We start from the raw sequence: 144,179 nt of genomic DNA on the forward strand, positions 1-144,179 counted from the left end.
AATGATGTTTTTTTTTTTAAAATAAATTTTTCTAGCGAATGTCCTTGCCTTGATATCTTTTTTTTTTAGTTTTCTTTCAGTTTGAGATACGAAAACTGGTCCATATTTTGTAAGAACCAGTTTGGGGTGGGGTGGGAGAAGGGAAATGTCGATGCGTAGGTATTCTAGCACCAATGTTTATTAGGTGCATAATTTTTGAACGCACCTTCTTTGGTGCCTTGCTTTATTTTAAATTCAATGATATTAATCCATCAGTTTGTCATTATAATTTACATTCATATCTTAAACAATGACATTGTTTATTGTAAACACGAAGGTGCCTGTTGAATGTCAGGGCCCGGGAAAAACGAGGCAATCATTGCCTATGGGGAACATCACAATTCAGGGAACGAATTTGTTTTTTATTGCGAAGCCAACGCCATATGTTCTAGGACTTTGTTCTGGTTTCCCTTAACAGTAAAATTGTTTCTTTTATGAAATTCACTGTCTGCCAGTGTGGTTTCTTCCAGACATTCCACATCAAAGTTTAATCTGCTGAGTTCTCTGTCGATGATGTATGTATATTAGTGATGAGTTCTGGATCAGTATTGAGGCCGCATGTTCCAGCTTGCTAATTGCTTTAATGTTGAGGGTTTTCTTTTGATTGTATTAGCAGGTGCAGGTGAACAGCTTGCTCTTTTATTTTGTCTTACCACGATGCGACAGAGATACTGCAGCGATCGGACCCTGTGATGACCTGCTAACTATCGCAAAAAAAAAAAAAACAAAAAAAAAACGCAAGCTAAAAATCTATGGTCATATTACAAGATCTTCGGGGCTCGCAAAACCTTCCTTCAGGGAACAGTGCCAGGTAAGGCGCCACACGCAGCCTATATTTTCTATGTGGTGTTCATGGAAAATTGGGGGGGGGGGGGACCAACGACGTACCTTGCCCCGAGCGCACGTTTTGCTCACTACGCCTCTGCTCCTCAGTTCAAAAGCCAAGCACTTTACCACCAGCCATCGCGCCTCAAAAGTCAGAACACATAATCAGACAGTATAAAAGACAAGGGAGATCATTCAGCTTTATTTGTAACTTTGTCAACATGTCGGCCGGTTTAGGTATTAGTAAAGGAAACTAGATACCCGGAATCAAGACTCTATATAATTATAAGAATTCGTATTAAAAAATACAGATAAAAAATATGTAATTTGTTTTATCAGGAGACATATAGTTTAAAAAATATTTTTTGAACCATATTTTGTTATAGGAAATACGCAATTTTATTTCTTAAGGTCAAGCACTAGATAATCTCTTATATTTTCTCAACTAAAGTATTATGCTGTAGACCTCATTCAGTTAATTTGCATAAATTTGAAATTTATTTACCAAATTCAACTTTTTACAAAATAGCAAATGGTGTAAATGAGTTAACATTTTAACCCTAAATGGGTCTCTATCAATAATTTGACATGTAGACTTACACATTTTTAAAATGAACAAAAATGTAAAATAACTCTTTGTATAACGTGAAAAAAAAAAGTCAATTAATTGCAAAAGATCTTATGTTTTCTTTTTTACAAATTTAAGCACAATACATTATGAGTAAACTAGCATGATTCCACAACTGCAATAATTATTTTGCTTAAATATATTACTCCCTTAGCTAATCACAACTATTGCAATGTTAGATTCTATGTCTTACACAAAATATATATTCCACATGACTAATGACTATGAATTTAAAAAATAATACTTTTATAGTGCTTATTAAATAATAAGTTTTGTAGTAAACCTCAAAGTATTAATAAATTTTATCTGCTAAATCAAATAAACCTGTGACCCAATTCTATGAAAGGTTACAAAGTTGCTGATTGCATTTTGTAAAGAATAAAAAGGGGATGAAAAATAATGAATAATAATGTGTCTTAATTAGATCAAAACAGACATTGAAATGGGTACACCATGTTTTTAGTTCTACTTATCAAGAAAGTACAAACAGAAACTTATCTTTAATGAAAACTCAATATTTTGTACCTTTCCTCATGTACAATAATTAGCCATTGATTTTGCATTCAAAAGGGAAATAGATATATCAAGGTGCAAAAAGTAAGTAAAATGTAGAAATAAATTTCAATTAATGTGTTTACAAGAATAAAATGGTTTTGGCTTTTAAATAAAAGATCTGTAGATGCACAGATAAGTAAATATTTTCATTTTAGAGATAATTTTATGAAGTTTCTATTTGTAATTAACATTTATCTAAATTACAGTCACAGTTTATACAGATAAAAAAAAAACTTTTTAATGTTAAACATTGATTTATTTTTTTTTCTTATAGATTGGAGAAAGACCAGGTACAGTCATTCAAATGCTCACTTAAATAAAACACATAGTTGAAATAACAATCTTAACATTATTAGCGCTATTTAGACATTTTAATAAAATATTGATGTCTCAAAATGTCCAAAAGACAATTTTTGCCCCCTCCCCAACCTTTTTTTCTTAAATGTTTTCTGTCTTTTTTTTTAAATAAAATATATTTTATTTTCAATTAGGAATATTGAAAAATTAAGCATGGATTTACTTAGTTATAAAATTTTAATTAATCATCAAAACCATGTCTAATTTATTATAAAGTATACATAATATTATTTTAATCACTTAACTTTCCAATCCACCACAAAAAAAAATTCTAAACAAGATATACATAAAGTTTTACAGCTTATAAGTTAGTTTTAAAATTTATACATAATTAATCAATAAATATATGAACAGTACATATACCTCTATGTAGATAGAATTAATATATAACTTTTTAAATAAAAGGAATGTCACCTTTTTCTTTTTTTTTTAGCCAGAGCACAGATTGGAATTTTAACAAAACTTTGAAACATACTAGTTCATATCACTGAAATAAATTAAAGTAGATTCAAGACAAATCTTATGTTTTTCAAAAAATTATACTAAATAATTTGCAATTGGATGACTTGTTCAAATTAATTTCTCTTAGAATCTAAACTAATCATCTTCAATGTCATCCTCTTCTGAAACATCATTGTCCATAAGGGGAGGAGTAAAACGACTTCTTTTTGTAGGCGGGCTGGCAGCTGAGTCCTGATCTGAAGTGGAAGGGGATGGTGGAGAGTCAGGCAGCGGAGAGGATGCTGGTGAAATGACCTCCCGTAGCCGAAGTGAGTTTTCTTGAAGCCATTGACCCTAAATAGTAATTATAACAAGAAAAACATAAAAAAATACTTTAAAAAAAAAACAAAGTTCATATGAAAAGTAGTTGTATCAATTATTTTGGATCAGTCACGGGTGGTGTTCTGGTTAGTAAGAGAGGCAGAGGGCTCTTCGAAAAGTGGATAGCGCAGGACACCAACTTGAGAGTTGGTCAAGATCTCCTGGGTCCTGGCTGATTTGCGGGTCTCTATCAATGGGTAAAGAAAGGACTGACTGGCACCCACAAGCAAGGCTCTAACTAGCCCATTCCCTGGGGCACTAGTAGAGGAAAATGCAGCATAAATGGTAATTTTCGACACTGGGAATATCAGAAACGTGCATCAACCCACTCCTGTCCTGCAAGAAACTAATATGCCCAATGGTGGTAGTGATGGTTGAGGCCATGTACAGTGCTGCTCAAAAGCACTAACTAAGGCTGCCAATGCGAAAGAGGACGTTTGGGCGCAGACGTTTTGGCATGGCCAGTTTGGTGCAATGGTCGTTTTAACACGAATTTTTTTTTATCACTGTTGTGACACGGTTACTGTGTGGTCAACCGTGACACACGGTCAAGTGTTGGGTATCGAGAGTTAGGGGACTCGGGGGAAGTGACGAGTGTGTAAACAAGAAGAGAGTAAGTCAGCTAGTGAAGTTGGGTATCTGTATATAACTTTGCCGTGTATATATGTTATGTTGAAATGCTACACAATTAAAAGACACTTTAAACGTAAAGGGACTTGTTTCTTCACAATCACATTGTTTATATTCATTGTATTATTTCTTAAAAGAATAATAATACATATCTATGTTTTGTATATGTTTGTGTTTAACATATTATTATTGTATGGAACATGAGATATTTTTATGTAATATTTTGGTCTTTTTATTTTGTTTTGTAATTATTTTTAAATCACATTGTAACGGGAGTGTGGTTTTTATTATTGCCCAAATCAAAAGAAAACAATAATAGAAAATTAATGCAATTTTAAGTGGAAATAAAATCGATTTATTTAATTTCTAATACCTTCAACAAAGAAAAGGAGAGAAATTTGATGAATGTGCACACCTCAAGTATTGCGTATGGGGTTGTGGGAAGCATCATGGTCTCATGGTCCCAGGTAGAAATCTTACCTTTCCTACTTTTGATATTAAGGATTGTCAGGACTGAGTTCTGGTCAGCCTGGGTCTCCTGTTTACTGTAGAGGAGAAGGGGGGCAATTCAGGTTGTTGATTTCAAAACTGTTATTGTTTTGGGTTGTTTTTATTTGGTGAGATGTTTTTGTGGAACATAAGGTAACTCATGATAAGGCAGTGTGTTTTTTGTTCCTAGTCCAGGACAGTTGGACTTTTTGGATATATATAGTCTAAGTGTAGACTCTAACTATTTTTCTGTATTATAGTGCAAATAATGTAATTAAACATGTTACATGTCAGTAAAGTGGCATTCTGAATCTTATTTTGTCGTTGTATGTGTCATTATGGTATTGCCCAGGACTTGGGTACATTTAGCATGAGACATACATATATTAGAGAGAAAATGAGTCTTGACAAGGATTATAACATCCAAACAGACCTCACATGATATCTGGAGATTGTGTCAGGAAAGGTGAAAGGTTTAAACCAGGAACATTTAAAACCACATATCACTAGACAATACCACACAACCAGGCAGCCATCCATAGTTCCATAGTTCACACTATGCCTATCAATAAATGTGATATAATATTTATAGTAAGCTCATGTCCAGTGTGTGTGTTTATAGTACTTTAACGATGTGAGACGTGATGTGACGGCTTGAATTGTTCCTTGTTTACTGTAGCCCAATCGTGTTGAATAAAGCCAATATAGTGGTTTTCTAATATTTGTTATTTCATTACAATTTATTCAACATGATTATGTATCTGGATTAGTGTTGGAATTCTTAATCAACAATGGATAAATTACTCAGATCGAAAGAGTTGGACATTGATCAAAATGCTCCTCTGGCCTCAGAAAAATGAACTCACTGCTATGACGGATTTAAGAATTTTCTTTCATCCATCAAGGATACTAACGAAGACTTTAAACTAAAGAGTTGAAAAATCACGTATCTGCCACGGTTCATCAGTGATGTATCGTCCTATTCAATGGCCATAGACACACTCAAGGCTACTTATATAAAGGTAAAGAATAATGCTAGACATTTGGTTGGTACATGTAAACAGCAGCCGGGCCAAACATTCGAGTCCTTTAAGCTAAAGTTGTGAAGCCTGACTAGAGACTGTGACTTTAAAGAAGTAACAGCAGAACAGCACAGAGACATTTGTATTAGAGAAACGCCTTTATCACTGGTCTGGCATACAACACTATTAGACAGCGACTACTGGAAAAGACATCTCTTACTCTACAAAACGCTTATGACGTAGCTAGTGTTAGAAACAGCCACAACGCATGCGCACGCTTACACTTCAACGAACGAAATCTCTTGTGGGGCAATGAAAATGCCAACTCGCTCCGATCTAGAAACATCCATATCTGATTTGATTTTAGGCACATCGGCACAATTTAGGCCATGTCGTGCCTGCAGTCCCTTAAGGACTACTCTCTCTCTAAACAACAAGGGCCAAATTCTATACAGTCATATCATTAAAATCAAGGTCTGTTCACAGTTAAAATACTAAAGGTAGTAAAAATGTAATTATTTGGCAAAAATCTAATGTAAATAGTACATGTTCACAAATTCATAAATCAGATCTTCGTAGATAACCCCACTTCCCGGATAAAGCCCAGTACCTTCCCAGGGTCGACATTATCAAATAGTGTTTTTAAGTTAGTGGCTCTAAAATATTTCTCTCTGACATCCTGGTATCTGGGGCAATCAAGGAGGATATGTTCCACGGTGAGGCGAGAGTCACAGTACTCACAAAGTGGGGGCTCCTCTCTCTTCAGCACAAAAGAGTGCGTGATGTAGGTGTGGCCAATCCTAAGTCTGGACATGGTCGTGCTACCACGCCTTGTCAGACCCTTAGATGTGGGCCGCCACCTGACATCCGCCTCAATCTGCCTGAGTTTATTATGAGTCTCATCCTCCCATCGGTTCTGCCACTCTCGATAGGTGGCAGAGGCAATACTTTGTCTCAGGTCCGAGCAGGGAATTTGGGTTCCTGACACCGCATGATTTAGGGCTCTCTTTGCTTCTCTGTCTGCGGCTTCGTTTCCCTCAATGCCAACATGGGAGGGGACCCAGATGAAGGTGACATCCCTACGGTCGGCTGTTATTTGGTCCAACAGCTTCAGGCTCTTATGTACCAATGGGATGTCAGTCTTCATCCGCCCCAAAGCTTGCAATGCAGATTTGGAGTCGGAGCAGATTATAAATTTCCTCCTTTCTGATGCTTTAACGGCCATAAGTGCAAGCGATATTGCATGCAATTCGGCCGTAAAGCGGAGTTGCCCACTCGAACCTGAAATTTTCGGTCTTTCAGGAATTCCCCCACAAAACGGGGGAGGTGTCCCTTAAGCTCCAGGTCACGTAGAATGCCAAGTTTCCAGGTTGTGTCATAGGCCTTTTCTATATCGAAGAATAAAGCTACTTGATGTTCTCTTCTGAGTAATGCATTTCTAATATAAGCTTTCAGCCTTACCAGGTGGTCAGTTGTTGTCCGCCCCTGCCGGAATCCACACTGGTAGTTGGAGATCACTTTATTCTTCTCCAGGTACCAGACCAGCCTACTGTTAATCATTCTTTCCATGGTTTTGCAGATGCAGCTTGTTAGTGCTATTGGTCGATAGTTAGCTGGGTCTGGCGTGTATTGTGCAGTGGATGACTTTTCTGCTATGGAGGATGCAAGGCAGTCAGCTATTTCTCTGGGGGACGTGACAGTTCGTCCTTGGTTTTTCAAATGCCCTATTGCATTTGATTCTTTCCCTTTGATTTACTGCCTTCCAAACCGCTCTAGCAGAAGTTTTGGCATCCAGATTGCCGACAAAACTTCTCCAGGAATTCCTTTTGGCTGACCGTATGGTTTGTCTAGCCTTTGCTCTAGCTATCCTGAATAGCTTTAGGTTTTCCTGGGAAGGGTTCTTTATAAATGCAGCCGGTCGTTTTTTCCTATCGCCAATAGCACTTTTGAAAGCTGTATCAAACCATGGTTTGCTAGGCCGTTTTGGATTTGCGGAGGTTAGGGGGACAACTTTCCTGGCTATACTAAGTAGCTTGCTAGCAAAGGTATCAGCTGGGTTCTGTTCATCGAGGATATTATCTGTGATATCCTCGGAGCATCTTTTTTGGAATTGTTCCCAATCGGCCTTATTCAGTTTCCACCGCTGAGGTCGTCCCAATGAGGGGAGATTGTTAGCAATGATAATTGGGAGGTGATCACTTCATTGTTTACTGACCATTTAAAATCGTCCAGAAATCTGGGGACGCATACGGTGAGGTCAATACACGTAAGAGATCCAGTTCCTGGATGCAAGTACGTCGGCGATGCATTCTTAAGTATGCATATATCATGTTGGAGGAGGATATCCTCCAGCATTCGACCTCTTGTGTCTGTATTGTTGGATCCCCATGTTATGAGCATTGAAATCCCCAAGGATTACATAGGGCCGAGGGAGTTGTTTTATGAGGTTCTCCATGTCTGTTGGGTTCAATGGGGCGCCTGGAAGTAGATACAGGCACTAGCAGCTGCAAGCAGAAATGACACAAAAACTCTCCATCGTATTGTCCGAGATCTCACTGGAGCAAAGAGTGGACATGGAGCACCGATAAAAGGCAAGCAAGAAGAACAGGATGCAAGATGGGTAGAGCACTTTAAAGAGACCTTTAACCAACCGTCGCCAGACCTGACTTACACATTCAAGGACCCCTCTCTGGACAATGATCTCAAAGTCAAGACAGACCCAATTATTGCAGAGGATGTCACCATGGCCATTGCAGTGCTAAAGAACAACAAAGCACCAGGGCTAGACATGGTGTCACCAGAAATGCTAAAACATGGGGGACAGTGCATTGTTTACAGAATGACTGATCTCTTCAATCTCTGTTGGCGAACTTCAAAAGTCCCCGAGGACTGGCAAAAAGGAGTGATTATAAAGCTTCCAAAAAAAGGGAAATTTGGAAGACTGCCACAACCGGAGGGGCATTACTCTCCTCTCTGTCCCGGGCAAAGTTTTCAGCACTGTTTTGTCGAGACGGCTTCAACAGTCTTTATAGGAGAGGCTCAGAGAAGAACCAGCAGGCTTCAAAAGAGGCAGATCATGTGCAGAGCAGATCTTCGTTCTATAAAATGTCTTGAGTACCAACAACGGCTAATGATCAGTTTCTTAGACTTAACGAAAGCGTTTGATAGCGTCCATCGAGAATCACTATGGAAAATAGTTAGAGAATACGGCATCCCAGAAAAATTCGTACAGATCCTACGACACCTATACTGACAGTCTAGTTGCTGCATTAAAACAGAAGAAGGAACAACAGAGGTTTTTAGCATCGAGACAGGCGTGAGACAGGGGTGCATCTTATCTCCCTTCCTTTTCCTCCTGGCCATCGACTACATAATGAGGAGAGCAATGAACCGGACTGCCTTTGGTATTCCATGGCGTGAACAAAACCGAATGACAGACTTGGACTTTGCCGATGACGTTGCCCTTCTCGGGGCTGCAAATAAATGCATACAAGAAATGACGGAGAGCCTAGACAGAGAGGCACCCAAAATTGGCCCCAGTCAGACTTGGCGATTCAAAGCTTGAAGAGTTGGACAAGTTCACTTACCTTGGCAGCATCATAACAAATGATGGGGATGCCTACCATGATGTAGCGTGCCGAATAGGAAAGGCATGGAGCATTTTCCAAAGGCTGCAGCCTATTTGGACAAGCCAAGCCATTGGACTCGAGACAAAAATACACCTTCTCAACACAATCGTCATTCCAACTGCAACATATGCATGTGAGACATGGAAGTCATCTGTCAAAATTGAGAAAAGACTAAATGTGGCTCAAAAAAATGTCTGAGGCGGATTTTGGGATTCAGTTACACAGATCGGGTCTCAAACAAAAAAATCCTAAGCTGAACTGGGAGTCGAACACTTAGTGAGATTGTGACAGAGCGTCGCATGAGGTTTGCGGGACAAGTTCTGCAACAAAATGAACTACGCATACCAAGAGTTGCGATGACATGGAGGCCAATACGAGGAAAGCGCAAACATGGACGTCCTCGTATAACTTGGCGCCACACCTTCATGGAGGACCTCAGAACAGTAGATACCAGGTGGGAGAAGGCTTCAGACATTGCCAATGACAGATCTTTATGGAGACAGCCCCGAAAGGCGCGGTAGGACCTAAGTCTTAGTAAGTAAGTCTTAGGGAGTTGGTCAACCTCTAACTCAGTAGAGTATTGGTCCTGGTAGATATAACCTAAGACCAAGAACAAGCAGACCTAATTATAAGGTCTAACATTGTTTTTTTTTTCTATATCATATCACAATTTCTAATTCAATATCTATATGCTTAATATGACACAGAAGTTTACTTAGAACTTATCATTTTATAGTGAATAACTTTTCTAGTTAGACATTTTGTATTGTATTACTTATTTCATTACTATTCTAGACGACAATTTCTTATGGTATAACTTAATATTTATATGCATAATATGGCACTTAGGAACTAATAATTTTATAGTGTATAAAATGTTTGTTTATGGTTATATAATGCTTTTTCAATAGAGTAATACTGTAAGTATTATGTAGGGATACTTAGGCCTCCTTGGAAATCTATCATTGTTTATTTTCTATAATTCACATGTTTATGTAAGTATTCTGTAGGGATACTTAGGCTTCCTTAGGAATCTATCATTGTTTATTTTCTATTATTTACATGTTTTGTTCCAATAACTTTTAGGCGGGGTGATTATAGGATAACTGAGTTGTTTATTTTCTGCGTGTGTGTTTATAGTACTTTAACAATGTGAGACGTGCTTGTATGCGTTCACTGTAGCCTAATCTTGTTGAATAAAGCCAATATAGTGGTTTTCTAGTATTTATTTCCTTCCAAATATGTATATGCATGTTTGTGTTTCACATATGTTGGCTTGTGCATGTTTGTTTATTAAGTGGTACATAGTTGGTTGAAAAAGTCATGGAAATCTTTTGAAAACTCATACAAATCTCCTGAAATATATAGACAAAAATAGTCCTTTTGGGGTGTCATTCAATATGGAAAACGCCAATCCTACGCGTGATAAATAAAAACGGCATTATGCATTACCCGTAATTGTGTAATCTGGTGAAAGAAGCTTCTCGCGCCTCAAACTATTGAAGATTTACTTGAGGTCAACAATTCTCGTAGATAGATTGAAACATTTGGTAAATCTTGCTATTGAGCGTGATCTATATAGGAAATAAAACTTTTATGATATACTGTATGGCTTCGCTACACGCAAGGCTCGTAAAGTAGTTCAGTACGAAGTAATGAAAAAATAAAATGCAAAGACGAATCTATTTTCTAATACAAACTCTTAATTTTCACTTATTATCCGTATCCCTACCCAAACTTGGCCCCGCGAAATCCGTTTCGCATAGGGCCCTGCTATTTAGTGATGGGTGAATACAGAGTAGATTACTTGTTTTCTACCCTCCCTGTTTTTTCGTCGCTAAAAATACGTGGGGTAGAAATAAATAAAAGAGTGTGATCTTTCCATGACTTCTTGGTCCCAACGGTTAAGTCCAGCCCTGCTATTTTGTGACGAGTGAATTAAACTTCTTCTTCCCCCCTCTTTTGTTTTCGTAAGGTAACTCTAGTACGACTTTTAGAAATAAAAGAGTGATCTTTCCTTTACGTGGTGTCCAAACACTTGAGCCATGAAGAGAATTATATATATAGGTAATATACTTTAGTGAAAAAAACTTATTATAAAAGCTACGTGTTTCTTAAATGATAGAATATCTCGTGCAAAAACGTACCCTGCGCCAAAACGGCTCATGCCAAAACATCTCGAACGTCACGTACCGCTGCCAATGGTCTTAACTATACAGTCATGAGAAGTTCAGATACAGTTAAAAGCAGACCCGAATAGTGGGCATAGGCCTGAGCACGAAAACTTCTCTCCTGGGTGCCCCGCGGCTCGATTCGGGGGAACATGTCACGCAGCGCAAAATGGACTTACGTTCCTCCTAAGACCTATTCTCGATGAACATTGCATTCGTACCTTCTTCGGTGCTATGATTCGAAACAGGTTGATGGACGTCAGCTACAACCTTCTAGCGATCATGTTACGTGTCAGACCAAACTGACTAGTGCACCGACTGCCTGGGACTAATAACCTTTGTTCGCAACAACTTGGTTACCAAAAAAGACAGTGCACGGGCCATCACCCTCGATATACACAAAAAGGAGCGAAAAATCAGGCTCAAAAACCTGTGTAAACAGATGTGTTGAAGGAGGGCGCTGTCAAGAGCAAGGGGGTGTAAGATGTGATATTGTGTGTGTGTTTGTTTATTTTATTAGTTGGTTTGTGAATTGTTTTTATCAAGGGATTTGCAAGGGGAGGACAATAAGGTTTTCTAGCGGTCAGTCTAGCAGTTGGAGAGCTGACCTGGTCTGAGTAGGGTGCTTGTGTTTGTTTACCAGTTTTTATGCCTAGCGTAAGGAGATGATATAACTTATATTATTATTCTTGCTTGTGTGTGAAACGGACTATTCGTGGGTAATATTATGGTGGCATTGATGGCCTATGTTAATTGAACCTAGTCTAAGCGCCCTGTAGTATGTAATTTGGGCACATTTAGTGTTTCTAGTTATTGATGATTATGCATTCAATATTATATGTGTAACTTGCTGTTAGCTGTAAATAAATACTAATTTCATACTCCTTAGTTGAGTGTATTGAATAACATTTATACATGATTTGATTTTTTTTTTGATTTTTTGATTTGAGGCACATCGGCACAATTTAGGCCATGTCGTGCCTGCAGTCCCTTAAGGACTACTCTCTCTCTAAACAACAAGGGCCAGATTCTATACAGTCATATAATTAAAATCAAGGTCTATTCACAGTTAAAATAGTAAAGGTAGTAAAAATTTAAATATTTGGTAAAAATCTAATGTAAATAGTGCATGATCACAAATTCAGAAATCAGATCTTCGTAGATAGCCCCACTTCCCGAATAAAGCCCAGTACCTTCCCAGGGTCGACATTATTAAATAGTGTTTTTAGATTAGTGGCTCTAAAATATTTCGCCCTGACATCCTGGTATCTGGGGCAATCAACGAGGATATGTTCCACGGTGAGGCGAGAGTCACAGTACTCGCAAAGTGGGGGCTCCTCTCTCTTCAGTACAAAAGAGTGCGTGATGAAGGTGACATCCCTACGGTCGGCTGTTATTAGGTCCAACAGCTTCAGGCTCTTATGTACCAATGGGATGTCAGTCTTCATCCGCCCCAAAGCTTGCAATGCAGATTTGGAGTCGGAGCAGATTATAAATTTACTCCTTTCTGATGCTTTTACGGCCATAAGTGCAAGCAATATTGCGTGCAATTCGGCCGTAAAGATGGAGCAGTCATCGGGGAGTCTACGGGAGATTGTTTTGTTCCGAAAGGAGCAGGCACACGCGACCTTTCCCTCCATTTTGGATCCGTCTGTGTAGATGGTGCCACAATCTCCGTAGCTCTCCTGCAGTTCCCTAAAGTGGACTTGTAGTATGCTTGGGTCTGTATTTTCTTTTTTGAAATTAAGGAGGGATAAATTTAATTTAGGTTTATTCATTAGCCAAGGAGGATTCTGAGGGGTTTCTATTTTAGAGATTTGGTCAATGGGTGGGGTTAAATTTTGGATGGATTCTCTCATTCGAAGGCCCAACGGCTGTATGACGTTAGGCCTTCGATTGTATAATTCTACCTCTGTGGGGTTAAATATGGAGTCAAAAGCAGGGTTCGTGGGGTTGGATTTTAGCTTGACTATATACTGCATTGCAAGCTTTTTCATTCTTATATCCATGGGGAGTTCTCCAGCCTCCACATGGAGACTTGGGATAGGTGATGTACGAAACGCGCCGAGACAGAGACGCAGGGCAGCATTTTGTATTGGTTCCAGTATTTTTAGGTACGACTTCCTTGCTGCTCCATATATTATGGATCCGTAGTCTAGCTTGGATCGAATTAGACTCCGATAGAGCAGCAGCAAGGTATCTCTGTCAGCTCCCCAGTCCGTATGGCTGAGTACTCTTAGTATGTTTAATGACTTTTGGCATTTCTTCTTAAGTTCCTTAATGTGGGGGAGAAAATTAAATTTGGAATCTAAGGTGAGGCCTAAAAATTTTGTAGTTTTCACGACAGGGATCTTCTTTTTGTGTATAAATAGTTCAGGGTCTGGGTGGAGTCCCCTTAGATTACAAAAATGCATACTAACTGTTTTGGAGTCTGAGAATTTGAAACCATTATAGTTTGCCCAACCCTGAATTTTGTTTAAACATAACTGTAATTTCCTTTCTAAGGTGTTCATGTTTTTCCCATAAGTAAGAATGACAAAGTCATCAACATACAAAGAGCACTCTATGCCAGGGGACAGCGCATTTATGATGCTATTTATTTTAATGTTGAACAGGGTGACTGACAGAATGCTGCCCTGGGGTACACCCATTTCCTGATCATGAGTGTCAGAAGCGGAGTTGCCCACTCGGACCTGAAATTTTCGATCTTTCAGGAATTCCTCCTCAAAACGGGGGAGGTGTCCCTTAAGCCCCATAAGCGCCAGGTCACGTAGAATGCCATGTTTCCAGGTTGTGTCATAGGCCTTTTCTATATCGAAGAATACAGCTACTAGATGTTCTCTTCTGAGTAATGCATTTCTAATATAAGCTTCCAGCCTTACCAGGTGGTCAGTTGTTGTCCGCCCCTGCCGGAATCCGCACTGGTAGTTTGAGATCACTTTATTCCTTTCCAGGTACCAGACCAGCCTACTGTTAATCATTCTTTCCATGGTTTTGCAGATGCAGCTTGTTAGTGCTATTGGTCGATAGTTAGCTGGGTCAGAGCCGTCTCTTCCCGGTTTAGGTATCGGTATAACTGTGGCTTTCCTCCAGCTGTTTGGGAAAGCGCCTGTTTGCCACACACAGTTATAAACCCCTAGTAGGACTGCCAATGAGGGTTCGGGAAGGTGCTTGAGGAACTGGTAATGGATTTCGTCTTCTCCAGGCGCTGTGTCATGTGACTTGTCCAGCGATTCCCTCAGTTCCTCAAGCGAGAACGGTTTGTTGTAGTCTTCATTGTTCTCTGACCTGAAATCAATGGGGTGTCTTTCCTCCCTGGTTTTGACTTTTTGGAACTCTGGCGTGTAGTGTGCAGTGGATGATTTTTCTGCTATTGAGGATGCAAGGCAGTCAGCTATTTCTCTGGGGGACGTGACAGTTCGTCCTTGGTTTTTCAAATGCCCTATTGCATTTGATTCTTTCCCTTTGATTCGCCTTACTGCCTTCCAAACCGCTCTAGCAGAAGTTTCGGCATCCAGACTGCCGACAAAACTTCTCCAGGAATTCCTTTTGGCTGACCGTATGGTTTGTCTAGCCTTTGCTCTAGCTATCCTGAATAGCTTTAGGTTTTCCTGGGAAGGATTCTTTATAAATGCAGCCAGTCGTTTTTTCCTATCACCAATAGCACTTTTGCAAGCTGTATCAAACCATGGTTTGCTAGGCCGTTTTGGATTTGCAGAGGTTAGGGGTACAACTTTCCTGGCTATACTTAGTAGCTTGCTAGCAAAGGTATCAGCTGGGTTCTGTTCATGGAGGATATTTTATGTGATATCCTCAGAGCATCTTTTTTGGAATTGTTCCCAATCGGCCTTATTCAGTTTCCACCGCTGAGGTCGTCCCAATGAAGGGAGATTGTTAGTAATGATGATTGGGAAGTGATCACTTCCCCGTAGATCATTGCTAACTGACCATTTAAAATCGTCCAGAAGTCCGGGGACGCATACGGTGAGGTCAATGCATGTGAATGATCCAGTTCCTGGGTGCAAGTAGGTCGGTGATGCATCATTAAGTATGCATAAATCATGTTGGAGGAAGATATCCTCCAGCATACGACCTCTTGTGTCGGTATTGTTGGATCCCCACATGGTGTTATGGGCATTGAAATCCCCAAGGATTAAATAAGGCCGGGGGAGTTGTTTCAATAGGTCCTCCATGTCTGTTCGGTTTAATGGAGCGCCTGGTGGTAGATACAGGCTGCAGCAAGTGATAACCTTGTGAAGGGTTATCCTAGCTGCTACGGCCTGTAGTGTGGTCTGTAGTTCTACCCTCTCATGGGGGATGCTATCCTTCACAAGGATACAGACTCCACCTGATGCTCTCTCTGCATCCTCAACATTATTGGTGTAAGCACGGTAGCTTCGGAAGCTGATGCAATCTTTCAGAAATGTTTCCTGTAAGCAGACAGCTACAGGAGTCTCAGAGTCCATCAGTAGCTGCATTTCCTCGTAATTGGCCTTGAGGCCTCTACAATTCCACTGTACAATTCTGGAATCCATGGCTTATTCTAGATGACCTATTTGGAGCTATTTGGCCTTGGGAGGCCCCCGGAGGGGTTTCCATTTATTCCAGTGACCTTGGCGGGCCATCTGGGTCTCAGGTCTAGGGGAACTTGGAGCCAAAGTATTGTGTTGTTGTGGTTTATCCTCAGATAGCCACCACTCAAACACCAGGATCTCTTTATCCCCCCTTACCCGTCGCAGTCCACGGCAAACGGACTGGTCTAGGACGTAGTGAGAATTTAAAGTTAAGGAGACAGTGTGATGATCAATGAAGGCAGACTTAGGAAAAGAGGAGGCAGACACAATGATAGAAAAGAAGTAGGGCACTTTTGAGCTCCAAAAGTGCTAAGGAAAGAGGAGCGCAGTTTAACGTCATGTCTCGGGACGACAAAATATTAGGTGCGACGTCCCTATAGACCCAGATCTGTGCGAGACGTCATAGCTACGCCAAACCCTCTGCAACTCACTGGACTTATCCTGTTAACTACGCTGCCCACGGCAGATCAGCTGTGCCCACGGTAGCCGGCCTCCCGCCCTACTGTGCCCACTACAGATATCAGAACTTTGGATTAAGACTCCACAAGAACTGTATCCCCGGCGTCCCTCTATCCGCTAGAGCGCCACCTCCAGCTGCAGAACCTCAAGCCAGGACACAGCCAGCTGCTACTCAAGCAGGACAACCAGCTAAGTTCAGAAGACAAAGTGATATACTCTCTTATTAAGTGCAAGAGTGATGATTAAACATAGTATTGCTTAGAGATAAATGCAAACCCTCCCCCTTTTTATTCTTCTATGTAAATATTTATGTAAATAAATATTCTTCATTTTTAACTTTGTATCTATCTTTCATTGCTTGTCTCGTTGCGTGTCTGCTCCCGATTTATATGCTGACGGGTTGGTGTGTGATAACTGCAAAAATAATCATCCCCTAGACATTAAACGCACCAAACACAAGTCACATTCCCCAACCTGTCACAGCCATGATGCTCTGTCATGTGCTTCTGTTTCCCAGGTGACTGGGTTTATGCTAAACGCTTTCAGAAAAGATTTGAGATTGTTCCTAAAGCGTTTTCTATATCCGACTTTCCTTCCCTTAATTGGCCATTTTATTTCCTTTATCTCGGCTGACCGCCTTGATAATTTTACTAGCGCACTAATACTGCGCTTAGAAAAGATATATGAATTATCTCCCCTGTAGTCATTCTACTTTGGCGAGAGTTGCGCCCCTTGAACGGACGCTCTACCCATTCAAGCACTCCATTGTTCTCGGCCGACGGTCGTATGTAAACAAACCGTCATGGTCGCTGACCACCGCCCATTTCTCCCCCCCCCTTTCTCTTCCAACTTGTGTTGTTTATTTGAGATTATTATTTCCCCTTTTATGTACATTTCATATTGCTACTATCAGCCATTTATTTTCCAAATCCCCAATTGTCATCATCTCCCCATTGCGCTCAAGAGCAATTTTCCAATCTGACGAACGCACCTCAGTCGAGGGCATCAGTAAGATGCATGAGAGACATGTCCTAACTTGTCTTTATTTATCCGCAGCCTCCCTCAGGTGTCTGCCTATTTACCTGCCTATTTGTTATTGAGTATCATCTACTGGATCTACTCAACTCTACTACTTGGCGCTATTCGACAGCCCACCTATCAACTTATTAGGTACGACGTCCCTATAGACCCAGAGTCTGTGCGAGACGTCATAGCTACGCCAAACCCTCCATAACTCACTGGACTTATCTTGCTAACGACGCTGCCCACGGCAGATCAGCTCTGCCCGCCCGCCCTACTGTGCCCACTACAGATATCAGAACTTTGGATTGAGACTCCACAAGAACTGTATCACCGGCGTCCCTCTACCCGCTAGAGCGCCACCTCCAGCTAGGACACAGCCAGCTGCGACCCAAGCAGGACAACCAGATAAGTTCAGAAGACAAAGTGACATTAAGTGCAAGAGTGTTGATTAAATATAGTATTGATTAGAGATATACGCAAACCCTTCCCCTTTTTATTCTTCTATGTAAATATTTATGTAAATAAATATTCTTCAATTTTTAACTTTGTATCTCTCTTTCATTGCTTGTCTCGTTGAGTACCTGCTCCCGATTTATATGCTGACCAGTTGGCGTGTGATAATTTCAAAAATAATCATCCCCTAGACATTAAACACGCCAAACACACGTCACTTTCGCTAACCTGTCACACTTGTAGGCAACTCTGAATTTATGTTTATTCATCAGCCAAGGTGGGTTCTGTGAGATTTCTATTTTAGAGACTCGGACAATGGGAGGGGTTAAATTGGGATTGGTGATGCACGAATTGCGCTGAGACAGAAACGCAGGACGGCATTTTGTATGGGCTCCAATATTTTTAGGTACGATTTCCTAGATGCTCTATATATTATGAATCTATAGTCTAACCGCTGGCGGATCCAGGAGGAGGGCGGTAGGGGCGATCCAAACCCTTTGAGTGAGGGAGTGGGAGGTCCAATTTGTATGCAGAAATCATATTTTGTGGAAAAAAAAATCGAATATACTATTTTTATATTATGTCGCTCCGTTTTGGTATGTTTGCCGATTCGGTGAGTGTGTGTGTGGGGGGATTGCATCTACCGCCCTCCCCATCCTAAACCAATTATTAAGGAGAAATAATAGTTTGTAAAAAAATAAGTTGAATATCTATATAAGTTACATAAGTTATATATAAGTTTCATATTGATATTGGAGCCCACTAGTACATTATGTCACTACACACTTTTTTTTAATACAACTATTTTAAGTTATATATGGTTTACATTAATTCTTGCACACAACTCCCCGTACAGAAGTCGTTTGATGCTGTACATGTTGGACAGCTTTAAGATTTCTGTGTCTGGTATGTGGTCGGACCAACGCACCTTATGGATACTCCTCCAGCGTAGGTGGAAGGAGTTTTAGCTTTTTGGTGTGGCGGGAATATAGGGTCCAGGACTCTGATGCATATAGTTGTGTGCAGGAAAGCGCTCCCATGGAGGCCAATACAAATGCTACAAAGACACCCTCAAAAGCTCCTTCAAGGAATGCGGTATCGAAATTCACGGCTGGGAAGTACTAGCTCTCGATCGATTGTACATGACAATTAGAATAGAAAGTCACTTAAGTCCCCCCAACAGTGTAGAAAAACTACAGCTCACGTCGTGTCGTTTTACATTGCATCTTTTGCGTAAAACTATTGGGCTATTATTGGCTTGAAAGAAAGTTTTTGCAGTGTAGCTTCTAAACTGGTTACGTTCAGAATTAAATATTGCAATTAGTATATTCATTATGGCTTGAGTACAAAGCATCAAGTGATACAAAATCTCTACGTTATAGGGTAAACGTGCACCTTGTAACAAAGTAAAATAACCCAGCGAGACTGTTGGACTATAAGAAGTTCATACCATTTCGCAAGAACATCGCTGTTTGTAGTGCGGTATTGCCAACGTATTTCCATGATGGTGTGCAAATATCTTTGATGAAGGCGTTCAAGAAGTCTTAGTTCCTTTCTATAAAGTACCCATGTCTCAGATCCACAGAGGCTTTGAGAGAACCACTGTTTGGTAGACAATGATTTTTGTAGGCAGGCGGAGCTATTTATTTCGCCACACTCTCGCTTGGAGGCGTCCAAAAGCACGACTAACCCTGATCACCCTTTAAAGCAATGCGTCATTTGATACTATGGTTCCCAGATATGTGAAGTTGTCTACCAAGGTAAGGGATGCCTATTCGCGTTGATCTTTGGGGCTGAGTAGATTTTATTGGGTGACTTCTGGAACATGACTTCCGTTTTACAAAGGTCTATGGTTAAACCAAAAGAGGCGGCAGCGTAATGAAAAGTCGTTGACCGCGAGCAGGATAACGTCAGTGCCGGCCTTAGGCCACTGCAACCTATGCGGCCGCAGTGGGCCCCGAACTTTCATAAGCTCCGCGCTAATTCAAGGTGTAAATTCTTAATTTAAACCATTGTAACTTAAGACAGGATTCCCGTGGTCTCCTAATTTTCAAGGAGCTCCTGGAAATCTGAAATTGCATAAAAATACTAACAGTCTGGCAATCTCCTGAAATTATTAAAAACTCATAAAAATGTCCTTAAAATAGACAACATTGTCATTTTGGGGTGTCAATCAATATGGTAAACGCCAATCCTACGCGCGATAAAAAAAAACGGCATTGTTAGCTTTCATTTAGTTTAAATGTAATGCAAAGACGAATTTATTTTCTAATACAAAATTTTAATTTTCACTTATTATTCTTATTCCTACCCTGACTGAGCAGGCGAAATCCATTTCACATAGGGCCCCGCAAATATTAGGGCCGGCCCTGGGTATCATGTCCAGTGTATGCAAGTAAAGAGTAGAGAAACTGTGTTATGACCATTTCTTGTGTTTTGGTATGGGGCAGTAGACTTCGAAGTTTGAACACATTCACCAGCAAAATAACAACAAAGTAAAAGCTACCTTTAAAACACAATAACTAATGACGGACTGAATGGGTTTATGTGTGTGTGACCTACTGACACACGAGACTATGGCGAATCACACAGGTCAACGGCTGTTGAACAAGGGACAGTACTGCTAATACACGCAAATATGGCCCGTGCTGTGGTCATGTGACGAGAGCCTTCACGGACCCAGAGACAGGGCGTGTAAGAAAGGAGTCAGTTGAGTCCAGGACAGCAAGCAGTAAGGATTGTGTGTTAGAAAGTGAGTCCTCGAAAATGTAGCTGTAAGAGCCTAGAAGTAGACAAGAAAGACTTGTAGTGATTAGTCAGGCAGTTAGTTCTGTTGTGTAGTAAAAAGTTTATTGGCTGTTAATGTAATTGTAAATAAACCGCCACCTTGTTTATTGAAGCTCTTGTTGTCAAGTTCTTGTGTTAGATGTGCTGTTGTGTTGTTGGGCGGTGTTTACAGAAGCCCTGATAGAGAAGAACGTAACAATACATTGACATAGCTTCATAGTAGATCAATCTACAATAAGACGATGCGCAAAATTTTAATTACGCCAAATGCTTTATTAAAACTTGTTCATGTTTGCGAAGAAATGTCTTAGTGTACTGCTGTGAGCCTGTGACGTAAGCGGTGTAAAGTTTTTTTCCCTTTGACGTCACAGAAAATTTCATTCATAAAACATTCTAGCCAAAATTAATTTTTCGATAATGAGGCATTTTCAAATCGATATAACGGTCGACCTCGAGTTTTCCCGATGTAGCCAATGAGTTGAGATTTTTTCTCACTAATATGCACGTACCTTGCAATTTTTAAGAAAATCGTTAGAGCCATTTTCGAATTAAAATTTATTGATATATAAATATATATACATACAAACAAGAATTGCTCGCTTAAGAGTATAGGATATAGTACCAGGTGGCCGAGCCTCGCTCTGTTAAATAATTTCTTAAGGAAGGTTTTATACCCGAAGTCATTTTGGGAATATTTTTGTAATTACGAAAATGAGCGATCGGATAAAGACTACTAATCTGTTGCTTTAGTGTTCTGTTAGTTCTAAATGTAATTGTACATGGCGATTAACTATAAAGTCTCTTTAAGTCCTCCTACAGTCTAGACAAAACCACAGATCACGTCCGTCTTATAGTTTTACAATGCATCTTTTGAGTAAAACTATTGTAGGCCTAGTATTATTGGCTTGGAAGAAAGTATTTACAGTGTAACTTCTCAGATGGTTACGTTCAAATATTTAATGATGCAATTAGTATATTCAATATCAGGTGGCCGAGCCTCGCTCGGTTAAATAATTTCCTAAGAAAGCACTCACAAAGCTCAACCACAACAGCAAAAAAACTGTCATTCAATGGATACCAGCTCACATACAACTAGCAGGAAATGAGAAGGCTGACACACTCGCCAAGAGTGGGAGAACAAACTCACAAGTAAACTCTGCTCTCTATCCAGAAGAAATGAAGAAATTAATTGTAGATAAAATAAATGAGAAATGGACGAGCTCCCATCCAAATCACAAGAAAGATGATGCTTACTATAAGCTATCCCGACAAGACCAACGTCTAATCTTTCGACTCAGGACCGGACACAACAGAATGCGACAACACATGTTCCGGAAGCTCAAAATTGGAACCAGTGAAATCTGCCCATGTGGAGTATCACCAGAAAATGCCGACCACGTCCTCCAAAACTGCTCTCTCTACCAAGAGGCCCGTATAAAACATTGGCCCCAAATCACCCCAATAGAAAGAAAACTTTATGGAGAGCTCCCTGATTTGGAAACCACTGCGCAGTTCATCTCATGTATTGGTCTAGTCATATGAACACTCCAACATAACAATGAGAACGATGAAGAAGAAGAAGTAATTACGAAAATGAGCGATCGGATAAAGACTACTAATCTGTTGCTTTAGTGTTCTGTTAGTTCTAAATGTAATTGTACATGGCGATTAACTATAAAGTCTCTTTAAGTCCTCCTACAGTCTATACAAAACCACAGATCACGTCCGTCTTATAGTTTTACAATGCATCTTTTGAGTAAAACTATTGTAGGCCTAGTATTATTGGCTTGGAAGAAAGTATTTACAGTGTAACTTCTCAGATGGTTACGTTCAAATATTTAATTATGCAATTAGTATATTCAATATCAGGTGGCCGAGCCTCGCTCGGTTAAATAATTTCCTAAGAAAGGTTATAAGCCCAAAGTCATTTTGGGAATATTTTTGTAATTACGAAAATGAACGATCAGATAAAGACCACTAATCTGAAGAGTTGCTTTAGTGTTCTGTTAGTTCTAAATGTAATTGTACATAGCGATTAAATATAAAGTCTCTTAAGTCCTCATACAGTCTAGACAAACCACGTCCGTCTGATAGTTTTGCAATCCATTTTTTTGCGTAAAACTATTGTAGGCCTACTATTATTGGCTTGGAAGAAAGTCTTTGCAGTGTAACTTCTTAGATGGTTACGTTCAGACATTTAATTATGGAATTAGTATATTCATTATGGCTTTAGAACGAAACATAAAGTGACGCAAATCTCTACGTTATAGGGTAAAAAGGCACTTTGTGACAAAGTAAAATGGCGCATTTTTTTCTTAAAAGACTTACATCATTGCATTAGTTTTCTAAAGAAACGTTTCCGTGGGGAACCTCTGTTACGCCGAAAAATATGTTCGTCCCCCATACGGGATACGTGCCCTGCCCAGCCTGACTGTGGGACTATAAGAAGTTCGCAAGTAAGGCGCAGAGAAGCTGTGTTATGACCATTTCCTTTGTTTTGGTACAGGACAGTAGACACCGAAGCATGAACACATGGTAATAATTCACCAGCAAAATAATAATAATAATAAGGCTTGTCTTCGAGTCCGAAAATTAATGAGGATTGCAGCTGTGACCTACATATTTTGCCACATACAGGGCAAGCATAACCATTGTCCGCGGTGATCGATTAAGATTTTCTTTTAGCGTCTGCGTCTGTCCTCGGCAGCAGATTTTATTTTGGTCTCAAATGTGTATCCGCGTCCTTTGTATAGATGGAATTCTTTAAGTCCGACAGCGTAACGCTTAAAAGACCAGTTTAGGCGCCAACTTGCCTTAGCTGACATAGAAGATAGCACAGAACGAGACAGCTGGAGGTCACCAGCAAAATAAACAACAATGTAAAAGGTATCTACACCACTCTACGCAATTAAAGAGTAATCAATTTATTAAGCACTTAAAACACAATAACTAATCATATATCGGCACATTTAATTTCATTACTTTTCTTTCATAGTTCTATAATAAATCAATCTACAGTAAGATGGTGCGCAAATGTTTAATTAGGTCTAATGGTTCTTTACAAGAGTAATCAATTTATTAAGCACTTAAAACACAATAACTAATCATATATCGGCACATTTAATTTCATTACTTTTCTTTCATAGTTCTATAATAAATCAATCTACAGTAAGATGGTGCGCAAATGTTTAATTAGGTCTAATGGTTCTTTAAAACTTGTTCTTGTTTGCAAAGAGATATTTTAGTGTACTGCGATAAGCCTAGTGACGTAAGCAGCGTTTTTCCCGTTTACGTCATGGAAAATTTTCATTCATAAAACATTCTAGCCAAAATTAATTTTTCGATAATGAGGCATTTTCAAACCGATATAACGGTCGACCTCGAGTTTTCCCGATGTGGCCAATGAGTTGAGAATTTTTTTCTCACTATTATGCACTAGGGATGCACCGGATAGTACTTTTTGATATCCGGCCGGGGCCGGATATGACCGGATAGTAAAATTTGATATTCGGCCGGGGCCGGAGCCGGATACCTAAGTGTCTTGTTAATAGCTTGTGTTGCTGAACATTTTACCAAACTGTTAAATAACATATCTATATTGTTTGGTTTTATTTTTTTTTTCCTTTTATATACGTCATTGTTTTAAACTCTGTTACTGATTGATTTATTCAAGCTTAACAGTATTTCTAAAAATCTGTATAGCATGAGTGTGTCTGTGTGTATGTACGATGCCACCAACTGTAAAGGATGTGTGTAGGAAGGTCAATGTAAATAATGTTAGTATATATTTAACTAGTTACTAATGTAAATCTCATAAGTAAAGTACACTCTGCCTTGTATAGTGGTCGGATGTATGTGATCATGAATTTCAAACCAACAACCTGGTCAGATATACCTAGTGAACCTACACATGTAGTCCTAGTGTAGTGTGTATAGTTGTTTGTGTTAACCATCAAGCATTGTTTTTTCCTTGAGCATACGCACGCAATAGAGTTGTGTGTCAGTCAAAAAAGATAACACATTGGCATGGTCAGTCAAGCATGTAGATAAATTATACCCGTCCACTAGTTCGAGGTCATGGGTTGTTGTTTTTTTTTTTACGCTCCAGCATTGTTTCTTTGTTTGCTAGATCTAACTGCGGTACTATTATTCAATTTATTTTATGCGATTTTAAAATTTAGTGTAAGGTTTTCCGTTATTTATTAAGTCAAAAGAATTAAACAATGAAATTAGCTTTCTTTCTAAAGATTTTAATACAAGGCAGAAAAATACAAACACGCAAACATGCACATCTTTGTTTTATTTTATTGTGCAAAGAACGTACGTAAGAAATATTAAATGCAAAGAACGTATGTTAGAAACATCTTCCTTAATTATTAATTATTTTATTCGTGGTTTCAGTAACTGTTACAAAAAGGAACGATAATAAGCCTATGGATGTCAGGTGTGTAAAAGTCGTCCTAGCCTGATACACAGTGGCTAAGTACGCATCTTAAGTAAACAAAAATAGTAATAACAAGGAGTTAATTGACTGTCACAAATTATTAAGAATATTGTTATCAGATCAAGACACTTAACTGCAGGAGTTATATTAAAGTTAACACGTTAGAAAAATTATTTAACCGTAATATTTATTGACAGTGTAATATCCTTTGTTAGCAAGTTGTGTTTCTTTCATTCTGGCTTAAAAATGGTCAATGTCTATCAATAAATTGGGTGTCAAGGACCAAAGAAATAAAATAAAGAGTATGGGGTGTTTAGCTCTCCATTTAAAGATAGCCCTGGTCGTGTCTTCTACAAAATAATTAGTTACTGGCTTACTGGGCTTTATAATCTCGCGGTTTGTGTTCTGTGTAGCTAAAGGTTACTCGTTTAGGTGCATGTGACCTTTAGTACAGCTTACTAATTGAGATTTATGTTCAAGTAACTCGGCACACTTAAAAAGGTGTGGCCTCTAGCCCAACCACGTGATTAAGATCTTTCTCCAAATAAGCAAACTCTTTGTCCGGATACCCGTGTAGATGTTTGGCTTGAAGTCCAGTCCACCCCCCCCCCCAATTAATACAAACTACTAAGTAAACAAACATAGTTCCCTCGTGTGACCTCTAGAGAGTGCTTACGTCCATCGTATCTGACTTGTGGTCACCTGTCAATCAATGAACTCAATGTAATGGACTAAACAAATAAAAGGGGGAGGGGGTTGTTCATCTGGAAATATACCTGGTTACCTTAGATGTGTGGCTATGGTAGTCAAGCCCCGTAATAAAGATTAACTACTAAATAAACTAACTCGGTTCCCTCGAAAGGTGTGACCTCTAGAGAGTGTCAATACGCTCACATTAAACCTACGTCCATCGTATTTTACTTGTGGTCACCTGCCTATAAAAAAACTCAATGTGATGGACTAAACAAATAAAAGGGGTGGGAGTTGTTCATCTCTACCTCTGGAGATATACCCACACAGCTAGACAGACGTCTGGTCAGCATGACGTAGTCAAGGAATGTAGCATTTTAACATGTTAACTAACCTACTCAAAGGTCAAGACAAATTGAAAAAAGTGTCAGCCATTGCTGCTCTGTATGATGTAAAGTTTCATTTCTATTAATATTAAGTTATTAACACACCTTGTCTTTATAATAAACGATTTTTGGTGCATATTCATAATGGCTGTATTTTTAAGCACATTATTTTGTTTTAATATAAACATTAATACATTCTACAACAGACATTAATGGAACGAGGTCCACTTTATGCATATTAAATAGGTGTATTTTTTTCTATCCGGTTTACTATCCGGTAGTGATATTCGACCGGAGCCGAATAGCACGGGATAGTAAAAAATGCCGGATATTCGGCAGAAGCCGGAGCCGGAGCGACTATCCGGTGCACCCCTATTATGCACATACCGTGAACTTTTAAAGAAAATCGTTAGAGCCGTTTTCGAAATAAAATTTATATATATATAAAAATATAAATATATATACATACATACATACATACATACAAGAATTGCTCGCTTAAGAGTATAGGATATATATATATATATCTAATATATATAAAGCAGAATGTGAGGTGTATGTATATATGTATGTATATATGTATGTATGTATGTATTGTATGTATGTCCCCGTATAGAAATCAAAACCGTTTGACAGATCTTGATAAAACTTGGCAGAAATGTTCCTTGGGTACTAACTTAGACCGTAGTGTATGTATTGTTGTAGACCTAAAACAAACTTAAGACCCTTTAAAAAAAAAAAAAAGTTGACAAGCTCTATGAAAGCATTATAACTTCATCGATCTAGGCCATGTTTACATGAGAAAAGATAGAAAGGATCTAGATTTAGATCTAATTTTAAGAACTAAACTTTGCGCAGATAGTTTTTTACTTTGACACATGAAAATAAAAAATATAGTTTATTGATTTCATTATTTAATAAAATTAACCTTCAAATTTGTGTTTTAAAAGCATTTTTTACATAAATTGGTTCCTTATATCTGCAAATGTAGAATTCCTGATGAGCATTCTTTCATTAGACAATACCGTAATGTTCTATTCCTAGGTCTAAAACTCTAATTCAACTCTAAGATGTTATAACTTCTGTTCGCAAAGATAATTTTATACTTTAACACATGAACATACCAATTATAGTCCATTCATTTTCATATTTTTATTAAATTAACATTCAAATTTGTTTTATTCTAAAGCATTTTTTAATGCATTCGTTCGCCCTAAAGCTGCGAAGCCGTGGCCGTGTTAATATATATTCTAATAGTTTAATTCATTCGCGTACATCTAATTAAAAAGGTCACGCATGCGCACGTGTAGAATGAACTCTATCCAAGCCAATATTTATTCTAGATTACTCTAGATCAGTGGTCTTCAAAGGGGACGATATCGCCCACTAGGGGGTGTTGAGAGCCAAAGGGGCGGTAGGGGGGCGCTGGGCACAAAATGGGGCGGTATGGGGGCGCTGAGCATAAGGGCGGAAAGAAGAAACTAAAGGTGCTCTGAAACAAAACAAATTTAAAAATTCTTCAACATTAAAGCTGTGAAACTAAATATAGACAAATTATAGTTAACTTGCTTCTAATTTAAGAACAGAACGGCGTTAGAAATTGAGTTCGGGAATCCCATTTTCTATTTTTAAATTCTTACTCTTTTGCTGCGATTAAAAAAACGGCAAAGCAGGATATGTTTTAATGGCTTCTGAGAAAAATGCATAGCTTTTTAAAAATTCTTATGACATTGTTGAAAAATTGATTAAAACTAATTTTTTTTAAAAACATATGTAACACAAAAAGACTTTTTTTCTGTTAGAGATGAAATATTATTTCAAAATTGTCTAGTTATGTAGCTTATTAGGGCATATAGGAAACCATCAGTGGTTGGACGCTAAAATGACTTCATAGGTAATATAGAATAAAGAACAAATCTATTCACTATTCACATTGTGAGTTATGATACACAAGAAAAGTTTAGCCTGCAATTTCATTTCTATTTGAATCTAATTATAAAACTGTAAATACAAACCCATGCCGAAAATAAGCGCATCTTTCAACAGTTTTGTGAAACAAATGATGAAAAAAATGTTAAACTCTTGTTGTAAACTGAACTTCGATGGATTTCGAAAGGGGTTTGTTAATTGTTATGGCTCGTTTTTTTAAGCTCTTAAATAATTTTTTTTTTGAGAAATGGGAAGATTCAATGGATGGAGATGACTTAAAGCAGGCTAAAAAACATTGTTTTACATGGTAGGCATCTAACACAAATGAATGAAACGAACCTCCGACTGCTAGGAAAGAGATTGACTTTTATTGATAATAGCATTTTCTCTTTTATCGAGATATTAAATCTATTTTAAAGAGTTTTACAATCTCACATAACTTGTTTGTTGACAAAAGAATTACTGCCCAAGGACACCGATATCTATGCAATTCACATAACAATGCTCTATGAAGAAATTAAGATTCGCTTCTAAAATTAAAAAAAAAAATATATAAATGACAATTATTAAACATCTGTTACTGACGTTCAAATTGAGTTGCATGAAAAAATAGATTTACAAAACTATGTCTTCAGTAAAAAGAATGTAAACATAGGAGGCACACAGTGGCGTAGCTAGGGTGGGGGGAGGGCGGAAATTTGAAAATCCCCCAGGCCCCCATTTAAAAAAGGGGGGGGGGCAAATTAGTGCTTTTTTAATTAGTTAAATTAAATATTACGCAAAATGCAGCGGCCCTCAAATATGTCAAGCCCCCTGGCTCCCAAACGATGGAAATTCCTAGCTACGCCCCTGGGGGCACAAAAGAGATGTGGCTGCATTTAAATGTTTCAGTAAAATTCCAAAACTGTGGTCGAAAATTAGCTTTTCAGTAAACATACATGGATAACTAGATTTAATGCGTAACAAAGTTAATGAATAAGCAAAGAAATAGACTGGATGTAGCATATTGTCAGACTGCAGGACAAGGTTCCCATTAGCTTAATTTCATTTTGTAGAGAATTCAGCAATAATAATATTTATATTTAAAAATAAAACTAAATTTACAATTAAACATAAAAGCAGTAGGCCCTAATATTCAAAAATTTAAACGGAGACTATTCTTAGGATTTGAAAGGAAGTCTTTACAATTAATTTTTGTGAGTAATCACTGGAAATTATTTGACATAATATTTGCATAATGATAATATTGGCTGTTTTTGCCTTTATTTCCGAAGATAACGGCTGAGTCCAGTGTTTCACATAACTACGCAAACCCAACTGCGATCTACATATTTTCCCGAATTTTATGCAGACAAAGCCGTTGTATGCTGGCTTTTCTTTGAGTATCAAATTTTGTCCAGCAGTTTTTGTAAGAGCTCTCGAACTGTTTCTCTCAGAGGCTACCTGCTGCCAGAGAATGCTGCCAGGTACTTTCCTCTATGCCAGGATAAGTGTTATTGACAGCATAAAAATTAATAGATAGATGATATTTTGTTCAAATTTGCTTTCTCACGCTTCTTTATAACTGTTTTTCTTAGAGGGGGCGCTGGCGGATTTTTGTAAAGAAAAAATTCGAAAAGGGGGCGGTAGGCCAAAAAAAAATTTGAAGACCACTGCTCTAGATCTATGTCTAACTCAAGATCTACTTTATTCTTTAACAAATGAACATACAAAATCAAGTATATTCATTTAATCAAATATATGTAGGCCTACAAGCAAATGTTTTTATTTGAAAAAATGGATTTAAGTCGATTAGCTAATTTGATTGCACCATTTCACTCATACTTTTTATACGCATTCGCTTTACTTATAACATTATTATTTCGTTTAATTGTTTACAAACAACTCTGAGACTCATCGACAGTTATATGCAAACAAAAACCCCGCGGGTAATATATGTCTAGTCTAATATATAAAGTAGAATGTGAGGCGTATGTATGTATGTCCCCGTATAGAAATCAAAACCGTTTGACCGATCTTGATAAAACTTGGCAGAAATGTTCCTTGGGTACCAAATTAAATCGTAGTTTATGTATTGTAGCCCTAAAACAAACTTAAGACCCTCAAAAAAAAGTTGGCCAACTCTATACAAATATTGTATCTTATTGTCACGTACGCTTAGTCTATATTTAGCTCAAGGTTCGCCGACAAGATTTCAGCTAGCTCGGGGATATCCAAGTAGACATAAACCTTTTATTAGAATAATTGTAATTGGTCAGAAATGTTAACTATTGTATGTTAAGTTGCATGTTATTGGTTGGCCATGCAACAAAGAGATATTAGTCACGTGGTAACGCCTGATGATCAGGAAGCTTAGAGATATTACCGCCTGTGACGAGCGGAACGTGTTAGAGATAAGATGTACTAAAGTCTCGTGTTGGAACTCAAAAGGAAGATGACATGATCATATTATTGTGTAGATCATTTAATTTAGTAGAAATATATTTTACATGTTTTATTCAATCACAGTATATCATTGTAATTATTGTGAATAGCTTTGCCAAGTTTTGAATTAAAGTATTTGTATTTGACGAGGAGAAGTTTCTTCATTGAATATAATAATAATATACTTAGATCGTCTTATCGACTAGCAACTTCTAGATGATCCTCTTATCAACTGGCAACTTCTAGATGATCATCTTATCAACTAGCAATTTCTAAATGATCATCTTATCAACTGACGATTTCTAGATCCTCGGCAATCACGATCATTGATTGTGCAGTTTAAATCAAGATAATCTTCAATGTGACATCTAGCACATTGATGATCGTGACACTTATAAATCTAGGCCGCAGATAGTTTGTCAACCAGGGACTGTAGCTGAATATCAGAATCAGCCACAATAGCTGCATCATCAGCATACATGAGTTCCTGATGAGTAGCTTCCTAACCTTGGTTTTTGCCCGCAGCCTTGATACATTAAATAGTTTACCAGAGGATCTTGTATGGAGAAACACACCTTCGTTTATGTAGCTGTAGGCATAATGCAGTAGATAGGAGAAGAATATGCCAAACAGAGTAGGTGCGAGCACACATCCCTGCTTGACACCACTGCAAACCTCAAAAGGTGCTGATTGGGCTCCATTGAATTTGACAGTACATTTAGTTTCCTCGTGAAAGCTCTCATTCAAAAAAACATTATTTTGTTATTTTACACATGAAAATACAAATACGTGTCTATTCATTTCATTATTAGATGCACATTAACCTTCAAATTTGAGTTTACAAAACATTTTTTTTACATAAAATCGTTCGCTCTAAATGGTAATAGCTTTAAACGTCTTGACATACTTTTCCGTAATTTGCGGCACCATTATATCGCGTAGTGATACGAATGAAATGAACGTCAGAGGTCATAATATCGAGCATTATAATGGCATATTATTAAACTAATAAACTACTTACATAATGCAATTTACTTTCTAATGTGTTTTTTTTTAAAGTATTTAAGCCTACAGTTACCGATTAAGTTTAATGTTAAGTCTTTATTTTCAATTTACTTTTTTCTGTAAGATGTACTTATGCGCATTTAGACCTCTTAGCAACTTAGCTAACGAATTGATGTAACACGGCTAATGTATCTAGGTCAACACATTAACCTACTTTTAGGTCGACACAAGCTCACATCACAGTGTTTATAGTCTTTTACTATAATAGGCTAAGTTTGTATTTATTGACTAGACCACTGTGGCATTCAAATTGTTTGGATACTAAATATAGAGCTACATAAAATTAAACTAACAATGTTATATAAACAATTACATTAACGCATTTTTGGTCTAAATATACTAACATAAAATAATTAATCTTATTGAATAATAAATTCGATCTTAAAATGATAGATAAAGAATGTAGATTATTTTACTTAATTTAAAGAAATGAATCTAAGTTTAATCTAGGTCAAAAACTATATTAGACTCTAGATCTAGATCTCAATATATATTGTTATAAACCTGGTGGTGGCACAGATGGGGATAGTGGTGTGAGTGTAGTCAGCCGACGGAAATCGCCCCGGGCCAGCTAGACGAGCGGTCAGCCGAGACGAGTGTTAACATGACGGTTCGGGAAGTATCGACGTCGTGAACAGAGCTCAGGAGCGTCACGAGAGTTGTAGTCATCTGACCACCCAGAAACGTTGAGCGGCGTTCTGTCCGGTTCTAGAAGGCCAGTAGGGACCCTATATAAAGAGCGGAGGTGTCGCAGTCAAGAGGGTTCAGAAAGGAGGTTCACGACAGGAGTTCAGAACATGGTCGACTACAGCACAGTTCAACGGTGTGGTTCTGTACGGAGCATTACGACGGTTCAGTGCGGAGTACTGTCAAGTACAGTTGAGATGACTGGCGTCTTGGTCTGTGATCGAGTCCGACACAACGAGCCTTGTGTGTGAAGTCAGTCCTGAACTGTTGAACCCAGTGCAAGCCCGGAACGAGACGTAGAGGCCAGTGTAAGAGTTGATACGGCGGTACGGTGTTCTCGGAGAGATATTTGTACAGTGTACGTTTTGCCAATTGTACAGTATTGGCTCAGATTTATTGAACTATTAAAGTGTTACGTTATTTTGGAGCCCTGAGTTTTCAAGTTCTTTAAGTTGGTGGTGTATGGTGCAGTTTGCAGAGAGCCTGGATAGTGAGATTCGTAACAATATGTAAGCAAATCTTTTTGTAACAAAAATGGAATTTGGTCGATTGGCTATTTCAATAGCAATATTCAAACCATTTTTACATTCACGCATTCGTTTTACTTATAACATTATTATTTTGTTTAATTGTTTCTGACTATTATTATAGCTTTTATGCGTATAGAATGCTCAGAGCGCTATGATCCATTCACATGTTTCCGTGCTGCCTTTAGGTGCTCAGTAAACACAGCTTAGCTCGAGTCGGGTGTCGAGCCTCGAGTTCCCTTCAAAGGTAGCCAAGAAAAGTTCAAGCGTACTCAGCCTCTTGACCACGCTTCCCACAAACTATTCTAATGTACTATATCAGTGACACGCATATTGAGACCCGCGGGCAACATACGGCTAGTATGTATATAAATATATGTACAAGAGTTGCTCGCTAAGAGTATAGGATATACCTATATAGGATATATAGCAACGGCGCCTCATGATTATATATGTCCAACCTGCGATCGCAGCTGTGTATCAAGGATTGGCCTCTTTAGTCACACAAGAAGTTGCAAAGGGAAAAGATCGTCGCTCGAGACGTATATATATATATATATATATATATATATATATATATATATATATATATATATATATATATATATATGTGTGTGTGTGTGTGTGTGTGCGCGCTTTTATACATGGATTAGGGTTTAATGGGAGTTAGGGTTTTGAGAAAATCGCCCCCCCCCCTCAAATGTTTTGGATCCGCTAGTGCGTTTAACTTGGATCGGATCAGATTCAGATATAGCAGCAGCAAGGTATCTCTGTCAGCTCCCCAGTCCGTATTGCTGAGTGCTATGAGTATGTTTAATGACTTGTGGCATTTCTTCTTTAGTTCTTTAATATTGGGAGAGAAAATTAGATTTTGAATCTAGGGTGAAGTTACTGAAAGAACGCTGCCCTGGGGTACACCCATCTGCTGGTCATAAGTGCAGAGCGGGGTCGCCAACTCGAACCTGAAATTTCCAGTTCTTAAGGAATTCCCTCACAAAGCAGGGAAGGTGTCCCCTTAGCCCCATAAGCTTCAAGTCCCGTAGAATGCCATGTTTCCAGGTTGTATCATAGCCCGCTTCTTTATCGAAAAATACAGCTACTGGATGTTCTCGTCTTATAAACGCATTCCTGGTAAAAGATTCCATCCTTACCAGGCGGTCAATTGTTGTCCGCCCCTGCCGGAATCCGCACTGGTAGTTAAAGATTAATTTATTTCTCTCAAGGAACCAGACCAGCCTCAGAAAAAGTGAGGGCCCTAACGAAGATAAAGATATATTTTCAACCTTTCTGAAGGGATTTTCTACTTTTGTGTCGACGTTTCGTCGGGCCGGATGGAAACACGTTGCGGGCCGGTTCTGGTCCGCAGGCCGTACTTTAGGCATCACTGGTTTACTAAATGAAGCTTGTTAATGGTGTTGGGCGATAGTTACCTAAGTCAGACCCATCTCTTCCTAGTTTAGCCCATCTCTTCCTGGTTTAGGTATAGGTATAATTGTGGCTTTCCTCTAGCTGTTTGGGAAAGCACCTGATTTCCTTACACAGTTTTTAATTTTTAGCAAGGTTGTCAGTGAGGATTCGAGAAGATGTTTGAGGAACTGATAGTAGACTTCATCTTCTTCTGGCGCTGTGTCATGTGATTTGTCCAGTGAGTCCCACAGTTCTTCAAGTGAGAACGTCTTGTTATAGTCTTCATGTTTTCTTCTTCCTCGATCTCATTACTATGTTGGAGCATTCAGGTGACTAGACCAATATATGAGATGAACTTCGCAGCGGTTTTAAAATTAGGGAGCTCTCTATATAGTTTTCTTTCTATAGAGGTGTTTTTGGGGCCAGTGTCTTGTTCTGGCCTCTTGGTAAAGAATGCAGTTAACTTTTAACTTTTTTGGAATTCTGGCGTGTAGTGTGCAGTAAACGATTTATCTGCTATTGAAAATGCGATGCAGTCAGCTATATCTCTGGGGGACGTAACTTATTTTTTCAAATGCCCTATTGCATTTGATTCTTTCCATTTGATCCGCATTACTGCCTTCTAAACCGTTCTAGCAGAAGTTTTCACATCAAGATAGACCAGTCTAGCCTTCGCTCTAACTATCCTGAGTAGTTATAGATTTTGCTGGGAAGGGTTCTTTATAAACGCAGCCAGTCGTTTTTTCTTAGTATTTGTGTTTGTTTTTTGGGCACATCGGCACACTTTAAGCCATGTCATGCCCATAATCCCTCAAGGGTTACTCTACCTTCATACCACAAGTGCTAAATTGTATTAAGTTAAGTCATTAAAAACAAGGTAGTAAAAATTTAATAATTTAATAAAAAAATCTTTTGTAAATATTATATTTTCATAATTTCACTAATAAACCTTCGCAGACAACACCACCTCCCGGACAAAGCCCAGTACCTTCCCAGGGTCGACATTATCGAACAGTGTTTTTAAGGTGTGCGCTCTTAAAAGATTTCCCCCTAATATCCTGGTATGCTAGGCCGTTTTTGAATTGGCTGAGGTTAGTGGTACAACTTTCATAGCAATATCGAGTAGCTTGCTAGCAAAAATATCAGCTGGACTCTGCTCATTAAGGATATTTTCTGTGATATCTTAGAAGCATCTTTTTGAAATCGTTCCCAATAGGCTTTATTCAGCTTCAACGGCCGAGGTCGTCGCAATGAGGGGAGATTGTTAAAAATGATGATTGGGAAGTGGTCCCTTAGGTCATTGTTAACTGACCATTTAAAGTTGTCCAGAAATCCACTGATGCATACGTGAGGTCAATGCAAGTGAGAGATCTAGGTCGGTGATGCATCATTAAGTAAGCATAAATCATGTTGGAGAAGGATATCCTCTAGCATACCTCTTGTGTCAGTATTGATGGATCCCCACATAATATTATGGGATTTGAAGTCTCTAAGGATTATATAGGGCTAAGGGAGCTAGGATCCTTAATGTCTGTTGGATTTAAGGAGCCCCTGAAGGTAGAGACAAGCTGCAGCAAGTGATAACCATGTGTAGAGATATCCTAGCTGCCTGTAGTGTGTTTTGGAGTTGCCATGGGGGATGCTGTCCTTCACAAGGATACAGGCTCCACCTGTTGCTCTCTCCGCATCTTCAACATTCCTGCTGTATGTGCTGTAACTGCTGAAACTAATACTGAAATTTCAGATATGAGTCTATCAATAGCTGCAATTCCTCATAATTGGGCTTGAGGTCTCTACAATTCCACTGTACACTCCTGGAATCCATGGCTTATTCTAAATGATCTACTTGAAGCTATTAGGAATAGGAAGGCCCCGGAGGAGTTTCCTTTAATTCCCGTGACCTTTGTGTTTTTAGACTTAGGTTTGGGTGGAGAGGAGGACACCCCCCTTTTGGGGGAGGTCTTTCTCTCTGGAGAGGAAAGATCACTCAAGTTAAAGCAGAGGCTATTTCCTCCACCCTTACTTCGGGTATCTTTTTTTGCGAATACGAAATGACATCTTGATCTGCAATCAAGTCCGACACAACGAGCCCAGTGTGTGAAGTCAGTCCTGAACAGTTCATCCCAGTGTAAGTCCGGGACGAGGCGGAGAGGTCAGTGCAAGAATTGATTAGGCGCTACGGTTGTATATTTGTACAGTCAGTGTTACATGTTGCCAATTATACAGTATTGGCTGTAATTTTATTGGACATTAAAGTGTTATGTTACTTTTAAGGCCTGAATTGTTAAGTTCTTTGAATTAGTGGTGTGGTGTCGTGTGAAGAAGTTTGCAGAGAGCCTGAATATTGAGGAACGTTATAATATTATTAAAGTGATTCCAGAATAAAAGCTTCGTATTTATTGATTAAGAATCACAGTTTTGAATTTTTACTTTACATTTGTATCTCCGGCATCACGATATTGTATGAGTGTTCAATAATTGTTTAAAGGGAGAGAACTATTCAAAATTACAACTCTGAACTTCTGAAACATAATCTCATCATAACATCGCGTAAAACATATTGTGACACCAAACGTATCATCTCAATAACTTTTGTATATGATTACTGTCATGCAAAGGTTAGGCGCAAGTTTATTATGTTATATCAGCATAAAGTACAAATTGTTTTAAAATATTGTTTACATTGCTTGTTCCTGTACATGTTTATGACAATTATTAGTTGAATTCTTTGCTCATTAAAATGCTAAAATTAAAATAAACCATTCATGATCACATGCTCAGTGAAAAGTTTAAAAAAACAACTATTTGCAGTTGTTACAGTGTGGTAAATCGAATAAGATAGAAAATTATATAATCTTTCTTGTTATTAACATAATATAAAATAAAAACAAAATGATTGCAGGCAAAGGGGAAGATATTAAACCATTGTGTAAATAATGTAAAACATGATATTAACTTACCAGTTTCCCATCTCGACCAAACATTTCTACAAAGTTGCCGATTAATTCTTTAGATTTTTCTTCCCATCTGTGCAACATTTCATTGCCTTTTCCTAACTGATCTTTCCACTTGTCCATGAGATCTTTGCCTTTGTCTTTGATTCTACTTTCCAGCTTTTCATAGTTATCCTTCAATTTGAGACGTTTAGCCTTGAACATATCAATAACAACATTTGTCAACATTCTAAGAAACAAGAAAAAGATCAGTCAACTGCCAGATGTGGAGGTATGAAAACTACTCCTACAACAGTCTGTGAGATAGACTCCAATATTCAACCTTTTAAGTTAAGGTACAACAGAGCAGCACTATTGGGAGATCTAGAAGGTTTGAGGATGATCACTCTACAGAGAAATAGACAAAACAAAGAACTCTGATTTAACTTACTGATGAACTAGCCCTAAAACACCATCTACCCAACAACAGAATTTTTTTTTTCAGATTTTCAAACATTGCTCCTGGACTTAAAACTACAAACAACACATTTATTAAATAAAGGAATCAAATCTGCTGGAGCTCAAAGTAGGCACACTAGAAACAATTCAAAGATATCCAAAAACACCTATCCATATATACACATGAATCATCCTTGAAAACCACCATCAATGCTGCCCTTCTGGTCTTTCCCAAAAATTAAAAACTTGAAATAAGTGCACCCTGTGGTGATTATTTCTCAAACTTCCAAGCTGAAATTAGGGAATCCCCATAGCATTGCAGTTGAGAAAAAATTAAATACTGCAATACAGTTACAATCCGATATTGCTGTCTTTACAGATTCCCAATCCACTCTGCAAACCTCATCCAGTCCAAGAGAAATGACAACACTAATCATGATAATCCATCATATGTCAAAATTAAATATCACAATAACATTACAGTGAATCCCTGGACACATAGGCTTAATGGGAAATGAAAAGACAGATAAAATATCAAAAGCAGTGCCATCTATGGAACAACCAGATATACATTAACCCCATCACCCTCAAAGGTCAATGTTAGTCAACAATCACAGAGATTTACACTATAAAACCAAGATTGCACTTTACCTTTGAAAGATTTACATTAGTTACATATAGGTTTATATATTCTACATGGGTCATCCCTCATACATACACACACCATCTCATGTTACAAAGATTAGTTTATGATAAGCATATCTGTTAAAAAATGCTGTTAATTTTAATTTATCAATCAGTAATAGAGTTTAAAGCAACTAAGTAAATAAAAGAAAAAAAATAATATAAATATAAAAAATGTTTTACATGTTTCGGATGTTCCTTCAAAGTTAAAGATAGTTTACTTCCTAGTCCAAACCTCCCGCAGGACGACGGGGGATGGGAGCGGGCAGGGTTTGAACCCTCGACAGTCGATAAATCCGAACGACAGTCCAGTGTGCAAACCGCACGACCAGGCAGCCATCCAAATATAGGTATGTTATATAGAAGGTTTGCAAAAAATTCAGTAAAACTAGCTGTTTGAGTCATGTAGGTATTTGGCTCCGGCCGAATATCAAAAAGTGCTATATGGTGCACCCCTAATTTTTATTTATATGGTCATTGTCTATCAATACATTAAGCGTCATGGATTAAACAATTAAGAAGTTGTTGAGGGTGTTGAGTCTCTTGAACCCTACCTGTAAAGATACCTCTGGTCAGTGTCTTCTATGCTAATATACACAGATCCTTTGTATCTACATTAAAATTAGTTCCTAGCTTATTAAGCTATTAAATAGCTAGCAATATTGGTAACAGCGTAGATGTTTGGCTTGTAGCCCAGCCCCCTTATTGAGATTTAACTCAAAGTAAACAAGCTTATTACCCAGTCAAAAGTGTAAAGTGTGTGGCTTGATTGACAACTTATCTCCAAATAAACAAACTCATACCAGGTTAACCTTGTAGATGTTTGGCTTGTAGTCAAGCCCCCTAATTGAGAATTAACTCCAAGTAAACAAACTTATTACCCGGTCAATAGTATAAAAGGTGTGGCTTGTGGTCCAGACCCTTGATTGACAACCTATCTCATAATAAAGAAACTCATACCAGATTAATCTTATAGAGGTATGGCTTGTAGTCCAACCCCCTAATAAAAATTCTTCTCCAAGTAAACAAACTCAGTTCCCTCAAAAGATGTGACCTCTAGACAGTGTCAACACGTTGACATCTGGCTTAATGTGGTTGGCTGTCTGTGAACTCAATGTTATGGACTAAACAAACAAAAGGAGGTGGGGGTTGCTCATCTCTACCTCTGGAGATATACCCGCACATCTAGACAGATTATCAACGTGACGTAATTAAGGAATATTACATGTTTACTAGACCACTCAAAGGACAAGACAAGCTTTTAAAATGTGCCAGACATCGCTGCTACGTATGTAATGCGAATTTATAATTTGTAAAGTTTTATTTCTATTTAGATTAACACGCCTTGTCTTTGTACTAAAAGATATTTGGTGCATAGTCATAGTTTATAGTTTTAAAAACAAATTCTTTTATTTGAAACAAAAACGATAATGTATTTCAGAACTGACATTATTGAATCATGTCCACTTTATGAATATTGGTATATTTTTATTGACGTGGAGATTTAGTTTAACCTTCTTGTTCGACATCGTTTATCAGCGTTGACTACCTTTATATTGTTTGCTTTTGCCTGTGTTGTTTCGATATATAAGTGTTACCTCCGTTTGGCGTATCTGGAAAAGACTTAGCGCAGAGGCGCCTAACAATATTAATAGAAAAATAGGTACTACGCTGTAGTTTTATACTATCCGGTAGTGTTATTCGACCGTAGACGAATATTGCTGAATAGTGAAAAAATGCCGAATTTTTGTCAAAAGCCGGTGCACCCCTAATAAATAAATATAAATATATAAATATATATTGTTGTAACTCTTGGGTAGGCACTCAACGTAAAGGCAGGCAACTCAACACAGTTTAACAGGAAATAAAGACAGGTGTTTATTCACTAGGACAAGCACATAACATCCTTCAACTTCCTCAGAGTCTTGCTACTAATTTACCAGTCCTTTAGACAGCAACCTGAATGTGGACCAACGACAGCCTTCCCCAATTCGCTCCAGGTCCCTTTCTACAACCTTCAGGCAGCACAAAAGTTGGCTTCTTAGTTTCCAAGCATTCAGACTCTTCACAATCCCTGATGCACTGTGCTTCTCTCTCTCCTAGTGTCTTCCTGTTTACGTTCACTAGTGCGCACCTCAAGCACTGGTGCAAGGCAGGGTTACAACAATATATATATTAATATATACATAAATATATGTAAATATAAATATATATGACCCCCCCCTGGCTACACCCATGGTGGGCAGTATAATGGTTGTTGAGCATTACTTTAACAAAAGCAGCCACTTGAACTAAGAAAACTTAATTTAAACTTAATCTTGAACATTTGTCAGCAGTGTTCCCAAATTACAGATTTGTATGAATTTTTACTAAATGTGTATGTGTTTCTGCATACAAAATTTATTGATGAACACATTTGAAATGGTTTTGAGATGAATATTCACATCTATACATTCATCAGAACATTGTTTAGTCTAGGCATCATATGCTTATAATGAAACCTCTAGTGAAAATGTTGCAGAGCTCTATTTTGAAAAGGCATTCTCACCTACATACATCACATGTGAAAGTGTTGCCTGACAGAATGTTGGAAGCTGATCTGGTTGCTATACAAAATAAACTGGCCAAATTTTTACACAGACAATCTATATCTCTTGACAGTGATGAATCATTGGATAGAACAGAATTTCATACAATGGCTACAGAGTTCTTTTTTGAAAACACATTCTTGCCTGAATACATCACATCTGAAAGTGGTAACTGACAAGTTTTTTGGCACCTTTGTCTTTGTTGACTGAGCTGCTACCTTGCTGTCCATTGCTTGTCTTGCTTCCACTGTTCCTAGATGGTGAATATAGAGCTATGCCTTACCAATCTTTTACATGTGTCCAATGCTTTTGGATCCCTTTTGATTACATCCACACAATGAAGATAGGGGCAACTAGTTTTTCTAGTGTCTTAGCAAGTTACATATTTTCCACACGCGGAAATGACCAAGCTAATGCAGGCAACTCTGTCTAAGGATCCCTTTTGATTACATCCACACAATGAAGATATGAGTTTAATTTATGCTTTTGCTTTGCATATGCAATTTATGTCTCGCTGCTATACAGTAGGATATTCAAGATGCAGGCTTTGTGGGCCTCAATCTTAGTTTTTGTTGTACATTTTTGGTTTTCCCAGTTAAGGATAGTAAAAGTTAAAGCAGCCTTCTTTATGTGCTTTTTGATCTTCTTCATGCTTATTATGCATAAAATCTTTGCAGAATGGGAGAAATAGAACATTAGTGACTGGAGCTCCTGCTGTGTGTGTCACCACTGCCATACATTCTATCTTCTGTGAGGAGCATGTTTTTTCCCTTAGCCAAGAGTCATGTACCATATGAGCTAAGGTCTCAAAAGATGTGGTTTCAAGAAACAATAGTAAATTTAAAAAGTACTAAAAAAATAGTCAAGGGACTTCAAAATAAGCACAATAGAAAATTCTCGTTCTCCCTTCTGTATGTCAGATAAGCTAATTTAGAATGCCTGTATTGTGAGCATTCTTCTTTATGGCTGGTCAACATACATGTACCAAGAGAACAGATTGAATAGTTTCCATTTGCGCTGCCTGAGAAGCATCTTCTGGAGGGATCATGTCTCCAATCAGAAATCGGCTAATATGCACAGCATCTATACTCTCCTGACACAGAGAAGACCATGCCACCATAGACATGTCACCCACATGCCAGATGGTAGAATCCAGAAACATATCATATATGCTGAGCTTGTGGAGGGAGTCAGACCAAGGGTCGCCCTAGACTAACCCATAGAGATTCTGCAAGCGAGACATGATAACCACTGTATGTGCTGGTATGATCCTCGCCAAGAGCAAGAACAAAATAAATGAAGTGGCCTTAAATCAAGAGAAAGAAAAAGAAAGCTGCCCTATCAGCTAGCCGTAAAACAAATGTATACATACACATGCAAGAACTGTGGCAAAATCTGCTACTATAGAATTGGCTTGATTAGCCCTGTCTCAAGATGAAACCAGAGCCAATGACTCATCTGGGCGCATCCATTGTCTTCCAATACAGAAGGAGCCATGTATATGTACTATTCTCAATACATTAACACGGAAAGACTTAACTATACTTAATCGATTGACTGAGGAGCTTATTTTGTGCAAGATTTGAAAGATGTCATTTCTACAAACAAGCTCAAAGGCTTTACTGAGATTATTAAAAAGTAGTATTCATTGTTCTCTGCACTTTTCTTATATATGTCAGAGAGAGAAAATCATCTTGATTGAAGATAGCTGAGAGCAGAAGCCACATTGGGAGGACACTTAGTAGACAGGATCTGCAAGTTTCTATAACAATGACATTTATAACTATGACTTGTCCACAATGTTATAAAGGGACTCTCCCCAACAATTATTGAGTATCATGCAAATGGATGACTTAAGAAGATTTGAAAGATACTGACTTGTTTTGAGTGGGATGAAACATGCTTCTGATGTTACCTTTTGAGCTGTAAGCCAGATGCTTTTGCACAGTGCCTTGCTGTCTTGCGAGACCTAGTGTATTTCAGTACTGGTGCACTAAGTAAATTGTGCTACATATGCTATCAGTTTATCTCTCTTTACTTTAATGATATGGTATGAACATAAAACAGCTTTTAAGCTTGCTTTTTTCTCTCCAAAAGTGGTCTGGGAAGCCTTCTATATGGTAGACTAGAGATGGTCCCATCTCTCTGTAAATAAGCTTCCAGTTGGTGCTAATGCTTGGTGTGAAGGTGCCACCATGTTCCTTTTGAAGGTGCTTAAGAAAGAATAGGAACTTTGGAAGGCATATGAGCTTTGATAAAATCCTTCACAAGCCATCAAAACATCAAAAGCCTTAGTGACATTGGCTAAGAAAGCATAAAGTTCAAGTTCTGCTCGCTGCAATTTATCTGCATTAACCTTAAAAAAAGAAAAAGAAATGAAATATCAATGAAATTACCTTCATGTAACTGACATTCAAATCTTTGTGAGAATAGCCCCGTGCCAAGTTCCTTCGAATATAAACATCATAGTCTTTTATAATTCTGGTAATTACATCTGTTGTGGATATACCTTCTGTTCGCTGTGTTGCTAAGAACCTTCAGAGGTAACACAAGACAACGTGCAAAATAAGCCACATCTTTTAATATTCGTAACACCACAAAATGTATTCAATTTTAGTACAGATATTCCTTTTGAAATGGATGTCAAGTGTAGTGTAAAATGATTTGCATATGGAAAGGGTGTACTCTGAGGGCACAAAAACAGTTTATAAGGATAATAAAGTTATTGCTACTGCGAGTGACCAACACATTAGTAAACTGTTATCCTTCTACAGTAAATCATATATTATTTAATACTATAAAATACTATAAAATAAATATAAAAAAATAAATGTATCTTTATCTATGTAATTGGATTGGTAATAGTTATATTATCAATAACTACAATAATAAAGGATTTAAATTAAAAAATGAATGTTTGATGATAGAAATCCATCATTTGGCAGAAATGTGACATACCATTATTATTACAGAATCTCTTAGTAAGGTATTTGGATATATTTTACCATTCAGTGAAATCTCATCAACAATCTCTTACAGGTTTCATGCAGCAAGGTAGAATAGACCTTAGTTAGATTCTGGTTTTCAATTGATTTCTTAGTTACGTATGTGAAGATATTTTAACAACATTCAGTAAAATATAAAAATTTTACAAATTTATTTGTACAAATCTATCACTAATATGGCTTGCTGTCCAAAAATGTCTGACGGGTTTTGATATTGTACCTGCTTTAGATAAAGTGTATACAAAAGATGCCAAAAAAAAAAGCCTACTTTGCTACTAATAATTTAAATATAGGTAACAATTAAAATATACAATCTGAATAAAGCTAAAAACTAATTCTAATTATCAAAATATTAAAAAAAAGAATTTATTTTAAATACCAGTAGTATGTCTACTTACATTCCTTTTTCTTTGACAAATTTATAGACATCATCAGCAGAGCCTGTTGTGTATGGAAGATCATCATGGGCAACAAAATCTATCTGTGAATAAAAATAAGAATTTTGCATGTTTTAATTATTCAAAATTATTTCTATTGAGACTGGAAATTATTCAGAACTCAGGACACTGACAGAACTAATTTTTTGACAAGAGAAGTCATACACAAAAGAAAAGGAGAAATCGAGATAGTAGCATGAGAAAAATGGAAATTACTCTTAAACACTGCAATGTCTAAACATCAATGCAAGGGGGCAGTTAAGTTTTGTTTTGACTTTCCAGTTACAGGATAATTTAATAATAAATACCTTTTTGAAAAAAAAAGAGTACATTTTTTTAATTAAAAGGTTATTACTTAATAGCTATTCTTTTAATATAACACTTAATTATCTTGAGTAACATATTTAAGCTGAATAAAATGTAAATATATTACAAGTTTTACACAGTGATAGTGATATTTATATAGCCATCACCAGACATCAAGTTTTTTTTAGCAGCCCCTGTTAGGGCAAAACCCGCTATTAGGTTTGTGCTAAATGTCAGACTGTCACACTCAGATCTCAAAAACTAGAAGAGAAATGGCTGGCAAAGTTTAGGTGCTATGGCTTCTTTTTGTTTTCTAAAAGCAAACCGCTTTATGCAATCGATTTTTTCATAAAAATACACCATATACATAAATGTAACTATGTTTACAACATGTTAACAGAGAAAGACATTTTTTTGTGTATTTTTAGCATTAATTAGTCAAATATATTTATAAAATGTACAAGATATGTTCACAAACAAATATAAATATTAAACTGTTTTTTCTGGTACACTACCTACTAAAATGAAAAGAAAACATTTATGTTTGTTTATAAAGGCTAGGAATGCAATTTGTATGTAAATGTCAATTATCAAGCACATTTTTTAAAATCGAATTTTTTGGAGCGGCTTTTGTGTAGTAGCGTGACATGGTACTAAATTAGTTCCCTCCAAAAAAAATTTAATAATCAGATTTATTTTTTGTTCAGTGGATAAAAGCCACATACTTTTATGCGTTTTGTCTGTCTGTCTGTCTCTCTGTCATATTTATATTTTTTAAAACATACTAAAAGCTATTGAACATCTGATTTCTTTAATGTTCCTTCCAAAACATCCCAAAAGTTTTAATTAAGTATCTATAATAGGTTGCTTTTGGGAAAAACAAGTCAATGCCAATTTAGTATTGCTCTTCTAACTTATCTTACATTTCATTTTCTTGCTTAAGAAAAAAAACACATGATCAATAATAGGTTGTTCTGACTTTAAAATAAATAGCATAAAAACGTTAAATGAAAATCTCTATACTGACTTACATTTCAATGCCTATAAAAATGTTTCGATATTGTTTTATAAAAAAATAAATTATGTCAAATGGTTGCTTGAAATCGCATAATTGACATATATTACAGTTAATATTTTTTGCCAATATGTAACTATAGTTTAATTATAGATAAATTGTTCCACATTTTTAACTTAAAACAAATAAATGTCAAATTACTTATTATACAAAAATATCGACAGTAGGTTGTTCAGGATTTTAAAATGAGAAAGTAATTTACTACAAATGATTGTTGAAAATAACTCTTTAAACATTTTTTACATTTAAGTTTCTTGCTTAAACATCACAAAAGAATGTTCTGGATTTTGTTTTGAAAAAGAAATTCACCCCCTATGATACTTTAATTTTCTTACCAATCATCGCCAAAATTTAATTGTTTGAAATTTTTAATGAAAATCAAAGGTTAACTAAGATTTTCAATAGATTTTTTTTTCAATCTTAATGTGACGGACAAACAGACTGACAGACAAAACAAACAAAAGAAAGCAGTTTATCTGATATATATATATAATTCTTTACATGAAATGCTATAAGATCTCAGTGCACTAATATCTAGGAACCCTTGTTAACTCTCTCGTATAATTAAAGAATTTTTTTAGTCTAACTAGGCCTTGTGATGTGGAATTTTTTTCTCTGAAGTCATATGGAATAAATTCTTTAAATGAAGTGCTAAAAGAACTCGGTGCATCAATGTTTATTAAACCTCATCAACATTATTGTATTTAAAAAAAAAAAAGACATACTAGATAAAGATCTTGTCTAGATTTATATTCTAATTAAAATCCTTGTAGATTCTAGATCTAGAATTATTAGGTCTAGTTTAGAGTGATATAGACTAGATCAAGATTAAGATTGTGCTTCGATCAATAAGATGCACAGGATTGAAAGAATTGAAATTCGCTGGTGTCATGGAAGAGCACAACTAGCTAATGTGATGACCAAACGAGGCGCATCTGGACTTCTACTTATGACCATACTGCAAGAAGGAAGACTCCCAGATGAGTTTGTGTAAACAGAACTATTATTTCATTTTTTTTTCCTATTGACCATATTTTTAGCAGCCCCCCAAAGGGGAAAAGACGCTATTAGTTTTGTGCGAAATGTCTGTCCGTCTGTCCCATTTAGATCTCGTAAACTAGAAAAGATATTGAAAATCCGACATCACAATATTTTAGACCATTCAAAGTTCTGATGCAACTGCTACTTTTTTTTTTCTGAAAGTGAAAAATCAAATTTTTTAAATCAGTTATGCAAGCAGTTTTTTAAAGAGAAAAAGCTAATTAATATGCATCATAAGTTAGACCTAATTTAAAATGAATAGTAATCTTATAAACTTCATTTTTATGAAAATTTTTTTTATTGCGGAAAATTTTTTTTTTTTTTTTTTTTTTTTTTGAGTATTCGAATAAGAGATTGAGCCTTTTCAAAACAAAACAACTGGATCAATTATAAGACATCAGTTAGGCCAAGGGAGGCGCGGTGGCTGAGCGGTAAAGCGCTTGGCTTCCAAACTGGGGGTCCGGGTTCAAATCCTGGTGAAGACTGGGATTTTCAACTTTGGAATCTTTGGGCGCCTCTGAGTCCAATCAGCTCTAATGGGTACCTGACATTAGTTGGGGAAAAGTATAGGCGGTTGGTTATTGTGCTGGCTACATGACACCCTCGCTAATCATAGGCGACAAAAACAGATGAACTTTACATCATCTGTCCTATAGACCACAAGGTCTAAAAGGGGAACTAGTTAGGCCAGGTTCACATCTAACTTTACATTCACTTTCACCTATCCTTTGATCTGCGGGACCGTTGGGGCACTACACAAGATCTGTTAACCTTCTTTTTCCATTCTTATCTCTCATTTGTCTTTGATATAATTTTATTTTGCATGTTCTTTCTGAAAATATTGAAGCCTGCCTGGATGGACCTTTTCGGGGGCCGATTTTGAGTTTGTGTTTCCACACAAACTGTCTTTTGTAACCTTGTTATTTCTAGTAATATAAATATACCTTTGTGTAAATAGCCATGAATAAAACAGATTTTGTACTTCATGCAATGTTCACGAGTTAAGAGTTATTTGATTTTTGAGTTATTTTGCTTTACACAACTCTTTTACATTATACTATTGTCATGTATAAAATAAATGTTAATATATTATGTACTATCCTATTTTTCGGTTGATTTTCCTACATTTTTTTTGTCTGATTCTGGATTTTTGCCTTTAAAGTTGAAAGTAAGAGTGAGTGAGAAAAAGAAAAAAGAAATTGTAATGAATGTTGACATTGTTTATATGAGTAGCTTGAATGATTCTCCTTGATTAAGGGAGTGAATGTTGGTATGTTATGTGTCATGTGTGTTAACAAAGTGTGTAAATAAATTCACTCATGAATCTGGTGTTATAGTGTTGGCGTTGTTTATTAGTGTAGGGTTCCTAGTTTAACATAATCGGCTATTTGTTATTAAGTTAACAGCAATGCCTGTGTGTGTGGTTAGTGCGCTAGACTAATTGTATCGACAAAAACAAAAACACATCTTGAATATTCCTTGCAAGAGGCAGATCGCTAATTTCTGATGGTCTTAGGTGACCCGCGACAAATGGTAATTTGACCCCCCAAAGGGGTGGCGACCCACAGTTTGAGTACCCCTGATCTAGAAGTATATCTAGATCACAAGAGTAAGGCAGTGGAAAGTTGTGCAGTGGATTTTTTTTTTTTTTTTTATAATGCAGCATGGAAAGGAAATATTTTCCCAAAGTGTATTGTAAAGTAGTTAGTGCAGTGGCGAGCCTTCTGTGTACACAGAGAACTTTTTTGTGTGTGTTAAAGACAGCACAGAAAGAAAATATTTTTCCAAAATTTAATATAGTAGTTTCAAGGACCCTCATATGATGTAAGGTCTCTATTACCTTTGTCTTTCTGTATGTCACCTGTCACAATAAGATTATAAAAACTATGAATATTGAAATAGATGATTTCTCCTTTTAATAAACAAATAAATAAATGTAAAACAGAAATACCATTATCAATGAAAGGCTGTTCATTTTTTCAAAAATGAAAACAATACTAAAAGATTATCTAAAATCACTCTTCAGATATATATAACATTTAGTTTTCTTGCCAAAAGGTCCAAAAGTTTCTTTAGAGATTATAAGTTACTCAGTTTATTTTCAAGTTAAAAGTAACGTCAATTGATTCTTTGAAATTCACTTACTTTAGATAATAAAAAAATCGTGGCTTGAATATTCTTTCCCAATTGGTAGATCCTATTGGGTCGCTTCTGAGTTCGTGTGATAACACAAACTCTCTTTGTAATCTTGTTTTTACTTATTTTATATTTTATTTATAAATATATTTCTCAATAAGACATTCTATAATTTGCCTGCATTTCGCACTTTGATATTAACATATGAATTATGAATTAATATTAAAAATGTTATAGTTAATTATTCAAAATCATTTCAAACTAAACCTTTGAATAACACATATTTTATATGTAATAAACCATATATTAATTATGCTGAAGACATTATAAGATAAAAAATGATAATACATTTTTAACATTTCCATAAGAGAGATCTGAATGTAGGGGATGACAAATATTGTGATTTTTATTTTAAGTGAATTCCATAGTGCTTTGAATTCAGGAAAACTGCTTTGCAAATAAGGGAAATACAAAAATACATTTTTAAAACACAAAGCTTATATTAAGAGTAGTTTTATCAATTTTTTAAAATCAGTCATGTAAATAAATTTGTAATAGAGCTAGATAATCAATAATAAATCTGTGCAATTAGAAATACTTTTCCCAAATTGTTTATGTTTATTTTCATGCTTTTAGCTTTCTCAATACACTAAGATCTTATCAGAAAGAAGAGGGTATATGGGTGATCCTTTTTAAATGTATTTATTAAAAATAAAAAAAGTGATCCAAGCCAATATGGTAACCACTCTGCCCGTTTTACAGTTATTTAAAGTTATTTACAACTTTTCTTTCTACAAACAATAAAAGGGACTAATTCCACTTAAACCACCTTATCAGTCAAGTGAAATTTCTTCCCTGTGTTCAAGATCCAAAAAAAAACAATTAATTACAAATAGTTAATTAACTAATTAGTTACTTTTCAAAACTGATTCTTGTGTTGGCATGTAAAAGAAACAATTATGCCAAATTTCAACTTAATACGAGATTGTGTATGGGAGAAATAATGTGTACAAACTTTTTACCAGAAAGACAGACAGAGTGAGTTGATATAAGCTTTGTAAAAAAATTTCTAATTCTAAAAGTGTCAAAATAAAAAAAAAATTATATGAGTCTCACTTTGTGTTTTTCTAAGAAACTCATATCCAAAGTCCATGGAGCATCGGTAACGACCTCATCCACATATCGGCAGTGTCGGACAGCCTCATAACGCTCACTATCATTCATTACTGTTCTCCCCTTGTTCTTGAAAGTCATTTCATCACTGCAAACTAAGAGAAAATATAGATTACAAGTCAAATCATATAACCATGAACAAAATGGCTATTATACTAATAAACATTTGTCTGGAGGGCAGATGAAAAGGGGCACAAAATTTATGTCACTTCAAGAAAATAGTTGCTGAATCTATATTGCAAAAATAATAATAATAATAATGTTTTATTAGCGGCAACCAAAAGGGGAAAGGTTTTGTGTGGCCTGTCTGTCCATCCCGTTTAGATCTCGTAAACTAGAAAAGATAGTGAAAATCCGACATCACAATATTTTAGACCATTCAAAGTTCTGATGCAAAGGCTACTTTTTTCTTTTCTGAAAGCGAAAAATCTAATTTTTTAAATCACATATGCAAGCAGTTTTTTAATAAAAATACACCACTTTTACAACTATTCACTATTAATAGTAACAACCACTTGAGGCTCTTTACTAGGGGAGGATAAAACTTTTTTTAACACATTTATGCAAACGGTTGTAGATTTTTTGTCAAATTATTTTTTTTTCTATTTGTATTGTTAAGTTATGTAAGTTCTGTTATACTAAGTACTATATTTACACAAAAAAAAAAATCTATTTAGTATGCATATAATTTAAAACAACAATTAATAAGTAGTTTTTCATATTATTGTGTGAACTGCAGAGCTGTATAGTTTATAGGATGCTTAATCTAAAAAAAAAAAAAAAAAAAAAAAAAAAAAAAAAAAAAAAAGGGGGGGGGGGGTTTGAGGTTTACGGAAATGTTTTATTCTTGAGGAATAAGAGATTGGCCCTTTACAAAACAATTAGATCAATTAGATATTCATTATAAGACATCAGTTATGCCAGGTTCATATCTAACTTCACATTCACTTTCACCTATCCTTAGGTCTGCTGGACCGCTGGTAATCTTCAACCTTTGTTAACCAACCCCACCTTTTTGTATATTTTCTCTTTAAAAAATCCACCAGCACCTCTCTACAAGATTATACTAGTAAAAAAAAATTGAGAAGGCGGATTTAAATAAAATACCAATTATTGATTGATTTTCATGCTATCACTAACAAATCACTAATATTAAAAACATATAAAATATATGTAAAATAAATTACAGAGATTGCACACACAAATTACTTTCATTGTCATGAATTTTTTTGTTCATATTATTTCATAGTTCCTTTTTAAATTATTGAACATTTGAATTTTTTTGGTTTAATTGTTGAATTCACTAAAATATGAACTTCAGCTAATGGAAACCTTGTGCCTCATGCACTTTGACAATATTGGAAATGGTCAGCTTTAATTTGGTCAAAGCAAGGCGAAGGTTTCCTCTAGTGGCTATATCCAGCATATTTCTTGGCTTAATCATTAAATCGAGATTCAACCTTTTATGATGAGGGAAATGCTAAAAGTAATTTATTTTTTACCACAGTTTTGGTATTTATAGGTAGCAATAATTCTGTTGAGGCTTTTCTGCAAAATTCTTTTTTTATACTAATGACCTAACTTTGTAACTCTACCATTTCTTCCTGCAAATCAATTTGAACATCAATGACAATGTTTCAAAGAAATGTCATCCACATTTCATTTTTTAAATTTACATCCTAGAAGTGATTTGTCATTTCTTCATTCAGCAATGTAGGTGAGTGTCAGTGCATAGGCTATGGTATTATAGCACCAATGTTTATTAAGTGCACAACTTTGAAACACACTTTCTTTGTTGCCTTGCTGCTTGTAGGCTTATGGAGTAGTTTTGTTATGCTGGTGTAACATTTGTTGAGATTCTTCTGTGTTCCCCTGTTTAGGGGGAGTTTGTATGAAATTGGAAGTCTACACTGGAGACTAGAGACAGCAGTGTGTTGTGTTGGCTTGTGAACCTTAATGTGTATGTTGTGGGACAGCAAGGTGTAGAATTGTTGCTTAATTAATATATCCACAATATTAGAATGTTTCAAATTCAATGTCATTACTCCATCAGTTTGTCATCATAACTTATATTCATATCATTATACAATTACATTGTTAACAGTGAGTCACTTATTTATTGTGAGCACCAAGGTGCCTGTTGAATGTCAGGGGCCCGGGCAAACGAGCTAATCTTTAACATAACCCTGACAGTGAGTAACATAGACATCGATGTCCTCAGTAATTCATTTGTCCTCAAACAAGTTCTTCAAGAGTTGAAAACTATCTTCTAGAAACATTATGACAAAAGAGATTTAATGCCTAAATAAAAGAGATCATGATTAGCTTTGAATCAATCAAGGTCAATGTCTTCCTTTAAGTCTCAGGTTCATTTCATTCATTTGCTTTAGAAGCTTGTCATGTAAAAAAAATCTTTTAACCTTCTTTTAAGTCATTACCAATTGATGAATTTTCCCACTTCTAAAAAAATGCCTAAATTATATTTTGGAGCTCAACAAAATGAATAAGACAATTCTATTTTGAAAGCCAGCCAATTACAATAAACAATAAGAGTTTAACATGTTGCCTATCTCCTGTTAAAAAAAACTGTTGAAAGATGAGCTAATTTTTGGAATGAGTTTGCATTTTATTGACATATATTTTTATGAGTTTAAATGTTCACAATTCATAAATCAGATCTTCCAAGACAACCCCACCTCCCGGAGAAAGCCCAGTACCTTCCCAGGGTCGACATTGTCAAATAGTGTTTTATAAGTTTTGTGCTCTAAAAATTTTCTCCCTGACATCCTGGTATCTGGGGCAATCAATGAGGATATCTTCCACGGTGAGGCTCCTCTTTCTTCAGCACAAAAGAGTGCGTGATGTGGCCAATCCTAAGTGGACATGGTCGTGCTACCACGCCTTGTCAGACCCTTAGATGTGGGCCGCCACCTGACATCCGCCACAATCTGCCTAAGTTTGTGGTGAGTCTCAGCCTCCCATCCGTCCTGCCACTCTCGATAGGTGGCAGAGGCAATACTTTGTCTCAGGACCGAGCAGGGAATTAGGGTTTCTGACACCGCGTGATATAGGGCTCTCTTTGCTTCTCTGTCTGCGGCTACGTTTCCCTCAATGCCCACATGGGAGGGGACCCAGATGAAGGTGACATTCCTATGGTCGGCTGTTATTTGGTCCAACAGCTTCAGGCTCTTATGTACCAATGAAATGTCAGTCTTCATCCACCCCAAAGCTTGCAATGCAGATTTGGAGTCGGAGCAGATTATAAATTTTCTCCTTTCTGATGCTTTGACAGTCATAAGGGCAAGCGATATTGCATGTAATTCGGCCGTAAAGAAGGAGCAGCCATCAGGGAGTCTACGGGAGATTGTTTTGTTCCGAAAGGAGCAGGTACAAGCGACCTTTCCATCCATTTTGGATCTGTCAGTGTAGATGGTGCCACAACTCCATAGTTCTCCTGCAGTTCCCTAAAGTGGACTTGTAGTATGCTTGGGTCTGTATTTTCTTTTTTGAAATTAAGGAGTGATAAATTTAATTTGAGTTTATTCATTAGCCAAGGAGGATTCTGTGGGGTTTTTATTAGAGATTTGGTCAATGGGTGGGGTTAAATTTTGGATGGGTTCTCTCATTCGAAGGCCCATGATGATGATGTTAGGCCTTCGATTGTATAGTTCTACCTCTGTAGGGTTAAATATGGAGTTGAAAGCAGCGTTAGGATTATATTGCAAGCTTTTTCATTCTTATATCCATGGGGAGTTCTCCAGCCTCCACATGGAGACTTGGGATAGGTGATGTTCGAAACGCGCCGAGACAGAGACGCAGGGCAGCAATTGGTTCCAGTATTTTTAGATAAGACTTCCTTGCTGCTCCATATATTATGGATCCGTAGTCTAATTTGGATCGGATTAGACTCCAATATAGTAGCAGCAAGGTATCTCTGTCAGCTCCCAGTCCATATGGATGAGTACTCTAAGTATGTTTAATGACTTTTGGCATTTCTTCTTAAGTTCCTTAATGTGGGGGAGAAAATTAAATTTGGAATCTAGGGTGAGGCCTAAAAATTTTGTAGTTTTCACAACAGGGATTTTCTTTTTATGTATAAATAGTTCAGGGTCTGGGTGGAGTCCCTTTAAATTACAAAAATGCATACTAACTGTTTTGGAGTCAGAAAATTTAAAACCATTATCGTTTGCCCAATTTTGAATTTTATTAAAACATAACTGTAATTTTCTTTCTAAGGTGTTCATGTTTTTGCCTTATGTAAGAATGACAAAGTCATCAACATACAGAGAGCACTCTATGCCAGGGGATAAAGCATTTATGATGCTGTTTATTTTTATGTTGAACAGGGTCACTGAGAGAATGCTGCCCTGGTGTACACCCATTTCCTGGTCATAAGTGTCAGAATAGGAATTGCCCACTCGAACCTGAAATTGCCGGTCTTTTAGGAATTCCCTTACAAAGCAGGGAAGGTGTCCCTTAAGCCCCATAAGCTCCAGGTCATGTAGAATGCCATGTTTCCAGGTTGTATCATAGGCCTTTTCTATTTCAAAGAATACAGCTACTAGTTGTTCTCGTCTTAGCAGTGCATTTCTGATGAAAGCTTCCAGCCTTACCAAGTGGTCAGTGGTCCGCCCCTGCCGGAATCCGCACTGGTAGTTGGAGATTACTTTATTTCTCTCAAGGTACCATACCAGCCTATGGTTAATCATTCTTTCTATGGTTTTGCAGATGCAGCTTGTTAGTGCTATTGGTCGATAGTTAGCTGGGTCAGACCAATCTCTTCCAGGTTTGGGTATCTGTATAACTGTGGCTTTCCTTCAGCTGTTTGGGAAATCGCCTGTTTGCCACACACAGTTATAGATTTTTAGCAGGGTCGCCAATGAGGGTTCAGGAAGATGCTTGAGGAACTGATAAAGGATTTCATCTTCTCCTGGCGCTGTGCCTAATATTCACATATTTAACTTGAAGTTTAAAAGAAATATTGCAAACAGCCTGCAAAAATTCAGGGGCAGGGAGAGTCTGCACGTATGGAAAAACCTATGGGAATACCTCGCGTGCGCTTTTATTTTTCTTTAGATTCCAAAATACCTACCCCCCTTTTTCTCTGTCCCAAGTTTGGATAATGGAATCATTAGAATTAAAATAAAATATTTAAGTATTTTTTTAATTATTATTAAACTAAAAAAAAAGGATGCAGAAATTGAAAAATTAGTTTGGTTAAGCTAAGGAGGGTTTGTTCGGTTCAGTTAGTACCGAGCAGTTTCAAAGTTCAGGTTCGTTCGGTCATAAGTGAGGTTCGAGTTTCGAGTTCGGTGCGTTCGTTTCGTTTCCCATCTCTAGTTTTAAAGATAAGGAGACAGAGTGATGGTCAATGAAGGCAGACTGAGAAAAAGAGGAGGCATACACAATGATAGAAAAGAAGTAGGGCACTTTTGAGCTCCAAAAGTGCTAAGGAAAGAGGAGCGCAGTTTAACGTCATGTCTCGGGATGCATTCTCGTCTAAGAAATGCATTTCTGATGAAAGCTTCCAGCCTTACCAGGTGGTCAGTTGTTGTCCGCCCTTACTGTTTATCATCCTTTCCGAGGTTTTGCATATGCAGCTTGTAAGTGCTATTGGTCGATAGTTAGCTGGGTCAGACCCATCTCTTCCCGATTTAGGTATCAGTATAACTGTGGCTTTCCTCTAGCTGTTTGCAATACACAGTTATAGATTTTTAGCAGGGCTGCCTATGAGCATTCTGGAAGATGCTTCAGGAACTGATAATGTATTTCATCTTCTCCTGGCACTGTGTCATGTGATTTGTCGAGCGAGTCTCTCAGTTATTCAAGCAAGAACGGTTTGTTATAACCTTCATTGTTCTCTGATCTGAAGTAAATGGAATGTCTTTCCTCCCTTATTTTGACTTTTTGGAATTCTGGCATGTAGTGTGCAGTGGATGATTTATCTGCTATTGAGGATGCAAGGCAGTCAGCTATATCTCTGGGGGACATAACAGTTTGTCCTTGTTTTTTCAAATGCCCTATTGCATTTGATTCTTTCCCTTTGATTCGCCATACTGCCTTCCAAACCGCTCTAGCAGAAGTTTTGACATCCAGACTGCATACAAAATTCCTCCAGGAATTCCTTTTGGCTGACTGTATGGTTTGTTTAGCCTTTGCTCTAGCTATCCTGAATAGCTTTAGATTTTCCAGGGAGGGATTCTTTATAAATGCTGCCAGTCATTATTTCCTATCGCCAATAGCACTTTTGCATGCTGTATCAAACCATGGTTTGCTAGGCCGTTTTGGGTTTGCAGAGGTTAGGGGGACAACTTTCAAGCAATATCAAGTAACTTGCTAGCAAAGCTATCAGCAGGATTCTGTTCATTTAGGATATTTTCTGTGATATCCTCTGAGAATCTTTTTTGGAATTGTTCCCAATCAGCTTTATTCAGCTTCTACCGCTGAGGTCATCCCAAAGAGGGGAGATTGTTAGCAACGATGATTGGAAAGTGATCACTTCCTCGTAGATGATTGCTTACTGACCAACTTAAAATCACCCAGAAGTCCGGGGACACATATGGTGAGGTCAATGCACGTGAGAGATCCAGTTCCTGGGTGCAAGTAGGTCGGTGATGCATCATTAAGTATGCATAAATCATGTTAGAGGAAGATATCCTCCAGCAAACGACCTCTTGTGTCAGTATTGTTGGATCCCTACATAGTGCTGTGGGCATTAAAATCCCCAAGGATTATATATTGCCGAGGGAGTTGTTGTATGAGGTTCTCCAAGTCTGTTGGGTTCAATGGAGCGCCTGGAGGTAGATACAGGCTGCAGCAAGTGATAACCTTGTGTAGGGTTATCCTAGCTGCTACAGCCTGTGGTGTGGTCCGTAGCTCTACCCTCTAATGGGGGACGCTGTCCTTCACAAGGATACAGACTCGACCTGATGCTCTCTCTGCATCCTCAACATTTCTGATGTAAGCACTGTAGCTTTGGAAACTGAAAGGAAGTGGAGATGGATTGGACACACCCTGAAAAAAGATACCAAAACAGAGCTAGGTAGGCCTTAGAATGGAACCCCCAAGGAACAAGATGCAAAAGTAGACCAAAAAGAACATGGCGACGCAATATACTAGAGGTAGCCGAGAGGACCAGAAAGAGCTGGGAAGCCATCAAAAAAAGTAGCAAGAGACCGTGGAGAGTGGCGTGTTTTTACGGAGGCCCTATGTTCCACGAGGATTTCATAATGATGAAACGGAATGAGAAAGTTCTAGGTTCTAGGCCTCAGTGAAATACGATGGAATGAAAGCAGTCTAAGCAATCTGACAACCGGGGAGAGTATTATATATTCTTGTCATGAAGACCTAGACCATGATCACACACGGGGGGTAGCACTTCTACTGTCAAGAGAGGCATCAAAGGCTTTGTTAGGATGGGAGCCAGTTTCCTCGCTTCTAATGTCAGCCAGGTTCAATGCAAAGGGAAGGACAATAACCATCATCCAGTGCTATGCACCCACAAATGCAGCATCAGAAAAAGATAAGGAAGAATTTTATAATGCTCTACAATTTGTGCTTAAAAAAAAGGGATATCAAGCTTATTATGGGTGATTTGAATGCAAAAGTAGGTACAAACAACGCTGGTAAGGAGCTCTACATGGGTAAAAATGGTACAGGCACATGCAACGAAAATGGGTACATATTTGCTGATTTCTGGGCATTCAATGATCTTATCATAGGAGGAACCATCTTTCCACACAAAACTATACATAAGACAACCTTGACTTCCACAGATGGTAAAACAGAAAACAAAATTGACCATTTCGTAATCTCTCGGAAATGGAGAAGTCTACTTGATGTTAGGGTGAGACGAGGAGCAGATGTAGCTTCTGATGATCATCTGCTAATAGCAACAGCGAAGATCAAACTTAAATCCTTTAAGGATTTTTCAGACAGACTGCAATACAGATTCAACACCCATTACTTGAAGAGCGAGAAAAACAATGAACTCTTTAATTGTGAGGTTAAAAAGTGATAGATGAAATCCTTGAGCAGCACTGCCTCACTCTCCAAGAGATATGGAAAAGCACATGTACAGAAATTCTAGGCAGGAAAACGAAACAACACAAGGAATGGTTGTCTGCTGAGACATGGGCCAAAATCTAGGAACAGAAAGAGCTAAAAGAAAAGATTAACCAATGCCAGAATGAAGAGCAAAAAGCAGTATGGTGTAGTAAACAAGTCTGTAAGAAAGAATGCAAAAGAGGACAAAAAACGTTTTCTTCATGAAATGACAGTCGATGCAGAAAAGGCAGCAGAGCAAAGAGACATGAAAAGGTTGTACGAAATAACAAGAACCTTAGCAGGAAGAAATACCAACAAGCCAGTGAAAGACAAACAAGGAAAGATCATCAATAGTGATGTTGGACAGAAGGATAGATGGGCCAAACAATTTCAGGAAATTAGAAGTAATGGAGGTTAACACGGGTCGTCCTACTAAAGAGGAGATCATCAAGTTCATCAATGTTGCAAAAAGTGGAAAGGCACCAGGCCCAGATGGGTTAGGCACTTAAAGCAGACCCCAAAACATCAGCTGAAATGCTACATACATTGCTATGCAAGATTTTGGAACAAGAACAGGTCCCTAAAATCTGGAAACTGAGTTATCTAATTAAATAACCCAAAAAAGGTGACCTTACTCAATGCAACAACTGGCGAGAAATCATGTTACTGTCAATCCTTAGCAAGGTCTTAACTAGGATAATACTAGAACGCCTAAAAGATGCCCTAGACAAAAGACTAAGACCAGAACAGGCTAGATTCTGTAAGGAAAAATCATGCACTGACCACATTGCTACACTGCGCATTATCATAGAACGATCTATCAAGTGGTAATCTCCTCTGTAAATGACCTTTGTGGATTTTGAGAAAAGCCTTGAACTGTATTAACAGAGACATAATCAGGAGACTGATTCACCAATATCAGTAAACAGTTATACAATGACTCATCATGCCAAGTAATACACAATGGTAAGCTGACCAATCCATTTCAAGTAAAAACAGGAGTAAGACAGGGATGTATGCTTTTGCCCTTGATATTTTTGTTGGTGATTGATTGAGTCATGAGACAGACAGTCTTAGATAATAAAAGCGGCATACAATGGACACTAACACAACATTTAGAGGACCTGGATTTCAACGATGACATCTGCCTCCTCTCCCATACACAGCAAAATGCTCAGACCAAACTGACTAGACTCTCAGAAATAGCGAAAAAGACTGGACAAAAAGAAAACAGAAGTTATGAGTATCAACAACAGACAAAAGAACTCAATCCTGCTACAGGGAGAGAACACACTTAATACAGACCACTTCACTTATCTGGGAAGTAGAGTTAATAAAGATGGCAGAGCTGATGATGATAAACTAATTTTGATAAACTAATTTGGATCATCAATAAAGCTAGGTTTGCCTTTTCAACTCTTTAAGCAATCAACATGGAGAGTCACTAAAACAAATATGGAAAAGCTCCAGACCTTTGTTAAGGGATGCCTACGCCAGATATTAGGAATTAGGTGGCCAGAAAAGATAGCAACTGTCATTTTGTGGGAGAGAACTAGACAAAAGTCCATAGCCCAAGACATCACAAAACAAAAGAGGAGCTGGATAGGACACACCCTGCAAAAACCAGTTACCAATGATGCAAGGCAGGCATTTGATTGGAATCTGCAAGGAAAGAGGAAAGTGGGTAGACCCAAGCTAACCTGGAAGAGATCAGTCAACAGAGAAGCTGAGGATAGTGGAATGACATGGGAGCAGATGAAGAAAGCTGCTCAGAACCAAGTTCGGTGGAGAGGTGTGGTTGCTGCCCTATGCTCCCTGGGAGTGCACAGGATTAAGTAAGTAAGTGTTCCAGGAATGCAATGGCTTCAGTGCTAATGCTTGATGGGCAGTTGAGGAGGGTACTGAAGTGTTCAGCTCAGCAAACACTTCCTTCTTATCTGTGAGAAGTTTGTTTCCATCAGCACTGAATATGGGAGATGAGCCATTTTGCTGAGAACCATAAGCTTTGATTGAGTTTAAAAAACTTAATTGCGTTTTTCGTGTCTGCGTAAGACTGTAGTAATGCACTGGGCATGGATGACTCCTTCATTTCCTTCTGCTATTTCCTTCTTGGAACATGCCAGCCCCTCTGATGGTGTTCAGACTCCTGTGTAGCTAGAGTTCCACATGGAGATCACAGTCTCCTGCACCGTAAAAGCCCATCAGAATGCAACTTCCAAGAGTAACTCGGATGATTTCTGAAGCTTGATCACACTTTTGGGCTCTCTCACTACTGCCTTCAGTGAATTGTAGATAAGAAAAGGGCTCATCCTTGTCAGGCATTTCCCCTACTCTATACATACAACCACCTGAAATAAGAGCCAGGTAGCACAACCTCATGTGGGCTCCTTTTTATCTTCCAATTTTCATTTCTTGCCCAGACTTACATCTGGGGGAAGTTAGTGTTGTTTTTTTTTTTTGGGTGGGGAGGGGGGGTATTTTCCGTGTAGTTTATTTCTGTTCAGTACCTGTGCTCCACAACCGCCATCAAGAACAACAAGAAGAACAAGCCACTCGGATATAAATAATGATCTCACCAGGGCTGTGCAGATTTTTAACTCAGTCAGCTGCTGTATCAGACATGTGTTGGATACAGTTGCTCTCTGATTGACCCTCTAGAATAGTTCGATGACTCATTTTGGTAGCTCAGCATGACTAGCCGGTTGACCCAGAGCATGCCATCTGGGTCTCAGGGCTAGAGGAACTTACAACCAAAGTATTGTGTTGAAATAACTAAGACAGAGTGATGGGAAATGAAGGCAGACTGAGGTAAAGAGGAGGCAGACACAATGACAGAAAAAAAGTAGGGCATTTTCAATCTCCAAAAGTGCTAAACAAAGATGAGCACAGTTTAACTTAATGACTTGGATGGTCAGGATCTCTAAATCGCCTTTACTCATTAAATTCCAGGGCAAACCACTGGTCTCTAGACAGAGATTTTTTAAAGAAAAGGAGACAGATGAGTAAGGAGGCATACAATGATAATAGAAAAGAAGTAGGAGGCAGTGCAGAATAATGTCATCTCTCAAGAAGACCCAATTCTGGTACATGTCAATTTGATTTTAGGCATTATTATCAACACAATTATTTAAAAAATCTGATACAAAGCATCCTTTTTGAATATTTATTTTTGTTCAATATTGATTTAAGTGTACATAATTATAATCTACACCTTCCACAGAAGTGGTGTATCGTTTAATATCAAAAAGGATAATTATTTACACAAGACTTAAATAAATTGAAATGGAGGGGATAATTACAGGTCACCAATTATCTAGTCTACTAAGTTATTGGTTCTGGCTGTTTCAGGCAACCCATTCCATTCTCTAATGGCAATAGGGAAGAAGGAGCACTTGTACGAATTTGTTTTAGCTTATGGAATAAGAAATGTGCTTCTATCTTTGTGTTTTTCTCAGTATTTTATTAGCTTACTAAAACAATTTTTAAAAAAAGGCTATACTTTGCTTACCACCAACAATCAAATATGTATGTGGGAAAGCCATTTTGGCCTGCATCAGTTGGCGGGCATGTCCAGTGTGGAACATATCATATATTCCATCAGCATATATCCTAACTGGTCTGGACACTAAAATGACAATAAAAGACATGTAGTAAGTTTTTATTTTTTACAAATAAATAAATACTTCAATATAAAAAAAATTTTACAAAGATAAAATAAATTCTTGTATGTTGTTGTGTATGTGCAAGAAATATTTTGTAAATTTGTTGCTTGCACATTAGATTAAATACAATTAATTATCCTTTTCTTATCAATATGCAGCATGCCTGATTATAAGATTCTGTTGATAAAGAAATGCTATTACATTTTTTTGTCTGTACTGGACAGGACACATGATATTAGCAAGATCTGAATTGCTTGTATAACTCCCCAATGTGAAAGGCTTGTTTCATTTAAAAATATTTTGGCACAAAACCAAACTGGCTTTGCAGTCAAGATCTTGTTTTTGTTTTAAAAATTTCTTCTTCTTACATTTTTAAACTGCAAAGAATACTCATTCTTTTTTTTATGATATATTTTATATAGAACACAAAAGTATTTAGTTTTCTTTTTCTTATTAAAAATCATATTTATTTTTGTCCTTTTTTTAACAGCATTCATCGATAAATCAATGTCTTCTCAGCTAAGCTGACAAAGAAACCTAATTATATCTATAAAAGAAAAACATTTTATGCACGCTGAACATTCTAAGAGCTAGCAATTCTTTTCCGAAATTCCTGTAGTGTAATGCAGCTATCCATCTGTAACCAGTGATGTTGCTTACCCATTCAAAAATTTAAATAATATTGCGGTAATGAAAATAAAAAAATTGCTTTAAAATTATTTGCTACCAAGAAATATAAACCAAGTAATTATTTTCCATTAATTAAGAAAATTTGTTAAAAGGCTATAATAATAGCAATGTCTTAATCAGCTTTTTCATTCTGATATCCATGTGGAGTTCTCCAGCCTCCACTTGGAGACTTGGAATTGGTGATGTTTGAAATGCACAGAGATAGAGCAGCAGGGCAGCATTTTGTAAGGGCTCCAATATTTTTAGGTACGATTTCCTAGCTGCTCCATGTATTATGGATCCATAGTATAACTTATCTTATCTTATTTGATACAGACATTACTTGAAAAAAGATGATGATTACGTCCTATGCATAATGCATTTAGTCATGCATATTAACCAATGACCTAAATTCTGCTAAGTCACTGGTATTACTGGCTAGCTCAGGCAACCCATTCCATGGTCTTATAGCACTAGGAAAGAAGGAGCATTCGTACAAATTAGTCCTAGCATATGGAATGAGGAATGTGCCCTTATCCTTGTGTCTTTCTGAGTATTTTATTAGATTTTGTTCTTGTATTTGAAGATTACGGTTCAGAGTTTTATGTATAATTGCTACTTTACTTTTGAGTTTCTATCCTGAAGGCTTTCTAAATTTAGTGATTTAACTAAAGGTGTTACTCAGTCAAATGTGAATATTCATTTGTTATGAATCTCACTGCTCTATTTTGTGTCTGTTCAAGTTTCTTAATGTTTTCTTGAGTTGAGGGGTCCCAAACAGAGGATGCATATTCTATTATTGGCCTAACCAATGTTAAATAACATTTTAGTTTTCTTATTTGATTTATAGACATTTCTTTTAATAAACCCTTTGTTTTGCTTTGCTTTGTTTGATTTTTTGATAGTTTCATCAATATGGGGATACCATGACAGTTTTTTATTTATTATTACACCTAGGTATTTTGTGTTTTTAGTCTGTGTTACTGGTTTACCAGCCGAGGCGTCTGATGCTGATAACAGAGCGGATGTCCTGGCACCCTGCTCTTTGTAGCACTTCCTCATTGGTTATCTTATCTTGCCACCTTATTTTAAAGATCCGCCACATTCTTAGAATGCCAGTAGGTCAACTTCCTATCCCTATCAGAAAATCCTTAATCCACTGATGCAGTAGACCATCAATGCCAAAATATTTTAATTTTTTAAGCAAACTATGGTGTAGAACTTTGTCAAAAGCCTTGGAAAAATCTAATAAGATAGCATCTATTTGCTCACTATTATCTAAACCTTTTGAAAAATCATCAATTAGTCCTATTAGGTTGTGTTTCACATGATTTATATTTCCTAAAGCCATGTTGGTAAGGAGTAAGGACATTATGTTTGTCTAATTGGTTTATGATGTTGCTACATATTATGTGTTCTAGGATTTTTCATGTGATGCTGGTTAGTGATACTGGTCTGTAGTTTCCTGGGTCAGATTTTTCTCCTTTTTTTAAATAGGGGGGTGACGTTAGCTTCTTTCCAGTCCCTTGGTACTCTGCCCTGGTTAAGAAATGCCTGAAAAAGTATTTTGAACACTGGTGCTAGCTCATTTCTTAGTTCTTTGAGTAATCTAGCTGGAATACCATCAGGTCCAGATGCTTTATTCGGTTTAATGTTCTCTAATAGTTTTTGGATCCCCTTTTCTTGTACTTCTATATCTCCTATGTTGTCTACTTGGTTCAAATTAAGTAATATGTCTTTGTCTTTGCTGATGCAAAGCATTTATTTAGGATGTTAGCTTTAATTTCATTATCATTATGTGTTAAGTTATCTTCTCCTGTTAATGGTACTTTATGAAGACAACTGTAGGATTTAATCATCTGGTATGTAGTCAAACATTAGCTTCTTTCCAGTCCCTTGGTACTCTGCCCTTAAATGTAATCAGATACAGATATAGCAGCAGCAAGGTATCTCTGTCTGCACCCCAGTCTATATTGCTGAGTACTCTGAGTACGTTTTATGACTTGTGGCAGCACTTCTTCAGTTCTTTAATATAGGGAAAAAATTAAATATTAAATCTAGGGTAAGGCCCAAAAATTTTGCAGTTTCAACAACAGGGATCTTCTTTTTGTCTAAAAATAAATCAGGGTATGGATGGATTCCCCTTAAATTACAAAAATGCATGCTAACAGTTTTGGAGTCTGAAAATTTAAAGCCTTTATTGTTTGCCCAATTCTGAATTTTATTTAAACATAATTGTAATATTCTTTCTAAGGTGTTCATGTTTTTGCCTTATGTAAGAATGACAAAGTCATCAACATACAGAGAGCACTCTATGCCAGGGGATAAAGCATTTATGATGCTGTTTATTTTTATGTTGAACAGGGTCACTGAGAGAATGCTGCCCTGGTGTACACCCATTTCCTGGTCATAAGTGTCAGAAGAGGAATTGCCCACTCGAACCTGAAATTTCCGGTCTTAGCCCTCTTAGCCCTATAAGCTCCAGGTTCTATCATAGGCCTTTTCTATATAGAAAAATACAGTTAATACATGTTCCTGTCTAATAAATAGATTTCTGATGAAAAATTCCAGCCTTACCAGGTGATAAGTTGTCCGCCACTGCCAGAATCTGCACTGATAGTTAAAGATTAATTTATTTATTTCTCTCAAGAAACCAGACCAGCCTATTATTTATCATCCTTTTCATGGTTCTGCAGATGCAGCTTGTTAATGCTATTGGGCGATAGATAGCTGGGTCAGACCCATCTCTTCCCAGTTTAGGTATCAGTATAAACAGCGTTGTCAATGAGGTTTCAAGAAGATGTTTGAGGAACTGATAGTGGATAAAATCTTTTCCTGGCGCTGTGTCATGTGATTTGTCCAGCATGTCCCACAATTCTTCAAGTGAGAAACGCTTGTTATAATCTTTATTGTTCTCTGATCTGAAGTCTTGAAGTCCCTTATTTTGACTTTTTGGAATTCTGGCGTGTAGTGTATGATTTATCTGCTATTGAGGATGCAAGTAAGTCAGCTATATCTCTGGGGGACGTAACAATTCGTCCTTGGTTTTTCAAATGCCCTATTGCATTTGATTCTTTCCCTTTGATCCGCCTTATATAGTTTGTCCATCGTGGTTCGATGATGACCACTTTGTCATCCAGGGGGCTGAGGGCTTTGCACTGGGGTTTTATGCCTCCTCATGTGGCTGGTGAGACCTATGTGAGCCCGGAATGTTCGGCCACACACTGAGCAGGTTATTCCAGCTGGAGCTAGTGTCGTTTGTCTTGCTTTTCTTTTCTGGCGTTTTTCTTCTGCCTGCGTTGTTCTTTTTTCCTCAGCAACCTGTGCGCCAGTTTTCACAGCGCGACGCCATGATGCTCTGTCATGTGCCTCTGTCTCCCAGGTGCCAGGGTCTATGCTGAACGCCTTCAGAGAAGCTTTGAGGGTGTCCCTGAAGCGCTTTCTTTGCCCACCTTGCAAGTGCTTTCCTTCGCTTAGTTGGCCATACAAGAGTCGTTTTGGGATGCGGTGGTCTTCCATTCTGTAGGCATGACCTGCCGATCGCAGCTGGGACTGCATCAGGATTGTGTGGATGCTTTGCAGACACGCTCTTCGAAGGACTTCTGTATCTGGTATTTTGTCTTGCCATTTGACATTTAGTATTTTTCTCAGACATGTCATGTGGAAGTGGTTTAGTTTCTTTGCATGTTTACTGTACACTGTCCATGTTTCTGAGGCATAGAGCAATGTAGGGAGGATGACGGCTCTATAGACCCCTAGCTTGGTGTTTGTGGTGATACCACGTCTGTTCCAGACATTTGTAGACAGTCTGCCATAGGATGCACTGGCCTTGACGATACGCAGGTCGATTTCACTATCGATTTTTCCATTTCTGGAGAGTGTGCTGCCAAGATATGTGAATTTGTCCACTGCGTTTATATCCTGTCCATTTATAGTAATGCTTGGATCCGAGTAGGCTTTCCCAGGAGCAGGTAGATGTAAGACTTCAGTCTTGTTCGTATTGATGGTAAGGCCAAAGTCTGAGCATGCTCTTGAGAAGTCACTGACGATACTCTGCAAATCATTTTCAGAGCAGGCATTTAGGGCACAGTCATCAGCAAATAGCAAGTCTCTGATTACTGCTGCATTTGTTTTTAATTTTGCTTTAAGCCGCCTCGGGTTAAATACTGCCTTACTGCCTTCCAAACTGCTCTAGCAGAAGTTTTGGCATCCAGACTGCTAACAAAATTTCTCCAGGAATTCCTTTTGGCTGACTGTATGGTTTGTCAAGCCTTCGCTCTAGCTATCCTGAATAGCTTTAGATTTTTCTGGGAGGGATTCTTTATAAATGCAGCCAGCCGTTTTATCCTATCTCCAGTAGCCTTTTGTAAGCAGCATTAAACCATGGTTTGCTAGGTTGATTTGGATTGGCGGAGGTTAGAGGTACAACTTTCCTTGAAATATCAAGTAGCTTGTTAGCAAATATAGCTGGACTCTGTTCATTAAGGATATTTTCTCTTATATCATCAGAACATCTTTTTTTAAATTGCTCCCAGTCAGCTTTATTCAGCTTCCACTGCCGTGGTACCAATGAACGGAGATTGTTTGCAATGATGATTGGGAAGTGGTCACTTTCTCGTAGGTCATTGCTTACTGACCATTTGAAGTCTCACAGAAGTCCAGGGAAGCATACCGTGAGGTCAATGCAAGTGACATATCCAGTTCCTGGATGCATGTAGGTCGGTGATTCATAAATAAGTATGCATAAACCATGTTGGAGGAAGATATCCTATAGCATACGACTTCTTGTGTCAGTATTGATGGATCCCCTCAGTGTTATGGGCATTGAAGTCTCCAAGGATTATATAGGAGGGAGGGAGCTGTTCTATTAGGTTCTCAATGTCTGTGATAACTTATGCAGAGATGTCCTAGCTGCTATGGCTTGTAGTGTGGTTTGGAGTTCTACCCTCACATGAGTGATGCTGTCCTTCACAAGGATACAGTCTCCACCTGATGCTCTCTCCTCATCCTCAACAGTCCTGCTGAATGTGCTGTTATTTGGGAAACTAATACTGTTTAGTTTTCAGAAAAGTTTCCTGTAGGCAAGCAGCTTCAAGAGTGTCAGAGTTCATCAGTAGTTGCATTTTCTCATAATTGACCTTGAAGCCTCTACAATTCCACTAAACAATCCTGGAATACATGGATTATTCTAAATGACCTACTTGGAGCTATTAGGCCTTAATTCCCATGACCTCTGTGTTTTTAGACTTATGTTTAGATGGAAGGAGGACACCCTCCTTTTGGAAAACTCTCTCTGGAGAGGAAAGATCCCTCCGGTTAAATGACATATTGGCAAAAAAAAAAAAAGAGATCTTTTTGAAGTTTTATGCAGTGCTTTTTTTGTAAAAAAAAAATAGGTTCCTTAACTTTTAACTTCTAATAAATTAATTACAAACTTTAAAATACAAGAAAAGTAATTTTATTTCCCCCACATTGAAAAAGGTGCCGGTCGGCTGTACTGGTGCATACCATCACAAAAAAAAAACCATTGTTGTTATGAATTAATTTTTTTATAAACTAATAGCCTACAATCATGAGTTTTTAATACTTTACAATAATAATTTTTAATATAACATAAACTACCGGTAGCAGCAAATAAATTCTCATAATTGTTACAAAAAATGTGTGGTTTTTTAGAACATAAAACTAGTAATTTATTTTAATTATAAAAAAAAAACAAGGTTACAAAGACAGTTTGTGTGGAAACACAAACCTGAAATTGGCCCCTGAAGTGGTCCACCCAGGCAGGTAAAAAGGCAGGTTGCAATATTATCAGAATGAAATTCTATCAAAGACAAATCACAGAGAAGAATGGAGGAAAAAGGTTAACAGATCTTGTGCGGTGCCCCAGCGGTCCAGCAGACCAAAGGATAGGTGAAAGTGAATGTGAAGTTAGATGTGAACCTGGCCTAACTGATGACTTATAATGAATATCTAATTGATCTGTTTTGTAAAGGGTCAATCTCTTATTCCTCAAGAAAAAAACATTTATGTTAAAAAAAATAAATACATTTTTTTCCTTTGATTAAGTGCTTTATGTTATCGGTGTTGCATTACAGTACATGTGATAATATGAAAAACTACTTATTTATTGTTGTTTTAAATTATGCCCAATTTATATGCATACTAAATAGATTTTTTCTCTTGAAAAAAATAGTAAACATTTTTTGTGTGTAAATATAGTATTTAGTATAATAGAACTTATATAACTTAACAATACAAATGTAAAAATAATTTTTTTTTTGACAAAAAAATCTACATCCATTTGCACAAATGTGTTGAAATATGGTTAATTGTCATCTCCCTTAATAAAGAGCCTCACATATTTGTTACAAATTATAGTGAATAGTTGTAAAAGTGGTGAATTTTTATGCAAAAACTGCTTGCATAAGTGATTTAAAAAATTAAATTTTTCGCTTTCAGAAAAGAAAAAAGTAGCCGTTGCATCAGAACTTTGAATGGTCTAAAATATTGTGATGTCGGATTTTCATTATCTTTTCTAGTTTACAAGATCTAAACAGGGCGGACGAACGGACAGACAGATAGGCCACACAAAACTAATAGCGTCTCTTCCCCTTTTGGGGGCCACAAAAAAAAAATTGTTTTTTTTAAACACCTAGAAACTTTAAAGAGTATAAATTTAAAAATAGGGGTGTGTATTATACCCACCATTGCCAGACATGGCATCCTCCATTGTGATTTTAACACTATAGTCTGTTAAAGCATTGGTATCAATAGCTTCTTGTTCATGGCTGAATGGAGCTGGTGCAATCTTGTTCTGAAACAACAAAAAGATTTTTTTATTTAAAGTTAAGAAAGTCAATTTATAAATATATCTCATAATTTTATTAATGAGTATACCATTTGAATGAAATGGTCGATATTGCTACATACTTATCTTCTCTGAGACCACCCAACTCTGACTTTAGTTGGGGAAAGTAAAGGCGGATGGTCATTGTGCTGGCCACATGACACCCTGCTAGTTAACCGTTGGCTAAAGAAACAGATGACCTTAACATTATCTGCCCTAAAATAGTCTGAAAGGGGAACTTTACTTTTCTCTTTGCAACATTTTGTTTTCGTCTAGAACTAAGTTTTTCCTTATAAGTGATTAGCATTTGCAGATCTCTTTTTAAACTCAAAATTCACCATTCACCACCAGCTTTAAATCTCAGTGATAAAGAACACAATTCTGTAAAAAAAATTTGGAGAGTTGGGATAAGACCTACACAGAGACATTTATAGTACTTTCTTTGACCAGTCTTTTAACCAAGATCTGTATACTTTTTAGGACAAAGATTTTACTAGCTTTTGTTTAAGTACCCGGCCTTTCCCATTACACAATTGCGTACACAAAAAAAAAAGACTTTTAAAAAAATTTAAAACTTTAGCATTGATATTGATTAAAAGAAAGACATTTACCAGATCATTCCTAAAATTAAACTATATAACTAAAGATCAAAACAAGTTATAAAATATATATTAATTAGAATTAATTTTAAAAAATTGATTTATATATTGCCGCGGTCTATATTCAACTTGATCCAAGAATGAGAAGTTGGAAGAAAAGAAACTTTTACATAATAAGGGAAATAGCTTCACATATTAGATGCAGCCAACTCTTATAAGTATTTATTTCCCTTTTTGATACCAAAGAAAATAATTAATTACCAATAATTAACTAATTGTTTAATTTTTTTATTGATTCATGTTTTATTAGGTACCGGTACATCAAATAATTGGTAAAGTTTCAACTTGATCCCAGAATGGGTGTGGAAGAAATAACGTGTACACCAGACATACAGGTTTAGTTGATAAAAGCTTTGTAAACATAACTCTTCACAGAAATAGACATTAAATTGTTTATTTCTTTAGGACAAAGTTTTATTTATAATAACTCTTTCTTTACTAGTGCCATTATTCTAGAATAGAATAATAACAATAAATTACACAGGAAAAACAATTTTGAAGTCTAGCTTACAAGATTACAAAAAGAGTTTTTGTGTCCACCAATAGCTACAATGTTTATTAAACAATGAGGGTGAAAAGGCAGGTTTTGATATTTTCAGCATGAATTTCAGAAGCTACAAACTTTCAACAACCAAAATATTACTATATTCCATACAAAATATTTTTTTTATAACTCGATCACCTGATATCAATCACAACAAATGCACCAAGTCCTGCTTGATTCCTTTATATCTAGAACTGAAGTGAATTCTTCTTTTAGACAAAGAGATTATACAAATTGATGACTACATTCGATGGTTGTAATCTTTTCATGCCCTCACCACGGCATCTTTGTAAAAACGTTCAAAATAGAAAATGGATGAACAGAGAAAAGGAACCATATACTGTGACCTTCTAAAGTAAAGAGTAGATCTAAATTGCACATAGTAAGGAAGAAATGAAAGGCTAGTAAACCTTGCTCCATCCTCCACACTGTTTCTCACAAAATGTATGATGTATGGTGGTGTTTAGATTGTGGAAATACTAAAGAATCCCTTGTGGGTCACTACAACAGGAGTGGCCAGGCAACAGCAATGACCATGCAAAAGGAAATAATATTAAGTAATAGTTGAAGGGAACCTTCAGAAAGAGATGTTTGTTGAAAAAGCAAACTGAAAAGATCATTCCATTTAATTAAGTGTCTCATTTGTCTTCAGCTCAATCCATGTGGGTAATCTGGTAGTAGTCGTACAACAAATAAATAGCTAAAAAAAAAAGCATTGCTTATTTAATCTTGTTTTTAAAAATATATATCATCATCCTCATCATCACTCCTTTGAGTTCCTATGGAACATAGGGCCTCGACAAAAACAAGCCACCCTTCTTGGTCTCGCTAGTTTTTTGATGGTTTTCCAACTCTTCCCAGTCTTCTCTGCTTCTTCAAGTACACTGCGTCGCCATGTTCTTTTTGGTCTTCCTCTGCGTCTTGTTCCCTGGGGTTCCACTCTAAGGCCTGCCTAGCTCTGTTGCTGGTATCTTTTCTAAGGGTGTGACCAATCCATCTCCACTTCCTCTCTAAGATCTGCACTTCTATATTTTTCTGTCCACTCATCTCCCACAATTTGGTGTTTTTTACTGTCATAACACTGTATTTTTAGGATATTTCTAAGGCATCTGTTGATGAAGGTCTGTATTTTTTTGTTGTTGTTGCTTCAGCTGTTCTCCATGTTTCAGAACCATACAGCCTTGAAATTAGAGTTAAAGATTCTTAGTTTAGTCTTGTTTGAGATGTGAGGAGATTTCCAGGTTGGTTTTAGCTGTGTAAATGTCTGATGCGCTAGATTTATACTGTGCTTAATGTCTTCATCTGTTCCACCTGATATACCTAATACACTCCCAAGGTATATACAATTTTCTACTTGGTCTATTGTCTGAGAATCCAGTACTATGTCTCCAATTTATATAAATATGTGCAAACATCATTTAATTTTTTTTTCTTATAGGTAAATTAGGGTATTACAACTGCATCAACAGTGTATAAACAAGAACAATCCAAAAAAATGTATTAAAAAAAACAACGCTTATATTAAGTGTAAGTACTAGGTTACCAAGCATTAGGAAAGCATGAGAGATTATATTTTCCTTAGATTATTTTGGAAACATTTTTGTAATAACAAAAATGGAAATAGGGAAACAAGTACCAATTTGCAAGAACATCACTATTTGTAGTGCAGTCTTACCATGAGGGAGCGCAAAAATCCTTACGTTACAGACAGACCCCCATTGGGGCCATTAAAAAAGGGAATTCACAATTAAAGTATTATGGTGCAGTTCATAAATATTTATCACTTTCAATTTGTACTTTAAGAATGTCTAAAAAAAAAATTTCAATAGCTCTTCCTATCTATTCTCACATTTTTCTCTTTGCTATATTTTATTTTCGTTCTTGCAAATAAATATGAGCATAGTACTTTCTATCTATGGCCTGCTTCAGTCGCGAGGCGACTATGGATCATCTCATGGAAATGAGATAAATAAATTAGCTGTGGTCAGAACGATGTTGCCCACACATCAGTTCCCTCCACTCCACGCAGCTGATGTATCCAAAGGAACGGAAGTGCCCATACAGTTTAGGGTCAGTGGCGTCACAGGTTCTGCCAGAGTGTAAAACTGGGTGCTGCAAACTGCCTTAGGTTTGCCAGCTCCTGATTTTTCCTCAGGGTTGACTCCCGAAGCCTTTCCCATGATTGGGTACAGCTGCAAGGCAACAGAGGTTTGAATTCAGAGTTTTCCTTCTCCTAGGTGGGTAGCCAGCCATCGCTAACAAGCCCCTCCTACCCAAAGCTTCGGGCAGGATAGTACTTTAGGTTGTATTTAAATAGCATCACATGTAGATTGATTTATTATATAAGAAAAAACATTTAAATAAAATTTGCTCAGATTTGCTTATTACTTGTTTTATGCATGTTTTATTTTAATAAAGTGTTTACAAGTTAATACCCCTATTGATCTTTAGGATTTAAAGAGGAAAATAAATTTACTTTAATCACTATGCATTTGGCCGACCTCCCCCCCCCCCAGCTGAAAAAAAAAGGGGGGGGGGAGGCGAATTTTTATTTTAAAAAATCACACTATTTATATATAAATTCTTTACCTATGTTAAGAATATATATTAATTATTGATATTTTCACATATTTTTGGATAATGTTACCCCCTCCCCCTTTTTCTAGTATGTTGGCCTATTTGGTGAGGTGGGGGAGGGTGGCAGTCCAATTCTTTTTTTTTTTTGTAGCAATCACAGTTTGTCAACATAATATATATAATAATAATAAGGCTAGTCTTCGAGTCCGAAGATCAGTGATGAATGCAGTATTTCCGGTGGCTGCACAACCTCAACTTCAACCTACATATTTTGCCACATCCAGGGCAAGCATAACCATAGTCCACAGGTGGTCGATTTCCTCGGCAGCGGATTATCTTTTGGTCTCAAATGTGTATCACGCTGCCTTTGTGAGGGACCTACAGCTGCTTCGTTCTGAGGCCGCATGCAACCAGGTGCTCTCTTCTATGTCAGCTAAGGCAAGTTGGTGCCTAAGCTGGTCTTTGAAGCATTTCCGTGGGGCACCTCTGTTACGTCAACCACCTTTTAGCTCACCAAAAAAGACTGCCTTTGGCACACGTTTGTCCCCCATACGGGACACGTAACTGTCGGACCATAAGTAGTCCCTCTATACTGTCCATATCGGCATTCAAAAGGACATCGCTGTTTGTAGTGTGGTCTTGTCACCATATGTCCATGATGGAGCACAAGCACCTTTGGTGAAAGCGCTCAAGTAGTCTTAGTTGTTTTCTGTATAGTGTCCATATAAAAGGGTTGAGAGAACCACTGCCTGGAAGACAATGATTTTTGTAGGCAGGCAGAGCTCTATTTATTCCACCAAACTCTCGCCTGAAGGCGTCCAAAAGCGCCACTGGTCCTGGCCAGGCAGTTATCAGCTTCCCTTGAAAGGCGTCATTTGATACCATACTAACCAGATATGTGAAGTGGTCTACCACGTTAAGGGGCTGAGTAGGCTGTATTGGGTGACTTCTGGAACATGACTTCTGTTTTCCTGAGGTTTATAGATAAACCGAAAGAGGCTGCAGAGTAATGCAAATTCGTTGAGATCATATTCTGGAGATCATATTCATTGTGAAGCTAGCAGGGAAAAGCTCCGTTATGACCATCTCCTTTTGTTTTTGTATGGGATAGTAGGCGTTGAAGATTGAACACTTTGCCTTTCGAACGAAACCTGATGTACATACATGCCTTCCCCCAATCACTGCCTCATTTGACCCATGGCGAAATATGTAGGTTACAGCTGGGGCTGCGTAGCCACAGTAAATACTGCACACTTCATTAATCTTTGGACTGAAAGACAAGCATTATTATATTATGTTATACTCCTTCTGGTATGTTGGCTGATTTGGTGGTGATGGGGAGGGGGCAATTACATTAAAATCACAGTTTGTTAACATAATTAGACACATATCTATGTGATATAAGGTACTTAATGGTACATAATTTAATCAATTATGTTGTTCCCCTTCTGGTATCTGGGCCACTTCTGTGGCGGAGGAGGGGGGAGGTGAAGGGGCCTATTAATACTTTTCTTTTGTATTATTTTTTTTTTTTAATTACAATATTTTTTACAAATAAATCTGTCATTAATATAAGTTATACTCTAAATTTATATATTTGATATATATATATATATATATATATATATATATATATATATATATATATATATATATATATATATATTCTTCAATGCCTATAATTATTTAAAGAAGACTATGATTTGGAAAATTTATTATTCATAGGAATTTTTTAAGTATAACAGTAATAATTGAAAATTCTGAAACCAAATTTTTTTTCTTACTTTCTTTTCTCAACTTTTACTCAATCTGATATTTTTCTATTGTACCCTAAATAACTTTGAGAGACTATAACTAATAATTTATTTTTGAATCTTATAAATTCAAAAAAGTAGAATCATATTGGTCTACTTAATTTCTCCTCCGTCCTAAGAATTTTTTTGTTCATAGCTTTGAATCACAGTTCTATATCAAAACGAAGTTACAAACAGGCTGTCACATGATTCTGAGGGTGTCAAATATGTGAAAGATTGTTCTTGATGAGGTGTCAAGGTATCACAAGATGTTCCTGTGATGCCAGGGATTCTTATGTAGATATTGATATTAGATCTAAATATCTTTAGAGTTCAAATAATGAAGATCCTTCAATTCAAAATACAAAACTTTAAATCGAAAACTAGGAAACCCTCACAATATACAAAATGTACAGCTCGTTAACACAAAATAAATTCAAATGAATGTATAAATTCTACAACTCAAAATATATGCGACTTGTCTCTTTAAATTCCATCTGATAACTGACGTGTTTTACCCACTAAAACCAATCCCAAAATTCTCAGGCAAAACCAAGCAAAAATCACCTGATCAGATGACGTCAGAGCTCTTCCATCTTTTGAATTTTCTAGAAAAAAGGCGGAGCTAATTGTTAAGGTTACTTCCGAGAAATGTTAAATTTAGATGCAGCTAGACAGCTACATTACACAGGAGTACTGAACAAAATTAACAACTTATAAATGATATTTTTAAATATCATTTTTTTTAAACATTTTTTATTGGCAGCATCCTCAAAGTCTTAATCAAATGTATTTGCAATATAGTTAGGGTCTAGAAATTTACATTATAAGATCTGAAGCCAAAATTAATTTTATGAAATGCTGGTAGACCTCAAATTTTCCCAATATGGCCAATGAGCTAAAAAAAAATTTTTTTTCTTCAATTTATATTTGAAGACATATACCTTGAAATTTAAAAGAAAATCATTACATCTTTTTGTGAAAAAAAATTTATATTAATCTATATTATAAAGTAGAATGTGAGGTGTATGTATGTATGTTACTTATAGACATCAAAACCGCTTGACCAATCTTGATAAAACTAGGCAGGAATGTTCCTTGGGTACTAACTTAGACCGTAGTGTATGTATTGTAGCCCTAAAACAAACTTAAGACCCTAAAAAAAAATAAAGTTGTCCGACTCTATTACAGCTATAGTATTTTATGGATCTAGGCCATGGTTAACAATGTTGACATGAGAAAAGATCTAAAGGATTTAGACCTAGATCTTATTTTAAGAAATACACTTTGCGCACATAGTTTTTTACTTTGACACATGAAAATACAAAAGAAGATCCATTGATTTCATTATGTAATAAAATTAATCTTCAATTTTGTGTTTCAAAAGCATTTTTTACATAAATTAGTTCCTGATATCTGTGACTACAGATTTCCTGGCGAACATTCTTTCATTAGACATTACCAACTGGTTACACATTAACACATCTCTCTACTGAGTCAATTCCTAGGTCTAGGTCTAAAACTCTTATTGAGCTCTAAGATGATAAAACTTCTTTTCACAAAGATTGTTTTGTGCTTTAACACATAAACATACTAATTATTGTCCATTCATTTGATATTTTAATCAATTTAACATTCAAATTTGTTTTTCTAAAGCATTTTTAATACATTCGTTCGCTGTTCGCTAAAGCTGCGTAGCCGTGTTGAGATAGGCCTATATTCATTCATGAAAAAAAGGTCACGCATGCGCAACACAGAATGAACTCTATAAAAGCCAATTTTTAACTCTAGATTAGTGTAGATTTAGATCTATGTCTACCTCAAGATCTACTTTATACTTTAACACATGAACATACAAAATTAAGTCTATTCATCTCAAATTTCAATCAAATATATGTAGGCCTAAAAGCAAATGCTTTAATTTGAAAAAATGGATTTAAGCCTATTAGCTATTTTTATTTGATAGCTTCATTCACACTATTTTTACATTGACACATTCGCTTTACTTATTACATTATTATTTCGTTTAATTGTGACTATATCGACAGTAATGCGCAAATAAAGACCCGCGGGTCGCGGGTAACATATGGCTAGTATATATATATAATACATACAAGAATTGCTCATATAAGGGTATAGGATTGTATCAATTAGTTTGGATAAGTCATGTAATTAAATTTGTAATATATCTAGACTAACAATAATAAATTTATGCAATTCGAAATATTCATGGGTGAATGTTACCAGAATAGCTTTTTAAACGTATTTTATAAAAATAAACAAATTGCAACTTGATCTGAGATTGGGTGTGGGAGAAATGATGTGTTGATATAAGATTAGTAAAAAATATATATGTGCATAATAGAATCTTCAATTTTGAAGGAATCTGAACATTTAAAAATCTTTCATAACACAAATTATAGTTGTAACTAACCCTTGAAGGAATCTGAACTCTTGGTAGCCTTGTATCTCCCATAATGTGTTCTACTTCCCTATCCACACTGGTCATATCATGAGCATGAGGTCGCTTCCGACTAGATGTTGGCATGGTAAAATTTTCTCCATCAGTAGCCATATTGAGTTTTCTACTGTTAAATAGAAAGTATACAATAAGTCTTGATCATTCTTTTACACTTTTAGTTATTCTGTTAAATAAAAATAGTTTCTCAATTCAAGAAAACATTTTTAAAAATCATAACAGATGTGAGAATATATTCACATTTGACTAAGAGTAACACCAATGGTAAAAGCAATTAATTTAGATACCCCTAAAATACAGAAGACTAAAAAGTAAAGTAGCAATAATATATAAATCACTAAACCATATGTTGCAATTACAAAATCACAACCTAATAAAGTAAATGCTTCTTCTTCCTAAGTGTCATTAGAGCATGAAACAGGTTCCCTGAGGCAGAAACAAAAACCAATTACTTAGAAGAGTTTCTATAACTATCATGCAAGACTGGAGTAACACACAGATATTTTTTCAGCAAAAACACTTGTAATTTATAAGAACCATCTAGTTTAGTATGTGGGAAGAGTGCGCTTGAACTTGGCTTGGCTACATATGAAGGGGGCTTGAGGTTTGAAACCTGACTCGGGCAGAGTTGTGTTTACTGAGCGCCTAAAGGCACCATGGAAAAACATTCTCCTAGATACCCACTCCACCCACTGGTCCACAACTGAGATTGGACCAAAGCACTTTGAGCTATAAGCATGGAAGTAGCGCTATATAAAAGCCATAATTTAATTTAATTTTAGTATTTCAATACTGTTTAGTTGACTTTGTTGAAGTTATGTTGAACATGATGTGCATGTAGTCCCTATGTTGTGTAATATATTAAAGACCTATTTCTGAGACCTAGATTGTTATACAACCTTTGGCCATCATCATCATATATTTTAATATTTATATATTTTGCATTTTTGGCACAATTTATGCCATGTTGTGCCCATAATCCATCGATGGTTACTTCCCCTTTATAAGTCAAATGCTAAAAGTTACACAACTGAGTTATTAAAAACAAGGTCCACTCAAACAGTAAAAGTTTTATAATCTAATAAAAATCTGTTGTTAATATATATATATTTACAAGTATTTTGCCTAATTTCAACTTAAATTTTAGTAGTCAACCCCACCTCCCGGAGAAAGCCTAGTATTTTTCCAGGGTCAACATAATCAAACAGTGTTTTGAGGTTGACTGTTTTAAAATATTTCCCTCTAATATCCTGGTATTTGTGGCAATCAAGGAGAATATGTTCTACTGTGAGATAAGAGTCACAGTACTCACATAGTGGGGGGGAGGCTCGTGTTAGCTCAAAGGAATGTGTGATGTAGGTGTGGCAAATCCTAAAATTGGACATGGTCCTGTTTTAAGTAGATATTCTAGCTGCTAGGGCATGTAGTGTGATTTGGACTTCTACCCTCTAATGTGAGATGCTGTCCTTCACAAGGATACAAGCTCCACATGATTTTCTCTCTCTGCATCTTCAACAGTTCTGCTGTATGTACTATAACTGCTGAAACTAATACTGAGATTTTCAGAAATGTTTCCTGTAGGCTTACAGCTACATGAGTCTCTGTGCCCATCAGTAGCTGTATTTCCTCTTCTCATAATTGGCATTGAGGCCTCTACAATTGAACTGTACAATCCTGGAATCCATGGCTTATTCTAAATCCAACTTGGAGCTATTAGGTCTTGGAAGACCCCTGGAGGTTGTTATTTTTTAAATTCCTGTCACCTTTGTATTTTTAGACTTTGGTTTGAAATTAAGAGGAGGTCACACCCCCCCCCCCCTCCAGGTTCTGCTGGAGTGATGATTTTCTCTTGCCGTTCAGTCTCCATGCCCTCATTATCGAAAACAGAAAATCTGTTCGTTAGCATGGGTAAATTATACCATAATCGTTTTTTTAAAAGCATTTATGAAAAAAAAAAGGGGAACGATTTGAATTCAAACGCATGACTCTAGCCTCCTGTAACTGACATTCTAATCACTCTGCCAGTGAGGTGCACATGAAAATAGAAGAATGTATCTATTGAATGTTTCAAACTTACTTTAAAGTGACGATCTATAAAGAGGACTAATTCAGCTTATACCAACACCTCTTGACTTTATACTTGACTAAAGTGGTGGTATAAGCTAAATTACTCCCCTATATAGGTTGTTGTCTTGGTGAACACAACGCGAAAAATAGCACGAGACTATAAGAACAGCAGATAACTATATAATCTTTCATGTTCATAGGCTCTCCACTAGCAGAGTGGTTGGCTTCTGAAGTCTGAGAAGGCTTGAGCTATGAGCTTGAATTCAGGTCGTTCCTTTTTATATATATATATTTATAAATGCTTTTTTTACTGTTAGTCTGATCAGTGATTCCCAAAGTGGTCTATATAGACCCCCAGGGGTCTATGAAGACTTCCAAGGGGTCTACAAACGTGAAAAAAGAATTGGGGTCTATGACACATAAATGGGGGTCCAGAAGATCTCATTTTTCCTTGTCAAACTTTTAATGCCTTGTGTGCCTTTTATGTAACAAAGTTTATGTAATGACACAATGAAACCACCTAATATGAAAATCATACTTTTAAACAGTCAATGATAAAGTTAAGAATAGACCTACAATGGACAAAATCTTTGCTTTTACATCAAAAGAGGAAGTTGCTGGTTTGCTAGTATCTGCTAGTATCTTTTACATATTGTGAATTTCAGAGAACCTCCACTATAGATGAAAAAAAATTATTTTACCAACCGCTGAAGAAGTTTTAAAAACTATTTTGTACACAAAACTGAATCTGACATTATTAAAGAACACCTTTAAGCAACAGAACAGTTTAAAGCCAATTGATAAAATGTAATCTATCGACAATTAAAATCTGAATGGTGGATTGCATGAATATCTTCAATTTGTTAGCCCCGCAGTTAACAGAATCAACTTTAACTTGTTAAATACACAATTTATTATGTTCAGAAAATGACGATAACTTTCATCATTTTCTTCTTCACACTGAAGTTCAATGGTTGTCATCAAAAAGCTTTTGTTTGACAAGATTTTTTTTCTTTTTGACACTGTATCAGAGTTCTTGAAAGCTCAAGATCTCATTTTAAAATGAAATTTAATCTAGAGGAAATCTGACTTTGCCTATTTGACAGACTTGTTTCATACATTCAATGAGCTGAGTGTAAATGTGGTATTTTTTACTTTTTCAGTCTTCCCCTTACTAAGGCTAGAAATCAGTAAAAAATATTTTTGAAGCTCATGATGCAGCGGATTACAATATAAGCTAAGCAGGGGGGTCTACCCAAATATTTGAAAACATAACAAGCCAAAAAAGTTTTGGAACCACTAGTCTAGATCTATCACAAATTTAATTACATGACTGATCCAAACTAATTGATACAACTATGCTTAATATAAGCTTTTTTTTTTTAAGTATTTTAAAAATATTTTCTTGTTTAACAATCTACTTAAGTGCTATTAAAAAAGCAATTGAATTTACATTGTTGATTTGTAAATTTTTCAAAAGAATTATACATTTCATATAGAATTATTATGTGGATATCAACTGATAACTTTAACAACCTTTTTTAACAACAATTTTTCCATTTGTACTTTAACTTAGGATTTTAAGTTTAAAATGGCAATTCTTTTTTTTTGAAAGTTGTTTTTTTAATTCAATAATTGTATATTTTAGTTAAAATAAAATAAATGCTTTTTTTTTACTTACTCAATCTATCCCTCCATATGAGAATTTATCAATATTTTATTTTTTAAAATAGACATGGATTTATATTTATACTTTGAAATGTTAATGTTACAAATCTTCATTAACTTTTATTACACTCAGTAATTAAAATATGTTACAATTTTAATAAAAAAGTATTTACTAATACACAGAGATAATAAAGATTTAAGACATTTTGCAATTTACGCTACCTTCTTAACTGTTTATAAGCAGCCATGTCTGTATCTTCACTCCACAAGATAAAATCTATGTTGACTTACTAATGAATGACTACGAGAATAGCAAACTGATTATCTATGTTAAAATGCCAACTGATTTTTATCAATGTGTTATCCATCTAACAATGTACTTGAGATATTGGATGGAAAGTAATGATATTCAATTAACCAAACATTAATCAAACTATTAAATTCTTGATAAGACAACTTCACAATTAAAAAAAAATAATAATACAACATCATGTAAGAAAAAAAATATTCTGATATGTATGTCTAAGTTTAAACAGATTCATTTGTCATGAATAAACAGATTGTTAAAAACTAAAGTTTAACTAAAAATGTACATACATCTTCACTACTTTGTACACATATGGAGGCTTTTCTACTCAGGAGTTATTAGCCTTCTATACAAAATTGACATCTTATAAAAATTGACCTGCATAAAGTTGTATGATACTTAGTCAGATATTTTTATGTTGGTCACAGATAACTTTTCATAGCAAAACTAGCCAAACATTGCTCTTTTTTAATTATTTTGCTATCATATGGAATTGATGGCTATGCAGAATCTATGAATTTGCAATTATTATTTTTCAATACAAAAGTGAATATTATGTTTTAATAATATAACCTACTAAAATTGCTGTTTACCACTTTGATCACCCTGTAAGCGTTGCTGTGAAATTTACCTATTCAACCTAATTATACATAAATCTAAGTACCGGTATGTATGTTTGCTTTTTTAGCGTCCCCCATTAGGGGAAAAGCCGCTATTAGGTTTGTGCAAAATGTCCGTCTGTCACACTCAGATTGCGAAAACTAGAAGAGAAACGAAAAATATTATTTCACCATGCGATGCGGCTTGAAAAGTTTAGGTGCAACGGCTACTTTTGGTTTTCTAAAAGCAAACCGTTTAGTTTATAAAATTAATTATGCAAGCGATTTTATCATAAAAATATCCAATTCTAAAACAATTACGTAAATGTAAGGGAGGCAATGTTACAATATGTTAACAAAGCAAGACAATTTTTTGTGTATTATCAGTATCAGTAAGTCAAATATATTTATAAAATGTATTAGAAATGTTCACAACAAATATAAATATTAGTTAAATGTGTTTTTTCTGGTCAACTAGCTGTTAAAATTAAAAGAAAATATTTATGTTTGTTTATAAAGGCTAAGAATGCACTTCATATGTAAATATCACACACATTTTTTAAAATGGCCTTTTTATGCAGCGATTTTCGTGCAGTAGAATGACAAGCAGCCACATGACAAGATACTAATCAGTTCCCTCAAAATTTTTTGAATAATCAGATTTTATTTATTTTTTGTTCAGTGCCCCCATCAGAATAAAAGACGCTTATTTTTGTACATTTTGTCGGTCAGTCAGTCTGTCTGTCACGTTTAAATAAAAACAATAACTCTATAAGTTATTGAAAATCTGATTTACCCTTTAATGTTCCTCCTGTAACATCTCAATAGTTTTAAGTATCTATAATTGATTGTTTCTGATGTTTTTGTGCAAAACTAATCAATGCCAACAAATGTTTCTTTGCTCTTCTTATCTATATTACAATTAATTTCCATGCTTAAACGTTGAAAATACATATTATCAATAATATGTTGTTCCTTTTTTTTTTATGTAAATAGCATATAAATGCTAAATCATAAATTAACTATATAAATTTTCCGGATATTGTTTTATAAAAAATAAATTGTGTCAAATGATTGTTTGAAATCAAATAATTGACTAATATTACACTTATATTCTTTGACAATACGTTACTATAGTTTAACTATCGATATCAAATTGTTCAGTATTTTCATCTTCAAACAAATTTTTGTTTTGAAAAGAAATCGACATACATAACTTACATTTTCTTACAAATTGTCGCAAAAAATGTCCACATTTTATATGAAAAATCTACTAACACCAAATAACTGTTTGAAATCCCTCTTCTAATTAATAAAACAAATAATCTTCACATTTACGAAAAAATGTTGTTCCGGATTTTGTATGAAAAATATTTTAACTCTATTTTTATGTAAAATCTCACTTCTCTCTTACAATACATTTAATTTTCAAGCTAAAATGTTACAAAATCTAATTATTGTTAATATTATGTTCCGATTTTAAAGGAAAAGAACTTCCAAACACCAAAGTATTGTATGAAAATCTCTCCACAAGGCTGTGGTAAATCTAATTTTTATACAAGACCAACCCAAAAATTTAATTAACGGTATTACATATAACTGGACTTCTTTAATCCTCTTTAAATAAATTCTATTAGAACTCAGTGCACCAATGTCGTTAAATATCTCGTGTTAATAAAGACATTTTTTTTTGGTACTAGCCCATTGTGACTGTCACCGATGTTATTTATCATCGGTGACAGTGACGTAATGGATTGTTTTTCCTTTGACATCATATAGAATTAATTATTTAAATGAAATGCTAAAAGAACTCACTCGGTGCACCAATGTCTATGAACACTCAATAACTGGCTCGTATAGATGAAGGCATTTTTTGTCTAACTAGGCTGTGTGACGTAGTGTATTTTTTTTTCTAAATCAAGTCGGTATAGTAATGTTTATTAAACCTCGTTATCTGGCTCGTATTTTAAAAAAACATAAAAGCTAGATTAAGATCTTATCTAGATTTTTTACAGTATGTCTAGATTTTTTAAACTGATCTATATTTATATTCTTATTAAAATCATTCTAGGTCTAGTTTAAAATGATATAGACTAGATCAAGATATAGAATTTCAATTTCTAGACTTAAAGTGTAGATTTTGATTTCCAAACATCTAGATCAATATTGCAATGCTATAGCCTAATATACTCAAAGTAATCTACTATTTTTAAATTTAATGTTGCATTCAGTCTATTGATAGATTATCTAGGCTTTTTATTTTCATAAATCTAATTACATCTAAATTATTCCATATTTATATTTTAGATATAGATCTAGTAGATATAGATCTTAAGAGTACTAAATCAGAACTTTAGTTTAGGTAGATCTACATCCTCATTCTAGTTACATTAAAATGAAAATGCCAATAGCTCTGTTGTTAACTGTGCTGAGACATCGAAGTAGGCCTACAAGCAGGATATCTATTCTTTTCTTCTTTTTTTCAATTACAAATCAATGCTGAAAGATTATCTAAAATCGTTCGTCTTACATATTGTACATATCCGGTAGATGTCATGGGGTAATGTGTAATATATCTCTTTATCAATAATAGGCTATTAGTTTGTAACCAGTTTGTTATTAAGTTAACAGCAATGCCTGGTCATGCGGTTTAGCGTGCTGGACTGATTATCTCAACGGTCCCGGGTTCATACACAGCTCACTGCCATCCCCCGTCGTCCAGTGGGAGATTTGGACAAGGAAGTTAATTATCTTTAATTTTGAAAGAACATCCGAAACACGTAAGACAGAAAAAAAAAATAATTTTACAATGGCAAATAAATCTTTGAAACATTATTACTTTTGACAATCAAAATAAAATCATGTCTTGAATATTCCTTGCGAATAGGCGGATCTGACAGGGGCCGCCTCTGTAATCTTGTTATTATTATCATCAGTCCCTTGACTTCTACTGTAGGGGTGCCGTGACAGTTCAAATAACCAAATTTCTCCATTTTTCATGGTCAGCAGCTGTTCTTAGCAGGATATCATGAAAGACTCAGACTTAGGTCCTCCCGCGCTGTTCGGCGCATTGGGCAGCAAGCTGTCTCCATAAATGTCTGAAGCCTCCTCCCACCTTGTGTCCACTGTTCTGAGGTCATCCATGAAGGTGTGGCGCCAAGTAATAGGAGGACGTCCCTGAGAAAGGCCAATCCATTCCTTTTCATTGTCCAGTCATCTTTTCTTCAGAGAATCCTTTCTTCTTACTCCCTTCACTGTACCTTAAAGAATGACTTTTGACAGTGACTTATGTCTTACAATATGATCAAACCAGCTCAGTTTTTGTCTCTTCTCAGTATTAGGAGTTCCTTCTTTTTGCTATCCAGAGTGTTGACTTATACTTCTATGTCTTTTTTCTGTAGCATTTATTCTTAACTGCTTGAATTCTTCTTTCAGTCTCAGTGTTTAACTTTCACAACCATTTAGAAGTACAGAGACCACTGTTGCCAGAGACAGTGCTGCTTTTGGCAGACTCCAGGAACAAGTTAGGCAATGGAGAGGACTCAGCATGTTCACAAAACTGAAAGTCTAAAGTGCTGTACAGCTCCCTTTACTCTTATATGCATCAGAGACCTGAACCTTATATTTCCACCACACCAAAAAGCTAAACTCCTTCCTTCTAACCTGTCTAAGGAAAATTTATAAGGTGAATTGGTTTGACTACGTACCAGATGATTAAATCCTACAGTTGTCTTCATAAAGTACTATTACAAGGAGATAATGAAATTAAAGCTAACATCCTAAATAAATACTTTGCATCAGCAAAGACAAAGACATATTACTTAATCTGAACCAAGTAGACAACATAGGAGATATAGAAGTACAAGAAAAGGGGATCCAAAAACTATTAGAGAACATTGAACCGAATAAAGCATCTGGACCTGATGGTATTCCAGCTAGATTACTCAAAGAACTAAGAAATGAGCTAGCAGCAGTGTTCAAAATACTTTTTCAGGCATTTCTTAACCAGGGCAGAGTACCAAGGGACTGGAAAGAAGCTAACGTCACCCCCTTATTTAAAAAAAGGAGAAAAATCTGACCCAGGAAACTACAGACCAGTATCACTAACCAGCATCACATGAAAAATCCTAGAACACATAATATGTAGTAACATCATAAGCCACTTAGACAAACATAATGTCCTTACTCCTTACCAACATGGCTTTAGGAAATATAAATCATGTGAAACACAACCTAATAGGACTAATTGATGATTTTTCAAAAGGTTTAGATAATAGTGAGCAAATAGATGCTATCTTATTAGATTTTTCCAAGGCTTTTGACAAAGTTCACCACCATAGTTTGCTTAAAAAATTAAAATATTTTGGCACTGATGGTCTACTGCATCAGTGGATTAAAGATTTTCTGATAGGGAGAGAACAAACTGTAATAATAAATGGCTCTAAATCAACACCACTAACAGTAAACTCAGGTGTACGTCTAGGAACAGTTTTAGGTCCACTACTATTTTTAATTTACATAAATGATTTACTTAAGTTCAGGAATAAAAGTCATATTATTTTCAGACAATTACTTAATATATAGAACAATAAAAACATCACAAGATATAGAAATTTTACAAAGAGAATTAGATGAATTACAGAAATGGGAATCAAATTGGAGCATGTCTTTCCACCCAGAAAAATGTCAGTTATTAATTAAGAGCCAAGAGTGGGAGAACAAACTCACAAGTAATCTCTGCACTCTATCCAGAAGAAATTAATTGTAGATAAAATAAATGAGAAATGGACGAGCTCCCATCCAAATCACAAGAAAGGTGACGCTTACTATAAGCTATCCCGACAAGACCAACGTCTAATCTTTCGACTCAGGACCGGACACAACAGAATGCGACAACACATGTTCCGGAAGCTCAAAATTGGAACCAGCGAAATCTGCCCATGTGGAGTATCACCAGAAAATGCCGACCACGTCCTCCAAAACTGCTCTCTCTACCAAGAGGCCCGTATAAGACATTGGCCCCAAATCACCCCAATAGAAAGAAAACTTTATGGAGAGCTCCCTGATTTGGAAACCACTGCGCAGTTCATCTCATGTATTGGTCTAGTCATATGAACACTCCAACATAACAATGAGAACGATGAAGAAGAAGAATTAAGAGTAACAAAAAAACTAAAACAAATTAATTCCACTTATCTTATTCATGGTAAACCAGTAGCACAGACTTAAAACGCAAAATACCTAGGTGTTATAATAAATGAAAAACTGTCATGGAATTCCCATATTGATGAAGCTATGACAAAAATCAAATAAAGCGTTAGGGTTTATTAAAAGAAATTTCTATAAATCAAATAAGAACATAATACTAAAATATTATTTAACCTTGGTTAGACCAATAATAGAATATGTATCCTCTGTTTGGTATCCCTCAAGAAAAAAATTAAGAAACTAGAACAGACACAAAATAGAGCAGTGAGATTCATAACAAACGAATATTCACACTTAACCAGAGCAACACCTTTAGATTTTTCACTAAATTCAGGATAGAAGACTGAAAAGTAAAGTAGCAATTACACATAAAACTCTGAACCATAATCTTCAAATGCAAAAACAAAATCTAATAAAATACTCAGAAAGACAAAGATAAAGGCACATTCCTCATTCCATATGCTAGGACTAATTGCTCCTTCTTCCATAGTGCTATTAGAGCAAGGAATGGGTTGCCTGAGGAAAACCAGTGACTTAGCAGAATTTAAGTCATTGGTTAATATGCATGACTAAATACATGACGTGTAGGACGTAATCAGCTTCTCTTTTAAAGTAACGTCTATATTATTTAAGATAAGAGGTTGTCAAATTTAAGATGAGATAAGATAAAATAATTTTATTGATCCAATCAAATGGAAATTCAGTTTGACTACAATTGACTATATCAGCGTAACTACTGTACAATAACAGTATAGATGAAAAATTTGAACATCATTCACACACGAAACACATACACATTCACAACCAGCGCTTTATGAATTTTACTTCTATGTACTTCTCGATGACGACAGCTGATCTTGTAACACTCTGACCGAAAGTGGGATAAAGGAGTCTTTAAATCTTTCTGTTTTAGTCCTAATGGAAAGGAGACGACCACTTCGTTCAGATCTTATGTAACAGTGGTTTAATGGGTGCAGATTGTCCTTAAGAATCAAGAGTGTTTTGGAAAGGCATCATTCAAGAAAAAGCTCTTCAAAAGATGGTAGCTGTATTCGAGTGACATGCCATGCTTTTTTAATTAGTCTATTTAGTCTAAGTCTTTGTGCCAGTGAAGTATTACCATACCAGCAGGTGATGGCAAAGTTAATTAGACTGCTGATGGTTGCTGTATAAAAAAGTTTACTAATTGTTTTGTCGATGTTAAATTTTCTTAGCTTTCTGAGATAGAAGAGTCGCTGGTGAATTTTTGTGTGGAGGTTTTGACAGTGTTCACTTCATTTCAGTTTGTTGTTGATGGTTTTTCCTAGGTATTTATATTCTTGTACTTGTTCTATGGTTTGATTGTTGATCTGAATTTCTGCAATGTGGCCTTTATGTTTCCTAAAGTCAATAATCATTTTTTTAGTTTTCTGAACATTTAAAATAAGAAAGTTATCTATACACCATTGGTAAAAGGTGTTAATTGTTGAATGGTACAGATTTTCGTCACCTGCAATATGGCCAATGATTGCTGTGTCGTCAGCAAATTTTATGATGGGAGTGTCAGCTAATAGGCTCTGAATGTCATTTGTGTATCATGGTGACAGAAAGCACCCCTGCGGCGCTCCAGTGCTAAGCTCTCTTGTGCCTGACACATGCCCGTTCACTTTTACGTATTGTGGGCGTTTGATAAGAAAGTTTAGAAGCCAAGCTTGTATGTTTTTGCTAACATTCAATTCAGATAGTTTTTGTATTGGATGTGGTTGGATGGTGTTGAATGCAGATGAAAAATCTAAGAATAATACTCTCGCATAGTGTCTCTGAGTATCAAGATGATGGTATCGACAATTCAGCATGAATAGTATTGCATCTTCTGTACTTCTTGACGGTTTGTAAGCGAACTGGTGCGGATCAAGACGTGTTTCGACTTCTTTCAGTAGATGTTTTAAAATCATTTTCTCCAGGCACTTCATTGGAATTGATGTAAGTGCTACGGGACGTAGGTCGTTGTTGGAAGCAATGCAGTGGCGTAGCATCCATGGCGCGAAGGGGTTCAATGAACCCAGGCCCACAATCATTTAGTGGCCCACACCTGATGGTGTAACAAACATGGGGTCGAGGCTGGATTACCTCTATGCAACATAAACTCTAGCTTAAGGCCTCCAAGAAATATTTAGTAGTTACATACAATATCTAGACTTATATGAGGCCCCATATCTCAAATAGCTTAAGGCCTTTTCAACTCTAAATATGGCACTGCATGGCGCGTATGGGTTTCATATCGCCTGGTCCCATGACTAATGACCACTTGTAGCCTACCCTACAATACAATTTTGTAAAAAAAAATGGTCAAAACATTGAAAAGTTTCGTTAAAGTATCCTAAACGTCATATCAAACTTTATATTAACTTCAAAACATGAATCCGTGTTTTCACCTAGAATCAGTGAAAGGAACTGTTTTCATCAGGTTTATTTTAATGTGGTGACGGTGCGTTGGTGGTGACGCTTGGGTCCAATATTCCCATTCTTTATTTTGTTTTTTTTCCCATCTGTATTAATTAAACAGTTGATATGATAAGCTTTTTTTTTAAAAAAAAAAGAAAACATCGTTGTTGTTTTTTTTTTCATTTTTCTATTACTATAAATCTAGATTTAGACTTAAAATTAGATATTAAACAAGGAAAAGAAACAACGTATTCTGTTTGTTACTTAGTGAAACGTTAAAGATGTCAACTTTTTGTGCTTCTTAGCGGAGGAGGAGGTTTATAACAAAAAAATTAAGATAGAGGGTTAGGGTTACATTACATTTATTATGGAATAGTGTCTTTCACTTGAACGGCTGCTTTGTGGTTTGGTATGTGCACTGGAAAGTCGTTCAGATAGTCTCGATTGTCTCGGGTTTATACCCTGCCATTAGCATGCAACAATCCTTTATTTAGTGGTCTTCGCAAGATTATCGTTAAGGTGACATTAATAACAATGACAATGCCTTAGCAGTCCATAATTTCTTTTTTAAAAATATCACAAGCCTTTACCTCGACCCACATACTCAGAATAATAGACCTGTTGGGCAATGCAATGTTAGCAAAAATTAATAAATAATAAATAAAGCGAATGTGTAAATGTAAAAATAGTATGAATGAAGCCATCAAATCAAAATAGCTAATCTACTAAAATCGATTTTTTCAAATTAAAACATTTGCTTGTAGGCCTACATATATTAGATTAAAATTTGAAATGAACAGACTTGATTTTGTATGTTCATGTGTTGAAATATAAAATAGATCTTGAGGTAGACATAGATCTAGATCTAGACTAACCTAGAGTTAAAAATTGGCTTTTATAGAGTTCATTCTGTGCTGCGTGAAGGCTTTGCTCATTGCATGTGTGACCTTTTTTCATGAATGAATATAGACCTATCTCAACACGGCTACGCAGCTTTAGCGAACAGCGAACGAATGTACTAAAAATGCTTTAGAAAAACAAATTTGAATGTTAATTTGATTAAAATATGAAATGAATGGACTATAATTAGTATGTTCATGTGTTAAAGCATAAAACTATCATTGCGAAAAGAAGTTTTATCATCTTAGAGTTCAATAAGAGTTTTAGATCTAGGAATAGACTCAGTAGAGAGATGTGTTAATGTGTAACCATTTGGTAATGTGCATCGGGATATCTAAATTCACAGATATAAATAACGAATTAATGTAAAAATGCTTTTGAAACACAAATTTGAAGGTTAATTTTATTAAATAATGAAATCAATAAACTATATTTTGTATTTTCATGTGTCAAAAAAAAAAAACTATAAGTGCAAAGTTTAGTTCTTAAAATTAGATCTAGATCTAAATCCTTTCCATCTTTTCTCATGTCAACATTGTAAACATGGCCTAGATCCATAAAATACTATAGCTGTAATAGAGTTGGTCTTTTTTTTTTTAGGGTCTTAAGTTTGTTTTAGGACTACAATACATACACTACGGTCTAAGTTGGTACCCAAGGAACATTTCTGCCAAGTTTTATCAAGATTGGTCAAGCGATTTTTATTTCTATACGGGGACATACATATATAGCCAAACATTCTGCTTTATATAATAGATTATAAGTATTTTAAAATTAAATGAAATATTATTAGATATTAGATTAAAACAATTAATAAAAAAAAATTGTCTAATCTTATAGTGAAGTTAATTACCATGGACTATTATGATTAGTGTCTTGCATTGATGATCCATAAACACTAAACATAAACGTGCACTACTAAGAGCTTGAGAGCTTTTATTTTATCTTTATTATTTTTCAAGCCTTACAAAGTATTGTTCTTATCTTTTCAAAGTTACTCAAAGTACTGCTAAATAAAAAAGACCAAGAATTTATTTCGAAAGCTGAGCTTAGCTGAGCCAAAAGACAACCTTTTCGACACATTGAATTGGTACTTTGCTTCAACTTAGTCATATAGAATTATTTAAACATTCATTGCATTTTGTTTTGCAATCTTTTTTAAAGCTGCAAAGAAGGTTTGAATCTATATGTCACTTATAGTTCAGTCAAATATGTTTGCAAAATCTGGTGTGGTCCAATAAACGACAAGTTGTTGTTGACGTGACCATCTAGATATTTCTACGAAACATCCCTCTTATAATTTCAATCAGAATCCTTATGGAAAATGCTGTACATTTATATCAGTAGAACAATAAATTAACAATTGACTGATGCAGTCAAAAAGAAATGTGAAGCTTTAAAAAAAAAACAACTGAATTCGGTTAGTTTCTAAATGCTTTTTTTTTAACTTGTGTCATTTATCTTTGTGTGCAACAACTTAATAGATATCTTTATAGATTTATTTATTATAACTATACTATTGATTTTGATCTAAGCAAGATCTAAAGTTAATTAGTCTTATTAGATCTATATCTACATTAGATCTAGAATAGTTATATTAACTCAGAGTGAGTCTAAGATATATAAATCTCAACTGAGAACTAGATTTACATTACTTCTAGACATTACTGGCAGGAGCTATGCGAAGATATTCAATCTTGTGACGACTGTGGTAACATAAGAGGACTATACGAGGGCATGAGAAAAGCCTTTGGACCTCATACCAGCAAGTGTGCTCCGCAGTACCCCGTCAAAATAGCGCGGACAAAATAGCGCCGACCAAATAGCGCAAACAAAATAGCGCCGACGAAATAGCGCCGAAAAAAAATATTTTAGTCATTTTGAAAGAAATACTTTAGATATAGTAAAATATGAATAGAGCCAATATTTTTTTTGTCTTAATGTTAACATAATTTTTCAGTCATTTTGCAGGAAACACTTTAGATAGGCCCTATCTTAAAACATAATTAAGCAAAATCATAATAAGGTAAAATGAATAATTTCAAAATATAGCATTTATTGACATTATAAAAGTGTACTTCTAAAACACACAAAGATACTTGTCAAATTTACACACACACAAACAAACTTTCACAAAGTTAAATTGTAGAAAATGCCACTTAGAAATTCCATCACTGGCTTGTTTCCGTACATTGGCTATATAGCTTCAAGTCGTCTGTTAAGTTGGAGGTACTTTGTCTTGCTTGCAGCTTTACTTCGTCGCAGGGAACACTGTGCTTACTGCATTTTGACTTGCCTTCTCAAAATCTAACATTACACTCAGTGGAGCAAGAGTTGGTCTTAGCTCCAGCAGTTTTTTGAAGAGTTGAACATAGTCAGGACAATAAATTACTAATAATCCGGTACGTTTATACACATCATATATAAGTCCGCGCTATTTTGTCGGGAAATTTCACGCTATTTTGTCGGCGCTATTTTGACGGGTCACCGTGCTCCGCTCAAGTCAAAAGATGGCTCAATCATCAGTGATCGTGCGCTGCAAATGGAGCGATGGGTAGAATACTATGCAGAACTCTACCTAATTGAAAACGCCATTTCACCAAATGCTGTTTCCAACTTCCCATCACTTTAAATTTTTACGGAATCAGACGAAACGCCTTCAGTAAAGGATCTGAGCGTAGCTATTGACATGCTTGCACATGGGAAAGCACCCGGAGGAGATGACATTCCTGCTGAAGTCATTCAGGCTGGAAAACATGCCCTAATCAAACCACACCATGAACTGCAGCTTGTGCTGGGAACAAGGAATGGTCCCCCAGGAATTGAAAGACTCGAACATAGTTACAATTTATAAAAATAAAGGCGACCGCTCTGATTGTAACAATTATAGAGGCATCTCACTGCTTAACATAGTTGGAAAGGCTTTTGCTAGAGTATTACTAAAGCGATTACAGATCCTGGCAGAACGTGTTTATCCAGAGTCACGGTGTGGCTTTAGGGCAAGTAGATCTACAACAGATATGATTTTCTCTTTGCGGCAGCTACAGGAGAAGAGCAGAGAACAAAAGCAGCCCCTTTTCATAGCATTTATTAATTTGACCAAGGCCTTTGACTTTGTTAGCAGAAGCAGTCTGTTTGCTGTACTAGAGAGAATTGGCTGCCCAAATAAGTTAAGAAAACTAGTGTCAGCTTTTCACGAAAATATGCAGTGCACTGTTCATTTTGAAAGTTCTTCCTCTAGGTCATTCTCCATCAAGAGCGGTGTAAAACAAGGATGTGTACTGGCTCCAACAATATTTGGCATCTTCTTCTTAGTCGTACTAACCAGTGCTTTTAAATCCATGGAAGACGGAATATATATTGTTACAAATGACCAGTGACAGGAAGAGGTTAACGTGTGACCCCGACGAGATAACACAGCAGCGGGTGTTCCCTGGAATGTACATGTATAAACAGAGACAGGATGTGACGTGTCCTTACATGTTATTCCAAAAGGTACTAGCAATGTCCAGTGACAGATAGAGGTCACAACTTGTGACCCCGGCAAGATGACACTGCAGCCAATGTTTTCTGGAATCTACATGTATAAACAAAGACAGGATGTGACGTTTCCTCACGTGTTATTCCAGAGGATACTAGCCGTGTTTGTGCAACTTTGGACAAGCGATTAGGGACTCTATATAAGCCAGAGAGTTAATGTGAAAGTCAGTCGTATGGAGTCGTGAGTGAGCCGTTACAGTCGATACAGACTATGTAAGATGTGTGCGGCTCTGTGGAAGAGAAATGTGTACGACTCGATGCAAGATAACTAGGGTAGAGTTAACTGGAGTGGACTACTGTCGTTAAAGTCTATACAGCGAACTACAGTGGACTTGAGCCGTTACAGTCGATACAGTCGATGTAAGACGTGTGCGGCTCTGATTCGGTAGACTTGAGTACGACTTGGTTCAGCTTTGGGAGACCTGGAGCGACACTGGGAAGTGTGTCGTTGGTCTGTTCTGTGGAATACGGCTCGAGGAAAGTTGAGAAGAGATGAATTGCAACGAAGTGAAGAGATGAATTGCAACGAAGTATAGCTAACTGTAAACTGACAGATATTGTACAGTCTTCTACGCTACATGTTACAGTAACGAATTGTTAGAGTTAATAGTCATTAAAGTTATATGAAACTGAAAGTTTAGTCGTCAAGTTCTTTGCTGTGTTTTTATTTGTGTGCCAACTAATACATCTAGCCAGAAAATTCAGAAATACGTAACAATATATACATAGCAGATCCGATGGAAGGCTCTTTAACCTGGCACGTCTTAAAGCCAAAACGAAAAGACGTCGTATCTTGATAAGGGAGCTGCTGTTTGCCGATGACGCGGCACTCGTATCTCACTCACTAGGAGGTCTACCGAAGCTAGTGAACACCTTAGCTGCTGCTTGTCAAGAGTTTAGCCTTACTATAAGTCTCTCCAAGACCGAAATCCTGGCACAAGACGTCGCAGAAATACATGTAATACATATTGGGAACCACACCCTTTCAGTGGTGCAGGAATTTACATACTTGGGTTCAACAATTGTCAGTAACTTAGATTTAGACATCGAGCTGACATAAAGAATAGGAAAAGCTACCACAGCATTGGCAAAACTCTCCAAGCACATCTGGGAAAATGGTAAATTGACCACAGCGACCAAAACCCTAGTCTACAACACCTGTGTTGTGGTGAGCACTCTCCTTTATGGCAGTGAAAGCTGGTCAACATAAATGTACCAAGAGCACAGATTGAATAGCTTCCACTTGCGCTGCCTGAGACGCATAATGGGCATCTCTTAAAGGACCATGTCTCCAATCAGGAAGTTTTGAGATTGGCCAATATGAACAGCATGTATGTTCTCCTGAAACAAAGAAGATTAGGCTGGCTCGGACATGTCACCCGCATGCCAGATGTTAGAATCCCGAAAGATATCTTATATGCTGAGCTTGTGGAAGGAGTCAGACCCAAGGGCCGCCCAAGACTAACATATAGAGATGTCTGCAAGCGAGACATGAGAGCCACTGGCATCAGCGAAAGTATGTGGGAAAACATAGCCAAAGTTCGGAGTGCATGGAGACAGACTGTGCGTGCTGGGACAACCCTCGCTGAGAACAAAAGAATTGAAGCGGCCTTAATCAAGAAGGGAAAAAAAGAAAAAAGAAAGCTGCCCTATCCGCTAGCCCTGAATCAGAGGCATACACATGTATGAATTGTGGCAAAGTCTGCCGCTCTAGAATTGGCTTGATTAGCCACACCAGATTCTGCCCCGTCTCAAGATTAAACTAAAACCAGTGTCTCATCTGGGCGCATCCATTGCCTTTCGAGACAAAAAGGAGCAATGTGATCATTAAGTTAAATGCGTGCAAAACATGTTTAACTATTTGAAACATGTAAAAGCTAAAAATCGATTTTTCCCCCCAATCATCATTTTTGAGTGTTTCCCCTGCCCTTAAGGAATGCAAAAAAAAAAAAAAAAAAAGAGGGGGTGGGGGGAGAACAAGTAGTATTCACTAAATAGCATAACCGTTGTGACCAAAAGTCATGGAAAGATCACTGTTTTATTACCACAAGTCGGACTAGAGCGTAAAAAAAGGGAAGGGGGGAGAGAACAAGTAATCTACTCTGTATTCACCAGTCACTAAATAGCAGGGCCGGACTTAACCATCAACGGACTTCGCCGGGCCAAGTTTGGGTAGGGTATGTATAATAAGTGAAAATTAAGAGTTCGTATTAGAAAATAAATTCGTCTTGGTATTTTATTCATTCTTTACTACGTAGAGAATTACTTTACGAGCCTTGCGTGTAGCGAAGTCATACAGTAGGCCTATGTCATAAAAATTCTATTTCCTACCTAGATCACGCTCAATGGAAAGAATTACCAAATGTTTCAATCTATCTACAAGAATTGTTGACCTAAAGTAATTCTTCATTAGTTTGAGGCGCTAGAAGCTTCTTTCGCCAGATTCCACAATTACAGGTATTGCATAATGCCGTTTTTTTTATCACGTAGGTTTGGCATTTTCCATATTGAATAACACCCCAAAATGACAAATTTTGTCTATATATTTCAGGAGATTTGTATGAGTTTTCAAAAGATTTTAATAATTTCCAGAGATTTCTAGGACTTTTTCTTATATTTTGAATTTGAAGATTTCCAGGAGCTCCTGGTAAATCGGGAAATCTGTTATAAAATGGTATAATTTAATAATTTACACCTAGCAGGTCCTGAGAAAATGCAGGACCCACTGCGGTCGAATAGGTTGCAGTGGCCTAAGGCGGCTCTGCAAAATAGCGGCATATGCTGTGATTCTTATACTTTTATGCAATACTATCCTTCTCAGAAACAGTTCCATTAAAAAGGGAAATTCAAGTAAAATCTTAAATAGAATAATACATGCAAAAAAAAACATTTTCTCTTTTTTAAATACTATTTCAAAATTCAAGCAATAAAGCAAATTGAAAGTAAGATAATTTATCTCCAAGAAAATTTACATGAGGCAATAGAACTAGATTAAATAAAAAATAAATTGCAGAACTTAAATAAAACAGTATCACAATTTAGCGAAATGTGAGGTGACATATAATTCATGAACACAACCTTAAGACTACCATGTTTATAAAAATAAATCTATTAAAAAATATTCAAATTTAGTTCAATGTCATAACAGCTGCGTGAATGATGATACGTTGGTCAGACTTTCTTTAAAAAAAAAAGAGAGAGAGGGAGGGAGAGAGAATTTTTTTTATTGATTATAAAATGTAGTTGTGTGCAAAAATTCAAAGCAAATCAATATGATCTTCTAACACCTTGGTGGTGTTATTTTCCTGTTTAAATTAGGTGACAGAGGTAACCTATTAGACTGGTAAAGTTTTTTTCCTTATCCACTGATGTTATACCACATTGTTTTGCATCAACCCTAACTCACATTCTTCATTTAGAAGATTTACAAGGACCCTGACAGACTGATTCACTCATTTTCCCACTGGGAATGGACTAAACAATCTGAAATTTAATATATAGCGCTACTTTCTGATTATAGCATGCTTAGAGCATTATGGTCCAATCTCATTTGTGGACCAGTGGGGGGAGGGGGTATCTGGGAGAAGGTTTTCAGTGCTACCTTTAGGTGCTCAGTAAACACGAGTCAGGCATCGAACCTCGAGCCCCCTTCAGAGGTAGCCAAGCCATGTTCAAGCGTACTTAGCCTATAGACCACGCATCCCATCATTGCCTAAGCATCTTTCACAATTGAAATCGCATCTAAAAATGTTTCCTAAATGATGTTTTATTCACAGTTTTATCTTAGTACATTTTTTTCAAAGCCAACATGGAGTCTACTATTATGTGATAGCAAACAAAATAATCTACTTTTATTTCACTCCAACTTTATGTTTAATCATATGCACTTCTTTTTCTTTTTAAACTATGAAGATCTATAACTAGATACAGTCGAAATAAACAAAAGCAATTATTAAAACCAAAATGATAATTTCTTTTTTTTTTTTTTCAAGTGGTCAATATCATTTAAAGTATATGTTATTAGGACTAGATCTAGATCGACATGTATTCTAGATATAAACTTCTAATTTAATAATCAATATGTTTTTTTAAAAAGTATTTTTATAATACTTTACTCTGTGTGTGAATGAAGGGGGGGGGTATTATTTATTTATTTTTTTATGTGAAATTTCACCGTTTTATTCCTTATAAAAAAAAACAATAAATACTTTGGGAAAAAATCAATGGGTGTAACCAGTTAAATATAAAAGATGAAGCCCTAGCTGACTTCTTTCCCTTTCAGACCTTGTGATCTATAGGACAGATGATGTAAAGGTAATCTGTTTCTGTGGCCTACGGATTAACAAGGGTGTCGTGGCAGCACAGAGACCAACAGCTTATACTTTTCCCCAACTAATGTCTGGTACCCATTAGAACTGGGTGGACTCAGAGGCACCCAAAGATCCCGAAATTAAAATTACCTTTCTTCACAGGCTGACGCGCATTGTAATTACTTCCACATAAACTTCTAATTTGATTTGGAAAGACCCGCTTCATAATACGCCCCCAACACATACACACTATTATATTTTGGGCCCATTAATTTTAGTAGCACTTTTACTTATCCCTCCCTACAACCCCCCTCACCTACACCAAAAAGTAAGTACTGCATACACATTCCTGTTCCTACATTTATCTTAGTATATTAATCTCTAAATAACTCTCTCTCAAAAATTTTATGAGTATTTTTAAGGATGAAATGTATGGTGTGTTTGTATAGGCCTACATGTACATATATGTATATATATATATGTGTGTGTGTTTCTCTCTGTCCCCTGCCCGTTTGTGTGATACATTGTAAAACATACACAAAACTATGCATTTATCAAATCAATTCTTGTTACTTGATTTTGGAAATAATAAATTCTAGTCGACCCACGGCGTAGCATACGCTTTTGCAGGGTCGGCCTAAGGCTACTACTATCTATGCGACCGCACTTTCATAGGACCGCACCAATAAATAATTCTAGGTGTAAATTATTAAATTAGACCATTTTATAACTTATAACAGATTTCCTGCGGCCTCCTGATTTACCAAGTGCGCCTGGAAATCTACTGAAATTGCAAAATATACTAAAAAGTCCTGGAAATGATTAAAATCTTTTGAAAACTCATACACATCTCCTGAAATATATAGACAAAATTTGTCATTTTGGGGTGTTATTCAATATGGAAAACGCCAATCCTATGCACACAAAAAAAAACGGCATTATGCAATACCCGTAATTGTGGAATCTGGTAAAAGAAGCTTCTCGAACCTCAAACTAAATAAGAATTACTTGAGGTCAACAATTCACGTAAACAGATTGAAACATTTGGTAATTCTTGCTATTGAGCATGATCTATGTAGGAAATAGAATTTTTATGACATACAGTATGACTTCGCTACACGCAAGGCTCGTAAAGTATTTCTGTACGTAGTAAAGAATGAATAAAATGCAAAGACAAATTTATTTTCTAATACAAACTCGTAATTGTTCTCCCCCCCCCCTTTTTCCCCCATATTTTTTTTTTTGCTGCTAAAATTACGCGGGGTAACTCTACTCCAACTTGAAGAAATAAAAGAGTGATCTTTCCATGACTTCTTGGTGTCCAGACTGTTAAGCCATGAAGAAAATTATAAATATAGATCTTGCAAACAACCCACCCAGAACAGAAACAACGTCATCAGCTGTGGTATGTCCACAGAAAATGTAATGAAAGTTATCTTTTAATCAAGTAACGGACTGTCATCCCAAAACCTCTAAGAACCATTTTTTTGTTTCAAAGATTTATCAAAGAGCATTAAAAATATTCCTTTTTTTAAAAAAATAAGAAACATTCTTAGAGATGCCTTCATAATGTGTATTCTCTGTAGTGGTTAGTTCCAATGTGTATCTTATAGATACTAGAGTCATGGTGTGCATTTGAGGTAATGTTTTATTCTTTTATTAACTGTGCTCTAATCCTCCTCATAAACAGAGCCTGTAATATACAGGCCTATTTGTATGTTTAGTTGACATATGCTTTGTAAATAGTGGCTTTTGAATTGGGGGAGGGTACCTATTAGACCTATTAGCGTTTTTTTTTCTCTTTCAAATAGGCCTACAATTCCTTTTTTAACTATGATGTTTCCCTAGCTTTTATGACTGAAATAACCTTTCACGGCTTTGTGCGAAATATTTCGTTGTAGATCTAGACTCTTGATCTAAGTCACTAAAATTCGCGGACTTTTCACGGCTGTGTGAGAATCTTCACTAGATTCTAATGATTTACTGTAAATCTATCTTAGATCTAACTCACTAAATTCATGGACTTTTCACGTCTGTGTATGAATTATCTGTACTGAATTTACCATAAAACTAGACTCTAGATCTAAGTCACAAAATTCGCGGACTTTTCATGGCTGTAGAATTATCTTCACTAGATTCTAGTGATTTAGCGTAAATCTAGAATCTAGCATATTTATAGAGTAATCTATACATTAGATGTAACGAGATCATTAAATTGACTAAAATTCACTGAGTTTTCAGTGAAGATCTAAATTAGATCTAAATCTAGATACTATTTCTAACTAGATGATTTACGGACTTTCCACGCGAAGCCATTCTTACTGTTAGGCTACAACAAGAAGATTTCAGGTGAGGGAGGGTCCGGAGGTGTGTAGCCTACACATTAGGCTGGAAATTGCTATAATTATAGACAATAGTCACTAAAGACAAAAATTGTCATTTTGGGGTGTCATTCAATGTGGAAAACGCCAATCCTAGGCGCGATAAAAAAAAAAAAGTTATTATGATATACCCGTAATTATGGAATCTAGTGAAAGATGCTTCTCGCGCCTCAAACTTGAGGTCAATAATTTTTGTAGATAGATTGAAACATTTGGTAATTCTTGCTATTGAAATTGATCTATGTAGGAAATAGAATTTTTATGATATAGGCCTACTGTATGACTTCGCTACACGCAAGGCTCGTAAAGTAATTATGTACGTAGTAAAGAATGAATAAAATGCAAAGACGAATATATTTTCTAATACAAACTCTTAATTTTCACTTATTATCCGTATCCCTACCCAAACTTGGCCAGGCGAAATCTGTTTCGCATAGAGCCCCACAAAGGTTGAGTCCGGCCTTGCTATTTAGTAACAGGTGAATACAGATTAGATTACTTGTTCTCCCCCCCCCACCCTCTTTTTTTCGGCGCTTAAACTACGTGGGGTAGAAATTAAAAAAAGATTGATCTTACCATGACTTCTTGGTCACAGCGGTTTAGTTCGGCCCTGCTATTTTGTGACGGGTGAATACTACTTATTCTCCTTCCCCCTCTTTTTTTTGTTTGTTCGTAGGGGACTTGCAAAAGTAAAAGAGTGATCTTTCCTTTACTTCTTGTCCAAACTGTTAAGCCATGAACTTGTCATGAAGAGAATTATATATTTATATATATATATAGATAGATAGATCTAGATAATACTAGATTGATATAGATCTAGAGCAGGGGTGGGCAACCTTTTCCTTTCGAGGGCCACATATACATAAATATATGTATATATATATATATATATTATATATATATAATGTACTTACAACTTAGAAAAATATGCTAGCTAACTGTGTATAATCTCTTTTAATGCACATTTATACTGTGTTATACATTTACATTTAATTTTATATACTCCCAAAGAGGGAGTTTGCGATTTCTGAAACTAATTTTACAATAATTTCTTTTTATTTTGTTAGTGTCTGTTTACATCTCACAATTTCACCACAAATGAACAGTTGTACTTAATTTGAAGTGTTTAACTGTTTACACTCGTGCATAATTTTCCAGAATTGTGGAACTAGCTTACTAGTTATCATTGTGACTGCTTTTAAATTACAGTCAGTCAGCATCGACCTGTTCTTACACTTGTTTATTTTCAAACAGAAAAAAAATGTTTGTTCACAGATCTATGTGCACAAAAATAATGTGAAAGTTAAGTAGCAAGCTTTTTAATTAAAGTGTGGAAATACAGATTCTGGCATCCATGGAACTCTTACAGAATAACTGAATGGAACTTCTCTTCCAGTTCATTATTTGCTTTGAGGTATGTCCTTTAGAGCTGAATCAGCTTCTGCATTAAAAGGTGAGCCGAGGGTGTAGAAAACTGATCCAAAGTTCTTGATGTCTTAAAATTTGCTTTCAAATTCCACAATCAAAGAATTCAAATAAGTCTTGTACTTTTCAGACATTTCATTATAAATATTTTTACGTTTCAGCAAAGGAAAATAACAAAATCTGTTTTCACTTGCTTGCCTAGATAAATGGGAAAGCTTTGTTTGAAAAGATTTAACATGCACAAACATTTCATAGTTCCGATGAGAAACATGAAGCTGTCTTCAACTCTTCATTACAAATATTGGTAATATAGTCACAGTCAGTGTCCATGTCTGTCTTCAACTCCTCATTAGAATAATAGTAACAAAGTCACAGTCAATATCCTTTAAGGAACAGAACATTTTTTTTCTTGAGATTCCATTTGTTCTCACTACCGTTCCCATGCTAGATCAGCGGTACCGAACATCGGAATGTTTTGTTTCCTAACTTTCAAGTACTCATTGGAACTGTCTGTGTAAAGATCCCTAGCAGTGATAAATTTATCAGATGTGGTTTGTGATTCAGTAATACAATTAATATTCAATGCAGCTTTGTGCAAACTTTTCTGTTTAAAGTCTATGGGAGAGCTCTATTTTCTTTAATTTATTACAAAAAAAAAACTGTTTTTCTCTGTCAAAACATGGGCTCCATCAGTTGTTACACTTGCCATCTTGTTCCAAGCCAACCCATGACTTTCAACACAAAGCATTGAAAAAATAGTGGCATGAGGTAAAATCTTAAACTGAATTTTCTAAAACATTGCAAATACAAATAATCTTCGTTTACTTTAAGCTTTTTAGACTGACATGTAAAGACAATAATTCTTTCGCCTCTATATTGTAAATGATAATCAGAAATTGCAATAATTTATATAGATATTTAAAATTAACTATTTTCAAAATATTTGTATTTTTTATATGTATAATCTGTGGGCACACCTGATTTCTGTAGGTGACAGCGAGCCGCATAAAACAGTCCAGCGGGCCGCATCTGACCCGCGGGCCATAATTTGCCCACCCCTGATCTAAAGTCCTTTACGTCTATCGAACAAGTTAAGCGCAGTCGCCGACATTTTTTATGTTTGAATTTGTGTATCTCCATAAGGACCTAGGAAAAAAACTGATTGTATCTATGAACTCATCCATTTTTCTTAAAAAGTAGATATGTTTTATTCTATTACTACTCATAGTTAAAATTATATTGATGTTAAAGTGGGTCAGGTCGATGCTTTCAAAAGCTTAAAGTTTCGAACATCGTTTTACTGCTACCTTCAAGGATCGAACATATTAAAAAACTACCAGTATCGAACACACGAGAAGTATGGTGTTTTAAAAGTGTTGTAATCTTAAAATTTTGTGAAAAGTGTGGTGTTTCAAGAGTGTTATAATCTTTAAATTTTGTTATTTATATTATTTTCTTTTTACGCTATGTCAAGACAGACAGATTTTAGTCATTTTCACATGCTCCACATCGAAGGAATCTATCAGCTCTGCTTAGAAACTGACTATACAATTACATGTAAGGTGCTAAGCCCAGTAACGCCTTACCAACACATTACTGTACCGGTAATTATTTAGGTCTAAGCTATTTTGGGATAGAAGGCCATTAATAAATTCAGATATTATTTATTTGGGGGAGAGCCTTATAAGCTTTGGTAGCCAATAGATAATCCCACCCTCCCTCAAACCATTGGAGAACAACAGTTTACGTAGTTGACCTAAAACCAAAGCATAAGCGGCTCTACGTATCTAGCCACCTATCTAGCACACTCAGTGAATGTAACAGCCCAAAAGTCAGTGCTAGATATATTTCGATCGGGGAAGGGAGGGCTGAAAAGCTATGGTAGCTTGTGAGCTGTCTTACCTATAGATGTAGATAGATCCGCCCTCCCCAAACCACCTGGTTGACCAAAAAAAACAAAAAACAACGTATTTTAGAGCACGCTTAGTATTTGTCACACACACACAAACAACATATCTATATATAATACGTATCTATCACGCCTAGTGTTTGTGACCTAATTAGCGGCTTGACCGTATGTACTTGAATGATGGCTCCCCCCCCTCTTTTGTAGGTACTTGAATGATGGCTCCCCCCCCCCTCTTTTCCCTCAACATTGTTCTTAATACAACTTGAACAATGTTTTTGGGCTGTGTTGATGGGCCTGGTTTACACCTGTGTGTTGCGCTATCACTGACCATTTTTTTGTTGTGTGTTAGTCTGTTGGCTGCGTTTGGATTGAGTCTTGAAATTTACGATGTTACTTTTCACTGAAAAAGTGTGAATGTTGGAGAGTGGAATTGCGTAAGAAGAAGGTGCGGGTAAGGGGGTGTAGGCAGAATAAGAGAGTGGTTAAATGTGTTATTGTTATTATTTTATTAATTTGTGTATTTGTGATGTTTCAAAGGAGTGTCTTTGTAGCGCATTATGAGCTTTATCATACTTTATGGAAAAATATATTTATATATAATTTTATAGATCCGGTACCACAAGTCTAGATCGAGAAGCACAACTGACTCTATGTATTTGAGGCTGATGTCACATTTTTATGGTCGATCAATTATTGATTATCTCTTGATACAGTGTCTTGACTGTTTCCCTCCTCCTTTTCTTTTTACCTGCTCAAGACATTTTTATTTCAAAATACCATACCTTGCCCTTTCATTTTATTAATATCTCTTCACATAAAGCACATGCGCTAGGTATTGGTTTATAACACATAATTCAGAACTTAATAGAATGGGGAAAAAAACTTTCGAACACCCCTTATTTCAACTTCAATTTTCATGTTTGGGTAGCAAGGGGCACGTTAAACAAATATTTCTCAGCTAATTAGAAGCATAATATAGGGATGTGAAATAAAAAATTTATCTTTGAAAAATCAATTTAGACACAATGCATAATTATTATATCTACTAGCCTATGCATGATTTTATTCATTAAATAGTTTAGTTTTCAAAAAAAAAAAAATCACATAGGGAGCAGTGCAAACTTATGTTTCAACATTGTAATCGATCAAAGCAAAGTATCGTGATAAAACTTGGCAGAAATATGGCCAGATATATAATCAATTACGGGGAAAAAAAACAACTTCTTGGACCTTACCTGAAATGGGTATCAGTAAAAATAAAAATACATCTATATATACCTTCAAGTTTAAAAAAAAAAAGAGAATACAAATTTTTTTTTAAAGTCCACATGAAAATACAATGTTCCTCAATATAAAATGTATTCCATATTCACCCATTTTGGCAACAATTTCAATGGATTTAAAATCATAATCGATTTCAATCAAGGGCCTATGTACAGAAAGTAAGAAAAACGGATCTCTTTTTTACGGATTTTCACATATCTACATAATATATATAGTTTTGATGAGCTGAAGCATCATTGGCATTAAAAAATACCCTTAACCCGAGACTCACTTCAATCTTCCCAAGAGGTAAAAAAAAAAGGCGTTTTTATATACCAATATTACCAATGCACTTTGAATATAAGTAAAAAAAATATCCTTGGGTGAAAATAAAACTAAATATAACTTAACTATTTAATAAAGAAATGAACGATGCACAATAGGAATGGACGGTAATTCTGCAGGAGTTCAAGGGGCAGCCATCTTTGTTACTATTTTGTTATTAAATTGTTTATGTTCCTAAGAAATCCCAAGATAGTGTCTAAAAAATACCAAGAATTAACATTAATAATTTGTAACAGGTCTACCACTAACAATAAATAAAACTTCAGAGAATCTAAATTTAACTACTTAAAACTAGGCCTACAATAAATATCAGCACAGTTTATTCCCAAAAATTAATTGACCTTTAAGAACCTTGTCACCGGGCTTGTAATATTAATATATTAAATAGTTCTAGCAGTTAGATTATGAGTCTAATTAATAGACTTATAGGACTAGATGATACCGGTATAGCTAGATCTAGCATATTTTTAACTACAAAAATAAAAACAAACAAAACCCAAGATATAAGATTACAGTCTAAACAATAACAAAGATGGCTGCCCCTTGAAATCCTGCAGAATTACCGAATGGACTAGTTTTGTCATAATCATCGAAATAAAGGAGAATTTTTAAAAATACAGTGGGGTGTTTGATAAGTACCTTAACATGAAAGGGAAACTCCGATGGTTTTGACAATTTTTGATATATGTGTTTTGATTTATAGATAATGAATATATTATTCTTTTTTTTATTTGCAAGAATAACTTAGTAATTGATGTTTTTGTGACATAATTTTTCTGCGCATCCAAAACGGTCAGATTTTCACCGAATTTCTGTGTGTGGTCATGATGGTGCACTCAAATCCAATAATTGAATTCTTTGGCCTGGAAATCCAATGTATTGTTGGTACTGCACCTGGTATTAGCTTCATTTTTTTTCAAATCCCATTTCCACTGACCACAGCAATGAAGTTGCTGAAACAGCTTCTCTCAAAATGGTTTGAGCATAAATAGGAATTAGCCCATGCCTTTGTAAAATATTTGCTCTTCAGATGAATAAATTTTTCCCATTTTCCCTTTAAAACTTCATCTCTTGGAAACAAATGAAAAGAGACACTAATTTCTGTGTCAGCATACTTGCTGATTTTATCTTTGTGATTGGAACTACTGCAACAAGCTGAAGAACAGTATTTCATTTTCTTCAAGTAGAGGTTTAGATCTAGAATATTATTTATAAACAAAGACCGATTATCTAGCTGTAAAGCGTAACAATAAATGCGATCCGATAGGTCTAGATCTAGAGAGTTTATCGGTTATATAAGTCTAGATCTAAATTTAGCCAGCACCCTTGTGACATCACATTTTTAAAAACGTGAAGAATTTTCTATCTAATTTAATAAATATAAAATTTTCTGAGCATTGAAATAAAAAATGATACAATGTTTACTATTACAACTTTTTACGCAGAATTTAAATAAGTCAATAACTAAAATTTGAAAAACTATCAGAGTTTCCCTTGAAGGTGTTCGATAGATCTAGATAATAATAATAGAATATCTAAATTTTAATATTATATAATAGATTTACATTTTAGATTCTAGATGATTTAAATTTAGATCTAATAAAAATTATATAAAATTAATATAGAATTATAGATAGATTTATATAAATTAAAATTATAAATAGATCTAAATATTATTTAGATTTACTCATCTACTGATCTAAAATATCTAGGTCTAGATTACTCTAGACTCTACTGACTCTAGACCCTAGATCTAGTAGTAAGTATCATCTACTATCTAGATCTATCAGTATCAGTTACCAGTATCATAATCATAATGATAATATGATTAAATATTATATGACATTTAATATGACTATTAATACTATTATTTATTACTATTAGATCTAAGTATTATTAACTTAATTAACTATTATTAAGAATAGAATAATTGAGACTAAACTAAGCTAAGATTAAGATCTTATCTAAGACTAAGACAAAATCTAATATATAGATCTACTTTATATACTAATAATATAGATCTAGAGTCTATCTAGAATTTAGATCTATATAGATCTAAATTCTAGATTTAAATATGATAATAAAATATTCTAGACTGTCACAAGTAAGACGTGACAAGTAGATCTAGATGAGCGATATAATCAAATAATCTTAAATACCTCTAATTTGGTCTAGAATGATCTTGATTTAGATCTAGATATATTCTCTATAGATCTATATCATATGGTATTACTAAGACTAGTCTAGTATTATTAGTCTTTAGAGTTTAGTCTACGTCATTTTCTTGTGCATAACATTGCTTACATTCGTTGTTTTTAGAAATCTACTCGTACCAAAAACAAATTTTTAAAAATACCCAGATTCTTTTTAAGCTGGCCTCATTTGGACGGGTTAGTGCAGGGGTTGAAAACTTATGTTCCCATCTGAGGCATATAGGTCATCAACCACTTTCTTCTAATAAATTCTACTTCTAGGCGTCTCGGTTCTTGGCAAATCTCTCCAACTGTCCCAACATCTTGCTCAACTACTTAGTATAGGCTTCTGAATAACGGCGCCATGTATTAGAATCTATTTGGGGTTCCAGGTGAAGGTTTGTCTTGTGATGTTGGATGCAGATTTGTGAATGGTGTGGCTCTACTTCAAATATTTATCATCCAGCTTGAAGAATCTAAAGTCTAAAGATGTTGCAAATTGATCACAGTTACTGATTTACGTGATCGGAACAGTAGTGAAACTACTGCTCAGAACAAGATCTACATCTAGTCTAGAATCTATAATAAATCTCTACATATCTACAAACTTGGATTTAACATCTAGACTAAATCTATAAATAAGAATCTACTTTACAAAAAAGAGGATACAAGTGAATTTCACGTGCTTTCTCGCCAGCAAACCATCGATATTTTTATTGAAATAAGGTTTTTCCACTAGGTCTTATTCAATAAACGAAATTGCCAAACTAGTGAATCGTAAATTCGTCATCGTTGATTGTAAGTATTTCTTCATCCAGGTAAGTTTTGGAAAAACTTCGCTTGCATGAAGCCACGCCTACCACAACAGTTAAAAAAAAATATGCGAATCAAGATGGCATTATTCGGGGACTGACATTTGTTTTTATAAAACTCTAAAGCTCAAAAGATTCTTGTTTTGGAAGTTCGAATACTTCTGGAGAAACAGCGACAATTACTTGAAGCCACAAGACAAAATTTGTTTTTGTCTATGTCGCTGGGAGAACCATCGAGAATGATTTAAATCTGAGGATTCAATAAAGGCGACTAAAATTCATATTTATCATGACGTTGTTCTTATGGGGCTATTATTTCATGAACAATACGGTCCAAGGAATGTATTTTCACCAGTATCTCTTTCTTGTGTGTTTATGGAAAATCTATCTTCATCTTTTTTCTTTTTTTTTTCCTTGTGGCAAAATTGTCTTTGAGGCTCTGTATGACAGTGTACCATAAAATTTTGACCCAGATTTTAGTTGTTAGGTGCACTGTTGAAAATAATAGAAAATATTTGCTTTTTAAACGTTCTGTATTTTTTGTTTGTTTTGTTTTGTTTTCTTGAGCACTTATATTTCAATAAATTGTTTTTATTTTGTTGGGGCATGTACGTATTCGTTCTCTCAGGAATGGATCGTACTTGGATAGTAATTTCACTCCAGGATCATAGACTTATATATACTATATCTAGACGGGACATGGAGACTTTTTAACACTACAAAAAATGTCGTGAAAGTATTTTAGAAAGTTTGATCAAGGCTTTGTTTTGTAAAGTAGTTAAAAGAAGTATAGGCTATTTTTTTTTTCAATCCTAATCTATGTAACATGTGATTTAATTTTTAGATCTAGATCTAGTAAATGAATATAAAAAAATGAGAGTACTCTCGTCTCATAATTATTATTTTGCAATTTTTAGATACATAATCTTCTTTATCAAAAGACTGAATGCAGCACTAAATTTTGATAATTTTTTTTTGTGTATTTTTGATAATCAATTACTAGATCTAGATCTAAAAAATAAAATTATATGTTACATAGGTTAGGGTTGAAAAAAAAAACTTTGTTCATGATCGATCAGTCGCGGATAAGAATTTATTTCCGGTTTCCAGTTTACTAGTATAAATAAGTCTATGTCCAGGATATTTATTTTATTTTGTACTCCCAATTCTTCTTTAGCGATACCCACGGAGTGCCAGATTCTGCTTTAAGAGATAACACGTGATGTCCAAGATTCTCTACAGATAATCTATCCACATTTTCCCCTCTTGCTTATTTAAATCTTAAGCCTTGCTGTCATTATTGCCTAGTCACAGACAAACTTCAATTCCCTCCAAGCAAGTGATGTGTAGCTGAGAGGCTAAAACGCTTGGTTACGACTTGGCCACCTTAGTTACTACTTCTTCAAGACTTGCTGATCTCCTTCTCGACAGGTCTGGGAAACCCAAAATTCTTGACCTGTATGGCGACATTTATCCACTACGCAAGACAGCAGGGTTTCTGTCCAGGGCTTTTGCAAGAGAGGATTTGAGCCTGTGACAGGCTGGCGAATGTGACGTGTGTTTGGCGCGTTTAATGTCTAGGGGATGATTATTTTTGAAAATATCACACACCAACCTATCAGCATATAAATCGGGAGCAGGCACGAGACAAGCAATGAAAAAGAGATACAAAGTTAAAAATTGAAGAATATTTATTTACATAAATATTTACATAGAAGAATAAAAAAAGGGGGAGGGTTTACATCTATCTCTAATCAATACTATATTTAATCATCACTCTTGCACTTAATAAGAGGGTATGTAACTTTGTCTTCTGAACTTAGCTAGTTTTCCTGTTGATGTCGCAGCTGGCTGTGATCCTGGCTTGAGGTTCTGCAGCTGGAGGTGGCGCTCTAGCGGGTAGAGGGTCGCCGCTGATACAGTTCTTGTGGAGTCTCAATCCAAAGTTCTGATATCTGTAGTGGCCGGCTACCGTGGGCACAAGAGTACTGCGAGCAGAGCGGATCTGCCGTGGGCAGCGTAGTTAACAGGATAAGTCCAGTGAGTTACGAAGTTCAGGTGGAGCTATGACGTCTCGCACAAACTCTGGATCTATAGGGACGTCGTGCCTAATGGGTTGACAAGTGGACTGTCAATTAGGCAGGCAAGTAGAGCCGGTAGCACCAAGTAAATCGTTGAGTAGATCCAAGTAGGCAGTAGATGATACTCAATAACAATTAGGCGGTAGAGCAGTGCTGAATAGCACTAAGTACGAAGGCAATAGGCGATTCTCAATAGCAAATAGGCTGAGAGAGGCTGCGGATAAATAAAGTCAAGTTAGGACATGTCTCTCATGAATCTTATTGATGCCCTCGACTGAGGTGCATTCGTCAGATTGGTAAAATTGCTTTTGAGCACAATGGGGAGATGATGACAAATGGGATTTGGAAAATAGATGTCTGATAGTAGCAATATAAAATGTACCTAAAAGGGAAAATAATAATCTCAATGAAACAACACACGTTGGAAAGAGAAAAAAAGGGGGGGGGCGGAATGGGCAATGGTCAGCGACCATGACGGTTTGTTTACATACGGCCGTCGGCAGAGAACAATGGAGCGCGCTTGAATTGAGAGAGTGTCCGTTTAAGGGGCGCAACTCTCGTTAGAGTAAAATGAGTAAAGGGGAGATGATTTATATATCTTCTCTAAGCGCAGTATTAGTGCGCTAGTAAAATTATCAAGGTGGTCAGCCGAGATAAAGGAAATAAAATAAGATATACATGGTTGCATCAACGATCAATTGAGCAACGTAGCATTAATAGATTAATGCAATACATAAATATATACATATGCCATGTTTATGTTTTCTACTTACGACAGTGAGAAATACACAATGCAATAATTAAATATAAATGAAATAATAAAATACACATGATAATATCCAGTGAGAAATATACACAGAGTAATTAAGATGGAACTTGTGATTAAGTTCGGCTTACCACCAGGTATTCCTCTAAGAGTAAGAATAAATGAAGTAGTCCAGACTCGATTGCTCATCTAGAATGAGAAATGAAAGAGTGTCTGTCCCGCCTTATTCTACCTTATATAGGCCTGGGAAAAGGTGGGTGGAAACAGGAAATGGGATCGACCAAAGATTATCTCTCACGTGGGTGAAGTCTGACAAAAGTTGCACCTTGGAGCGTCACGAGGCGTGTTGACCCGAGTAATCTCTTTGATCAAAGAGAGACGTGGGAGAAAGGTGGGGGGAAGAAAGATTGGTTTGCATTCCACCCAAGGTGGTGTCAACCGCGACCGTCAGACATCCGGCGGGTAAGACCAAAGAGACTGTGTGTTTATCTTTCCCCGATCAAGGGGAGATAAGTGAAAGCCATGGCCTAGTGCTCGCCAAGGTGGTGGACTGAGTCTAGCCTGGAGAGGAAACGGTGGGGCCGGTGAAGAAATTGGGGATAGGACGGGGAAATAACTAAAATAAAATAAATAAATAATAAATATTAATAATTAATGCTGTGATAAAATAGAGTGACATTGACAGAAAGCTTTTGACTTGTCACAGAGCCTCTCAAGCCCTCACTCTAATGGAGTTTGATGATGATGATGATGACTACGTCTTCGTTTTCATTTGACATATCGGAGGGTTCAGATCAGTAATCCTGTATGAGATAAACTGCGTAGTGGTTTCCAGATCTGGCAGTTCTCCGTATAGTTTTGTTCTATAAGAAGGTTTTGGGGCCAGAGTCTTTTTGGGGCCTCTTGATATCTTGGAGTGTTGGCAAGTAATTTTTATTTTTTGATCACTGCTCCTGGCTCCAAAAGCAGAGATAAAAGAACCACAAGCTCATTTGTGTGGGCTCCTTCGAGGCGGAGAGCCTGGCCCCCTATCTGTGCTGCGGGATACATATATGAGGTTGCGTGTAAATGTGTTATGCGCCAGGCCCAGGAGGCCCATTGACTCCAGCTTCGACCTGCTTTTCTTTCTGGGTATGCTCCTTTAGTCTTTGATCAGCCAAGATCATCTGCCAGGCAGCAGTTGTTTTATTTCGGAGCTGTTTCCCCACCACCACCATCACCACCACCACTGGTCCATAAAAGAGATTGGACTATTACTAATAAGTAATTTTTAAAAAAGTATTAACTTGTCCATAACTAGTGCATTGAACAATGAAGTAAAATCATGTTACATCATGTAAGATTTTTTAAAACAATGTGCAAAAGTGCGCTCCTTCAGAGATTTACATCAATCTTGAAAAATTGTATTCAAGCTACAGCTTACATTTAATATAATTTAAGAAAGAATAGAGGACATAAAAAATTACAAAAACAAATAAATTTGTTTTTTTAAATGTAATTACTATGTGCAGTTTTACTGAGAAAATTTGTCCTCATTTCGATGCCACCCACCACTTGATGCCCCGTACGGCCCGCACATTGATAGCTACGCCACTGCACTCAGTCTAAGACACAATCTCAGGCCAGTATTTATTCAATGCTATTCTAATGTACTAGTTTAGAGAGTATGTTAGTTTTGTTAGACAAATATATTGTGTATTGTTTTTAGCGACGGTAAAAGTAGTGACGTAGTAGACTTAGGCGAACGAGACCAACATGGCGTTCATCTAGACATAGTCGTAGACTGTTTTGAATAGTAGTTAAAGATAGCGATGTTTTAGGAAGACTTGACGGATTTCCCAGTGATAAATAAAGTACCATTGTATACAAGTGAAACTATTATTAAGTATATTTCTATTTTGTAATGTTCTTAGGCTAATTTACAGTAATAATTAGTAAGAAGCGAAGTCAGATGATATTAGCCCACAACATTATTTTGGCGACTCCGACGAGATCGAAGAACGCCACAACATTATTTTGACGACCCAGAGACGAGATCGAAGAACGTCAGAACATTGCCTGAAGTGAGCCAGAATTTTTTTTTTAAGCAGATGAACTAGAGTTCGTGGGACATTGAGAAGTAGACAGTTTTACTTCGCTGTTAAGTAAGTTATTCGTTGTGAAGTACAGTATTTTGAGCGGCGCTCGTTATTAACTTTGCAAGGTCGTCGAAGTTGCCGTTAAAATCATTTTGCCAGTTAGACAGTGATGTATAGAAGACGTCATTCTTCTAAAGTACTAGTCTAAATCCACTAGATCTACACACGACTGATGGTATACCCTACTGCCAGTGGCGTAGCAAGGTACCCGTGGGCCCGGGTTCAAGAACATCTTGGTGGGCCCCCCCTCTAGCTAATAAGACAAATTTAATGTTTGAAAAAAAAATGAGTAATCTAAATGTAAAGACATTCCAATGTAAAGATCGTACCTTTTTTTAAAATAAGTAATTATGTCATAACGTTTGATTCAGTTAGGACTGCTTATAAGTAATAGTGTCTTAAAAGTCAATGTTTTTACAACTTCTTAACAGAGTAAAACGACTTAAAAGTGTTTCTAATGAACAAACAAATGTTCTACCTAAGTTATAATGTGGGCCCTAACTGACCATGAGTCATGGGCCCAAGCGTAATGAGCTCCTTCGCGCCATGGTTGTTACGCCACAGCTGTGGGCTCCTACTATTAGTCGTGGGCCCGGATTCATTGAACCCCTTTGCGCCATGGATGCTACGCCACTGACTAGTAGGCTACTGCGCAGACTGTGACGTTGGATCCAGGGTCCGTACAGGAGAGACAGACAGAAAGAGAAAGTCCATCGTAGCTGTCGGAAAGGGGGGGGGGCAAGTCTAGGGTATGCTGCTTACTATACTTGCGTTGAGTTCCCGGGTTCCCCCCCCCCCACACACACACACCTGAACAGTGTAAACCAAAATAAAGAATACTAGCATATGAACCACGAAATATAAATTGAATAAGAATAAATGCCATCGAAGATAAGATCGAACTAAATCATCGATCATACAACAATTGATCAAAACGAACAAAGTTTATTAATAATTGTAAAGTAACAAGATATTTCATATGTATCAATTTTATGGTGGTGAACAGGCCATTAATAATTGTTCAAGTAACAATAACACACCTTCCACACGCACACTCCATCTCGGCGCCCTACAAAACAGCAACTTCATACACCTCAAACAGTGCTAGCTAAAGACATGGCTCCAAGGGCGAAAACGCGACACGCTTTTCCATAGCCCCAAGCCTAGCACCCTGAAACGAAAAGTAAACCTAGATCTAGCGATGCCGCTACAACAAAGAACTTTTCAATAGCGACAACCGTACCGAAAGATCAGCCAACTTAATAAACCTACGTACTTACGTACCGTTAAAACGGGGAAACAGACAATCAGCTAACACAAAAGCTCCTATCAATGTCAAATACACATTTGTTTCCGGAGTCAGAGATAATAATTGATACAATTATTGACTATTGTGTTTCTTTACTTTATCTTCATCTCTGATATTACCTTTATACATTATATTATTAGTCGAAGTAGTGAGAACCACTCTAGTCATCAAGAGCTGGTATTAAGTTCTTGACAGAAAAACAAACTCTCTTTTGTACTCTTGTAGGTTAGACGATAGACTTTCAAACCGATAACAAAAAAAAAAAAAAAAACTTCGAATGGATGGTTTTGAGGTCATACAATGAGAATAAGTGGGATTGGCATCGTATTGGTCTCAAAATCAACCACCGCAAGAAAAGAAACAAACAAACTTCAAATGGATGGTTTTGAGGTCATACAATGAGAATAAGAGGGATTGGCATCGTATTGGTCTCAAAATCAACCACCGCAAGAAAAGAAACAAACAAACTTCAAATGGATGGTTTTGAGGTCATACGATGAGAATAAGTGGGATTGGCATCGTATTGATTTAAAAATCAACCACCGCAAGAAAAGAAACAAACAAACAAAGAAATTTCGAATGGATGGTTTTAAGGTCATACGATGAGAATGAGTGGGATTGGCATCGTATTGGTTTCAAAATCAACCACCGCAAAAAAAGAAACAAACTTCGAATGGATGGTTTTGAGGTCATACGATGAAAATGAGTGGGCATTGGCGTCGTATTGGTTTCAAAATCAACCACCACTGGAATCCGCTGTCGGAATAATTTAAATCGGCACTCGCTGAACTTCCAAGAAAACATTTAGCATCTATATTTCATTTGTTCTTGACAAAAATTGTTTAGTATAAGGATCGAACCCAGGACTTGTGTGTCATTAGCGAGACGCTCAACAACCAGTCATTCAAATATGTGCATCATTTTATCTTTGAAATAAATGATTCAGTCTTTAGTCTTTTATAATACCTAGATCTACATGTGTCTAAAATGTTGTTTCTAGAATCTATTTTATTTCTTTTCTCTTCTGAAACATATTGTCAAATCTGACTTAGTGATTTTGTAGATTTTCAATTTATGGCCTCATGACCAATCTCCTCACTGTCTCGCGCCCCCATTCCCACCCCACCCCCGAGGTGCTGTCGGTGATAACGTGTAGGACAAAAGGTTGGTTGCAACCTAAAGCTAACGAGTTCCTCCTGCCCGAGGCAGAAGGAAAATTCAGAATTCAAACCTCTACTGCCTCCAGATAAATATGATTTTTAGATCAAGGCATATATGATATGAGATACAGTCGCTTTTTTTTTTTGTCTGCGCTATTTTAAAGACACCATTTTGTCAGCGCTACTTTGTCGTACGATATTTTGGCAAGTAACTTAATTTCAGTTATGTGTGCTTCTTAAAATAAGATTAATTCTAGGCAGTGCTATTTATTATTCAAGTCTATCTTTGTTCGTCCATCCTCAGTATGAGCATGAAAAGAAACACATAATGTTGTTGTCTCTTTTTTTAAAGCTAAAACTATAAAATCATATAGGTAATGTTCACGTCGGATCTATTCAGACAAGGGTTAGCAGGCAAGCTTTGATTGTAAACTATCGCAGCAGGGCCGGATATAAGGGAGGGCAAAATAGAGACTCTTTGAGTAGAAGACTCGAAGACCATTTTCCCTGCAAATGAACGTTTAGACGATTTACTAAAGCTATATCCAAGAGCGTCTGAAAAGATGTGCGGACTCGCATGTGTGGTATAACTCTTGATTGGAGTTTAGCAATTTATCAAATGTGATAGCAGTCTGGGTGATAGCACAAAAATTAGAGTTTGAATTAGACATAGCTTAAGGGACCATAAAGACAGGCTCGAGCTAAATGGGAGATGGCATAAACACGGCTTGATGTTGGACCGAATCGATGTTGGAAATCAAGTGCCAGTGCTTCTTGTGACTGAATTAGAGACAGTATTATTCTTAAAAGCACGGGATAAAACGATATTATTAATTAATATCTATTCCTTTTAAAACATATTTGGAAGTAATATGTAAGCATGTAATTTAAATATTGGACTATCAGTGGTACGTTAAATTTTAATTTAGGTGACGGCCAGAGACGGTAGATCTATACGGTGTAACCACTGCCTGCTACACAAGTAAATATTGGTATCACACTAGTAGTAGTGGCGTAGTAAGGTACCCGAGAACCCTGGTTCAAGAACATCTTGGTGGGCCCCCTCTCCAGCTAATGAGACAAATTTAGTGTGTGACAAAAAAATGAGTAATCTAGATGTAAAGACATTCCAATGTAAAGATCGTACCTTTTTAAAAAATAAGTAATTATGTCAATACGTTTGATTTACTTAGGACTGCTTATAAGTAATAGTGTCTTTAAAAGTCAATGTTTTTACAACTTCTTAACAGAGTTAAACGACTTAAAAGTGTTTCAAATGAACAAATAAATGTTCTACCTAAGTTCTAATGTGGGCCCTAACTGGCCATGAGTCATGGGCCCAAGCGTAATGAGCTCCTTCGCGCCATGGTTGTTACGCCACAGTTGTGGGCCCCTAATGGTCGTGGTCCCTGGTTCATTGAACCCCATTGGCGCCAGGGATGCTACGCCACTGCCTACTACCACACTCGTCTTTTATTCGGTGAAGAAAGAGTTGGACTTAGCTATCTTTTTTATTTCTTTGGAGTGACACAGCACTACCAGCTTGTCAGTGTCTCAGTATTGACTTTTGTTCCTGATTTGAAGACAGAAGCCAGCACTTACAGATCAACATATCAGCGCAAGTGGAACATTATTCTTTTGTTGAGAACTTGAACTTTGTCGCCGTCAAGATTGTTATGTGTCGTCGCAGACTACATTTGCAGCACCATTTTCGTCGTATACCTCACCACATCAGTGAGCTTGTTTTCATCGGGAAACTGCGCTGCATCAAAGACATTATTGTTGAAGTATTTGTGAATTATTATTATCGTCGTCATCATTGAATCAGACGCCGTAGAAGGGATTCGTCGTAGAAGACATTAAACGGTTACTGCCAGATTGACCTGCCTAGAGGAACCGTGGAACCGGAAGTTTGACTGAACCAGTATCGTTATCTTCAGAGAACATACACCTGTGTGTTTGGTGATTGCAACACTTTGCGCGGAGTTGATCTACACTTGAGCTGCGAACCGAAGCCTTCCAGATTGCCATGACAGAGGAGCCTGAACTGACCACTGACCCTTGTGTGATACTTGTTGGCCGAAAGGGATTTCAATATAAAAGATAAGTTTATTTTTCCTTTTATTAGTCTGTTTAAAATAGATTCTATAGGACTCAGTGGCCACTTGCTAGTTTATTGCTACCAGGTTAAATCAGGGTGAACCGGGAGTGTTCTTAAAATTGGGTATTTACTAGCAAGGAGCCCACGTATACGTATAGTTGTAAAATTGTCTTGTATGTAAACGTCAATCATTTTTTTTTAGTCTCGTACCGTTATCTACTGTTGTATCACTCTTGTCTTTAATCTTTCTATCAGACGAAAGTCTCATCTTTCATAGATTTATTTTGTATATATATATATTTCTTTATTCAATTAATTATTGATTATTTTTTTAGTCATAAACTGCTTATTGATAAAGTAGGCCACATTTATTTAGCCTTATCTAGTAGTAATCTAGATCTATGGTGAGTCTAGACAATTAGTAGTATATTATTGTTTATGTAAGAAACCAGTGTTTTAACGTAAGCATCTCGGAAGTTAGCCGATTGATGTAAAGGGTTGGTCATTGAGAAGTTTGAGTATATTATTAGTACTGTACTTAGAATTTTTCTGGATCTTCTTGCAGTGTAAATCTAGACTATTTAAATATTGGTTAAATATATATGTGAAGTACACTTATATCATAATGTTAGTTTTTTGATTATATAAGTAAGTTGTCACAAAACAGTTCTTTGTTGACATTATAGCGATAAGTTGAGAGTTATACAATACTGGAAAGTATAATAGGCTACTTTTTACCAGTTAAACTAAGTACCGTTGTCATATATAGAAATAGTGTTGTTGTGTGGGATCATAATAGTAACATAATGGCTACAGCTCCAGGAGATGATATGGAGACTTTTCGCCAGCAGATTATTGCTGAGGCTAGACAATTAGAACTTAAGGACCTAACTAGCTATGTGCAGCAAATGGTAACAATAGAGAGAGATAGAATAGACAAGATAAGGGAGAAAGGAAAGAAAAAGATAGAGAAGCACAATTAATAAAAGAAGAAGCAGATAGAAAATTACAGTATGATTTAGAGAAATTGAGGTTAGATGCTGAATTGAAAAAAACAAAAACTAATACTAATAAGATTAGCAATGGTAATAACACAAATGATAATGTTCAGAATGAAAACACAAACAATAGTAATAGTACAAGTAATGGTAATAGCATGAATGAAAATAGTGATAATCAAAGTACTAATCATTGGCTAAGAAAGAAACTGCAGCCCTTTCAGGAAGATAAAGACAGTATTTCAGACTATTTAAAGCGTTTTGAGAGCAAAATGAGCAGCATAAGAGAACATGAATGGTCACAAATCTTACTTGATTTTGTTCAAGGTCAAGCACTAACTATTTGTCAGAACCATGATCATACCATTCAGAATAGTTATGATATATTAAAGAAAGAACTTCTTAAACATGATTTGTTTTAAATGTCATAGAAAGGGACATAGAGCCAGGCAATGTAGAAATTTTGACTATTCAGATAGGAGATCTGACCATTATGGGTATGACAGAAAAGTTGATAGCGATGTCTATGATAGACAGTATCATAGAGGGAAGCCTCAGAGAAGATGTAACTCTGATGAGCACTAGAGTACAAGGGACAATTGTATGGACCTTACCAAAGAAGAAATGGAGAAGCAGAATATAGTTGGAGAAAGTACATTCTTTATAAGATAAGATAAGACAAGATAGATAAGATAATTTGTATTGATCCAATGTAATGGAAATTCAGTTTGACTACAATTGACAAGCTCAGCAAAACTACTGTACAAAAACAATATTGATTAAAAATTCGAACAACATTCACACACGAAACACATACACATTCACAACAAGCGCCTTATGAATTTGACTTCTATGTACTTCTCGATGAAGACAGCTGATCTTGTAACACTCTGTCCGAAAGTGGGATGAAGAAGTTTTTAAATCTTTCAGTTTTAGTCCTAATGGAAAGGAGACGACCACTTCGTTCAGATCTTATGAAACAGTGGTTTAATGGGTGCAGGTTGTCTTTAAGAATCGTGAGTGATTTGGAAAGGCATCTTTCTATGGTGGGGTAGGCCGGACTTTAGTGACTGATTTTTTGCTTTAATTTTTTTTTTTTTTTAGTTGAGATTTAATATTAAAACATCCCTTGCCCCAGCGCAGCCAATGGGGTTTTGAGTTTAAAACCCCTAACAGGGGGTTTTGAGTTTAAAACCCCCTAACAGGAGGTTTTGAGTTTAAAAAAATCCTACCAGGGTTTTTTGCAGTTAAATCCCCCTCTTCTATAAAACAATACAAAAAAATGCAAACAACAATCCCCAAATTCCAAAAGCACAGTTAAGGAAGATTTTGATATTAAAACCCCTCCAAAATTTACGATAAACCCCCTCTTCAATATGAAAAAAAAAGCCAATTATGCACTCACCTCAAAATGTTATGAGCGAAGCTAAATGGGCTTTGACTCAGTTTTTAGTTTAAACTCCCCTCCAGTGAAGTTAGAAGCTAAGAAATACATATTCAAAAAAAAAAATAAAAAAAAAATTACACACTCTAAAATCTATGAGCGTAGCCAAAGGGATTTTGAGTTTAAACCCTCCTCCAGCGGGGTTTGAAGCTAAAAAATTCCTCTTCAATATAAAAAAAAAAAAAAGCAAATTACACACTAAATTTATTTGAGCGTAGCCAAGCCGATTGGGGGTTTTGACTTTAAACTCCTCTCCTCCAGATGGTTTTGAGTTTAAAATCCCCCTACAGAGCCTTTTGAGGTGGAAAACCTCTATCTTCAATATTATTCTAAAGCAAACTACAGTTACCAAATTCCATGATCTTAGCTAAATGGGGTTTTGAATAAAAAAAAACAAACTAAAAACCCTAGGTATAAACAATAAGTCAATAAGACACTAAATCAGCTGTTTAATCTTACGCCATCTTGGTTGATAACAACAGTTACAAGGGATGTTAGTCCCAAACACCGAGTGGTGCAACCTATATAAAACACACATCAACAGTCTGAAGCCTCTTCCCACCTGGTGTCTACTGCTCTGAGGTCCTCCATGAGTGTGGCACCAAGTTATACCATGACTTCCCTGTTTCCGCTTTCCTCGTAATGGCCTCCATGTCATCACAACTCTTGGTATGCGTTATTCATTTTGTCGTAGAACATGTCCCGCAAACCTCATGCGACGCTCTGGTCGACTCCAATTTTGGCATAAGATTTCCTTAATTGAGACCCGATCTCTATAAATGACTCCTAAAATCCTTTTTAGCCATCTTTGTTTAGCGACATTTAGTCTTTTATTTCAATTTCGGCAGATGACTTCCACTGCTCTTTATTAATGGAGCCCAGCGACTGGTAGAAATGTGTAATCTCTCTTGGCTACGCTCTTGGAATTTGGTGATTATAGTTTGCTTTAGATTTTCAATCAAAAGGAGAAGTTTTATCGTCAAAAACATCTGTTGAAGGGTTTTAAACTAAAAAATCTCTGGAGTTTAGGTTAAGTAGCAAAGGACTGGTATACTTAGTAGTAAGACTCTGAGGAAGCTAAAGGAAGTTATGTGTTTACCCTAGTGAATAAACACAACTATTTATTTCCTGTTAAACTGTGTTGAGTTGCCTGCCTTTCCGTTGAGTGCCTACCCTAGAGTTGCAACAATATTATTGAAGAAGGGGTTTTCAACTTCAGAACTATCTGTAGGGGGATTTTAAACTCAAAACCATCTGGATGGGTTTCAAACTTAAAGCCCTTTGGAGGCACTTGCGGATCCAGGGGGGATGGGGCGGTAGGGTTAGGGTTATTAAATCATTTCAGATGAGGCTATGAAACCAACTCGGCTTCACGAACATAGCAATATCTAAAAATAATTTAAGAATATTCATGAACAATTATATAAATCTACAATTAAAACAATATTTAAAAAAAAAAGGCAAAGAAGGATATGTTTTAGTGGATTCTTAGAAAAATGCATACCTTTTTTAGCGGCCCCCGTAAGGGGAAAAAGCCGCTATTAGGTTTGTGCAAAATGTCCGTCTGTCCGTCTGTCCGTCTGTCACACCCAGATCTCGAAAACTAGAAGAGATATGAAAAATATTATTTCATCATTAAATGCGGCTTGAAAAGTTTAGGTGCAACGGCTACTTTTGGTTTTCTACAAGTAAACCGTTTAATTTATAAAATTTATTATGCAAGCGATTTTTTCAGAAAAATACACCAATTCTAAAACAATTAGGTAAATGTAAGGGAGGCAATGTTACAATATGCTAACAAAGATGGACAATTTTTGTGTATTTTCAGTATCACTAAGTCAAATAAATTGATAAAATGTACAAGAAATGTTTACAACAAATATAAATAATAGTTAAAGGTGTTTTTCTGGTCAACTAGCTGCTAAAATTAAAAGAAAACATTTCTGTTTGTTTATAAAGGCTAATAATGCATTTTGTATGTAAATATCACGCACATTTTTTTAAATGGTCTTTTTATGCAGCGACTTTCGTGCAGTAGCGTAACGTCGCAACATGTTCGGGTGCTAAACCAATTCCTTAAGCTTTTTTAAAAAATCAGATTTTATTTATTTTTTGTTTAGTGCCCCCATCCAAATAAAAGAAGATTATTTTTGTGCGTTTTATCTGTTGGTCGGTCTGTCCGTCACGATTAGATTAACAAATAACACTAGAGGCTATTGTAAATCTGATTTAACCTTTAATTTTTCATTCAGAAATATTGCAATAGTTTTAAGTATCTATAATAGATTGTTCCGGATGTTTTGTGAAAAACAAATCAATGCCAATGAATATTTGTTTGCTCTTCTAACTTATATTAGATTTTATTTCCATGCTTAAACGTTGCAAGAAACACATGATCTTTAATATATTGTTCCGGTTTCTAATGTAAATAGCAATATAAATGCTAAATTAAAATATCTATACTGATTTATATTTCATTAACTATAAAGTAGTTCCGGATATTGTTTTATAAAAAATAAATTATGTCAAATGATTGTTTGAAATCGCATTATTGACTAATATTACACTTATAAAGTGGGAACAAGGTCTTTATACACGACCGTTACAACATTTTTTTCTCGGATAACCCAACGTAAGTTTTGGTAGGCCAACGTGAGATGGCGTCAACGAAAACACTTGGTCAGCTTTCATTGATAGAACTTAGACGAGAACTCAGATGCAGAGAGCTGAAGGTAAGCGGCAACAAAGAGGCGCTCACGGAGCGTCTGAAGCAAAGCATCATAGATGATGAACAGGATCCGGACACCTATTTATTTGAAATAGAACCCGATACGGCGGAGATTTGGAAATCGATGAAAGAGCAAATAAAGGAAGACCTGAAATTGGTGAAGGATGAACTTAAAAATGAATTAGGTAATAAACTTAGCTCTATAGAATCCGTTGTGTTTGGATTGAAAAAGGATATGGACGATTACAATATATAAGGTAACTGAGCTCCGGTCGCGGATGGTAGAGGATGTCGATTCGCAAATTCAAGTATTACGAAATGAAATGAAGGCGGAGCTAGAGAAAAAACAAGATGCGGGGGCCACGGTGACTGAAATGACGGGGAAGACTAAACCGCCGGTGTTTGACGGCTCTGTTTCTTGGTCAGTGTACCGATTGCAGTTTGAAGCGGCGGCCAAAGTCAACAGATGGAACACTAAGGCAGAGAAAGCAACTGGTCTGGTGTTGGCACTCAGAGGCAAGGCAGCCGAATTGTTACAGACAATGAAGGACCAGACGGACTTCGATGCTATGGTCAATACAATGGAACTGCGATACGGCGACGAGCACTTACAGGAAGTGTTTAGAATACAATTAAAAAGCCGACTGCAGAAATGTGGAGAGACACTACAGGAATTAGCGGCAGACATTGAGCGTCATGCCCGTCTGGCTTACCCATTGGCAACACCAGAATTTTTGGATGTTATTGTTACAGATGCCTTCATAGATGGAGTGCGAGATGCAGAACTTAAAAAAGCCATCCGAATCAGCGGAAAACGGAAAGTAAGCGAAGCCCTTATCTATGCTCTGTCCTATGAGGCGGCAAGAGATTCAGCGAGGGCCACGCAGCACAGCCGGACGATAGATGCTCGGGAGGAGGATCCTACACAGCTGGTACGAAGACTGGTAGGGGAGGCTATAGACGAAAGACGACCCCAGGAGGAGGATCTTGCACGGCTGGTCAGAAGGGTGGTGGACGAGACTAGAGACGAACGGCGACCCTATTTCAGACAAAATAGAACACTTCTTCGCTGCTGGAACTGCAACACCACTGGTCATATGCAAAGGGATTGTACCAGAGGGTTTCGGGGTCGTGGACGCCAATCACAAGAAAGACAGAACGGCAACCGGGAAAAACTAATGTCTGCCGGTTTCACGGAGCGGAGACAGGCAGCGCGGTATAAAGAGGCTCCAAAAATGGTTATTTCTGTCACTGTGTTGGGAAGAAACAGAAGTTTAAAGGTACAAGGAAAGATCGGCCGCGGGTGTTGCGCTTTTCTTTTGGACACCGGGGCATCTCGGTCGATAATTAGACCCGAATATATTGGAGATCATGAAATAACAGAAGCAAACAGTTATACACTGAAAACAGCCAGTGGCGAACTAATACCAGTGTTGGGGCAGGTCAAACTTAACTTTGAAATTCAAACCCAATCATTCTGTCATGAGTTCCTGATCGCAAACATGACTGACGAGTGTATCCTCGGCTTGGATTTTATGCAAGCATTCGGGCTGTCTTTAAACATGGCTAATGGCACTGTACAATATGCTAACATGGAGATTCCACTACTTGAGGATTATAAGGGATACGGTCAAGCGAGAAGAATTTTGTTGGTAGAAGATACGACCATACCAGCACAATCGGAATGTATATTATTGGGAAAGGTTGAAGGACATTGCAAAACCATTAGTACAAAACTCGTAGAAACAGCGAGACCCAGACTCTGGATCAGAAGAATGTTTTTTTGGACATTCCGATGGTCTAGAGGCTAGTTTCGCTTGGTGCGTTATCGCTAGGCGGTGGTGTCGAATCCAGTGTCACAGGTTCGAGCCTCGGTCGGCGCATGCCCTTATTTTCGTAGCATTTTAATTCACTACTTTCTCTCTTAAAAACTTGGTCCCTGGTGCTGTTATTAATTTATGTTTAATATATGTATGTATCATTTGTTTCAGCACCTAGCTTCAACTCTATGTTTACATTTAACAAAGCTATCGCTCTTTTCGTTTTTAATAGATATGAATGTATCGACCTCGGGTAAACCCATTTTCGCAAAACTAATTTTATTTTCGTAACGAAAGAGAAATTACGTGAAAGGATTATTAGCTAAGTTTAACATACATCTAAATCCAATCCACTAGATTATTCAAAAGCATTTTTTACATAAATTAGTTCCTGATATCTGTGACTACAGATTTCCTGGCGAACATTATTTCATTAGACATTACCAATGGTTACACATTAACACATCTCTCTACTGAGTCTATTCCTAGGCCTAGGTCTAAAACTCTTATTGAACTCTAAGATGATAAAACTTCTTTTCGCAAAGATAGTTTTGTGCTTTAACACATAAATATACTAATTATTGTCCATTCATTTCATATTTTAATCAAATTAACATTCAAATTTGTTTTTCTAAAGCATTTTAATACATTCGTTCGCTGTTCGCTAAAGCTGCGTAGCCGTGTTGAGATAGGCCTATATTCATTCATAAAAAAAGGTCACGCATGCACAGCACAGAATGAACTCTATAAAAGCCAATGTTTAACTCTAGATTAGTGTAGATTTAGATCTATGTCTACCTCAATATATACTTTATACTTTATACACATGAACATACAAAATTTAGTCTATTCATCTCAAATTTTAATCAAATATATGTAGGCCTACAAGCAAATGTTTTAATTTGAAAAAAAAAAAAAAGATTTAAGCCTATTAGCTATTTTGATTTGATAGCTTCATTCACACTATTTTTATATTGACACATTTGCTTTACTTATTACATTATTATTTCGTTTAATTGTTTACAAAACACTCTCAGTGACTATATCAACAGTAATGCGCAAATAAAGACCCGCGGGTCGCGGGTAACATATGTCTAGTATATATATATTAAGTCTAACTAGCCCATCAAATGTAATGCTAAAAGAACTAACTCGGTGCACCAATGTTTATGATCCCTCGAGAAGCTGCTCGTAAAGATGACATTTTTTAGTCTAACTAGGACGTGTGACGTAATGGAATTTTTTTCCTTTGACGTCATATAGAGTTAATTCTTTAAATGAAATGCTAAAAGAACTCACTCGGTGCACCAATGTCTATGATCCCTCGAGAAGCTGCTCGTAAAGATGACATTTTTTAGTCTAACTAGGACGTGTGACGTAATGGAATTTTTTTCCTTTGACGTCATATGGAGTTAATTCTTTAAATGAAATGCTAAAAGATCTCACTCGGTGCACCAATGTCTATGAACAATCGACAAGCTGCTCGTATAGATGACATTTTTTAGTTTAACTAGGACGTGTGACGTAATGGAATTTTTTTCCTTTGACGTCATATGGAGTTAATTCTTTAAATGAAATGCTAAAACAACTCGGTATAGTAATGTTTATTAAACCTCGTAATGTTACTCGCATTTTAAAAAGACATAATAGCTTGATTTAGATCTAATCTAGATTTTTTACACTAGATCTAGATTTTTTTTTACACTAGAGCTAGATTTTTTACACTAGATCTAGATTTTTTTCTTACACTAGAGCTAGATTTTTAAAACTAGATTTAGATTTTAAGTTCTAATTAAAATCATTATAGAATCTAGATTTAAAATTTCTTGGTCTAGTTTGGAATGTTTTACATGATTCGGATGTTCCTTCAGAGTTGTAGTCCAAACCTCCCGTAGGACGACGGGGGATGGGAGCGGGCAGGGTTTGAACCTGGGACCATCGATGAATCCAAACGACAGTCCAGCGCGCAAACCGCACTACCAGACAGCCATGATTTAGACTAGATCAAGATCTATAATTTTAATTTCTAGGCTTAAAGTGTAGATTTTTATTTCTAAAGTCTAGATTGTCAATATGTCAATATTGCAATGTTATAAAATACTAAAACTAATCTACTATTTTAATATTTCATATTGCAATTTGTCTATTAATTGATTATCTAGTGTTTTTTTTTATATAAATCTTATCTAAATTACATCTATATTATCCCAAATATATATTTTAGATCTAGATCTAGTAGATATAGATATTGAGAGTGCTAAATTAGTAGTTTAATTTAGGTAGATTTACATCCTCATTCTAGTTCCATTTAGGCCTAAATGAAAATGCTCAATACCAAAAGATTATCTAAAATCGCTCTTCTGACATATTGTACATATCCGGTAGTTGTCATTCCGTAATGTGTAGGTATATTATCATTAGTAGGCTATTAGTTTGTAACCAGTTTGTCATTAGATTAAGAGCAATGCCTGGTCGTGCGGTTAGCGCGCAGGACTGATTATCTCTATGGTCTCGGTTTCATACCCTGCTCGATGCCATCCTCAGTCGACCAGGGATCCGTCTCCCACGGGGGCCGCCTCTGAGTTTGTGTGGCAACACAAACTCTCTTTGTAATCTTGTTTTTTTAAGTCTTATGATATTGTTAGAAAATTGATTGAAACTAATTTTTTTTTAAACATATGTTACACAAAAAGACTTTTTTCTGTTATTTTATTTCAAAATTGTCTAGTTATGTACCTTATAAAGACATAGGGAACCATCAGTGGTTGGACAAGGGCTTCATAAGTAATATAGAATAAAGAACATATCTATTCACTATTCACCTTGGGAGTTATGATACACAGGCAACATCTTCAGAAAATTTTAGCTCGCAATTTCATTTCTATTTGAATTCAAATATAAAAATTGTAAATAAAATAGAAACCCATGCCGAAAATGCCCGAAAATAATCTCATCTTTCAACAGCTTTGTGAAACAAATAATGAAAAAGATGTTAGACTCTTGTTGTAAACTGAAGTTCGCTGGATTTCGAAAGGGGTTTGTTATTGTTCGTTTTGTTCAACTGTTGGCGGTGACTTAAAGGTGGCTAAAAAATGTTTTTACATGGTAGGAATCTAACGCAAATAAATGAAACCAACATCCGACTGCAAGGAAAGAAGTGTTCTTTCATTGATAATATCATTTTTTCTTTTATCGAGATATTAAATCTATTTTAAGGAGTTTTACAATCTCACAGAACTTGTTTGTTGACAAATTAATTACTGCCGAAGGAAATCGATATCTATGCAATTCACACAACAATGCTCTATATAGAAATAACGATTCGCTTCTAGGATGTAAATAAATTTTGAAAAAATTAAATATAAATGACAATTTATATTAACCATCTGTTACTGATGTTCAAATAGAGTTCCAAGAAAAAATAGATTTACAAAATTATGTCTTCAGTAAAAAGAATGTTAACATACGAGGCACAACAGAGATGTGGCTGCACTTAAATGTTTCAGTAAAATTCCAAAACTGTGGTGGAAAATGGGATTATTTTTTAGCTTTTCCTTAAACATACACGGTATACCTAGATTTAGTGCTAACAAACTAAAAGCAAAATAAAAAAGCAAATAAATAGACTGGATGTAGCCACTAGAAGAGACCTTCGCCTTGCTTTGACTAATTTAAAGCTTGAAATTTCTAATATTGTCAGACTGCAGGAGGCACAGGGTTCCCATTAGCATAATTTCATTTTGTAGTAAGTTCAGCAATAATAATGTTTATATTTAAAAAAAAAACTAAATTTACAATTAAACCTGAAAACAGTAGGCCCTAATATTCCAAAATTTAAAAGGGGATTTGAAAGAAAGTCATGACAATCGGATTAATTTTTTTGTGTAATCACAGAAAATTATTTGACAATTTTTGTATAATGATCTTCGATTCCGAAGAATACAACTGAGTGCAGCGTTTCACATGACTACGCAAACCCAGTTGCGTCCTGCATATTTTCCCGAATTTTATGCAGACAAAGCCGTTGACTGCTGGCGGTCTATTTAAATTTTCTTTCCATCTTTTGCGCCTGTCTTCAATAATGGCTTTTCTTTTAGTCTGAAATGTTTGTTCCGCTGCTTTTGTGAGAGCTCTCTAACTGTCTCTCTCAGAGGCCATCTGCTGCCAGAGAATGCTGCCAGTTACTTTCCTCTATGCAGTGAGGGCATCTTTATAGCACATCTATAACTCCGTCCAACTCTAAGCTCACCAAAGATTGCCTTTGGCATGCGGTCGTCTACTATGCGGGATAAGTGTTATTGACAGCATAAAAATGAATAAATAAATGACATTTTGTTCAAATTTGCCTTCTCGCGTTTCTTAATATGTGTTTTTCTTATAGGGGGCGCTGGCAGATTTTTTGAAGAAAGATATACGAAAAGGGGGCGGTAGGCCAAAAAAGGTTGAAGACCACTGCTATATCATTTTTATATTATTACGCTACACTTCTGGTATCTTAGCCGATTTGATGAGTAGAAAGCTTCTACTGCACTCCCCACTCTAGCCCTTTGAGGGGGGCGGTCCTATTTTTATAGATAAATCATAGTTTTAGAACAAAATTAGTTGAATATCTATATAATATAAGATACATATTGATGTATTAACCCATTTGTATATTATGTCGCATACACACTCCGATCTCAAATTTTATCATTAGTAAATATAAAATTGAAAAAGGGTTGTACCAGGTTGGAGGGGCGATACATGCAATCGCCTTCCGCCCATCGGACAAACCAATACTTTTTACTTTTTGCAAGAAATTACTAAATTTAAACAAAATGTCACTAATACAATTTATATATGCCATAAATTAAATTCCTAAATGCCAAAATGCAATCATTAGCAGAAATTATAAAAACGAGCGAGTATTAATCGTTTTTAACTCTACCGCCATCTCCCCTTTTCAGACGATAAGAAGACGTTTTAAAAAAAAAAGTCAAATATTGCGACAGAGTTAATGTAATTGTATATGAATTTATCTTAGTTATTTTAAGAAAGACTTTTTTTTTGGAAAATTTAGAATTCATACGAAATTTTTCATTATAAGAGTAACAATTGAGATGAGTTCTGAACTCAAATATTATTTTCCTAGTCATCTTTTTCAACCTTTACTCATACTGATATTTTTCTGTTGTATAAAAAAAATTGGGACAATAACTCACAATTTATGTTTCAATCCTAAAAATGCAAAAAAATTATAGTAAAATCTAATAGGTTCACTTAATTTCTACTCCCACTTCCGAAATGTTTTTTTTGAGCTTTGAATTATAGTTCTGTAACAAAACAAAGTTACAAACATGCCTATTGAACAAAATGTATCACTTACAAATGAGATTTTTTTTAAAATATTATTTTTCAAATACATTTTTTTTTCGGCGGAGTTCCTCAAAGTCTTAATCTAAATGTGTGAAGTATCTTATCTTTTCAAGAACAAATTGGTTGTATTTGCGATGTAGTTAGAGCCTGTAAAATGATATTGGAGTATTTTCCAAGTAAAACATTATTCAAAAGATCCTTTTTTGAATAGGCCCCTACATGGCTATTCTTTTTTTTTTTTTTTCGAATAATTTTTTTTCGTCGGCGATTATCAAAGCCTTATTCTAAATATGTGGGGAATCTTATTTTTTCAAGGAATTTTTTTTCCTACATAGATCACGCTCAGTATAATGTTTCAATCTATCTACGAGAATTGGTGAACTAAAGTAATTCTTCATTAGTTTGAGGCGCGAGAAGCTTCTTTCACTAGATTACACAATTACGGCTAATGCATAATGCCGTTTTTATTTATCGCCCGTAGGTTTGGCGTTTTCCATATTTAATGACACCCCAGAATGACAATTTTTGTCTATATATTTCATGAGATTTGTATGAGTTTTCAAAATATTTTTAATAGTTTCCGGAGATTTCCATGACTTTTTCATATATTTTGCAATTTCATGAGATTTCCAGGGGCTCCTGGTAAATCAGGCGGCCGCGAGAAATCTGTTATAAGTTATAAAATGGTTTTATTTAATAATTTACACATAGAATTAGCGCGGGTCCTATGAAATTGTGGGGCCCACTGCGGTCGAATAGGTTGATGTGGCCTATGGCCGGCCCTGCAAAATAGCGGCGTATGCTACGCCGCCGGTCGACTAGTATTAGAATATTTTTCAAGAAAAACATTATTCAAAAGATCCTTTTTTGAATAGGATGAATAATGAGCTGTCGATGTCAGGAGAATGCGTTTATGCAGTGAAGAATGCTCCGCCTTTCTCCATAAGTGGAGCGTAGAACTTGTACCAGGGCATCTGGACATGCCCTTGACATCTGAGGGTGACACCTAAGTTCGGCCTTCACTGCCTCACCTAGATGTGCAAAGAGGAAGTCACATTTTTCCTCTGGATGAACAATGTGTTGAGATTTTGAGATTTTCATGCTTTCTCCATATTTTGAAGGAATTCTTCAACTTCCCTGGCTGGACCATCGCCATGGAAGCACCGGATACTCATCTCTGTCCTTGGCACAACAATCACTGTCTGAGACGGCTGCATTCTTTCTGCTACTGCTGCTGCCTCGCTGTCCATCATAATCTAACTACTCAAAACTAAAGCCTACTAACCTCTCTAACAAACGCCCAAGGAAAACTAAACTTTCACTATCACTACTTTCTATCAATGCCTAACTCGTACGAAAAACTTATCTATCCCCCCAAAAAATATAAGTCTGGTCACTCAAGCACAGATCCCACTTCTGACACCAGAAAATGTGAGCAGGTCAGGAGGCTCTGAGTGGAGACCTTTTCTCTGCTCAACATTAACAGATGTTAGCGCTACTGGGTGGGCTCAGTCTGTTACACCTCAGTCTACGACCAAGGGGCTAGAGTCGCCTAAGTAACCAGACATACTAACCTAAACTAAATGAAAACAAGGTAACGAACATTAGTTTAGGATAAATAAACAAAACGAAACTTTATTAACATACAAAAAAATCAATAATAAAATATAATACACACTAACCACTACAACTGAACCCAGCAAATAACTAAAACCCTCTAAATCTACGCCACTACAAACTAACCAAACTAACTGTTAATTATGATCTAGGTTCACAGTCAGCAATAAACAAACAACAACCATTAGTGTCATGGCGGAGAATGATCCTTTATTATATTGAACGCGTGCACCTTTGCGCACCATATCAACATCCCCTTTTCTTTAAAAAAAAAAATAAAAAAAATAAAACATTTAGGGGAGTATCATAGAAAAAAATAAAACAAAACTACAACATAAACAACTAAACATAACATACATATATACGCTTCAATGAATATGAAACATATCACATTTAAAAATCAACATTCAATTGTTCATTAAGACACATAGTCATTGAATCTTGTCGGTTTCTTCAACTGATCCCTTGGTCGCAGGGAATGATGAGTTGATGAGTGGCGAATGTGTTGATCATGAGTTCTATTGTCCTGTATATTGTCATCAGTATCGGGGAATATATCTTCTTCTGTTTCTTTGTTCGGGTTGATATGCACTCTGTTTCTTTGGTACACTGCACCATTGTCACCTCGAATAATGTAAGCTCTCTGATTGACTTGAGACTGGATTCTTCCACGTCTCCATGTAGGGTCATTAGGAGATTGGAAATAGACCATCTGTCCAGTTCTCAGCTGACTTAAATTTCTTGACCTCTTATCATAAGATGTTTTTACACTCATGACATGTAGAAATCTTAATGTTACTCCTTTTGTTTGGTATCAGTGTTCGAGTCATCCGACCAAAAAACATCTGAACTGGGCTTAGATTTGTGTCTTGCCTTGGAGTATTTCTAAATTCCAGGAGAGCTTCATAAGCATCTGACTTTGATTCTCTAGATTTCTTCATTATGTTCTTCAAAATTTTAACTGCTGACTCAGCCTTTCCATTGGATTGATGGTGTCCTGGAGAAGATTTCAAATGAGTCACTCCCCATTCCATCATAAACTTGGAAAAATATTCCGATGTGAACTGAGGTCCGCTATCAGATATACAGACTTTGGGCACCCCATATCTTGCAAATAAAACTTTCAGTTTTTTTATAATTGCGTGTGTTGTTGTCAACTGCATGTTTTCTACCTCTATAAAATTTGAATAATAGTCCACTATAGCTAGATATTGTTGGTCACACATTTGGAATAAATCAATTCCAATCTTGTCCCACGGAGAAGAACCTATTTCGTGCTGTATTAATTCTTCTCTCTGATTTGCTGGTTTATTTTTCTGACAAATGTAACATGAGTTGGCTATTTCCTTTATTCGAGTTGATAATCCAGGGCTGTAAATCTGTCGACAAGTCTGGAACAAATCTTGCAAGATATTGAACCATGCCACAGAATCTTCGGACTGATGAAATATCCTTTGGAGCATTCAAACTCAAAATCGCAGATACTTTGTTCGGGTCTGGTTTTATTCCTGCTTCTGTAATAATATGACCCAAAAAATTAATTTCAGCTGTTCTAAAAACACACTTTTCGTGGTTCAGTTTAATCTTATTTTCTTGACATCTCTTCATCAGCTCTCTTATGTTAATATCATGATTTCTGAGTGCTTCTTCTTTCGTTCTTCCTCTTCCTACCACTATAATATCATCAACGTAATTGAAACAGCCTTTCAGTCCTTCTAGTGCTAAATTTAATCTTCTCTGAAAAATTTCGGAACTCACTTTCAGACCAAATGGTAATCGTTTCCATTTGTATCTACCAAAAGGGGTTATCATTGCTGTCAAATTAGATGACGCTGTGTTTAGTCTGACATGCCAGAAAGCTTCTTGCACATCCAATTTGCTGAATATTTTGGCATCGTTCAAATCTGCCAATATGTCATCTAAAGTAGCAAGATTATAGAATTCCCTTAGTAAAACTTTATTCAGGGCTTGTGGATCTATGCAGATCCTAATTTTTCCATTAGCTTTTTCCACAATTGCCATCTGACTCACCCACTCTGTAGGCTCTATCACTGGTTCTATGATTCCTCTCTGCACTAGAGTCTTTAACTCCTCCTTAACTCTTTCTTGTAAAGCAATAGGGATCTTTCTACACGGCAGAACCTTGGGCTTAATGTTGCTATCAATCTTTAAAGACACTTCTCCTAAGTCACCCAAATCACCAGTAAACTTTGGACTACAGTCTTCTTCTTGGTTATTCACTACTGATGCTATGAACCTATCTTTATTGACTTTTGATTAACTTCATTCTTGTTAAAGTTTCATGACCTAGAAGGCATGCTAGATTATTTGGTACAACTATATATTCCACCTCAAATGTTTCGTTAGTTTTCTCATTTCTCGTCGTTAGAGTGGCTTTCCCTATGGGTCTCATTTCAGTCTTATTCCACATTAGTAATCTTTGCGTTGCCTTTTCTATCTAATTCTTATTTACGTATTTTTCCTTTATGGTATTTACATCAGCTCCACTATCCATTTGAAACCTTACACGGTGACCATTTACTGTCATAACTGCTTGTCATCCTTTTCGTTTTGTGGTTCTCCAAAGACATCACCCATTCATTTTTTACCATTATGACATCATCTCTTGTGTCCGACTGCAGCTGTCTTTCATCGTTAGACATATCATCTGATACCTGCTGAACTTTCTTTTTGCACATCATAGCAAAATGATGTCTACCCTTGCACGCTAGGCACGTTTTACCCCATGCAGGGCACTTTTCTTTAATGTATTCGTGAATCCTTCCACAATACCTGCATTTACCTTTCTGAATGTTTGTTCTTGAGGGTGTTGATACTTTCTCAATGATTGGAGGGTCGGCTTGTATTTGTCTCAACTGTTTGTTGGCGGTCTCGTATGCTCTGCAAATATCTCTGCACCTTTCCAATGTGAGACTACTATCTTGTAACAATTTCATTTTGAGGCATTCATGTGTAATACCAAGAACTACTCTGTCCCTAATCAAGGTATCTTCCAGGCGTTCAAACCTACACGTTTTTGCAAGTCTTGTCAAATTTGTTATGTACTTTTCAATGTCCTCGCCTTCTTGCTGTTCACGAGTATTGAAAACATAGCGCTCATAAGTTTCATTCGTTTTTCCAATGCAAAAACTTTCAAATTTGTTCACTATTTCTTCCATCTTTCTTTCTTTTCCCTTCTCAATTTCAAGACCTTCATATATGTTCATCGCTTTTGTCCCTATAATTGTTAGAAAGGTGGCCACTCTGACCTCCTATGATTCTTCCGACAATTTAGTGGCTAACTCATAGTTTCGCCAGCTCCGGTGAAACTTTTGCCAATTAGCGGCCATGTTTCCTTCTACCTCGAGCGGCTCGGGTACAGGAAGGAAATTTCTAGCTGCCATTGCACGGCGTAGCCTTGAATTGTTGCCTATTTATTATTGCAAACAATAAACCTTTATATACTGATTAATGATTACCTTTGATCATTAATACACCGCTGCTACCATGTTAATTATGATCTAGGTTCACAGTCAGCAATAAGCAAACAACAACCATTAGTGTCATGGCGGAGAATGATCCTTTATTATATTGAACGCGTGCACCTTTGCGCACCATATCAACACTAACTATATAGATCTAACACAAAATGATCAAACCAACTATCTAACTAAATCACTACAACTACTACACTAGACCTAGATCTATACTAACACTAAAACAAGAACACCTTAGTACCTTACTATTCACTAAGTACAGACTAAGCCACTAGATCTAAGCCGACTAGGCAACACTACAAAATCAAAATAACACTACACTAGATTTAGATTCCCTAGATCTACAAAAGCAATAACAATAGCAGTTATAAATGCAGCAGAGTAATAGCAGCTTAAAGCAGCAATAACACAGTTATATTCAGCAGCTATATTTAACAGTTATATTCAGCAGTGGTAATAGCAGGCCGTCCCAGGTACAGAATAATAAAATAATTACACGACAGACCACAAAGATCTTCGGCTGTCACACAGACATACTATACTGACCACTGGTCAACTGTACACTGAACTGTTTTAAGACAGCATGTATGTCACTTTTTATACTATCCCGCACTAACCTATATAAAAATATGCGGAAGTACAATTATAAAATCTGACACTACCCTATAAAAATAAAATATATAAAAATAGATCTTGGATAGGGGTGGGCAAATTACGACACGCGGGCCACATGCGGCCCGCCGGAGTGTTTTAAGCGGCCCCCGAACACCTACAAAAATTAGGTGTACCCACAAAGTATTTATATAACATGCAAATATATTAAAATAAATAATTGCAAATATCAATACAAATTATTTAAACTTCTGATTCTTATCACTTATCATAAAGAGGTTAAAAAAACACGAAAATTATTCTTATTGGAAATGCTTCGAAACATTCAGTCAAGCCAGTATTTATTGAAAGCTATGAAAAACTTTGTTGAAAGTGTTGGGTCAGCTTGGAACATAATGGCAAGTGTAACAAATAATGGAACCCGTGATTTAACAGAGAAAAATTGTGTTGTTTTTTTTAATTAAATTGTGACAGGTTAAGGAGTGTGACGTGTGTTTGGCGTGTTTAATGTCTAGGGGATGATTATTTTTGAAATCTATCACACACCAACCTATCAGCATATAAATCGGGAGCAGGCACGCAACGAGACAAGCAATGAAAGAGAGATACAAAAGTTAAAATGAAGAATATTTATTTACATAAATATTTACATAGAAGAATAAAAAGGGGGAGGGTTTGCACCTATCTCTAATCGATACTATATTTAATCATCACTCTTGCACTTAATAGGAGAGTATGTCACTTTGTCCTCTGACTTAGCTGGTTGTCCTGCTTGGGTCGCAGCTGGCTGTGTCCTGGCTTGATTCAGTTCTTGTGGAGTCTCAATCCAAAGTTCTGATATCTGTAGTGGGCACAGTAGGGCGCGTGGCCGGCTACCGTGGGCACAAGTGTACTGCGGGCAGAGCTGATCTGTCGTGGGCAGCGTAGTGAACAGTGAGTTGCGGAGGGTTTGGCGTAGCTATGATGTCTTGAACAGACTCTGTGTCTATAGGGACGTCGTACCTAATAAGTTGACATGTGGGCTGTCGAATAGGCGGAAATGTAGAGCCGATAGCACCAAGTAAGTAGTTGAGTAGATCCAAGTAGGCAGTAGATGATACTCAATAACAAGTAGGCAATAGTGCAGTGTTGAATAGCACTAAGTACGAAGGCAATAGGCTATTGATCCGATAAATAGGCAAATAGGCAGACACCTGAGGGAGGCTGCGGATAAATAAAGACAAGTTAGGACATGTCTCTCATGCATCTTATCGATGCCCTCGACTGAGGTGCATTCGTCAGATTTGTAAAATTGCTTTTGAGCACAATGGGGAGATGATGACAAATGGCATTTGGAAAATAGATGGCTGATAGCAGCAATATAAAATGTACATAAAAGGGGAAATAATAATCTCAAATAAACAACACAAGTGGAAAGAGAAAAGGAGGGGGGGGGCGGACGCTGGTCAGCGATCATGACGGTTTGTTTACATACGACCGTCGGCCGAGAACAATGGAGTGCCTTTGAAAGGAGTGTGTCCGTTCAAGGGGCGCAACTCTCGTCAAAGTAGAATGACTACAGGGGAGATAATTCATATATCTATTCTAAGCGCACTATTAGTGCGCTATTAAAATTATCACGGCGGTCAGCCCTAGATAAAGGAAATAAAATGAGATGTACAAATATATACATGGTTGCATCAACGATCAATTGAGCAACCTAGCATTAATCGATTAATGCAATACATTAATATATACATATGCCATGTTTATGTTTTCTACTTACGACAGTGAGAAATACACAATGCACTAATTAAATGTAAATGAAATAATAAAATACACATGATAATATCTAGTGAGAAATATACACAGAGTAATTAAGATGGAACTTGTGATTAAGTTCGGCTTACCACCAGGTATTCCTCTAAGAGTAAGAATAAATGAAGTAGTCCAGACTCGATTGCTCAGCTAGAATGAGAAAATGAGAGAGTGTCTGGCTTGATCTATTCTACTTTATAAAGGCCCTGAAAGAGATGGGCGGAAACAGGAAATGTCCTAGGATTAAGATTATCTCTCACGTGGGTGAATTTGACTCGAGAGGGGAGTCGCACCTTGGAGTGTCGAGAGGCTTGTTTACCTGAGTAATCTCTTGGATCAAAGAGGAACGTAGGAGAGGGGGGGGAAGAAAGAGTGACTTGTTTTCCACCCAAGGCGGTGTCAACTGCGACCGTCAGACATTCGGTGGGTAAGACCAAAGAGACTGTGTGTTTATCTTTCCCCGATCAAGGGGAGGTAAGTTAAAGCCTTGGTCTAGATGTCCCAAGTCTAGCCTGGAGAGAAAAAAGTGTGGCGAAGTTGGGGTAGGACGGGGATATAACTAAACTAAACTAAATAAATAATAATAAATAATAGTTAATGGTGTGATAATATGAGTGACTCTGACAGCAAGCTTTTGACTTGTCACATAAATAACAAAATCCCAACCATAAACTCTAAGCGGGAATCCTTTAACATAGCTGCATTGAATAAAAAACATATTATTGACCCGTCAATTTCGGTTATCACACTTATCACAGCAAGAGGTTCTGGCCACAGGCAGTTCCGAGAAGTACCTGATGATTTGGAAAGAAAACATTTTGAAGTTCGGTACCACTGTAATATCCCTGGCCTAGAATGGGCAAGGTATTGAGAAGAAAATGGAATCTCAAGGAAGAAAATGTTAAGTTCATTGAAAGACTCTGACTTTGTTACTAATATTTCTAATAAAGAGTGGAAGACAGACATCATATTTTTTTCATTAAAAGATAAAATGTATGTGCATGTTGTATCTTTTCAAAGTTATCCCATATCTCCAGGAAAGAAAGTGAAAACGATTTTGTCATTTTCCTTTGTTGAAAGGTGAAACTATTTCTAGCGAAATAGTTAAAAGTACAAGATTTATTTGGATTCCTTGATTTTGGAATTTAAAAGCAAATTTTAAGACTTCAAGAACCAGTTTTCAATATCCAGAGCTCACCATTTAGTGCCAAAGCTGATTCCGCTCTAGAGGACATAATTCCAAGCAAATTATGACCTGAATGAGAAGCTCCAGTCAGTTCTTCCGCGGGAGTTTTATTGAAACCAGAAGCTGTATTTCCATACTAAAAAAAACAACTTCGCTGCTTTTTTTTTTTTTAGATTATTTGGGTCCAGAGGCATCTTTGAACAAGCATTTTTGTTTTGTATGAAAATAAACAAGTGTAACAAAAGTTCGATGCTGACTGACTGTAACTGGACAGTAGTCACAAAGATAACAACCAGTAAGCTAGTTCCATAGTTCCAAACATTATACAAAAGTGTAAACAGTTATATATTTCATATCAAGTACAACTGTACATTCGTGATGAAATGTGACAATAAGGGGATTAAAGGGAATATTCGTAATTCCTCAATTCGGAGTGTAAAAAATATGTAAAGGTATTATTTAATATAAATATAATATAAATGTGAAATAATGTACACAGTCAGCTAGGTAATTTTTCTAACTTGCAAATACATATATGCGGCCCCCCATGCCGAGATTTTTATTTAATGAGGCCCTCGATAGAAAAAGGTTGCCAACCCCTGATCTAGGAGCGCAAGCTCACACTAGTATCAGAAGGAAATACCTATATGATACTCTACAGGATTTTGGAATACCCAACAAGCTGACAAGACTTATACATATGACATTGAACACCTCATAAAGCAAAGTCATAATACAAGGAGAACACTCAAGGGAATTTAGGATTAAACGAGAATTAAGACAAGGAGACGCACTTTCCTGCATGCTTTCAATTTGACACTGGAGAGGAATATAAGAAATACCGGTATACACATACACACGAGGGAAACTATCACTAACTACTTCAGGAGAGAAAACACGGGTCCACAACCAACAGGGACAAGATACAGCCAACCTCTACAATACCTTGCTTATGCCGATGACATTGCCTTATTGGGTAAAGAAAACTCTAACATCGCTAGAGCATTCACACAACTAGAAGAAGCATCTCGACCAGCAGGACTTGAGGTCAATGACAGTAAAACCAAGTACATCGCAATGACAAGAGACAATCCAACAGAGGGACAGCATATCAAAATCAAAGACCACGAATTTGAAAACGTCCAAACTTTCAAATATCTAGGAAGTACTATTAATTTAAAAAATGACCTACTAACAGAAATAAAGGAAAGAATAGCACCCACCATTTACTTAAGAGCAATCCAAATTTCAAGGAAAACCAAGAAAATAATATACAAAACCATAATAAGACCAGCAGCAATGTATGGGAGTGAGACCTGGACACCGACTAAGACATCTGAAAATTTACTTAATACTTGGGAAAGTGAAATTCTTAGGAAACTCTATGGTGCCATACAGGGTGGAGGACACGCACTAACCATGAGATATATCAATTGTATGAAGACTCACCAATAGTGACGGAAATAAAAGAGAACAGACTACGTTGGGCAGGTCACCTTGAAAGAATGTCAGATAACAGAGGAGCGAAAATCGTATACAGGCAAAAACCAAAAGGCAGGCGACCCAAAGGCAGACCCCGAGATCACGCGGACCACCACGCCCATTGACCTTTCCAAGGTGCGACTCCCACCTCGAGTCAAATTCACCCACGTGTAAGATAATTCTAAGCCTATGACATATTTCCGCCCGTCTTTTCCAGGCCTGTATATAAGGTAAATTAAATCAAGCCAGACTCTCTCATTTTCTCATTCGAGCTGAGCTATCGAGTCTGGATTGCTTCATTTATTCTTTATCTTAGAGGAATACCTGGTGGTAAGCCAAACTTAATCACAAGTTCCACTTAATTACTTTGTGCATATTTCTCACTGGATATTATCGTGTGTATTTTATTATTTCATTTATATTTTATTAGTGCATTGTGTATTTCTCACTGGCGTATGTAGAAAACATAAACATGTCCTATGTATGTATTTATGAATTGCATTAATCTATTAATGCTACGTTGCACAATTGGCCATTGATGCAACCATGTAGCTATTTGTACATCTTATTTTATTTCCTCTATCTCGGCTGACCGCCTTGACAATTCTACTAGCGCACTAACACTGCGCTTAGAGAAGATATATGAATTATCTGCCCTGTAGTCATTCTACTTTGACGAGAGTTGCGCCCCTTGAACGGACGCTCTCTCCATTCAAGCGCGCTTCATTGTTCTCGGCCGACGGTCGTATGTAAACAAACCGTCATGGTCGCTGACCACCGCCCATCCCCCCCTTTCTCTTCCAACTTGTGTTGTTTATTTGATATTTTTATTTCCCCCTATATGTATATTTTTATATTATTATTTCCCCTTCTATGTACATTTTTATATTGCTATTATCAGCCATCTATTTTCCCAATCCCATTTGTCATCATCTCCCTATTGTGCTCTAAAGCAATTTTACCAATCTGACGAATGCACCTCAGTCGAGGGCATCCATAAGATGCATGAGAGACATGTCCTAACTTGTCTTTATTTATCCGCAGCCTCCCTCAGGTGTCTGCCTATTTGATGTTCAGTGTCTACTCGGCACTACTCAACTATTTACCTTTGTGCTTAGTGCTATGCATTTACCTGCCACTTGCTAGTGAGTATCATCTACTGCCTACTTGGATCTACTCAACTCTACTACTTGGCGTTATCGGCCTTGCCCGCCTATTCGACAGCCCACCTGTCAACTTATTAGGTGCGACGTCCCTATAGACTCAGATCTGTGCGAGACGTCATAGCTACGCTAACCCTCTGCAACTCACTGGACATATCCTGCTCATTACGCTGCCAACGGCAGATCAGCTCTGCCCGCAGTAACCTTGTGCCACGGTAGCCGGCCACCTGCCCTACTGTGCCCACTACAGATATCAGAACTTTGGATTGAGACTCCACAAGAACTGAATCACCGGCGTCCCTCTATCCGCTAGATCGCCACCTCCAGCTGCAGAACCTCAAGCCAGGACACAGCCAGCTGCGACATCAACAGGACAACCAGCTAAGTTCAGAAGACAAAGTGACATACTCTCTTATTACGTGCAAGAGGGATGATTAAATCCATTATTGCTTAGAGATAGATGCAAACCCTCCCCCTTTTTATTCGTATATGTAAATATTTATGTAAATAAATATTCTTCATTTTTAACTTTGTATCTTTCTTTCATTGCTTGTCTCGTTGCGTGCCTGCTCCCGATTTATATGCTGACGGGTTGGTGTGTGATAGCTTTAAAAATAATCATCCCCTAGACATTAAACGCGCCAATCACACGTCACATTCACCAACCTGTCACAGAGGCCACTAAAAATATCCTGCTTTGCCGTTTTTTATCTTTAAAATTGTTTTAATACTAGATTTTTATAATTGTTCATGAATATTGTTAAATTATTCTTGGATATTGCTATATGTTCGTGAAGCCGATTTGGTTCCATAACCTCATCTGAAAATACTGTCATTCAAAGTAGAACATACTTTTTGTCTACTGGCAATTCACTAAAACTCTTAGTGATATTCCATTACATACTCGTGAGTTTTCGTAACAACACTTTATCAGTGTTTTTTGTTTAAAAAAATGTTAAATTATTAATAATAATAATAATCTTTATTGTTCGTACGGAAATTTGTCTTACAATGTGTGCATTACACCAAACAAAAAACATTATAACTATAAGAAACCAAAGTGTACATTCACATCAGACTCACTCATAATTTACAAATGACAAAGTTTATATCAGATTGTTCTTATTTCATGATTTGATAGCCAGGGGAACAAAAGAGTGTTTGTGTCTGTTTGTCTTTGCTATCGGTGTCTCGTATCTCTTTTGTGATGGTAAAATCCCAAAATCCTGTCACAAAGGGTGATTCTTTATTTCGAGGATCTTGTTAGCTTTTTTTTTTATAGATGTTTGTCTCAAACTGCCCAAATGGGGTTTGTTTATTTGCCAATGATTTTACCAGCAGCATTTAGGATTCTATAAAGTTTATTTTTATTTTTAATGCTCAGATTGCCATACCAGGCAGTGATATTGAAACTTAAAATATTGCAGATGTGAGCGTGATAAAACATAGCCAAGGCCTTTTCGCTAACATTAAACGAGGACAGTTTTCTTAGTAATCGTAATCTTTGCTGCCCTTTTTTGATGATATAATCAGTATTTGCAGTAAAATTTAGTTTATTGTCTAGGATAGTACCAAGGTATTTAAAGGTTTGCACTATTTCAATAGTCTCTCCAGCTACAGAAACAATATCATTTTCCTTCTTTTCCCTACGAAAATCGATTATCATTTCTTTGGGGTTTTTTTACATTTAATAATAAAAAATTATCTTTACAGTTTTTTACAATGTGTTCAATTTCTCTGAAATATTCATTTACATCTGAGCTCTCTGAGAGCAGGGCAAGACGATCCGCATCATCATCGAATTTTGTGAAGGAGCAAAAAACGACTATCGGATTGAAAATCATTGGTGTACAAAATGAACCACAATGGCGATGTTACAGCCCCCTGGGGCGCCCCTGTGATAACTATTCGTTCATCTGATATATTGTGAGCAGGTCAGGAGGCGCTACTGAGTGGGACTTTTGTTATCTGCTCAACATTTATTCATTTAACAGTAGGCAGGTGGTAGCTCTACTGGGTGGGCCCAATCTATGCACCTCGGTCTGCGACCAAGGGGATAGAGTCGCCTAAGCAACCAGACAGCACAATTAAACTAAACTAAACTAATCTAGCTAACTAAAAGAACAAACTAGAAGTAAAACAACCAACTAAATTTATAAAACAAACTTATCCTTACGGATAATAAAGATTATTATTATTATTATTATTATTATGTTAGAAATGAACGAGTAGTCATTCTCTGGCGCTGCCAGGGTCGAGTTTCGCTAAAGAGAAACAAAATTCATCGTAGTCCCTTTAACAGTTTCCATTGAGGAATTTTCTGGTGATGTGGCAGGTCTGCAGCAGTACCGCCCTATTATTATTATTATTATTATTATTATATACACTTTATTTATACAAAAAAAATCAATAAAAATTTATGTGCAAACGAAAATAT

At 36.3% G+C, this 144,179-nt stretch overlaps 1 protein-coding gene across 4 annotated transcripts; it reads right to left on the reverse strand.

The window, feature by feature from the left end:
• Window positions 1–1,050: 1,050 nt before the first annotated feature.
• Window positions 1,051–107,782, reverse strand: LOC106057743 (choline-phosphate cytidylyltransferase B-like). 4 transcript variants are annotated; one of them, XM_056013178.1, is made up of 9 exons: window positions 107,644–107,782; window positions 77,094–77,247; window positions 68,945–69,053; window positions 61,414–61,530; window positions 49,803–49,954; window positions 44,090–44,172; window positions 43,083–43,221; window positions 36,983–37,171; window positions 1,051–3,199 (listed from the first exon to the last, which is right to left on the reverse strand). In XM_056013178.1, the coding sequence occupies exons 2-9, from the start codon at window positions 77,232–77,234 to the stop codon at window positions 3,002–3,004; spliced, it is 1,128 nt and encodes a 375-aa protein (XP_055869153.1). In that variant the 5' UTR covers window positions 77,235–77,247; window positions 107,644–107,782; the 3' UTR covers window positions 1,051–3,001. The 4 variants fall into 4 exon arrangements, with proteins under 4 accessions (XP_055869153.1, XP_055869152.1, XP_055869154.1 ...); XM_056013177.1 differs by lacking the exon at window positions 107,644–107,782 and adding an exon at window positions 81,096–81,252; XM_056013179.1 differs by lacking the exon at window positions 107,644–107,782 and adding an exon at window positions 79,782–79,880.
• Window positions 107,783–144,179: the final 36,397 nt, after the last annotated feature.

The sequence above is a fragment of the Biomphalaria glabrata genome, chromosome 15 (assembly GCF_947242115.1).
Source record: "Biomphalaria glabrata chromosome 15, xgBioGlab47.1, whole genome shotgun sequence".
Taxonomy (NCBI): Eukaryota; Metazoa; Mollusca; class Gastropoda; family Planorbidae; genus Biomphalaria; species Biomphalaria glabrata.

Bases quoted from the DNA above. Each gene is read 5' to 3' on its own strand.
- LOC106057743 (XM_056013177.1), bottom strand. From the start codon at position 81,121: ATGGCTGCTTATAAACAGTTAAGAAG. The intron at 77,248-81,095 runs GTAGCGTAAATT...TCTATTTAACAG, and splicing joins GCTTATAAACAGTTAAGAAG to TAGAAAACTCAATATGGCTA. The intron at 61,531-68,944 runs GTGGGTATAATA...TTGTCATTTTAG, and splicing joins GGATGCCATGTCTGGCAATG to TGTCCAGACCAGTTAGGATA.